We start from the raw sequence: 121,896 nt of genomic DNA on the forward strand, positions 1-121,896 counted from the left end.
GCCTTAATTATAAAGGCTTTATAGCATGTGTCAATGTCTGATAAGATCAGTCTCCCTTGTGGTTTTGCTTTTTTGCTGTTTCCCTGGACATTCGTTTGTCCATTTTTCCACATGATATTTAAAATTTCCTGTCTGGGTGCAGAAAAAAAGTTATTGGTGTTTGTATAGAGATTCAGTTCAACTCAGGCATGAATTCAAGGAGTCATCCTATTCAAGAATAGGGCATGTCTTTCCATATGCTCAAGTATAGTTTTGAGTCTTCCAAGAGTGTGTTAAAGTTCCCTCAAATAAGGTTTGCACATTTCTTATCAAGTTTATTTCTAGGTATTTCATATTCTTTTTTCCTGCTGTTATGTTGGGTTTTCTCTGCCTTATAACCTCTAACTCGTGTGTGTGTGTGTGCGCGCGCGCGCGCTATGAAGGCTATTAATTTCTGTATGTTAATATTATGACCTGGTAGTTTTCTACATTTTTATTGATTTAGAAGTTTTATCATTGGTTCTCTAGAATTTTCTAGGCATGCTATCACATCATCTGCAAACTGAAATAGTTTTACTTCTTCTTTACCAATTCTTATTCCCCAGCTAATTCTGCTTGTTTAATTGCATTGGCCAACACCTCCTATATAATGTTGAATAGCAGTGGAGATAATGGGAATTGCTCTAAGTTACTCTGTCTAAAGTTGTTTACTGATACCTTTGGTACTTAAAGGGTTACTTGGCTAGATATAAATTTTTAGTTGACACATTTTTTTATTTATTGAAAATGCTGCTCCATTGTTGCCTTGCTTTTATGTTGTTTTTGAGAAATCTGATGCCAATCTGACTCCTTCCCTTTTTTTTAATCTGTATGTGGTGGCCTGAAGGAATTTTTTGTATCTCTTAAGTGTAATTGTTTTTCTCAACTATGTCTTAAAGTTAATTTTTCTGGATTAATTTCACGTGCATCTAGTGGGCTCTTTTAATATGTAGATCTAGATTTTTGTATTTCTGAAAAGTTTTCTTGAATTACGAACAACAAAAATTTTGTTGTTCTCCAAAGGATTTTAATCAATACTTACTATTTCTTCTTTTTCTTCCATTTCAGCCACTTCCTCTCCAACCCATTTATTCTATCTTTATCCCATTTTTACTCTTGGTTATTTTTGTCTTTCTTGAATACTCCTCATTAAATTTCCTTTGAGTCTATTCTCCTTTGAGCAATTTGTAATTTAGTCTTTATTTGTGAGATGATTTGGTCTTATTTCTTCTATTTCTCTCATGAGTTTAATCAACTCTCTTTTCATTTCTTTCTGGGGTTTTGTTTATTTCTATTTCTTTTTGCATTTCTTATTCAAAATAAGTTGTCATATCTCCAAGTGCTTATTTGAGGATATTTCATCAGTTCAGAATATTGACTTACAATTTGCTAATGTTTCTTGATTGCTTTGTGTATTGTGGGGAATTTTCATCAGCTGAAATAAACTGATTCTCATTCTCCGATTCAGTAATTTTAATTGTATATAGATTTATTCAGGTTTTTGCCTATTCATTTTGTGCATGTGAGGTGCTTTTCTAGATTCCACATTCAAAGGCACCATCTCCTATCAATAAGCAAAGTCTACTTTCTTCAGTGAATGGGTTTTGGTGTTTTAGCTTATTTATATATTCTTTTTATTTTGGAATAACTTAAGGTTTATAGAAAAGTTGCAAGTATACAGAAAGCTCCTGTGTACCCCTCAGCCATTTCAGTTCCCCCAGTGTTAATTGTAAAAGCTAAGAAAACAACACTGGTATATTACTATTAACTGAACTCTGAGCTTTACTTGGATTTTCACCAGTTTTTCCATTAATGTGTTTTTCTGTTTCAAGATCCAGCCTAGGTTACCACATGGCATCTAGCTTTCCTCTGCTCTATGTCACCCTCTCAATCTTTACTGTTTTCATGACTTCAACACAGTGATGGCGAACATATGACACGCATGTCAGAGGTGACACACGAACTCATTTTTTTGGTTGATTTTTCTTTGTTAAATGGCATTTAAATATATAAAATAAATATCAAAAATATAAGTCTTTGTTTTACTATGGTTGCAAATATCAAAAAATTTCTATATGTGACACGGCACCAGAGTTAAGTTAGGGTTTTTCAAAATGCTGACATGCCGAGCTCAAAAGGTTCGCCATCACTGCCTTAACAGTTTTTAGAAGTACTGGTCACATCTTGTCGACTGTCCCTCAATTTAGTTTTATCTGATGTTTTCCTCAGATTAGACTAAGTTTAGGTCTGAAAAAAAAAGTCAAGGTTGGAAAAGAATGCCACAGAGGTGAAGTGACCCTTATCACATCACATCACAGGGTATAGGATATTTTCATGATATTATTAGTGATATTAAACTTGGTCAAGGTAATGTTTGCCAGTTTTCTCCACTGGAAAGTTACTGTTTTTCCTTTTCTATACTCTTTGATAGCAAATCATAGAGTCTAGCCCACAGTCAAAAGGGAGAGTGTAAACTCTAACTCGTCAAGAGAGGAGTATCAACAAATATTACATACAGAATTCTTCTGTAGAAAAAGTAGTCTCTTCTCCCCATCTATGTGTTTATCACTTATTTATATTAGTATGAACTTATCTATATTTATTTATTCTTTGTCTTATAATCCAAGATTTGTATTTTGTTGCTAAAAATATTTCACCTTTGACCATTGGTAATTCGTTCAAGTTGGCTCCTGTCTTTTTGACATGCTTCCATCCTTCTACTTTTTGAGAAATTTCTTACTTCTTAGTACCTATGTTTGATTTGGAGTGGGCATGTTTTGTTTTTCTAGAGGAGGAATTGTGGTCCTTTTGTGTGGGTGTTTTTTTTAATCCTTCTTTTTGGTCTCGAAAGACTCTAAATATCCTCCTATCTTCCCCTTTACCACTCTTCTTGCCTTCTTTACCCAGAAGCTATGCTTTCTAAAGACTGCCACCTCGTATTATGCATATTTTAATACCGTGCCTGTAGTCAGTGCTCTGATCTAACAGAACACCTTTTTATTCTTTTTTAAAATTATAGTTGACATGCAACATTGTATTAATTTCAGATATGCAACATCATTATTCAACGTTCTTCTAATGCAGTGGATCTCAACCTTCCTAATGCCGCGGCCCTTTAATACAGTTCCTCATGTTGTGGTGACCCCCAATTTCATTGTTACAAATTGAACATAATTAAAGCATAGTGATTAATCACAAAAACAATATGTAATTATATATGTGTTTTCCGATGGTCTTAGGCGACCCCTGTGAAAGGATCGTTCAACTCCCAAAGGGGTTGAGACCCACAGGTTGAGAACCGCTGTTCTAATGTTTCACATAAACATTTTCTTTCTGGTGACTGCTTTACTGGGTAGAGAAATTTCAAGGCCCCACCCCCACCCCACCTCTCTAGTTCTCTCTTCCTTAGTTTTTCTCTGAGTTGTCCTGACTTGCCACAAATGCTTGCAACAGAAGCATGAGCACTCACTCATTGGGATTAGGTGCTTTATTGTTTTCCATTAAGAGGAAATTTGACCTCCAGTATGTTTTACCCTTTACATATGCTGTAAGCATGATATCATGTGTTTTTGATGTTCTATATTGTATTTTAGAGGATATGGAGATACAGATGTTAGCAGTGACTGTAACCACCCACCCCTATGAATGATGCTTGATTCCTATGCCTACATCAACTTAAGTTTTCTTTATTCCTAGTTTCTTAGAATTTTCCCTTTATTTTTTTTATAAATCTTTATTGTTCAGATTATTACAGATGTTCCTCTTTTTTCCCCCCCCATAGCTCTCCTCCACCTGGTTCCCACCCCACCCCATGCCCTTACCCCCTACCACTATCCTCATCCATAGGTGTAAGATTTTTGTCCAATCTCTTCCCGCACCCCCCACACCCCCTTCCCCCCAAGAATTGTCAGTTCACTCCCTTTCTATGCCCCTGCTTCTATTATATTCACCAGTTTATTCTGACTTAATTTTTAGGTTCACTTGTTGATAGGTGTTTATTTGTTGTCGCTTTATTGTTCATAGATTTTAACTTTACCTTTTTCTTCTTCTTCCTCTTCTTAAAGAATATCCTTCAGCATTTCATATAATCCTGATTTGGTAGTGATGAACTCCTTTAGCTTTTTCTTGTCTGTGAAGCTCTTTATCTGACCTTCAATTCTACATGATAGCTTTGCTGGGTAGAGTAATCTTGGTTGTAGGTTCTTGCTATTCATCACTTTGAATATTTCTTGCTACTCCCTTCTGGCCTGCATGGTTTCTGTTGAGAAATCAGCTGACAGTCGTATGGGTACTCCCTTGTAGATAACTAACTGTTTTTCTCTTGCTGCTTTTAAGATTCTCTCTTTGTCTTTAGCCCTTGGCATTTTAATTATGATGTGTCTTGGTGTGGTCCTCTTTGAATTCCTCTTGTTTGGGGTTCTCTTTGTTTCCTGGACTTGTAAGTGTATTTCTTTCATCAGGTAGGGGAAGTTTTCTGTCATGATTTCTTCTAATAGGCTTTCAGTATCTTGCTCTCTTCTCCTGGCACCCCCATAATTCAGATGTTGGTACGTTTGAAGTTGTCCCAGAGGCTCCTTACACTATCTTCATATTTTTGGATTCTTTTTTCGTTTTGCTTTTCTGGATGGGTGTTTTTTGCTTCTTCATATTTCAAATCTTTGACTTGATTCTTGGGATCCTCTCATCTGCTGTTGGATCTCTGTATATTATTCTTTATTTCAGTCAGTGTATGTTTAATTTCTGACTGGTCCTTTTCCATTTTTTTGGCATTCTCATTAAGATCCTTGAAGGTCTCACTAAGTTCCTCAGAGGTTCGTAGAAGATTCTTGAGTAATCTTATAACTATGGTTCTGAACTCTATGTCCTCCATTAGTTTGCTTTCCTCCATTTCTTTCATTTGTGACATGTTTCTTTGTCTCTGCATTTTTGGCTGACTGCGAGGACCTGCTGTGTCTACAGTGGGTGAACAGCTATGCTGAAGACACCCTTACGGGGCAGGACTTGCTTCAGTGGGGCTTTGGTGCTCACTGAGTCTGCCTCTTGAGTGTGTCCCTTATGGATGTGAGGAGTTGAAATCTGGTATCTGACCAGGGGTACCCTGGCTCCTGGATCTCCAAGTCAACCACTGTGTGAGTCCACCCAGCAGGAGCTACAGCGATATCAGCAGGTTTCTCCTCTTTGTTTGGGATTTGGAAGTTTTGGAGCTCTCTGACCCAGCTGCAGTTAGATTAGGCTGCAAAAGCCGAGGTGATTCCTTTGCGACACTGAGCACAGTTTGGGAGGGGATGTAATTTGAGTGGGGTGGGGTCTCAGAGAACCAGGGCGGAGCAAACAGCAATGGCTGTTGCCAGCGTCTCTATGACTCCGTGTCTCCGCAGTCCCGCGCCCCCACAGCAACAATGATCCCTGCAAGCAGCTCTGCGAGAAAACCACCCTCACTTTCCAAACCGCTGCAAGACAGTCCAGTTTCTCTCCGTAGGAGTCTAGGACCCCAGAATCTCGCCTTAAACGAGCTCAGTGCATTCGAGAGCTTGTATCTCCTTCCAATGGAAAAAAACCACGCAGCCAGGTGTAGCCCCCCTCGCGCGCACCTTTGTACCTCTGTTCTTGGCGCCTCTGCACCTCCTACCCGGTCTCAATGCGCTTCTTTCTTTCCTTCTAGTTATAGAACTTCCACTCGGCCAGCTTTCCCGTGGTTCTGGATGATAGCTGTTTTGTCTTATAGTTGTAGTTTCGATGTTGTGGGGGGCACAGCACGCAAAGGTTTATACCTTATGCTGCCATCTTGGTTCTCCCTAGAATTTTCCCTTTAAATGGCTGTTTATTCTTACCAAATGCTTTTCTACATTTATTGATATGGTAAATTTGGTAATTGATATTCATAAATTCTTTAATGTAGTGATTACATTAATGAATTTCTTTAAGGTGGTCCTTCTTCCATTATGTAATAACATCTAAGTTTCCTTCTTGGTACTTGTCATAATGTGTCACTCTCTCCTGATGAATTATGACTAACATGTGGTTGTCAGGAGCTCATTCCCTAAAGGTAAAGGATATTCCATTTTGTACATCAATCTATATTCAATATCCAGTGCAGTGCCTCAAACCTTATTAATGCTCCACAAAATCTTCCTGAATGGAGGAAAAAGAGAGAATGACTGCTAGACAAAGTCCTCTGTGGAAGAAATCTGTGTTATTTCTCAAGTGGCTCCTAAGAAGCCCAAGTTATACAGTTGTGTGTACGTGTATGCTGAAAGGATCAACTTGGGAGACTTGGGGAATGTTTACAGCAGGAGAGAAAGAATTCCAAGCAGATTGTTAAAATGGTTATTTAAATGCACAATGGATCTTTGCCACTTTGAATATCTGTCTTTGCTACATTTCTCTCTCACAGAGAAGCCTGGAGATAATGACAAGGGAGCCATTATTTCCAAACCTCAATTTTCAAAAATAAAATGCAGACTAAGCACCAAAGAATCACTTGCAAATATATCACTTACTGCCAAAAATCAAAGGAAGCAGGACTAGCCTTCAATTACTTAATCAACTGATCCACAGATACCAAGGGCCTCTGCCATATGGTCTTTCCTCCATCTGTCTTCTGCTCTAATGACGACTATACTGCAGACAAAAATTACATTTTACTCTATCTTTCTGCATTTCCCTCAACCTGGAATGTCCCTCCTATCCCATCCCCATTCTCCTCTGCTTTCTGACTTCCTGCAAGGTCAAGGACTAATGCTACATCCTCTAGAGTACCTCCAGTTCTCCCACCTGGAAATGAGTTTCTCTCCTCTGCTTTCTGAGATCAGTTACTTTGTTATTTGGGTCAGACGTGGGGCGGGCTATGCGAAGAGTTTAGTATTCAATCTGTGGCAGTGTGGATATTAAAATAAGAGTCCTGTGCTCTATAGTTCAAGGGTTCAAAAAAATCATATTGAGATTTTGCACCTGAATATGTACACTTAAAACTACATATAATAATTGCAAACCTGTCCTATCAAAACTAAAACTAAAAACCTCATGTAATTTAGAAAAAAAATTTAACTACGTGCTTGAAAAAAAAAAAATCTTGAAAATTTGGTCCATGGTAGGGAAAGTAACAAATGGATAACGATCAAACAAGAGGGCATATGAAAAGGTTGATGGTGACCTTTAAAGAAGATTTCCAAGCCTGGGGTGGAGAATTGAGCAGAAAGTAATACAGCTCAAAGAAGAGCTAAAATAAAAGTAGAGAACCATGTAAGGAAGGAGTGAGATGGGAGCTGTCAGCAATACTCCAGAGGAATGTGAATTCTTGGGAAATAAGCCCAGGAGTAAGGAGCTGAGAAGAGTTGACCGTTGACTTTCAGAATTGGAGCTACATGTGGAGCTGCTGTGGAGCGGGATCCTTTAGATACACTTAGACCGAATGTGACCAAAGTACCCCAAGACACAGCGACTACCTCGTCCATGAGGCCACAACTGAGTGGTCTTAGCTGACAATCTAGAGAAAAAAAAATGGTCTAATTTGAATCTGGGTGAAAAACTGTCTCACCTGGAGTTATTTGTGTGTATCCTTTTTTCTCTTTGAAAAACTTTTACATCACTGTATCTTTCCATTAAAACATGCATATAGCTATGTCACACCCAGTGCATAATCAATTGATGTTGCTCTATGAGTCTTAAAATATTTCCAACATTACTTCTACAATCACTTCAACAACTCTTTCAGAACTTGGGTAAATCACCTATATTATAGAGCTATTAAATTTTAACCCTGGAAGTAACAGTAGATATGTTCAAGGTCTGGGAAGGCAACAAATGAATTTGTCATGATTCCAACTGTGATTGATTGCTCCTGACTGCTTAAAGTTCTGCTCTGAGAAGAACTTTATGGTCATTTCCTGTGGAAAGGGTGCTGCCATTCATTAGTGAGTTCTACTAGGGAAAATAGTAGCTTGTATGCTGTGTATTTGCCATCTCTTGAATATAGGACAATGCCTCATTCTACAGAAATGAGAACTGAGTTTTAGAGAGTAAGTAATTTTCTGAAAGTCCAATAGCCACTTAATATCAAAGCCAAGATAACCTAGATCTCCTATATCCATGCTCATCTCATTATACAATACTGGGATTGAGTTTTGGGTTGTTGTTGTTTTTCTTACAGACAATTCAATTTTCCTATAGTACTAATCCCATTTGTTTGGATGTAAAGAAGGTAGCTGAAGAGACAGTAATAGTAAAACTTCAAAACCTAACTTAAACAAAGACTTGGCATATTACTATGTCCATATCCCTAAAAACAAAGCTACTTATTTTAAAAGACTATTATATATTATGTTAACACAGAAAGTGGCATTATTCATGTTCCCTCAAACCAGAATATATTAGTTATCTGTGGCTGTATTACTAATTAATGCAAAACATAGTGGATTAAAATTCTCACATTTCTATGGGTCAGACATTTGGAAGTGGCTTGGCGGGGCAGTTCAGCTCAGTCTTAAACGAGGTTGCAGAGAACCTTTGAGATCTTCCTTCCCAGCAATGTTCCTCAGTTTGGCACAAATAAAATCTTATAAAAATTAAAAAAACAAAAACAAAAACAAAAAAAAACAAAAAAAAACAAAACAAAACGAGGTTGCAATCCAACAGTGGTTGAAACTGGCATTATCTCAAAGCTGGGCCCCTCTGAACAATGGAGATGTGAATAGTAGAGGCTGGAATACCTGAGAGATCATGTGACCTCTTCACATGGTCTCTCCAGCCCAGTGGCTTTAGAGTAACCAAACTTCTTAAATGTCAACTCAGGGACCTCAAGATACAGGCACTGAGAGAAAGAGAGCCTCCTGAAAGCTGTCCTACCTTTAATAATCCAGCCTCAGAAGTCAAATACAGTCACTTCAGCCATTCTCTATTGGTCAAGGCAGTTACAAAGTCCACCCAGACCTTAATAAAGGAGTGTCAATGTCACAATATCAGGAGACAATAAGGAATGAGACATATAATATAATCTGCCATGAAAGATTAGTAAGAATCCAAAGTTGTCATTTCAGGGAAGAGTTCAAAAGGAATCATATTATAAAGTTTTTGGAATTGGGATATGATTGTTAATCATCTCTAATTACAGTTGCCACGGCACCCAGTTAAAGTTGAAACTCAGATAAACAAATGAATCATTTTAGTGTAACTATGACCCATGCAATATTTAGGACATAAATATCCACCCAAAATTATTGAAAATCAAATTTAGCTAGACATCCTGTATTTTTATTTACCAAATCTGACAACCCAACCCCAGATTGAATTAAATAGTCAAGAATGAGACAATCTTCATGTCAGTGTCACCACTACTCTCCCAGTTAGCCTGACCAGAAGTGTCTTTTCTGAAGCTATTTCTATCTCTGGAGTGGAACATTGACTTTTATGTTCCAAGACTAGTGTGACTTTAGATCATTGTCTTTTTAGCTCTCTGATTTCCCAGAGTTTTCTTTTTCAATCTTTCAGCTGTGCATAAGCTGATCTCCTGGCACTGGTTTTGTTTCCTGACAGGCAACATTAATTCATTTTCACATTCACACTAAAATCACTTCCCTCTCTGTCTAACAACAACAATAATGGTGAAAGCCCATTTGGAAAACAGCTTGATGGAACAGCTGCTTCGTACTCATTATGAGTCTAACACTTTCTCTAATTTGGGGGAAGGGATGCCCACAACTACAAGTATATTGCCATTCAGGTATCCAGTAAACACTTACACTCCTTTTTCTGATTTATTTTTCTTACTCATGCAGTTAATTACAAACTGTTTACTCAATTTTTTTTTTTTTTTTGCACCACTAATCTTTAGGCCTACCTAACCAGGATGTCTTGAAATGGTTCCCCACATTATTTCATAAGTTCCAAAGCTGCCTCACATTCCCAAAGTCAAAGACTGGCTTAAGTGCTCCCCTTTATAGAATATCATTCTCTCTTGTGTAATTTATTGTGTGTCCCCAAATTAAGATCTGAGACTAACTACATAGTCTGTTCAGCATTATGTCCTTCCTCTGCTACATACAAGTACATGATGTGATGACTCATCAGAATTCGTGTTGCAATGGGAACTATCAAAGTGATGTACTACGACTTGTAGGAAATGGCCTTGGTAGCAAGGTAATATTAGGCCCTAGCCTGTTTGGCTCAGTGGATAGAGCGTCGGCCTGCAGACTGAAGGGTCCCAGGTTCAATTCTGGCCAAGGACACATGCCTAGGTTGTGGGCTCGATTCCCAGTAGGGGCCGTGCAGAAGGCAGCTGATCAATGATTCTCTCTCATTATTGATGTTTCTATCTCTCTCTCTCCCTTCCTCTCTTAAATCAATGAAGAAATATATTTTTTTAAAAATAAAAAAAGATAATATTAGGCCCTTCCATTGAACTCATAGGTAGATCCAGCTTTCCTCTTTTATTGTTACAACAAAGTATGTAGTGGACACTGCTGTTGCCAACCCAACATTCATTGTCTTCTTTTTCCTTAATAACAAAACCTCAGTTTTATACAACTACCCACTTCCTCCCACCATGTGTCTTAAGGGACAGTTGGGGAGCACAGAGATCCAACACTAAGATTGATTATCATGTATCCTGATACACACCAACTGAGCTTGTGAATAGTCTAAGTAAAAGAGAAAGGGTATTTCCCTGGCCACTGTTACTGGCCCAGGAGTAAGCAGGTGGACATGGAAAGGAGAGAGGTAGCCCAGTACACTGAAGGTGACCTTGAAGTAATGTCAGAACTAGGCTTGGAATTAAGCCAACACAAATACCAGCAAAATGGAGAGACAAAAGAACCTGGGCCCTTGATGACATTTCTGAGCCACTGCTTTGTAACACACCTGAAACAAACATAGAAGATAATAAATTTTCTTATTGTTTAATCATTTTGAAACAGGATTTTCTGATTCTAGCAGCCTAAAGCATCTTCACTTTCACAAGATATAGGATGAGGGATCCAGTCAAAAGGAAAAACAATGTTTTTAACTTTTCCCCCAAGCCCGGTCCCTTGATTCTCTCCCTCTCTCTCTTTTTTTTTTAAACAGGTACTTAATCCACTGTCACCTCAAACACTGTGGTCAAGGAAATCCTGAGGCATAAGTAGTAGACAACAGATCAATAACATCCCATCATGTCATGTGACCCAACAAATTGTAAGCCAATAAGTTGCCTAACTCTCTCAATTTACATTTACCTATATAATCAGTCTTTACTATACACCACTGAATTTTCAGGATCCTGCCATTGCAAGTATCAGACATTCTAAGCAAAAACACAAGATTTATTGGCTAACATAAGTGAGAAATACAAAGATCAAATTTAATTTCAGTTACAACTAAATTCAGAGTTTTTAATGATGTTGTCAGTATTTTGTTCCTCCCAAATTTTTATTAAATTTACTTCATTATGGTGACCTTGAAGTAATGTCAGAACTAAGTTTGGTAGCAACCATAACTCCCAGCAGACCCAATTTTAAATATTCCTTAATGTCAAATGTATAGGTCACTCTTTCTCCATCAGTATCCATATAAATCCCTAAAAAGGGACTTGATTGGTTCTGCTTCAAGTAACAGAAGTATTAAGGAATGAATTGTGTCCCCCAATATTTAGATGCTGAAGCCCAAACCTGCAATGTGTCTGCATCTAGAGATACGTTTATGAGGTCATAAGGGTGTGGCCCTAGTCCTATAGGGCTGGTACTCTTATCAGATATTAGAGGCCCAGTGCATGACATTTGTGCACTGGTGGGGGGGGGGGGGTGCCTTTTTGCAGCCCACGCCCTTTCACTGTCTGGGAGCCCTTAGGGGATGTCCGACTGCCACAGAGGCAGACCGCTGTGCTCCCCAGCCGACAGCTGTCAGCCCCAGGCATCAACCCAACTTGTGGCTGAGTGGCGCTACCCCTGTGAGAACACACTGACCACCAGGGGGAAGCTCCTGCATTGAGCATCTGCCCCCTGGTGGTCAGTGCATGTCATAGCGAACGGTCATTCCACCGTTCGGTCGATTTGCATATTACCCTTTTATTATATAGAATAAGAGCTCTCTCTTCCAGTTCCAGGTGCTTCAGGAGCCATGGGCTTAGATGCAGACAAGGCCAACTCCAAGAACTACACCATGGACAACTAGTCCCAAAAATGGCACAGAAATAGCATCAAGAAACCTCAATCACAAAGATAATCACATACTACCTCAGTCCTCCACTCCTCACCAGGTTCCCTTCTCAGAGGAGCCCAATGCCCAATGCCACATCCAACCCTCTATATTTCCTTCTGTTCTGCCAACATCATCAATTTACAGGTGAAATAAGTGAAGCCCAGTGAGATTAACGCACAGCCCAAGACCACACAGCCTGCTACTTCTGTCAACTCCAGGTTCCTTATTTACTGACCTAGTTGTTCATTCATTAAGTAAATACTTGTTGAATTCAAAATTGTAATTCCCAAGTTCCTGAGGAACATGCACTCTGCCAAGAAGCACAACAAGAAGGTCCTGAAGAAGACGCAGGCCAACAACGCGAAGGTCATGAGTGCACACGCCAAGACTATGAAGGCCCTCGTAAAGCCTGAGGAGATCATGCTCAGGATCCCAAAGGGCAAAAGCTGCAAGTTCAATTAACTTGCCTACATCGCTCACCCCAGTCTTGGGAAGGATGCTTGTTCCACCTCACCAAGGGTCTCAGGCTCTGCCAGCCAAAGTCCAAGCACATGGCTCAAACTGAGGCCCAGGCTGCAGCTCCAGCTTTGGCTCAGCCTCCCAATGTTGCCTAGGCCCCACAAAGGCTCCAGAGTAGAAGCCTCTATCTACAGATGTGAAAACAGAAGGACTGGTGTGACCTCAGAGCTGCTGTGTACATGAGGCTGGTGTCCTGTACTATTTGTACAAATGAACCTGAGGCAGGATCTTTAAAAAAATAAAAAGGATATAAGAACTCTCCTCTCTCTCTCTCTCTCTCTCTCTCTCTCTCTCTCTGTATACACACTGAAGAAAGGCCATATGAGCACACAATGAGATGGTGGCTGCCTACAAGCCAAGAGAAGAGGCCTCAGAATAAAACCTATCTTACCGGCACTTTGATCTTGGATGTCCCAGCCTCCAGAACTGTGAGAAATAAATTTCTGTTGTTTAAACCACCCAGCCTAGGGTGGGAAGATGGAAAGAGATAAACCAAAGAACTTGTAAGCAAATATGCATAGCCCAAGGACACGGACAATAGTGTGATGAAGGCCTGGGGAGGTGGCAGGGGCTGGGGGAAAAGGGAAAGTGGAGGGAAAATAGGGGACATCTGTATTAATGTCAACAATAAAAAATAAACTGGAACAGCATGTGAGAAGCATGACTTCCATGAAAGTGCAGCAATGATTACCAGAGTACAACAGCTGCCTCCAGAATCAGAGGGACAGGTGAGATAAGGAGGGTCCCCTGGAATCACAGAACTTGGGTTCTAAAGCCACCTCTACATCTAACCATCACTAGTGGTTTTGGATAAGTCACTTCTGTGGCCCCATTTCTTCACATGCAAAATAAAGAACTTGGTCTAGGCTGCTTGTCTTGACTCTTGCGGCAACATAAGGAAAAATTAAAAGATAGAAAGGAATTACTTGATTCAAGTGCCAAAGAGGAAATACACTCATAGCTTAGAAAGTAATTTTGAGCTAAAGTAAGAAGTATATCGACAGTGACCTTTCTTCATACCACTGGAGTTCTATGTGTTTCTGCTCTGGTGGCAGGCAGAGATGGCATATTTATTCAATTCTTTCTGTTAGAAAAATTAAAATGCAAATATATGTAAATTATGGACATTATAAATGAGAACAAGAAAGAAAAATAAAACCCTGATTACTGGTTGGCTGAAGGGACATTAACAGAATCCTGAAATAAAACCCAAAGTCCACGCTTGGAGAATCACAGCCAAGATAAACCCCACTCTCGCCCCTGCATTTCTTCAGTCACCACCTGGATTCTCTGCCATCAGCGAGCACTCAGTGCTCTAGCTACATTAGCATTTCATGTCTGTAGGAAGTACAGAATCTCAATCCGCAAAACTCAAGTATGCCAAAATTCAACTTCATCTTCTATGCATGGCCTTACTTTCTACCTCAAATGTATCATTCCATCTTTTGGCAAAAACTTCAATCAGACACTTCTGGGTAAAATCAATCAAGTCAGGGTTTTCTTCTCTCAACCCTTATCCTTGGGGTTGCAATTAAGTTTCTAGAAGAAAGAAGGGGCAGAGACTGCGATACTTACCATCCGAGCCTGGGAAATGGGCTTTAGTCATGTCTCATCTGTCTTCACTGACATCCACATAGCGTCCCTCCAGTCACTGATTGCCACCATTCCCCTTGATGTCTGTAGAGCATGCACATCCTGTATGGTCCCTGATTGGCTGCATTCTCCATGCCAGCCACCCCAGTGAGAGGCTTTCCCAGGTCCTGGGGCCTCTTTCAGCTATTTCTTCGGCCCTCTCTGCAGGTACATGGGAAAGTTTGGATGGTCTCCCCTATCAGTCTCAGATTACAGTCTAGACACAGTATGATAGCATTTCCATTCTGTTCTCACCACACAGTGAGGGATGCTGGGTATTCTGTGGCTTTTTGGTTTCCCTGGTTCTCACTCAGTACGAAGGACAGTTCTCCCTGCCTTTAGATCACATATTATCTCAGTCCTCTACTCCTTACTAGGTTCCCTTCTCAGAGGTGCCCAATGCCCAATGCCACATCCAGCCCCCTATATTTCCTTCTGCTCTGCCAACATCATCAATTTACAGGTGAAGTAAGTGAAGCCCCGCGAGATTAACGCACAGCCCAAGACCACACAGCCTGTTACTTCCGTCAGCTCCAGGTTCCTTATTTACTGACCTAGCTATTCATTCAATAATCACTTGTTGAATTCAAAATTATCATTCCCCAAGAATAAGACATTATCACACTCTAGTGAGGGAGGCAGAGTGGTAAATAGGGAATGACAATGTAGTTACATAATAGGCCAAGCAAGTGTATGAACAAGTGATATGAGGGTTATTCTGGACAGCTGTCTGGAAACTTCCCTACTGGAACCTGAACTTCCACCCACCAAGAAGTTTTTCAAAATGACAGAAGTAGCAAGCAGACTGATCATTAGCTATTATTAAGCAGTCATTAAAACTACAATAACTTTTCCCAGAAAATAGGCCACCTATATTGAACCGGCAGAGAAAATAGCGTTACATAAATATCTACCACTTAAAGTCTTTCTTTGTTTATGAATTCATGCATATGTATGTTTCTATAAAAGAATAAATAGAAAACTGTTCCTCAATATTCAAAACCATGTCAGTGCTTAGTGATTGCAGATAATTATGGATCGACATTTCCGCCATGAAGAAAATAACAAAGAAAGTGAGCACATGCTCCACCCCGACTGTGTAAGAATAGCCCAGTTAGGACTGCAGACGTTTCGCCATTTAACATGGCAAACTTTCTCCACGGCAGCTACATCAGTCCTGAAGCCCCGGAGAGTTCAGGCAGTGGGCAGGAGCAGGGCGGTTCATCCTTGACATTACTTGATACAGGTCCCAGTTCCTTGAAATTTCCAACTCATTGAAATCAGAGGATTTAGAGTAGAATCTATCCCAGAGAAGAAAGACAGGCTTCAGTGATCTGAAGGCCGGAAAACAGTGGCACAGAAGAAGGTGAGTGCAGCTCTCCCATCAGAGAGACGTGAGGAGTGAGCGAGTAAGTGGGCCAGTAAGCTGGCAGTGAAATGGTAGCAGAGGGAGCGTTTTCCAAGAAGCTAACAGCCATGCTTTAGCAACTCTGAAAGTGGCTCTAGATGGGGAAGACAGAGGGAGGCTGCTGGGAACAAAAGTCAACCACTCCAAGTAGAAATGTAAAGGGCTGCTGGCAGAAAGGTGAGAAACTATGCCATCAGTAGAGCCCCAAAGTCAAGCCCAGATTACAGTCAAAGAAGCTGTACCTCCTGAGCCACCTTCAAGAAGCAAGAAAGGCCGAAACCGGTTTGGCTCAGTGGATAGAGCGTCGGCCTGCAGACTGAAAGGTCCCAGGTTCGATTCCGGTCAAGGGCATGTACCTGGGTTGCGGGCACATCCCCAGTAGGAGATGTGCAAGAGGCAGCTGATCGATGTTTCTCTCTCATCGATGTTTCTAACTCTCTATCCCTCTCCCTTCCTCTCTGTAAAAAATCAATAAAATTTATAAAAAAAAAAAAAAAAAAAAAAAAAAAAAAAAGAAGCAAGAAAGAATGAATAAGCATAGAAACTTAAGAGCAAACTTTGTTGTGCTTCCAGCACTTAGCACTAAAGTGAGGAAGCCATTAGGATAGGGCCAGACATGAGCTCATTCAGGAAGTCAGGAATTAAGTGGCCCAAGGGATGGAGGGCCTACCCATGGATTAGTAGCAGAAATTCAGCTCTCCTTCCCAAAGGAGTAGTTGTTCAATTCATGTTCTCCATCCTTCTTCTTTGGCAGTACCTTATCTAGTTCCCCAAGGCCCCCATACCACTAAATGCCAGATATGGATGCTTGTCTCCAAAAATATGTTCTCTTTTTTCCTTTAATTAATATTTTCCATGAAATTTTAGTTTGACAGATATAGCTGCTTGTCTCCAAACATATGTTCTCATTTTTCATTAATATTTTTCATGAAATTTTAGTTTGACATCTGGCTGACCAGCTCAAGTGTACATTTATCAGCCTCCCTTGCAGCTATTTATGTCATGTGATTATGTTCTGGTCAATGCAAAGAGGGAGAAAGTGATACTTGCAAATTATAGGCCATGCCTTCCATATTACACCCTTTCCCGCTGGTCAGAATGTAGCTATGATGACAAGAACCCTACTGTAAGATGGAAAGAGTGCATTGAGTATGGCAAAGCAACAAGATAGGAGAAACCTGGATCCCCAATATTGTGAAGCCACCATATTGGTTCTGTACTGCTTATGATCAGACTGTCACATGAGCTATAAGTAAATTTATATCTTCTTGAAGCTACTGTTATAGCCATACCAACAACATAACCAAAATAAACAGTATCTTTTATATAATAGGTATAAATTTTTCAACTTACTCAAAATGTGCAAAAACTGTGGGTTAATTTTTTATGTCAACTTAATCTCTATTTGAAGCTTCATCTAATTTGATAGTGGAAAAAAATAATCTAAATCAGGATTCTCTCAGCCATTCCCTAATTCTCTGAAAGTTTATAGTGTCCAGAGAGGAGGAGGGAGTTGTGAACCTGGCCCTGATAAAGGTATCTGGCATCTCGCAAGTTGTAAGTTATTTAGGTATCTAGGTTCCTCTAGTCCAGTGGTTCTCAACCTTCCTAATGCCGCGACCCTTTAATACAGTTCCTCATGTTGTGGTGACCCCCAACCATAAAATTATTTTCGTTGCTACTTCATAACTGTAATTTTGCTACTGTTATGAATCGCAATGTAAATATCTGATATGCAGGATGTATTTTCATTGTTACAAATTGAACACAATTAAAGCATAGTGATTAATCACAAAAACAATATGTAATTATATATGTGTTTTCCGATGGTCTTAGGCAACCCCTGTGAAAGGGTCATTTGACCCCCAAAGGGGTTGCGACCTACAGGTTGAGAACCGCTGCTCTAGTCCTCAGGTCCCTGGGCCATCTATTAACAGTTCTGCACCCCCCACCATGAGGCCCTTCCAGATGTACTGGCCTTTTCTCAGCATGTCCCTACTGCTGGCAGCCACATGGGAAAATGACACCTTACTGTCCCCACAGCCCATTCAGGACACCTCATATAGACTTGTGCCTCAGGCCCCTCAATCCAGGCACCCCATGTGAATGTCTGATCCCTGTTCTTCTATGTTCTAACAGCACAGGACAGCTTGCACTTTCCCAGGGCAATGAAAAAGGAAATAGGGCAACACCCCTCTATTCTTGAATCTACAAACTTCTCTGGTGATTCTCTTATTACCTTAACATTTCAAATTTTAAAAAACCAAGATTTTGATAACTGCTGTGACAATTCCTCTTAGAGTAATGAAAGCCCATTATCATTACTCCATATTTGGCAAAATAATACCCTATTTAGATTTTAAACAATTAAAATTCACCAACCACCATTCACTGGGCTTAATTTCTCTTGTATTCCAAATGACTCAATTATGTTTGACTTTTGACCAAATTGCTATGTACTATACTTTGGTTCCCCAAATGACTATGTAAATATTCTTATATACATGATAGTAATACTTAGTTATATGTGTTTGTTGGGGATAGAGAGGGTAGAAATTTACATTTACATTTTTATGAAATCGTCTTGAAGTTCATCTGCTTTTCCACTTGGGCCCAGGTCATACACATGATGTATTAAATGATACTACAGAGAAATAGGTAGGAACAGTCAGCTCCTTGACCATCTCATCACCAGTGATCATTTCTTCTGCTTTGCCTGGGCCCCTGACATGGTTACACCCTGAACTATGCCATCACTGTCATCTGCCTTTCTTTCCAAATCCCAATTTCAAACCTGCCACTCTCTAATAATGACTCTTACCCTTCCAAAAGGTTTTCTAAAGAACCCCTACTGCCAAACTTTCTGACCTTTTACTGGCCATGAAGCCACTTTCCCACTATCCATTAACTATCCATTAGCTTTCCTTTTGTTCTCATCCATTCTGGATTCTGTGGCACATCATTATAATCATCCCCTTGCTAATGCCCTCCACTCCCCAGCTGCTCTCTGTCTGTCATCCTCGCTGGGGAAACCCTCATCCTCTATGAGTCTTACCTTCTATCTTCTCAGGGTCTTCACCTGAGCAGCTGAATATTGCCAATGCAAGACAATAACTGAGCTCATTCACTCACTCACTCATTCATTTAACAAATATTTCTTGAGCAGCTACTCTTTACAAGCTCCCATTCAGACACCATGAAAACAGACAAGGCCCTGGACAAGTAGCTCTGTTTGTTAGAGTATCATTCTGATACAAAAAGGTTGTAGATTTGATTCCTGGTCAGAGCACATTAAAAAAATCAACCAATGAATGCATAAATATGTGGAACAACAAATCAATATTTCTCTTTCTCCTTTCCTCTCTCTACCCCTCTCTCTCTCTTTCTCAAAATAAATAAATAAAAGTTAAAAAAGAAAATACAGATAAGACACTTGTTCTCTTTACTCTAATGGGGTCTATACTCTAATGGACAGGCCTTACTTAAAACTAATCAACTCAAATGTGCACTTCTGAAAGGCCAATAAACATATGCTGTTTTTCTTGTGAGCCTGCTTTCCTATTGTCTGATTTGATCATTTTATACCATCTGCTTTATTTCAAATCTCCATGTTCCCTGCTCTAACCATATCCTCACCTGATGGTCTTGTTTTATTCTTCACTGACAAATATATATTATACACACACACACACACACACACACACACACACACACACACTCACAAGCCACAGGCCTCTTCATCTATCTAAGTTGGCCTTCCTTCCTATTGACAAAGTCTTTCTGCTTCTCTAGAAACCAATCCTTCCCCTGTGCTCTAGATCAAGGGCTTTGCTTCTTTGTTATTACCTCTCTGGAGGAATATTCCCATCACATGTAATCAATCCTGTTCTCTTAAAACCCATCTTTTGAAAGCCCTCCTTTTTTTCTTGACCTAATCATAGCTGAACTTCTCAAAAGAGATGTCTATACACACAATATCAACTTACTGATCTCCATGCATCCTTCAACCCATTCTAATATGATCCCAACACAGCACAACCTAATCCAACCTACCACTCCACTGGAATGGCTCTATGGTCACTGACTGTATCTCCATGTTGCCCAAATTCAGACCCTCTCTATCTTCACCTTACTGGACCTCTTACCAGTGTTCAATTCAGTTGATAATTCTCTTTCTTTACTCTATTATCTCTTGGTTTCTACCCCCTTAGAGATTTCCTTTGTCTTGGTAATTACACCTTCTCATTCTTCTTTGCTGCTCTGCCTAAGTTCTAAGCATTATTTCTGTAGGCCAGTGGTTCTCAACCTTCCTAATGCCACAACCCTTTAATACAGTTCCTCATGCTGTGGTGACCCCCAATTTCATTGTTACAAATTGAACATAATTAAAGCATAGTGATTAATCACAAAAACAATATGTAATTATATATGTGTTTTCCGATGGTCTTAGGCGACCCCTGTGAAAGGGGTCTCTTTGCTCTAGGCTCTCTTTTCTCTCCACACTCATTTCCTAGGTGACCTTCTTAATGTGGCTGTAAACACTATATGTAAATCAGCAATTCCCAAATTTAAATCTCAGCTCAGACCTCTCCTTTGAGCTCTAGACTCACAGATCCAACTGTCCTCCTGTTATTTAATCCCCCAGCAAATTCTGTCAATCCTCATAGATAGATGGATAATAGATTGATTCAGTTCACTTTGCTCCATCTCCACTGCACCCCCCAAGGCTAAGCCAATTGACCCACAACTATAGTCTTCTGTCTCCATGCTGTCATTCTTGATCCTTCACCTCCCTACATTCTCTACTCAGAGTCCAAAGAAATCTGAAAATATAAATGATTTCATGCATTTTTTCTGTTCAAGCAAATCTTTTAACAACTTTCCTTTTGTGGGATCAAATTTAAAATCCTTACCATGGCTACAGGGCCCTGTATGACCTGGCTTAACCTATCTCCAGCCTTATAACTTCTCTTTGCACATACTGTTCCTTCCTTCTGAAATGCCCTTCCCTTCAATTCTTTACTTAGCTAGTTCTTTCCACCCTTTCTCAAGTATAAAGCACTTGTCCCTCACTCAATTACCATTACTTCCTATGTGGATTCCTGTTGGTTTCTTTCATGAAACTTATTAGAGTTTACAATTATTTTTAATAATTCAGTTGTTTTCTCAACAGTGTTTCCTGTATCTCCCATTCAAATGCTAACTTCATATCAGCAGGCATCTTGTTCATCATGGTATTTCCAGCATCTAAATCAATGCCTGACACCAACTCAGAATTAAATTAGACATTTACAGAATGAATCAATAAAAGAGTGAATAAAATATGGAGTCATAAAGGTGTATGTACCATTTTCATAGCTATTAAAATCTTCATGTGGCAATAGCCTAATATCTTATTCATCCTAGCCATTGCTTTGTGTTCTTTTGGATATGAGTTTTTTACACAGCCTTTGAGATGTGCAGCTCTCTAGGTTTTCAATTTATTTTTGTTGTGCATAGAGCATCACTCCTGAGCTTCCCAATTAGTATTTTGTTATATCAAAGCAAGTAGATTAGCACATTCAGAATCCACTCTCAAGTCTTTAGGGTGAAGTTTCTTAGGTGTTTCTTAGATGCATGCTGAAAGAAATCAGGGAGTATCACACAGATTCTGAAAACACCTACAATAAAAGCAACCATTTACTAACTCTTCCTGTTTCAGGTACTGAACTATAAACCCCTCACATGCATAGCAGATTTAGAGGGACCAATATAACTCCCATTCTAGAGATGAGGAGGCCAAGACTTCAAGACTTGGCAACTGTGACCAAGTTCCTACAGGGGCTAAGTAGTAAAGCCATACTCTAATCTCTCTGCTGGTCTACCTCCCAGGCCTGCAGAGACACAGGTGAGACAAATGTAGAGATGGGCCTTAGGGCCCTTTTCATTTCAGATGATAGGAGATAACCAAAGGTTCCCAAACTCCAGACTAATCCTTGAAATATTAAAATTATCCTTTCCATTAACAAAAATGGAATGACTGTATTTTGTCCCAGTTTACCTCAGTCATTGTTATGCAAACCTCATATCCCACTCTTATTGCACAAGAATCCTGAAAGACTCCGGTGTGTGTGTTTTCAGTCCTTTGGAGGTACTCTCCTCTCTCAGAAGGCTTGGACATGATAAGCTAATGACAGCTGCATTCCTGCAGGCCGGAAATGTGGTCACTGGGTCATTTTTCAGAGTACTCCCCTGGGGGAAGATGTTGGGTCAAGAGCCAGGAAGGCAGACGTGCTCCCTCCAAACTGTACTTCTCAGCCACAAACTACATGAGGAGGAAGCCTGGCAATTAAGAGACACTAATGAGGCTAGAATTAAAATTAATTTTAAGTCGATCCCCTTTGGCCAAATTTTGCTGCATAGAAACCCATTTGTTATGTGCCAGCGCTCCTTCATCTTTTCACTCTATTCACATCAGAGCAGGCTGACTACAAGTTCAGTCAAACAGTCAGCAATGACACAGACTTCACACCAGATAGAAAGAGGCATGCAGGGAGAAGTCACTAATTACTACATACGGTAAGCTGAATGCAGGTGTGCGGGACATCAACTATTAAATCTGACCATTAGTGATCAGATTTAATAGTTGCTTTCCCGCTTTGTTGGCCTGTTTTATTTATAAGTATTAATACTTGGCTATGTAGCAAAATGGGCAAATGAAAGTTAGAGTAGAAATGCTATTGATAAAACTAGGTAGAATTCTTCCTACATAAAATTAGCAATCTTCTTGGATAATGTTATACAGTCGTTACACTTTTCCCCCCACTATGCTTATAATTTTATTCTCAAAATAATGATCAGGGGCATAGTAGATTACTATCTTCACAAAGCAAATAACCATTGAGGGCTAGGAAACTATGCTTCATAAACACAACCTTTTTTTTCCAAGGACAATTGAAAGCAAGATATGTTTAAATTAAATAATTTTTATAAGTTTTTTTTGCATAATTCACTAAGGAATGCCAAACATTGTTTTCAAACTTAAATTATAAAGCAAAAATTCAATATTTTTATGACTAGAAATTTTAGAAATGTTTCTATGAGTAGTTATTTTTTTATTTTTAGGTTTCATTAATAATTATTTGAAAATGTGATTTTTATGGCCATATGATTTTCTGTTTTATAAAAGAAGCATAATTTTTTCTATAGGTGGCAGGGCATGGTAACTGCTGGAATGAATATATATATATATATAGATAGATAGATATAGATATAGATATAGATATAGATATATAGATATATTATCAGAGAATCTGAAAGAAAAAATATGTTATAATAAATATAATTTTTAAAGAAAAGCTAACTAACTTCCATACTCAATTCCTGAAACCCCAAAGCCCCTAAACATTCTAATACATCCAGTGCTTACATTTGTGTTTTTCTGAGTTCCTAATCAAAAATAGAGGGGAAACAAAGAGTAGGTTAAAAACCCATTTCAGCTGCATGCCAGTGAAAAAATAGAATCACGAAGCTGATGGTTATTTTTGGAAAATCCACTCTGCTCTAGAGATGAAAACCAAATCAGAGGCTTTTCCACTTGATCATTTTTAAGGTGTAGAAGTAGAGGGAGGTGTGTCTCAGTAATAGACTCTAGGACTCCATTTTTAATTTACCATTTAATAAGAAAGGGGCTTTGTCTCACAAAGATTTGTACATTCTTTATCAAAGTAGTCCATCTATTCACTTTATTTCTCCCCAAAGACCAAAACCCTAACATACAAGGGCTTTCTCTCTACTCCTTTCTACTTCTTACTATTCTCTCTTTCTCTCACAATTATTTGAAGTAGTCGTGTGTTTTTTTTACTATAAACAGAATGAACAAGCGCATTCTTCCTTTTCCCAGGATGCTCTGCACAACCAAGGACAGGTCCTGTATTTTCTTTCCTTGCAGCTAGAATAGTGACTTGTTGACCTAATTGCTTACTATTTACTGACCAATAACAATGTCTTATTTGCAGGGAGAGCCTTGAGTCTAAGGGAAAAGCCTAAATTGGGGCATTGGCCACCTGTAGAAAAAATTATGCTTCTTCTATAAAACGGAAAATCATATGGCCATAAAAATCACATTTTCAAATAATTATTAACAAAACCTAAAAATAAAAAAATAACTACTCATAGAAACATTTCTAAAATTTCTAGTCATAAAAATATTGAACTTTTTCTTTATAATTTAAGGTTGAAAACAATGTTTGTCATTCCTTAGTGAATTATGCAAAAAAACTTATAAAAATTATTTAATTTAAACATATCTTGCTTTCAATTGTCCTTGGGGCAAGGTTGTGTTTATGAAGCATAGTTTCCTAGCCCTCAATGGTTATTTGCTTTGTGAAGATAGTAATCTACTATGCCCCTGATCATTATTTTAAGAATAAAATTATAAGCATAGTAGGGGGGAAAGTGTAACTACTGTATAACATTATCCAAGAAGATTGCTAATTTTATGTAGGAAGAATTCTACCTAGTTTTATCAATAGCATTTCTACTCTAACTTTCATTTGCCCATTTTGCTACATAGCCAAGATTCTAGATACAATTTTTGTTCATGTGAAAATTTGGGTGGTATTGGAGCAAGAATTAAAATAATATTGCCATTTTAAGAACAATAGCATTCGTAGTACTTTTGTTTCTGTCAACAGCTTTATGCATCTTACTACATTTGACTCATCTATTTTAGAAATGAGGAAACTTAGTCACAGGTTTAAATACATTTCCCAAGGACCTCCATTTTGTAAGAGTGACTCTGGGATTTGAACTGAGGGACTCTGACCCCTGCACCCACACTGTTAATTCTATAGTGTGCTGCCACATAGTTTTAGTGAGGAGAAAAGGACAGTGTTGGGGAAAATAAATGTCTTATCTTCTTACATATCTATTCACTCAAGGACTTAAAAGAAATTAGATAGGAAGCAAATCTAGTCTTCACTCTCTAATTCTAGGCCACAATTTCTAGTGGCCATTCAAAATCTATTCATTAACAGATAAACAGGGGCTTATATTTAGAAATTATGCCTCAAAAAAATATATACTGAGGGGTAATCAATAAAAGATATTGATTAGCTTTCAGTATAGAGGTGCATACTCTATGACGCACAGAGCTAATCAAGAAAAGCCTCTTCCAGTTTAGCACATAAGAGGAATACAAAAGAATAATGCAATTTCATAAGTTTCCACAGCACAGAAATGACCACCTTTCTGGTCTCATCTTTCTTGCACAGCAGGGAATGAGATGATTAAATAGAAAATCATGGCATCATGGACATAAATTCCAGCTGATTGCAATTAAAATAACTCTGAAAAAAATTACTAAAAAATAGGCCATAAGCTCAAATTAGAAATAGCAAGTCTTGGAAAGCATTCACATTTTTTCAATGAAAAGGCAAACTAACCATAAAATAAACATTACCCCAATGGTACAAACTCAAGAATAAATAAAACCAGGCCAAAGACCAATCATCTACAAGTACATGTCATCTAAACCCTATTCAAAAAATGGAACAAATGGGAGAATGATGCTAAGCACACTGGGACCTGGGCCCAGCATGATTCAGCACACAGAGTGATTGACACACAGAGCAACTAAAGTAGACAGAGCAGGATTCAAGGACAAGGAGAATAATCTAATAATGACCAGCCTATTCACCTGATTCTGCTGGATTCGTTCAGTAAAAAGTTTTCCAATAAGCAACAATGAACTCAATCAGGCCAATAAAGGTGTATACTCTGAAGTAGTGAAGTGTACATCTACCCATGGGATAGGAAGAGGCAGGACAGAGGAAGACAATTAGCCACAGGAGTAGGTGAGGAGAAGAATCCATGAGGAGCATCATCTAACCTTCAGAGGTCCATGGGCATGGGAGTAAGGGTGAAAGAAGGTTTGTATTCAATTCCAACCATAGTTCTGCACCACTAGCCCAAAGGGGTAGGAGCGGGAGGGGGTGCGCAGAGGGGGGAAAGGGATGAAAACCATCCATCACACTACAGGCAGCCACTAAAAGTCATATCCTCCTCACCCAGGGCCAGGGGTCCTTTTAGAAAAAGAAGACATTAACCAGGCAACACAAAGAAGGGTTTGAGTTGAAAAAGTATAGAAAGAGCTCTTTCACAGGCCAGCTTCAGTTATTTGCTAACTTTAGCCCTTTATAATGGAAATAAATGGAAGGAGATTTGTTCCTTTCCCATTAGAACCTGAAAAGATTGAAGGAGCAATTCCAGAACCTCAAAATGCTGCCGTGGAGGCTGAGGCACCCTTTCTTAGTCATATTAATTCAAGCATTCATTCTTTCAACAGACCTCTTTTGAATGTCTATGACAGGTCCTGTGACAGTGGCATGGAGATGTCAAACGGCCACAAACATGCCTGAAGGAATTTAAATTTGTTGGAAGTACTAAGTCATCATCCAAATAAACTTGATCACTCAAGATCAAATGTGCCAAATGTTGATGACAATTAGAAGGAAAGAATCATGACTTGTCAGGGCAGAAAGCCAGTCAGTGGAGGAGGGGAACCTGAGCCAGATTCTGAAAGGCAGAGTCATCTGAGTCACATCTTGAAGGAGGGGTACAATTTCAACCAACAGACATAGAACAAAAGAGCATCTGGAAGGGAAACAGAACTTGAACAAAGACTGAAGATGGGGGGAAATGAGTGATTACGGAACGGGTGGTCATTTGCTTTGGCTATAAGGTGACCCAGAAAAGAGTGATATAAACCTGGAAAGGTGAAATGGAGTTGAAATACAGCTTCTAGAAAATCAATCCAAGAGAATTTTATGGGTAGCCACTAAATATTTTAATACGGGATTGAAACCACAAGAGCTTAACCATAAGGAAGAAGTGCTCAGTGGCTTCAAGGGGCAGAGAATGCACCTGAGGAGAAGCATTATACATATCCCTCGGGCAAAAAGAGCTGGACCTAAGAAGCAGCAACAGGACTAGAAGGAGATGGCATTGAGAGAAAGAGGCAGAATCTGCTGGACTCGGTCTGCGGTGGGACGATTACATCAGTAGCCCCAGCTCTTCATCCTGTCCTGTATCCACACTCTGCCATGTGAAATTGCAGTCACGCCACTAAAAAGGTGGGGTCCATTTGCTCACCTCTAAAATCTGGATTCACTCAATGGGAAGAAGCAGAAGGCAGAGGATGTCAGTTTGAGCCCAGAATATGAGAAGCTTTGCATGTTTCTGCTCATGCTCTGTACCTTTGCCTTTGTTGTAAAAACATACCCCGCTGGTGTGCTGGAGCCCAGCCACCCATCACCTCAGCCGGCACAGCTCAGGTGGGTAAGTGAGCCCAGCCAAGATCAGTAGAGCCACCTGGCCAGCCCCCATCCCAAACTTAGGAGCAATAAATTCATTACCAGGTGGCACTAAGATTTTGTGATTATGTGTTGTGGATAATTGATGCAGTGCCTGTTAAAAGAAAAGAGAGAAGAAGGGCATGGCTTGAGGAGGTGGACAGATAAAGGGAGTCACAGCTGAGGTATGTGTGAAGTCAGAGGGGTTTATGCCTAGAACAGTAGAGTTAACCAGTAGGGATTTAGGACTCCAGACCTCACCATTGAAAAAGCACAATTGCTGACAAACAGGCTAAAAGAACTAAGTTGAAATATAAAAACCAGGGCATGGTAAACTATACCCCTTGAGCTAAATTTAGCCTGCTGACTGTTTTTATAAATAAAATTTTATTGGAACACAGCCACACACACTTGATTATATACTGTCTATGCCTGCTTTAGCACTACAACAGAGTTGAGAAGTTATGACAGAGACCGTGTGGCCCATGAGGCCTAAAATATTTACTATTGGGCCCTACACAGAAAATATTTGTGACGCTTGATAGAAACAAGTAAATTTTTAACATAGTATTTTCCTAAATGTACAACAGAAAATGTTTCCTACAAGAGACCACACTTTAATATAGGCTCACTTTAAATTGTCCCTTCCTCTCCTTTCTGTGTTTACAGTGTCATAATATCCACATAGTATTAAAAACGTGATGTGTTACAAGGGGAGAAGTACTGAATAACTAAAATGGTAAAAATGTAGTCCAACAATATCTCCAACAGTATTGGTCTTTTCACCTGTCCCTCTGCTTTTTGTCACTAGTTATGTGACTGTGTTGATTTAGATTACTGTTGAAAAGAGCCAGATTCACATCAGGCATAAATAAGTTCAGAGTTTTATACCAACTGTAAAAAAAAAAAAAAGTAAAAATTTGATGCATTGATTATATAGTGAGAGATAAAATGCATTTATTATTAATTCAAATACTTATTAACTCAAATACTTATTATTTGAATTAAAAGTAAATATTATTACTCATTATGTGTTTTACTCAATTATTAAATGACATGATTTTTTAAAAGGTTCTGAAACCCATCTGGCTTTTTTAACTGTAAAAATTCTGCATGGGGAGTCTTCCCAGTACAACATGGGATTCTGCATCCAGCAGGTTCAGAGGGCATTCACAAGAATGGCTGAAAGCAAAGACACTCAGGTTGACAGCAGGCTGAGCGCTCCCTGCTCGTAAGAAGCAATGAGGCATCATGGGAACCATGTGGGATTTGGAATCAAACTCCAGCTGTCTAAACCACCTCTCAGCACCTCGGTGTCTCCATCTGAAAAATATTGAAGTGATAACACTTTTGCCCAAGTTATCTCACAGGGCATTAGTATGAATCAAAGTAGATCGCACAAGAAAGGTACTGTTACAGAAGACTGGAGAGGAACCAAGCAACGCTTAGAGAAACGGAGTTACACTTTCTTCTTCTTATTATTATTATTATTATGCACAGGCTGAGAGAAAACTGTATTTCAAATTCTGGGCCCCAACATGGAGGAAGTTTCCCTGTTTATATCTTTTTACCTTCTGTCTCCCAAACATGGGGTTTTCCCGGTTCCCTTTACAAGTTCTTAAAGAGCCCTATGTGCTGGGGCTTTGAGACCTCAACCAAAGGCTTGGCCTGGTGCCAGCACTGATAACTTGGTCTGGGGAAGGTTTATGGCCTCTCTGGGATGGGAGTAGTCTTATTTTCCTTAAGACTACTTATTTAAGCCAGCAAGCATTTACAGGAGCCAAAATAGCAGGGTTAAAATTTCAAACAGCAGCTTTTATATAAGTTGGATGCTTCAGTACAGTATAAGAAATAAAGTGCTGTTGAAATGTTAAGGTATCTATAGAGATATTTATAAATTTGTAAGCAAATAATATCAGGAATTATCTATGGCAAGTAAAAACCTATATCCTAGAAGACATTTATGACATGACCTTTTAGTAAACATGAGGCAGGCTTCCTTCAGCATATTCAACTAAAGGGAAAATGTATAAAATAATCTCAACCATTATTAAGCTGGATTTCTAAAACTGGTAACTAATTTATATGCAAATCATTGAAAATATCTGCCAGTTGTTCAATCAAGTTTACATTGATCACATTTCTAATTATGGTTTCTTGGTGAGGCAGTTGACTCATACCAGTACATCAATAAACTGACTTCTATAGGAAGTAATTTGGAAATTATTTGGGAACTGTTCTGTGATTGATGTCCCCAAAAGTTTCTAATTAGCCTTTAAAAATATCCTGAAGTATTGATTGCTTTGTAATGTCACATAATGGTTGTTTATTCATTCAAGAGCTCCTAGTTTTGACTGTAAGTAGAATTTATGCATGTTAGCAGGATTTTAACTCTTTAGTGAAAAAGTCTGTGACGTAATTCCTGGGATACGTTTATATGAATACACATATACAACCCAGCCTCATAAGGCCAACCTTATAAAAAGTGTGGAAATCAGGACATCCTTGTGTAGCCACTAACTAGCCATGTGACTGAGAAATTCACCACTTCCCTGGCCTTGTTTTATGAACTGGGGCACCTGGATCCAGTTTCATCCTTAGACTTGGGCAAAAGGGGCCTTGCCCCGGGCCCAGTTCTGGATTTCCTTAGCCACATCCTCCCTTCCCCCACCTCCAATGAGGTGGAGAGACCATGACGTCAAAGAAACTTGGAGCCCACATTCTGCACTTGCTCTTCCCACTCCAGACACCTAGGATCTTCAAATTTTCTATCCAAGTGGTCATAATGCTGCCTCCGGGGCCAATGTAGACCCCTTACCTGGGTCCATCCTTCCAATGGAGGGACACACCTCATTGTGTACATCCCAAGCCTGAAGGGCAGCCAAGGGACAGCTGTTAGCATCAGTGTGGATGGAATTTGTATATGTGAGTTGGTGAATCCAAAAGTGTCCATGCAAGACCCCTTGCAAGTGCAGGACTAAGGGCTAAAAGAGGAGGGGAGGAGGACTATGGCAGTTTCTCCCATTCTGCCACATTCTGGCATTGAACTCAGCAGTTGGAGATTTCCAACTTCAAATTCGGCCTTTTAGGTTGTTGTGAAGGAAGACAGAACATCTTTTGTTTGATATTTGGCTAGTAAATATTTAGGCAATTAGTATGTGCAGGCCTCCATTTGTATTCTTGCCCTAGGCCCTAGAATGTTAGCAGTGTGTCTGCTTAGAGCGTACCTCTCTAAGGTCCCTTCCAGCTCTAACTTACTTCAGAGAAAATAAAAGAACATTGGTACTAGACGTTTCTCGGTTTAAATCTTCAATTTGTTCAAATATTTCCTTGAGCAAATTGCTTAACTTCTCTAAGTATCAATTTCTTTGTGTATTAAAAAAAAATCTATGCAAGGTAGTAATGAGAGCAAAATGGCATAATCTATTGAAATGTTGACTTTAATAGGTCCTCAACATATGCTGGCTCTCTGCCATGAGAGAAAATGAAACTTATGAAAGAATAAAGCAATCCAGCAGTCATGCTCCTTGGTATTTACTCAAATGAACTGAAAGCTTATGTCCGCACAAAAACCTGCACATGGATGTGTATAGCAGCTTTTTTCGTAATTGCCAAAACTTGAAAGCAACCAAGATGTCCTTCAATCGGTGAATGGATAAATAAACATGAAAAGTTATGAAAAGAACAGGCATAGAGGAAATTTAAATGCATATTACTAAATGAAAAAAGCCAATATGAAAAAGCTACACATTGCATATTTCCAATTATATGATAATCTGGAAAAGACAAAACCAGGGAGATAGTAAAAAAAAAAAAAAGCAAAAAACAACAGGAGTTAGGAGGAAAGGAAGAATGAATAGGCAGAGCACAGAGGATTTTTAGGGCAATGAAAATACTCAGCATGATACCATAACAGTGGATACATGTCATTATATATTTGTCCAAACCCATAGAATGCACTTTTACAATGCCAAGAGGGAACTGTAATCTAAACTATGGACTTTGGGTGATAATGATGTGTCAATGAAAGTTTTTCAATTACAACAAATGTACCACTCTAGTGGAGGATGCTGAGACGGGGGAAGGCTGTACACGTGTGGGGCAGGGATGTATGGGAAATCAGCATGCCTACCACTCAATTTCGCTGTGAACTTAAAACTAATCTAAAATATAGTCTCTTTTTTTAAAAGGATAAATTATATTCTATTATAATGCATACACACTGTCTCTCACTACTTCCTCAACAACAATGAGCTTCTACTAAGAGAAGAATTATTCCAAAGATCAATAACACTTTTTATCTGAAATGAGGAACTTTAGCTCATCAAAAAAAAAAAAGTCCTTCAAATTATGAAGCAGATGTTTTTTACCAGCTATTTGTAGATAATCTCATCAGCAGTGTCAGACACAGAGCTCCAGAAATATAAAGATGCTAAGACAGCAGTAATTCCAAGCAGAGTTTAAAGCAAAGAATTTAACTCTTAGAGAATGTGGTGGACTGTGCCCCAGCTGGATGGATATAGGGGTGTCTATCAGCGTTAAACTTGAACTAATAGGGCCTATATATTTTCAAGTTAATCTAGTAACCAGTGTTTGCATACTATCTTGATTAACATGTGGTTTTATTTTTTAAAGTCATCAATATAAAGAATACTCTGGTTAGGGCTAATGACATTATATTCATGTCTAATTCTCATAACCCTTGAGGAGCTGAAGTGACTAATGCTCTGTGGAGAACATGCTGAATGTGGAGGGAACAGAATTAACCCAGCTATTGTAGAGCTCCTTTCGGAGGAAAGGATGCTGTGGAGTTTTCCAGTCTCTTGGTTGTCCAGAGCCCAAATGTTCAAGTAAAAAATCAAATAATATAACTTCTCTGCAAAGCTCCCAGTGCATTAGTGAGGCTGGGGGTTCTAGACAAATAGTCACAGAAAGAGGACTATAACCTCCTTTCTTCATTTGAGTTTAGACAAAACAAAAACAGAGGAGAAAGGAGCTAAAATAAGTAACAAAGGCACACTTAAGCATCTTATCAGTTAAAGCAATGCAATGCTTCAGAAATAACCCAAGAAATCAACCTAAAATAAAGTACTAGTTTTCATTGGTGAAAACTCTTAGCCTTCCTGTAAGAAATAGTCATTGTTTTAATGCTGAATTGTTGAGCTGATACGTGGTGGTGTTTCTAAAGCTCTAAAGAAATAAATAAAATAATGTTGGATTCTTGGAACTAAATAACCCTCATTGGGAATAGGCCTTGCATGATAGCACAGGATCTATCATTAGCCAAGTAAGTAAGAACCATAGGTCAGCCTCCCTTCCCACTCAGCATTGGTCAAGCTTTAATTAACTGCCCAGTTATTGGCTCAATGACTAAAGTGTGATACTGAAAATTTGGAAGAGGTCCAGGAAGGAACAAGAAAAATTATTAGGAAACATTCCACCCTGAGGAAAATATTTAAAAATGAGGCTTGGTTAACCTAGAAAAGAAAAGGCTCAAGGGAAACTTAGTAATTTACTTTAAATAGATAAAAGGCTAATGTAAGAGTGATATGAACATGGTTATTTTTACTGATAACAGTTTAAAAAATGACACACAGCAGAAAAAAAATTAAGTTAGATATTAGGGGAACTTGGTAAGATTTGTAATCTATGGAAAGTTATGGAAGACCTGGAATAATTTTTTACAGACATGTAAGAAAGGAATTCCCTAGCGATACTTTGAGTCTTAGGGGGGGAAATGGATGAAATTAGTTTTTAATTCAGTTTGAAATATAAGGTGTGTTGTTTATTTTTATTTTAGAGAAAGAGAAAGGGGAACAGAGAGAGAGAAATCCACTTGTTGTTCCATTTATTTATGCATTTATTGATTGATTCTTGTATATGAACTCACAACCTTGGCATATGAAACTATGCTTTAACCAACTGAGCTACCTGGCTAGGGCTAATATAAGGTATTTTTAGGATAAATAATTCAATACTACCTCATGGATATCTTCAATATCAAAGTCTATTTATAAGGATCCCAAGAATTTAAAAGGTACATTCCTCGCATAAATAATTCAAATTAGAGTCAAGTAATAAACAACACAAGTTTAGGCAAAACAATTAAAAGAAAATGTTTTTAGTAATGTCCTAAAAATGACATTCAAACATGAATTTAAAAATTCATTACTAGTCCTCAATCAAGCTATTTTAATCACCTCCAATAGTTCATTCCATCAGCTCAGAATATTTAAGTTCCTTTAAGGTCAAAGATTTATGCAGATTCATCCTGGAATAAATTTCTGCCTGACTTTGTTATTTCATCTAAACTAAGCCTATACCTACTGGTTGGCTCACTCCTTTCTTTCCATCCTTATCCCTATTCACGGTGGAAATGCAGGAAAACAAAGACAAAGACCCTAAAAGCAGTCAGAGAGAAAGAACAGATTACCTAAAAGAAATGACAGTTAGACTAGTAGCTGACTTCTAGACAGCAACAATAGAAAGTAGAATCCAGTGGAATAATATTCCAAAACTGTCAATCAATAATTGACACAACTAACTATAAAGAATTTTATTAGATAAACTAAAATTGGGCAAGTCTATCACCAATAGAATCTCACTAAAAGTTATCAACAATATATTTTAATGTTTTGATGCAAATCAAAACGACAATGCAGTACCATCTCACACCTGTCAGAATGGGTGTCATCAACAAATCAACAAATGACAAGTGCTGGCGAGGATGTGGAGAAAAAGAACCCTCATGCACTGCTGGTGGGAATGCAGACTGGTGCAGCCACTGTGGAAGACAGTATGGCATTTCCTCAAAAAATTTAAAAATGGAACTTCCATTTAACCCAGTGATCCCACTTCTAGGAATGTATTCCAAGAAAACAGAAACACCAATCAGAAAGGACATATGCACCCCTATGTTCATAGCATCACAATTTAAATAGCTAAGATTTGGAAACAGCCTAAGTGCCCATCAGCAGATGAGTGGATTAAAAAACTGTGGTACATCTACACAATGGAATACTACACTGCTGTAAAAAAGAAGGAATTCTTACCATTTACAACAGCATGGATGGGCCTGGAGAACATTATGATAAGCAAAATAAGCTAGTTGGAGGAAGATAAATATCACATGATCTCACTCATTTGTGGAATATAGTGAACATAAACTGATGAACAAAAACAGATCCAGAGACAGAGAAGCATCAATCAGACTGTCAAACCTCAGAGGGAAGGTATGGGGAGAGTGGGGGTAAGGGGGAGAGATCAAACAAAGGACTTGTATGCATGCATATAAGCCTAACCAATGGACACAGACACCAGGGGGGTGAGGGCATGAGTGGGGGGATGGAGGGGGCAATGGGAGGATAAGAACACATATGTAATACCTTAATCAATAAAGAAAAAATAATAATAATAATAAATTATTATTATTTTAGAGGTATCTGAGTGAGGAGTGAGGACAAATGTTTTGTGCTACTTTAACCAAAGCTCACCAGCATGGATATAATCAGGACATGTGGTCTTTAAAGGTCTAAGAAAAAGTAGGGCCCTAACTGGTTTGGCTCAGTGGATAGAGTGTCGGCCTACGGACTGAAAGGTCCAAGGTTCGATTCCAATGATTCCAGTCAAGGGCATGTACCTTAGTTGCGGGCACATCTCCAGTAGGGGGTGTGCAGGAGGCAGCTGATCGATGTTTCTCTCTCATCGATGTTTCTAACTCTCTATCTCTCTCCCTTCCTCTCTGTGAAAAATCAATAAAATATATTTTTTTAAAAGTAGGGAAAAAATGTAGTAAAATTCGATGGACTTTAACTTTCCAAATACAGAAGATGAGAGACTTGAGCATTTATAAAGTGAAAACTGGCCGGAATGTTCCAGCACATATTGCTACCCACTGGTTTTCCGCTCTACTAAGTAAGCGATTTCCAGAAATGTTTTTCATGGTATAATAAGGATAATAAATAATAATCACATATAGCATAAAATACGGAGTTTCTTATCTCAAGAGTCAAACAGCAGAAAGTCATCTGTGTTAATACAGTTGGGCTGTTACAAAGTCAATGATTAGACAGAGAAAAAGAGAGACCCTGGGAACGCATTACGGTCTGATACATTGTGCTGGAACATTCCGGCCAGTTTTCACTTTGTAAATGCTCAAGTCTCTCATCTTCTGTATCTGGAGAGTTAAAGTCCATCAAATTTTACTACATTTCTTCCTACTTTTTCTTAGCCCTTTAAAGACCACATGGCCTGTTTATATCCATGCTGGTGAGCTTTGGTTAAAGTAGCACAAAACATTTATCCTCACTCCTCACTCAGATACCTCTTTGTTACCAACCTCCATTCCTTACTCCATCCCAACCTCCAACCCCTTCCTGACCCAGCTTAAATCCTTTTCCTCAGATGCAGTTCAAAATGATCTCACCTCTGAACTTGGAGTAACTGGGGTCTGCATAATTCACTTGACACTGTCATGTACTTGTCTTATCACATATCTTCTCTCATTGATTTCCCTAAATTCTGGAGCAACATTTAGATACAACCTTCCAGATCCTCCAAACTGTTGATTATATAATTTGTCTTACCGTGTTTGGACTTACTTAAAGGATGTTTATGTTTTGCCTGTGTGTACAAATTTCACATATTGTGACTGAATTACTTATTCATCCTAACTTGTCAGCTTAACCTTTTTTAAAATATATATATTTTATTGATTTTTTTACAGAGAGGAAGGGAAAGGGATAGAGAGTTAGAAACATCGATGAGAGAGAAACATCGACCAGCTGCCTCTTGCACACTCCCCACTGGGGATGTGCCCACGACCAATGTACACACCCTTGATCAGAATCGAACCTGGGACCTTTCAGTCCGCAGGCCGACGCTCTATCCTAAGCCAAGCCGGTTAGGGCTTAACCTTTTATTTTTAATCAAGCTATCTGGATTACCCATTTGCTTCAGTTCCATTTAACATTGGGCTAGGCACTGAGGATACACTGAGACAAATAAAAACAGTGTGTACATATAAGCATCTTACTGTCCACTGAATGAATCTGTATAAGGCCAACTCTGCTGCAAAAATGCACAAGCCCTTTACATGACCAGAGAAAATAAAAATCAGTGCCTCCTGGCCAGTGCGGCTCAGTGGTTGAAAGTCAACCCATGAACCAAAAGGTCACCGGTTCGATTCCCAGTCAGGGCACATGTCCAGGTTGTGGGCTTGATCCCCAGTAGGGGACCTGCAGGAGGCAGCCAATCAATCTCTTATCAATGTTTCCATCTCTCTCTCTCCCTCTCCCTTCCTCCCTCTCTAAAGACAATAAAAACATTTTAACAAAGTATCAATGCCTGAAGGTCTGTATAAATAAAGCGTGTTGGCTGGGAGGAGAAGAAAAAGAGCAAGAAGAAACCAAATAAAGTGAAGAGTCCCTGATGGAGGTAGAGAAGGCCAGTGATTATGTGTTGGTGCTAGTTTCTCCTAACAGTGGTTCTCAACCTGTGGGTCACGATCCCTTTGGCGGTTGAACAACCCTTTCACAGGGGTCGCCTAAGACCATCCTGCATATCAGATATTTACATTACAATTCTTAAGAGTAGCAACATTACAGTTATGAAGTAGCAACAAAAATAATTTTATGACTGGGTCACAACATGAGGAACCATATTTAAAGGGCCAGAAGGTTGAGAACCACTGTCTAGAACATGGCAGATCAGGAGCTGAGCATCATCCAGTGTACTGGAGTCAGAAACAGTCACTCTTCCCTCTGAAAATCAGTCCCCTGCTCTGGGAACTCATGCGTGGATCATTGTGATAGTCTCTCGGTAGTTCCTCCTCTGCTTTCTATTTCTAGCTTATAACTGGTTCGCAATGCAGCTGCAGCACTAATTCCTAGTCCATCTCCAGGGCCATTCACATGACTTTCCTTTTCCAATAAGCATTATTCCCTTTTACTTTATGAAATGGGCTTTGGATACTACTTTTTATATTCAAGTCCTTCAACAATTGTCTTAAAAGTACTTAAATGACTCTATATGCAAGAGCCCAGAGGCGAGGTCCAGATGTGGGTCCTGTGAAAGATTTGTATCTGGGTTTAGGGCTATATCCAATTCTTCTTTACCAAGTGGAATGTGACATCATCTAAAATTGGGTCAAGAGAATCTTGCTGCATTCTCAGTTTAATACCATCCCATCCCATCCAACCCCTGTTGCTATGTCCACAGCAAGACAGTAGAAGATTCTAAATAAGTCAAGCAGGGAATAGAAAGAATATGGACTTTCAGGGCAGGCTGATCTGACTTTAACCTGAGCTATTGGATTCACTCATTCTTTCATTAATTCACACATTCATTCATTAATACATTTATCAAGCACCTACTATACACCAGGAAATCAAATGGTTGTTGGGGCTGCCATGGTGGGCAAGATCTACTCCCTCCTTGCCTTTATGGCATTCAGAGTGTGGCAGGGCTTATAATCATTTCAAGGGAGCCAGTCGGGTACTCCAATGGTGGGAAGCAGGAGGAGCTCTGAGAGCACAGAGGGCACCTCCTGTAACCCGAGGAGGGAGGTTTCCCAGCAGACACATGGTCTGGGCAGAACACAAAAGGAGGGGAGGGAGCTAGGCAGTCATTAGGGATAAGGGGATGTTCCAGACGTGGGGGGCAGAATGTACAGAGCCTCCAAGGGTGCACAGCAGGATGGAGAAATGCAAGAAGTTCCAGGTGATTTGAAAGTGGTGGGGAGGAACGAGCCTAGCTGAAAATGAGGTGGGAACAAGACCTTACTTATTAACCTAATGTGTCTGGAATGAATTTGGAGGATCATGGAGAACTTTTGGACAGGATGGACAAGAGAAAAAGAACAGAATCCATGTTTTGAATTTGGAAGGTTCAATCTCAAAGGTTTGTAGAGAAAAATACTGGAGGGAAAAGGAGACTCAGGGAAAGAGGTCAGTTGGGAGGCTGTTGCCGTAATCGAGATTATAAATATTAAGAACCCAGACGAAGGCCCTGGCAGAGGAGAAACAGAGGAGAGGCTGTGCATGAGAGCGTGTTAGGAACCAGAACAAACCAAACCTGGAGACAGATTAAAGAGGCGGCGTTAGAAAGAAGAAAGTAAGAAATACTTCCAGGCTTCTGCACTTGCAACTGTGTCATTCCTAAAAGAGGGACTCCTGGGGCTTGTGCGTATTTTTGCAAAACCCAATGAGTTCAATTTTGGATGTTAAATTCGCAGTGCCAGTGACATGGCCAGCTGCAGAGGACCAGTGGACATCGGGCTAACTTGTCTGAGCTCAGCACAGAGACCTGAGCAGGATATATGGAGATAAGAATCATTGGCATATGGGTAGTAAGTGAAGGCATGTAGCAAATGAAATTGCTCAGAGGTGTATGAAGAGAGAAAAGAAGGGTGACCCAGGAAACATCAGCACTTAGGGATGTCCAGAGGAAGGCAAGCCCATAAAAGACCTTGCAGAAAAGATTCTGGAAAAGTGTGAAGAGGAAACATTTTCTCCATTAAAATGCAAATAATCATATCTAGCCCACAGGGTTGTTCTGTGCATTAGATAATGGATGCATGTAAAGCAAACATAATGCCCCTGCTAGACCAGGTGCATAATAAATGCACAATAAATGGTAGACTTTGTCATCATTAATGTTACTTTTTATAATAAAAATAATAGATGAGTTTTCCTTAGATATTTAGGTAAGTGTGGGTTTTTCATGATACCTCTTAACAGAGATCAACTCTGAGAATCTGTAGTATAGTTTATAATAGTCCGGATGAAAGCCTTAAAGTGAAAAATGCACATGTATATTCCAGATGACATTTCTGAAACAAACAAATGGAAGTATGAAATTCTGATATAAATATATCATTTAACACATAATTTTACTCTCCTGTCTCTTCCGTATCTATGTAGTCAGTTCATGGAGACAGCAAAGTGACCATACAAGGTTGAAAGTATAATTTGGAAAAACGTAAAGGACATTAGCCACCTCAGCAATGGCTAGAAGTAGCAAAGCAATTGACTATGAATAGGTGTCTGAGGGGGTTGCGAGCACCCCATTTAACCTAAGATGCAGAATAGACACACAGACACATTTAATCATTACTCACTAAGTGTATGAGAGCTGGGCACACACAGCCGACTTTTGGGTTTCTCCACCCAGGGTTTCCAGGGGCCACTCACATTGAGTCTATAAAGTGGACCTTACTGTCTTTTCCCCAAAATTTGCTTTCTTCCTCACTTCCTTAAGCAATTGTCACCCAGGCAGACATATACTCTAGGCTCTGCTCCCTCTTGCACCCCCAAGGCACTACATCCCATTCAAGTGACATCCTAAGAGCATTCCGTTCTCCATCTGAAGTCAGAGGAGTCTCTCTAAAACCCAAGTATCCTCCACATGACTCCCCTGCTTAAATGCCTCCAATGGCTCTGCATACCGCGGAAAAAGTCCCAAACCTATGGATGGCACAAAAGACCCTCCACAGTCTGACCCCAGCTTGTCCCCCAGGAGCCCAACCATTCCAGTCCTACTGGAACCTCCATGTCATTTCACACAGCCCTGCCTTTAGTCAGGGGCTTCCTTCCCACCCGGGACTCCACCTCAGGCACACCTCGTCTTTCACATCACCATAGGTAGCAAGAACTCCCTGTGCTGTATCCCCATCATATCGTATCACCATAACACCAACAGCATTTCACTGCAGTTACATGAATAGATGTGGATCTCTCCCTCCTGCAGTATCACCTCTTTGAAAGTAGAGCCACCTCTTAGTCACCTTTGCACCTTCTGCATTTAGCACACAGCCTGGCATATAGTAGGAGCTCAATCAGTGTTTATTTGCATTTATATCTTATCTATTATTTATGTATTCATGCTTATTTTTATTATAGTTGGTTTTTTATTTGATGCTCTATTTATGCAGTAGTTTTTGTGAATGGAGTTGGGGTAAAGCAGTTCTGGAAACTTGACATCTTTCTGTGTATTGATAAACTCATGATTCTGGACTTCAAAAAATGCAGGCGTTGCTAGACCCATCTCTTGAAATATGTTAACCACATCAAGATGAATTCATCCAGGGAGAACCATCTGGTTTCTATAGATAACTTCTCGAGTTCCACCGAATTTACAGGCATCTACTGGGTGCTTACAGGCATTTAAAGGAGTTCTTTGGGATTAAGTATAACAACTGGAGTTTTATGAAGAGAACTATAAAACCCTACTGAGGGATATAAAAGAAAACCTGAACTACCTAAAAGCAAAGCAGGCAAAGCACGTAAAACTAGCAACTCACGAAATAAATAGAAACACCCACAGAAACAATTCAAGGGTTATAATCTGACAAGGATTAAAAAGACTAATCCAAGCACTCTCAGGTATTGTTAACAAGATAATAAACTGATAGCAACTGGGATCTCTTGGGGGTGGAGTTGGGAGTATTACAAAGAACTTTTATTTTCTCTACTACAGATGTCTGGGATATTTGGGGCTTTATAATGAGCACATGGTGCTTTTGTACTCAGAAGTTAATATTTATTTCAGAATTTCTGAGTCTTGGGGTATCTGTCAGAGAAACAAATATCACACTAACTAGACGGAAGACGATGTGAAAGAACAGCAAAGGAATCACCTTTATTATTGTTTTTTTTATTTTATTTTACTGTTTAAAGTATTGCAAATAGTAGTACATATGTCTCCTTTTTTTTCCCATTGACTTTCCTCGAGTCAGCCCTAGACTGCTGTTTGGAGGGAATGAAGGCATTTACTGCGGCCTGGAAGATCATACTCTCTCCAGTGCTCAGGATGGTAAAATCAGAGGGTGTGCCAGTTTAGACATGGGGAGAAAGGCTCAAAGGAGCAAGGGGAGTGGACGCCTTGGCGGACTGAGGCTGTGCAGTATCTCACCTGACTGTGAATCCTGCACAGGAGACTCGAAAGCCGGCCTTCTCAAGATTGGCCTTGTAATGCAGCCCTCCCCCCCTCCACGCAGGCAACTCTGCTCTATTCACTGCAGCTTCACATGAAATACTACATTAAATACCAGTGACGAGGACAGGGAGAGGGTGTATGTCAGTTCATCTTATTCTACCTGCTGCCTTCAAAAACTCATCCTACAGTACAAGCCCCAAACCATTGTTATTATACAAAGGCAATTGCACATTTGTACAACTGAAAAGCAACCTGAATTTCTTCCCACCTCATTAAACTTTCCTTTATTTTATACAGCCACGGACCCACAAGGAGTTGACCTGTACTATATTAGTAAATGGCCAAAGAATAACATGATAAAGCTGAGCACACTGTGCCAAAGACCTAGAAAAGACCTAGTGTTAGCCCAATGTCCACTGGTCCTCTGCGGCTGGCTGTGTCACCTCCAAAACTGAACTCACTGGGCTTTCCAAATACGCACAGGTTCCAGGAGCCCCTCTTTCAGGAGCGGGGGACACAGGCTGAGGCAGAAGAGATGACTGATAAGGGTTATAAGAGTTGACTGCCAGCCCAAGGGCTATTGAATTTCTTCACTGCTTAGCTGTCGGATTCTGCAGGAACATTCTTTCAGGGCACTCACTGCCATCTGAGTTCCTGCAAAACCATCACAGCCCGGTATCTGGTCCTGGAGAGGGGATGGGGAGGGGAGGGTGTGAAATTTCTGTCTTTAGCAGCTGACATTTTTATTAAGAAAGTGAGGTGTCAAAGATTTGACATTTCTGTTACTGGTGTCATTGACTTCATACACAAGCAAATGCATTTGGCAGCCTTTCATCGGAACACCGAGACACCTGCCTGAGAGGAGAAACCAGTTCAGGGAATGGATTTCCACTCCAAGCCGGGGGGACCCTGAGCTCACTTCACACATTGTATGTGGGAAACGTATTTATACGTTTTACTTATATGTTTTACGTTGACTGGTAGTAGAGCGCGGGACACGTATTAATACGTTTTTTATAGACTAGCGGTAGAATGGGGTAACGTATAAATACGTAAACTAAAGTTATCATAATTTTACTGAACGCTGCCATTTGCGCAAAAAAATTAGCAAAAATGGCCCGCACCACCTGTTAGCGCGCAATAAAAACTACCCGCAAACAATGTGTGCAGAGGGGAAGCCAGCGGGATGGAAGAGGACAAGCCTCTGAAATGAGCTGGAATTGACAGTCTGCAGAAAAGAGGGAAATGCTGACATTGCATTGGTGGGTGGACCCTCGGAAGGGCAGGACAGCTGGACTCTGTCCAGGGTGGTGTAGTGTGGCTGTTTGGGAGAGGGAGTGCGGTGAGGAGGAAAGCCTGCTGTTCTCTGACAACTTCACAGTTGGCTACACACTGTCCAGGGGCATTTCCAGCAGCCACTGGGCCATCTCCACAGATGCAGAGTCAGCTGGAGAACTTTCCATAAGCAATCAATGGTCCCTGTCTCCGTTGCTGGAACTGCATGTAGAATGCCATCATTTAAGTTCTCTTCCAGAAGGTTTTCTGATCCATCAGAATTCTGGCAACTGTCAACTATTCCCCTGGTATCACATCATAAGAAAAAGAGGGTATTCAGGAATCTTATTTTCACATAAAATGGAATTTGTGGAGAAAAAGACCTGAAGGTCTTAGACATCCACAATATCAATATGTGACAAATATGTGATGGAGTAATAAATAAATAAATAAATCTTAGGGTGCATTCTCATTTCCAGAATTATAGTAAGTAAAATATCAGAGGTGATAGTTCTGTTGTTCTGTCACTGTTTTCTCTCCCAAGTGCTTCATCATAAAAGACAGGATGCCTTCAGCAGCCGGTAACTGAAACTACCACACATGACAGCTTTTCCTGAAGCACACGGATGTGTCAAAGAAGGGTGTAAGCCTGAACAAATGCACTCTCTGTTAGGAAGAAGAAAGGAGGAAATGGCTATCTGGTGGGCTGCTACTGCAGACATTCATTTATTGCACAATATCTCTTGTTCAGCTCAGAGTCCACTTCTAGGGGAAGGTTTACAACTAAAGGTCTCTGAACGTTAAGGTTTCCTTCACCAGATATTCCTGACCCGATTGTCATAGACCAGAGAGACCTCAGGTCATGTGAGAGCATATGCAGCCTCCGCCACCATCAGGGCCTGCCGGGCCATCACTTCCCAGGCAGCAAGCGTGAGGCCTGCAGATGCCTCCAGCAGCAGCCGGTGACAGGTCCTACCAATTCAATCATACAAACGCAAGGGTAGGAGAAACAAGAGTTGTTTAACTCCAAGAAAGAAGATAAGGGGGCAGAGCTGCTGCCTTCTGGACACTAAAATACCACTTGTCCTATAACTAAGGATACACAGAAGAAGCCATGTCCAGACTGATCGGAGGGGCGGAGACACAGAACTGGCTGGTCCCACACCCACATGAGGCTGTGAAAACTCATGAGGGAAATCTCAGCACAGATGTCTCCCCCGAGGAACAAGGAGTCCCTGTTCCACTTAGGGCTCCCCAGCCCAGGGTTCCTATGCAGGGAACAGAAGTTCCCAGTAACTTCTAGCTGCGAAAACCAGCGGAGATTGTGACTGGGACAGGGCTGCTGGAGTCCCAGGTGCTCATCTTAAAGGCCTGTGCACAGCTGTACTACTTGCTGACAGAGTCACTTGTTCTGCATTCCAGCCCTGGGGCAGCAACTTGCAAGGTGCCAGGGACATATGGGGAGGAACTGAATTGTCTAGCTTCAGGAGAAGAACTGATTTCTCCTGGACAGAAGTGCTGGCAGAAGCCACAGTTTCTTTGCTGAACCTTCCCCAAGCAGGTGCAGGCAGGCACCATATCTAAATCTTCCTCAATCTGGCTAACATGGTCACCCCACCCTGGTGATTCCCTGAGCTCCATCCCACCCAACTTGTGGGCTCACCCAAGCTGCTTCCAGTGGCTTTTCCATACAAATAGCCTGGCTTGGCTCATGCTTTGGACTTTCCTAAAATCTCTCAAAGGTTCACAAACCCCAAATGAGCAGCATCCGGCCTCGGCATGCCCCATACCTCTTGCTAAGTAACCCCAAGCCTGGCACTAGTGGCACTCAGCCTCAGTTCATACACAGCTTAGCCTCTTCTATATACCTCCATGCCCAGCACAAGTGGCCTCCATCTGCAGATCACTCTGTAGCTCAGATGGGGTACTAGATTTATTGGAGTGACCACTTTATAAAGTATATAAATGTCTAATCACTATGTTTACACCTGAAACCAATATAATATTGTATTTCAACTATAATTGAAAAATAGAAAGTATCTAAAAATAAATTAAACATAGTTCAAGCTGTTTAAAGAAAAATTTAAGTGACTCAACTTTAAAACTCACAAGCAGTAATCCAAACTGAGGAGATTAGCCCACATGTTAGGTTGTCTTTAATTTGGGGTTTAAAGTGAGGTCTTCTGTGTCATTTGAAAATACACAATCTGATTATGGGATTCTTACTCATCGAAAGTACATCTTCAAAGAGTCAACGGCAGAGAGAAGACCGAACATTGGAGGAGCTAAAAGAAAGCCAACAGGGCTGGAGCACGAAGTCGTGAGTGTGGTGAGACACGGTGCTGGAGAGGTCATATGGAGCCAGGTCCCTCAGGGCTGCAGGCCACCAAGCACCTTCCCGTCACCTCTTCCTGCCTAACTGGACCCCCCCACACACACACACCCCTCTGGGATGCACGGCCTGCCCCTACCTAGCAGGTCTGCCTGGTGCTGAAACCTAGTTCTCCCTCCCTGGGTCCCTCCTGGTTCAACCACCTTCAATTTCTGGCATCATCTAACACGGTATTTGATTGTGAACTGCTACAGGGGCAAGTGTGAGGCAGTCTAACGGTGGAAGCACAGTCATAAACTGGGAGGGCAGGAGATTTCAGCTTAACATGTAGGAGTCAAACTGCAGACAATCATTTTCCAGTGACAGCACTCAGGGCCTGTGTGGAGAAGCTGTAAATCCTGTCCTCTCCTTTGCTAAAGTAAAACATAAAGCTCCGCCCGAAAGACTCTTCTGCTTCCTGGTGAGCCCAGATCAGAGCAGCACTGACTAGTATTAGGAGACCTCTGCGCACTCGGCGGTTTTTAATATCACAGGGGCACTCAGTACAAATGCTAAAAAAAAATTTTTAAATGCAGTTTTGCCAACAATAACCAAAATAAATGTGAAGGACTTTGTCTTTCCAGTAAATGACGTGCGCAGTGATAAAGTTCAAGGGGAAAGGGCCTCTGCTGCATCCCTCAGAGATGAAAGGGAATCTAGGAAAGAGCTCAGCCTTGAGATTCAGGGCTTGAAAGGCAGCGTTATCTTTTCACCGCAGTCAGTTTACAATCCTCACGTTGTTTCAGGGACGAGGACACTCATAAATCCAGACAAACAAGTTACAAAAACACCGAACGGAACCCAGGCAGCCCTTTGTCCGGTCCCACAGTCTCCCCCACGAGCGCTGCACTGAGCGGACCTCAGATGGTTCTGCTTGAATCGCACCAGCAGACTCAGCTGGACCCAGGCCACCAGAGGGGAAGGTCAAGATCACGGAAGTCTTCTATTTAAAAAAAGAAAGCTATGTTTGTTTGAGGTGGAGAAAAAGGAGGGGAAAAAGCAAAAACTATATGAAGATATCACTTTGTCAACTTGATTAAAAGTTAAAAAAAAAAGTGAAGGTTTTCTCAATTCCCCCCAAAAAAGAGAGATTCACTTTAGGTTCATAACGCTTAACTTTTATTTTGAACCCAAGTTGCTCCTTTCTGCTATCAGTAGAAAAGAAAGCTCATAAACTAAGAGAAACCTCAAATATTCCTAACTCACCGTGTGTTTCATAACGAGTGCCCCACGCTGAGGCATCCCCACTGCCGCCCACCTTCGGCAACTTTCCAGGTGGGGGGTTTCCAGGCCCCTTGGCAGCCCTGCACTCAGCCCTGTACCTGAGCCCACTGCTCCAGAGGCCTGGGCACGTGCATTTTTCGTAAGGACCACAGATCCTTTTAAGAGCAGACAAGTCTGGTCTCTTGTAATGGCCTTTCTGAAAAAAGAGACACACCAGTGTGACAATTTTGAAAGCCCCATTTCCAGCCTCAGATCAAAGTTTAGTGGTTTGGGGTTTTTAAAAAATTAAAATAGAATACAATGGGAAAATCATCTTTGAGAGAATAGAGATTAAATTTAAATGGACCACTTAGCAATTATTTTCAAAAGCCAGATGATTTTGAATAAAACTGCCAGCACAGCAGAAGCTAAAGGCTTGTTCCCTTGCATCAAATGTGCTAATAAATGTGCTAATAGAGAAGACTTGTTTGGAATGCAAATAAAGTACAAGAATGAGCTCACTTGAGATCTGGCTATATTTTTAGAGACTGTGCTCTCTTAGAAACTTAGGACCTGTAATTAGAAAAAGTGTATCCTCTGAGTAAATAACTAGAAAAGGTCTTGATCTCAGCCCATTGTGCAGGTCCTGACATGATAGATATTAAACTCTACTCTTTATTTCTACAGACTGGCCTGCAGAATGCTGGCTGAGAACATGGGCTTTGGAAACAGAGTAACTTGGATGGGTTCAAGTCCTGCTTCCATGACTAAATTCTAAGTAAGTAATTTACATTCAGGTACAGGGCTGAGTGCAGGGCCGCCAAGGGGCCTGGAAACCCCCCACCTGGAAAGTTGCCGAAGGTGGGCGGCAGTGGGGATGCCTCAGCGTGGGGCACTCGTTATGAAACACACGGTGAGTTAGGAACATTTGAGGTTTCTCTTAGTTTATAAGCTTTTTTTTCTACTTTTTTCTACTGATAGCAGAAAGGAGCAACTTGGGTTCAAAATAAAAGTTAAGCATTATGAACCTAAAGTGAATCTTTCTTTTTGGGGGGGAATTGAGAAAACCTTCACTTTTTTTTTTTTTCACTTCTAATCAAGTAAGTAATTTACACTCTCTGGGTCTTGACTATAAAATAGGTTAATAATGAAAGCTCATTCTTAGGTTTACTATGAGTATAAAATAAGGAAATGTGCCTGGATGGTGTGGCTCAGTGGTTGAGCATTGACCTATGAACCAAGAGGTCATGGTTCAATTCCCAGTCAGGGCACATGCCTGGGTTGCGGGCTCAATCCCTAGTAGGGGGCGTACAAGAGGCAGCTGATCAGTGATTCTCATCATTGATGCTTCTCTCTCTCTCTCTTTCTTCATGTCTGAAATTAGTAAAAATATTTTTTTTTAAGGAAGAATCATAACATTGCATCTGCACATAGTCAATGCTCTGTAAGTATTAGTCAGTTTCATTACTATTTTTATTGTGAATTATTAATGTTACTCGGTTTTTTAATTAGCACTGGCCTTGCCTGAACACTCACTGCAAAAAAACATTTTCTATTTCTGATTTCCAAATTTGCCTGCTGTATAGCTGACATCTGAGTTTTTACCTAAAGCTAGTAGCATCATCCACTCCAGCATCAGAGCTTTTTAAAAATATATTTCCAGGCAATAAGTTGTTCTTCATTGCCCCCATGATAAATGCTCCTTAGGGGAAATGGCTTAGATTGTCCCATATTTAAACTATGCTAAACAGTCATATCTTATAGATATGTGTATATTTCTGATTTCCTGCAATGGGATTCCCTCATTCACCATTCAGCCACCCTTACTTTTCCTTTAAAACTTCCTATGTGGCTTTCTGTGACTATGAAGCTTGGGCAATCCAGTCAGGCCAAGGATGCAGGATCTCATTGTCCTCCCAGTGCTTCGAACCTTCCCTGAAGGCCCTCAATAAAATAGACTGCCTACCAAAAAAATAAAAATAAATAAATAAATAATAAATAAAACCTCCTATGTGAGGCCTTTCTTCCCAACGGGACTCACATTTCATTAATGACCTAAATTCAGCATTCATTCATTCATTCATTCATTTACTCAACAACGATTTACCAAATACCTACTATCTGTGAGGCACCAACATTGCTTTTGTCTGTATCTTTCATCTGGCACTTTCTTGTGATTATTTTATTTATTATTATTATTATTATTCCCTCTCTACACTAAATTATAATTCTCTACATCAGAGACCATGCTGAATTCTTCCCTAAATTCCTAGTACCCAGCAAGTGCTTCCCACAGAGAGGACTTGCAGGAAAAGGTTCTCATGGACCATGATGTTGATCTTTATCCATGTGGGGCAGTTTCTCTCCAGGTTAGAGAAGATATGGTGCTAAACCAGCTTGCTTGGGTTTGCTGGTGAGTTTTATTAGCTTAAGTAAGTCACTTTGTCTCTGAGATCCCCTCAAAGCCTTAAGACTTGATACAACTTTAATCCATGTTCTTCTAAAGCTTATTACTTCATCCTGGACCTTGGAATCGCCATGAAGGATGCTCCTCTCTGGGTCTCCCAACGTAGAAGAAACCCAAGGGACAAATAGACCTGTGTATACTCATAGATGGTTTCTGCATTTTCCCAGTTGAAGTCACATATTCTGTTTTGTTTTGTTATAAAATTCAAAAATGTTCTACTGATAATCTTATCCACCTTTTACCTCATTCTTTCTCCTCTCCTTCCCCCTAGGAAAAGACAAATAAAAGATATTAAGACCAAATTGACTCCAATCAGTACCACTTGCAGCATTCCCCAAAGAACAATGAACTCAGTAGTTGGCCAGCTACCAAAGAAAAGAAAATTACAAAAGCAAAAAGACCAATATCTATCCTGAAACAGACTAAAAATTTCCTGCCTGTCTAGTTTGTTTTATTGTTCATCCAGATGATTTGGTATCATGGAGACCCAACTTTTTACTCTGTTTACACCACCTGCCCTCAAAGGCAATTCATAAGACATAAAATAAAAGATTTGTAAAGCTATTCATAAGTCTTGGGTGATGGCAGTTCCAGCATTTTGTTACCTCGATTTGTCATCATATATTCTTTTTTTTTAAATAAATTTTATTGATTTTTTACAAAGAGGAAGGGAGAGGGATAGAGAGTTAGAAACATCAATGCGAGAGAAACATCGATCAGCTGCTTCCTGCACACCTCCTACTGGGGATGTGCCCGCAACCAAGGTACATGCCATTGACCGGAATCAAACCTGGGACCTTTCAGTCTGCAGGCCGACGCTCTATCCACCGAGCCAAACCAGTTAGGGTGACATCATATATTCTGAGCTTGATATTTAAATTCTTTCATCAACTTTCCTAGACTTCTAAAATGCAGAAGCTCCACCATATTTCCTTCTTTACTACAGATATTATCCAATGATGTTTAAGTTGGTGAGTCATTTTTTTTTTAATATATATTTTATTGATTTTTTACAGAGAGGAAGGGAGAGAGATAGAGAGTTAGAAACATCGATGAGAGAGAAACATCGATCAGCTGCCTCCTGTACACTCCCCACTGGGGATGGCCCGCAACCCAGGTACATGCCCTTGACCGGAATCGAACCTGGGACCTTCCAGTCCGCAGGCCGACACTCTATCCACTGAGCCAAACCGGTTTCGGCGGTGAGTCATTTATTATAGAAGTTGCCTGAACTGCATAGCCTAGTTGGAGTCCAAGTCACAGGTCAGTCTCTTTGGAGCACTGGTCTTCATGCTGCTCTGTGAGGGCATATTGTATCCATTGCCCTGCTCACAGCCCTGCCCTTGGGAACTGCTGGTCAAAAGGCAGAGAGAACAAGAGTGTCAGTGGGTTTCTACAAAGTCATCACCAGATGAGAGAAGCAAAGCACAGACTGTGCTCAAGGTGGGTAAAAAGCACACTTTACTCAAAAATACACATATATAGCCCTAACCAGTTTGGCTCAGTGGACAGAGCGTCGGCCTGCAGACTAAAAGGTCCCAGGTTCAATTCCGGTCAAGGGCATGTACCTTGGTTTCGGGCACATCCCCAGTGGGAGGTGTGCAGAAACAGCTGATCGATGTTTCTAACTCTCTATCCCTCTCCTTTCCTCTCTGTAAAAAAATCAATTTTATATATAAATAAATAAATAAATATATATATATATATAGATATATATATATAGATATATATATATATATATATTTATCTATCACTGGGATGTTCTCAGACAGCCGATGATGCATCTGATTCCCATCCTAAGCTGCCAAAAAGGCAATGATAAGAAAGTCTGGCAATTAGCTTGAGTACATAAAATACAAGGAGATCAGAGAGATAGTTTATAGATCTTCAATTTGCTGGCTGTTTTCATGCTCAAAAATCTTAAGTTTTCATTTCTATTTCTATTCAAACAAATTAAGCCACAGACTACAGTTCCTGCCATTGGAGCCATCTTATTGCTTCATAGTGTTTTCCTGCTTCTCCTGACTTAAAGTCTTGGTTGAGGGGGAGGGGGTTGTGAAGTGGATCAGAGGACATACTGCAACCCTGGTAGAAATAACCTTGTGGAGCACATAAAATGGGCTCTTGGTCAACTTTCCAAGGCCTAAATGAACAGTGTATACTGGAAAGAATAACTATCCGTATTGTCCTATCCTAATTAGTATACTCTTATCTTGCCTGATAGTGAAATTTGTAGTTTGATTTTAATAGCTGGGCTCCCTAAGCGAAATGGTAGGGGGGAAAAAAAATCAATAAAACATGATCACCCTACAGTTGGAGTCTGGTCTTTTCACCAGTACTCTCTGGTTAGGAACAATGCTGACTAGACTAGCTTTTTAGGTACCATTTGGCAAATTCATTCTTCCAGAACCCAGACAGATTCCTGTACCAAATATCAGGGCATTCATTTGGTAAAAGAAAGTATTCACCTCTCATAAAGTCAAGATCATTTGAAGTTTTTCCACTCCCTATTTAAAAAATATGACCAGTTGGCTTAAGTGGTAAAAACATGATGGGTTATGAGAAATACCAATTCATTTCTCCCCTGCTCTTCAATAACATCTTCCTCTCTCCCTTCCCTTTCCTCCCACCATTCCCTCCCTGTTCCTTTAATTTGCCATTCCCATGCACAAAGGACCCAGGGTCTCTTAGAACAGAGTAGCTAGCTATCCATGAAAAGAGAGAACACACTAGGCCATGTGAAGGTAAACAGCAACAACTCAGTTCTTCACGCAGTAAGATTACCTAACTTCATTCCTTAACTTCCAAACACAAAATGGGTGGCACAAGATGAATACAGCTGAAAGGAAAAAGCCTTTTAAATACAAACAAGATTAATTCATGACTGTTCAGAATCACCCAGGGTTCAGTATTGCTTTTTTGGCCCTTCTTTCTGAGTAGCAAATAAATTCTGTACAGGGAAGTGAAATCACATCCGTCCTCTCTGGGAGAAAAGAGACACTTACTCTTTCCAAGTGAGAATGTACTAATGTCATATATATATATATCAAGATAAATAGAGCTAGATAGACATAGATAGATTAATACGTAAATCAATCTATCTAGGTATCTAGATTGATCTAGATATAAATATACAGATATAAGTATAGGTATTTCATCAGAAGAGATTTGAAAATGGAACTGCATGTTTGTATACAAAAAGGGGAGACAAATGAAGCCAAACCTAAATAACCCTGAGCTGCTTCCCAGAGGTTTCCATAGAAAAATATTTTTTTTCTCGAATATTATGACATGGAAAATCCGACAGCCACACAAGAAAGATCACAGGAGGTTACAGCAATCCAAAGCACCATCAACAGGCTTTTATTATCCTCACTGAACTGTTCCAAGAGTTACAAAGAAAACCTATTACAAATGATTCTTTCCCTCCTTTGCCTTCCTAGAAAGAAATAAGCTCAAAAGCAAACCAACTTCCCTATCACAGCCTGAGATTTCTCAGGTTCCATTTATGGAGGAACAATACCATGGAGTGGCTAAGAGGATGACCTCCATAGTCAAAGATAACTGATTCGACTTCTTCCTCTTTCTAGTAGTAGGACCAAAGCCTCAGTTTCCTCTTTAGGCAAATTAAGCTGTTATCTACTTCACAGGATTATTATGAGATGTAAGATTAATGTCTTTAAAGAACCTAACCCAGCGTCTAGTGCATAGTAAATTTTCAATAATACCAGCAGTAATCTTTATTAATAAATTGATTATAAGACTTATCATTAAGATACTATAAATCTTGATATTGTCTTGAAAATTATGATATTGGTTAACAAGACCATGTGGTCTTAGAATTTCCAGGACAATCTCAATTTCAAATATATTATCCTATGGTAGTATAGGCAGTTTTATTTTAGTAACTAGGGTACTCATTGATAGATATTGCAGATTATTTCCAATGAACTGTGGGAGGAAGGAGAAATTAAGAGAATGCAGGATCTATTATACATGGTGGTTCCCAAACTAGGGTTCCTGAATCCCTAAGATACTAATGACACCAGTCTCTTTGAATACCTAAAGTCTTAATAGACATCTTCCCAACTATACAGCCACAAAGATGCTAAAATATAACCAGCATATTAGATAAGTATACTGAATACTTTAATGAAAAAGGAAATGAGGAATGCTTTTATAAATACAGTTTACCACTGAGGGTGGTAGTGACAAAAATAGTGATAAAAAAGCCATTTAGTGATAAAAAACTTGGAAACCACCCTTTCAGATCGAGTACTTCTATGGGTGTCAGAGGATTGAACACCAATGCTAGGCAGACAGTGACCTAGGGATGTTCTGTCAGAAACTTGCCATTCGAGTTTTTGATCTGAAGAACAAAGGAAATGCCACTCTCATAAATGCAACCCAAGCTCCTCTTATATCAAATCAGCAATTGCCTTCTTTTCAAACCATAGATGTGAAGTGACACTTTTGAAGAAAGGTTTCGATAAAATCACATTTTAACAGTCAGTAGGAAATGTAAAAATATATTTTTTAACTGAGGGTGCTGACCTTTGTGTAAATAGATAACACAATTTATGGGATGGTCTTGAAAGGGATGGTGATTCTAACAGTGACTTCTCAGTGAGGCCCAGATTCTCCTCCTGTGCTCTTATCCTTCTGCCTATGACTAAATCGCACCCGTTTGTTGTCTGGTTTCAGGAGGATCCCGTGGCTGTGGAGTGGAGCTTACCTCTGTGGGGCATTACCAGCTAGCGATGGTGGAGGCAGCTTCCATCTCCATCACATTCATGCCTACCTGTTGTGTCCAGCAGAGCTTCGACACAAGAGTTGGAAGTAGGAGAAGATCACATGTTCCCCCTACAAACACCAGCTTGTAGCTTGACCATCACTATCAGCTCTTTTTTAAAAAAAAAAAAATATGTTTATTTATTTGAGAGAGAGAGAGAGAGAGAAGAGAGGGAGAGAGAGAGAAAGAAACATCAATGTGAGAGAGAAACATCGATCAGTTGTCTCCCACAGGGATCAAACCCACAACCTTTGGTCTTCGGGATGATGCTCCAAGCAACTGAGCCACAACAGCCAGGGCTCACTCTCAGCTCTTCATTGGACAGCACCAATAAGGTGTAGCACCATAAAATCTGAGGTGTGGAATTTTAAAACCAGAATGTCTATATGCAAATTCAATGATTTCAGAGCTGACTGTGACACACAACACACAAAAAATCTCATCCACTGAGCTATCCAAACCTCTCCACAGTGTAGGCAGGTTTGCGGGTCTGAGGCCTGAGGCTGTTCGCTGCAGAAGAGAGGAACTGGGTGGGATGCCAAGGAGGAGGGCTTCCTTATTTTATTTCGAAATATATCTGGTAATGGTCTGAACATATTCCTATATTTCCTTGCTAAATGAGATTAAATATGACTGGACTAGAAAATACTGTATTGTTACTATCTGAATAAACTTAAGGCAGCAGTGAATAATGAATACCAAGGGATGTACCTCCTTACAAAGTAAAGTGTTTTTATTGCCACCTCCAAAGCATGTCATGGAGGCGTTCCCACCCATCACAAAGGAGAACATACTGCGCCTCCGTCTCTAGGAAGATGGGATTCCCACCCACCCATCCCCGCTTCCAGGGCAGGACAGGTGCTCTGAGTGCTGTTTTCCCATATTTATTTCCCCTTGTGGCCAAAGATTATATTTATGAGATGCCTCTCTTTTATTTTTCCTCTCTTTATGCTTTAATAAATGCATAATCACACTAAAGGGTAGCATTTATAAAGCACCTATTTGATTCCAGGAACAGTAATACATTCATTTCATTTAACTTTGCCAACTACTCTTGAGTTAAGTATTATCATATCACCATATCTGTAGGACAAGCAGTCAAAGGCACAGAGAAGTTGCACAAAATCCAAGCAGCTGCCAGAGCTGGAATTTGAACCTAAGTCTTTGTCTACGTTTTTACCACCTCACCAGACACACCTGCCAAGAGGCCGATTGGCATGTCTAGGGTTAACTGGATCACAGGGACTGGTGCGAGGAATACCCCAGTATTTCCTGCCTCGTCATGGCCAGTTCATGAGTCCACACACCCGTATTTCTCTCCGCCCCCTCTCCCCACAAGCCTAGCCTGCCTTCACGGACCCCAGTCCTGGCTTTGACTTGGTAAACTGATTCGAATCTCTTTGCTTCTGACCTCAGTTCCTGTTTTTGATCTGCTTTGTCCCAAATCCTCACCTCTAATCTGAGCTTAATCAGCCAACCCTCCCCTGGTAGTTATGTCAGTCAGTCTGGAACCCCCCTCATGGACTGGATGCCAGGAACAATCAGCATTCGGGAGCTAATGAAGTTTTTCTACTAAAGGTGGGGGGTTAGACATAGATACAAACACAGTATTAACTTTTTAAAAAGCAGCTAATACTAAGATTATGACCCTCTGCCTGGCTGGCCCGAGGAGACACCTGCTAGGAATCCTTTTGCTTCCTGCAGAGAATTCATCACAGCACCGCACATCTGGGAAAACGGCCCAGCAAGATCAAACCGACTCACACAACCCACCCTTTCTTGCTGCTTTTCCCGGGCCTAGCTTGCCACCTACTGGCAAGAAGTAGGAGCAACAACCTAGGAGCGAGGACCCAGCAAAAGAATGAAAGGACCTGAACAAGACAGCTGCTGGCAGCCAAGTACCAGCGTCCTTAGATCTTCCAAAGCCCAGGTCTGCGGGCCAACCGCGGAAAGGCTGCGGGCAGAGGCAGTTCTCACTCCTAAGTTGCTGTCTACGCCTGTGTCTCCCTAAAGAAACAGAATGAATTAAGTTAATGTCTTTGTGCCCTTCCCTGGCAGAAAATTTCCTTCCATTCAGAAACTGCACGCACCAAAAGGAAAAGTATCCGAGAGAAGGGGCAAATTTGAACTTCCCAGAGAAAGCTCTGGAAGACTTCCCAGGAGGCTTTCACAGTCAAGTCCATCAGCAGGAGTCACCAGTGCGTGAGCCCACAGCAGTGGGCCCAGTGGACACAGCGCACCAGCAAGCAGGTCACTGCTCTTCCCTGGAGCTGGAACTTGTGAGCCCCAAGTTGAACCAATGCCAACAGTGCTAGAGCCCAAAACTAAACCCTATCCGACGTTAACACTTTTACTGGCCTTCGAATGGAGAGTCTCTGAAAAATAATAGTATCCTTACCAAATTCATATAAAACGATAAATTTCTAAATACGTTAACCATATAAAGCATACCATGCAAATTTGATTTCATGAAGATCTTTCAAAAGATCTTCTTTTTTCCAAACCCCCACCCTTGCAATATCATGAACATCTCACCAACAGCAAGACCTTCCAAACGTGACTTTCTTTTTTTTTTCAAGCTTTAATTTTTTTACCCTAATTTTGTGCCCTGAGGAAAAAAATGAGAAGGAAGACCTCTCTGCCAGTCCTCCTCATTACCCTCTGCCCTCACTTGTCAGAAATTGGCGTAATGGGCTTTAAGTCCATTTTAAGTGTCAGGGTTTTTTCTCTATTTTAAGTGCATGTGGATTTCAGGTTAATCACGACAGACTGACCACAGGTATTCATTTCCTTTCCCTCCCAACACTCAGCTAAAATGACAATGACAAAATAAAAAAGATATTACCCACCAGGACAAAGAGAATGAGAGAGGAGCGGAGAGGAGAGCAGTCAAGGACATTAGCACATCTGTGGAGGACTGAGGAATGGTGGACTTCACAGGGCAGTGGTATTTCCACCGGAGACCAGCGCTGCTGAGAATGAGAAGCACAGAATTCAGGCCGTAGGACTCAACTACTACCACAGAAGTCTATAGATCATGTAAAATGGAAACATTCTAAAATAGCAGTCAATATTTAATATTTATAAATGTGCAGATAAGCATCAAAAGAAATCATTAAAAGAATAGAAAGTGGAGTTTCCTCAAAAAACTAAAAATGGAACTCCCATTTGACCCTGTGATCCCACTTCTAGGAATATATCCCAAGAAACCAGAAACACCAATCAGAAAGGATATATGCACCCCGATGTTCATAGCAGCACAATTCACCATAGTTAAGATCTGGAAACAGCCTAAGTGCCCATCAGTAGATGAATGGATTAGAAAACTGTGTTACATCTACACGATGGAATGCTATGCTGCTGTAAAAAAGAAGGAACTCTTACCATTTGCAACGGCATGGATGGAACTGGAGAGCATTATGCTAAGTGAAATAAGCCAGTCAATGAAGGAAAAATACCACATGATCTCACTCATTCATGGATAATAAAGACCATTACAAACCTTTGAACAATAATAGATACAGAGGCAGAGCTGCCTCAAACTGATTGTCAAACTGCAGCAGGAAGGCCAGGGAGGGTTGGGGGGCAGGAAGGAGGTGGGTAAGAGATCAACCGAAGGACTTGTATGCATGCATATAAGCATAACCAATGGGCATAAGACACTGGCGGGTAGGGGAGGCCAGGGGATTGTTAAGGGCGGGGAAGAAAAAAAAAGGACGCATATGTAATACCCTTTGTAATATTTTAAGCAATAAAAAAAAAAAAGATCAAACTGGAAAAAAAAAAGAATAGAAAGTAATTGCCTCTAGGATGAGTCAAGGAAATGGGAGGAGTGGGGAACTGATCTTTTTTCTTTATAAGACTTGTACTATATATTTTTTAATTCTATGCATGAATTACTTTGATAAATATTTTAAAAATTAAAATAGCTAAGGAGTTTCATTTGGGGAAGGTGAAAAAGTTTTGGAGATGAATGGTTGTGATGGTTAAATAACAACATGGATGTGCTTAATACCACAGAATCACTTAAAAAATGGTTAAAAGTGTCAATTTCATGTATGTTTACCAAAATAAATATATTCTTAATTAAAATAGCATTTGATAATTAAATCAGGGATGACTGAACAGTCAACCATTAGTTGCCACCTACATTATGTGGCAAGACAAAATGGTTTTTCTCGTATAAATATTAGAGTTTCAGGTCAAGCTAGTTGGTACAGGGCATTTGTTAATTTCACTCAAAAACTTATCAACTGATATAATGGGCACCAAACTAAAGGTGATGTGAACAACAGAATATGAATTTTGACCTCAAAGACTTTAGATATGAGTGGAGGGAAAAGAGATAGCAACAATTTAGATGTAAGAATCTAAGGTGTAGTGTGGGGAAACACATAGGTGGTGCCTTATATCAACTACTCCATGAGTGCTTGTCAGTGCTGAAAGGAACCAGCAGATAACTGCTGTGGTATTGCTGACAACAAAGGTCTGCAGAACTTCAACAAAGGACCAGGGAAGATTTTCCAGAGGATAAGTGTTTTATTTTTTTGTTTTGTTTTAATTTTTTGCAAGAACCTTAGTCTTTGGGAGGAGAGTTCAAGATTGTTTTATATATATATATATATATATATATATATATATATATATATATATATATATATATATATGTTATGCCCAGATTTCAGGATCCCCAAGAGGCCATCAGGGAGCCAGCCGAGTCCGATGCAAACGCATAAGAGTCTTTATTCGAGCTAGCTCGGGCTCCCCATCCACCACACTCGCCGACACAGCGGCAGGGGGCAGAGAGCGCGAGCTTTGTGGGCAGAGGGGTTTATAGGGGGGTTGGAGTAAGGGGAGGAGAGGACTATGGGCCCTGCCGATTGGCCAGGCGCAAGTCGATGTCTTGTTACACAGGATGTGGTCGTATCTATGGCGCGCACTTCCCTTGATTATCATTGGTTAGTTTAAAGAAATCCTAGGTGTGGCTAGCAGAGGCTTGGGCTTCCGGGAAGAAGCTCCTTGCTGAGCACATGGCTGCTGCCCAAAAATGGAGGATTCAGGGCAAGATGGAGGGTGTAGCCCTTGCCCTTTCAATATTATTGATTTTTTTTACAGAGAGGAAGGGAGAGGGATAGAGAGTTAGAATCATCGATGAGAGAGAAACATCGCTCAGCTGCCTCTCGCACATGCCCCACTGGGTATGTGCCCGCAACCAAGGTACATGCCCTTGACCGGAATTGAACCTGGGACCCTTGAGTCCATAGGTCAACGCTCTATCTACTGAGCCAAACCAGTCAGGGCTCAAGATTGTTTTTAATTTTTTTTCAATTACAGTTGGCATACAATGTTATATTAGTTTCAGGTATACAGCATAGTGATTACCTTATAAAGTGATCACCCCAATAAACCTAGTACCTACCTGGAAGCATACAGAGTTATTACAATATTATTGGCTATATTCCCTATGCTGTACTTTACAGTCATAAAAAGAACAAAATCTTACCACTTGTGACAACATGTATGGACCTAGAGGGCATTATGCTAAGTGAAGTAAGTCAGATAGAGAAAGACAAGTTGCCCATGATTTCAGTTACATGTAGGAGATGCCTTTGGAACAGAGGTTTAAAGAGGATTCCAGACAGGATCAATGTCCTCTCCTGGAGGCCCAGGCAGTCCAACCTACTGCACACACCAGAACTTTATTGCTTAACAATAAAAGCTTTGCAATAAAGTCAACAGCAAATGATTTTATAGGGCAAAGCAATGCTTCCTCTGACCACATGGTACCCTGAAGGGAGAGGCTAACAGTTTGAGAGGGAGAAGTCGGGTGTGGAGAGGAGGCAGGTTGATCAGTGGCCTAGTATTTGCTAATTCTCTTGGTCCTACCACCCAGAAGCAATTGCCCTTCAACTTCACTCACTTTATTTCTTTGCTTAAACAAACCAAAAAACTCTGGCCTGAGAAAATTGCCCATATTTTCCCACCACCCAGCAGAAGCAAACAAGACAATTCACAAAGAGCCTCGGGAGCTCAGGGAGAGGTAAACACTTGCCGTGGCCCTCTTTCCTCTGCTAGCTTCAGAGCTCATCTCTTACTCGTGTTTCCACCACAGTGAGGCAGCCCTTGATTTTTATCTGGATGTGTCTCCATGCCCCACACACCAAGATCATGCTTTCTAGCAACGTCCTAGATCTAATACATTACCATTAAGACCAAACATCACCTAATAGAGCTCCTCACAACAGCATTTTATGTGCATATGGGAGCACTTCCCTCCCAATCATCTAATCAGGTCCTTGTCTGAGATCTCTCTGTGTCAGATATTCCTAGGAATTTTTTGAGAATTGAGTTTAGTTTAGTTTCTCTATTGTGGGGATCCCATGAACACTTTGGTTCTACTACATTTCTACTGTCATGTTACTTGTGCCCTTTTTAGTTCTCTATGGAACTGTGAGCGCCTTTTGAGAAGAGACAATGTTTTATTCATTGTGAAAAAGCAGTACGAATTGGTAGAAATAGAGAAACATAAAGCAGATGTTACGGGTGTCCTATGCTGATGACCTCAGCCCACTGTGATGGGCACCAGCAGGTTGCTCTTATCCCACTGCTGTCTTCTGGCATCTCTATGCCTTGGGCCATCTGGTCATGGGAGTGGGTCAGCCTGTGCAAAACAGGCCACATGGTGAAAGGAGTTAATGTCCCGGTGAAGGAGGAGAGTCGGTGGATAAATATCCCAACTTGCTGACCCAGGGGGACAATTCAGAGCTATGAGCCAAACAACTTCCATGTGCTGCTCCCCACCAGCAGGGTCTAGCACAGTGATGGCGAACCTTTTGAGCTCCGCGTGTCAGCACTTTGAAAAACCCTAACTTAACTCTGGTGCCGTGTCACATATAGAAATTTTTTGATATTTGCAACCATAGTAAAACAAAGACTTACATTTTTGATATTTATTTTATATATTTAAATGCCATTTAACAAAGAAAAATCAACCAATAAAATGAGTTTGCGTGTCACCTCTGACACCCATGTCATAGGTTCACCATCACTGGTCTAGCAGCATGTTAGAAGCTGCTTTCAAATCAAGATTTTCTTAGGAATTCATGTACTTCTCAAATTCAGGAGCTGGGTATGGTCAGATCCATGAAGTCCTAAGGAAAGGTAGGTACAACATATATGCCTGATATAAAAGAAATGCTAAGTTTAGGACTGGGCCCAAGTAGGTCTGAAAGACACAAAGGTACACATAAAGATGGCCCAAATCCTAAGTTGCCTAATTCTCTCACTTAGCTCTTCTATGGCCTTTTGAGGAATTATCTGAAACCAGCCGAAGAAAAAGGGGGGAAATGCCTGGGTCATGGATGGGTCATGAAAATGGACTGCTACCATACTACAGTGCAGCTCAGGAAATCCTTCGAGCAGGGAGAACTCCAAGAAGCACACATAGCCATTAACTTTGTGTGTGGGAGATGTGTTCAGAGGTAAGAAGATTCAAGAATTTCTAGACAGTGGCAACTGGCTTGGTAGGTTGGTCAGGGGCCTGGAAGGAATAAGAGAACAATATTTGAAGGTAGAGACAAAGAGATTTGGAGACAAGGCACATGGATGAATCTATGGGAATGGGCACGAAATGCAGATTTTTGTGATTCAGGTCAGTGCCCGCCAGACCATCCACTGACCTGATACTATGCAAAAAGGCTCCTCTCATGGGTCCCAGCGAGCCTCTATCCTCAGGCACACCAGTGTTTTCAAAATAGGTCCACAAATGGAGAAGTCAGGATGGCAGGGGTGGGGGCTACGCATGGGTCCATAGCATGGGCACCTTCCTATTAAGCCAATTCTTGTTACTCCCACTGCTGAATGTCAGCAGTAGAAACCAATACTGAGTCCTCAATATGGTACATTCCTCAAGGAGTCCAACAAGTCACTTGGTAGCAAGATGATTTCATTGGGTCTCATCTAACCTAGAGAGGACATGGACAGTTGATCGTGACCCCAGCTTTCTCACCTCTTAGTGGGAAAATGCTGAGTTGCATTTCACATTGCCTCTTGGGATCTCAGTAAGACTGAGCCCCAGTTACCCCAGAAAGTAACCCATTATTAATACAGCCTAAACCATTTTCTTCCTTTTCTGGTTTCACTTCCTCACTCCCTCCCAGTGCTTCCCAGAATCGCCTCCCAGGTCCATTCCTTACACTCAAATCCGTGACTGAGTTCTACTGTAGGGCAAACCTAGGCTAAGACAAAAAGAAAATGAAAGAAATTTTGATATATCCAACTAATAGAATAAGGCCAATTAAAATAAGTTTATAGGAATGTTAAAAGACCCATGCATTACAATATTAACTGAAAGAATATTGTTTGTCCATTCCAATTACAATTACAAGCAAATGAAAGCATATGCTTATAAAGGGGATATATAAGATTGACCATTGCTTTGTTGGGGCTGAGGAAACAAAGTTTTCCAAGGAGGGAGGATAGTGTTCAAGTGCTGCAAATTCTGGTAGATAAGGCTGACTTTTACCCACGGTATGTTTTGACCTGTGTGCACTGTGTTACTCTCAACATTCTCAGCAATCACAGGTCACAAATTAATGGAAACCACTACCTGACCTGCCTGGGTAACGCCAGTCCCTTTCCCCAAAGCTGCTCGGTTGCTCACAGAGGAGGCTGGGAAGGCTGGGCTTCGTCTGCCGTGGCTGTAGAAAGCCTAGCTGGGAGAAGCCACATTAACAATGTACAAACCCACCCAGCTTGAGAGAAAGCCTGACTCAGTGTTGACATAGTCAATAGCAAAACTCATGACCCGAGGGGCCCCAAGCAAGTCTGACGTCCTTTCTGAGTCTGAGTCGAATGGGGCTGAAGATGCCCAGCCTCCAGAATGACCTCATCATGGCCTCTGACATTGAAAATGTTCCCTTTTACTGAGAAAAGAGATTAGTGTGGGTCATAGGCCAGCCCATAAATGAAAAATATTAAAAGGTTTACTACATAAAAGGACAAAAAATTTAGGAAATGAAATATACTCTAAAAAGAAAGTCAAAAGCTAAATAATACACTGGAAAAAAACACACATAATATATTATATATAGCAAAGGGTTAATGTTCTTTAGTCAATAAAAACAGGAGACAGATGGTGAATAATCTTTATTCATAAGCTTCACCAACCTATTTGCTCTGAAAGAGACTGTCAGCCGTCAGCAGATATTTGGAATTCTGTGCTGACTTAAGAGAAAATGTTTAATGCTTTAATGGTAGAAAGAAATCAGCATTTATCAATGGCAGTGGAACTGCTAGAAATTGTGGAGAAATCCAGGCAATGCCTGGGCCCATTTTCCATGGTTTACACCAGGCAAAATCAGGACAGGAAAGTGTCACTGTGCGGTGGAACTGGCGCATTTAAACTACAGAACAATATGTAAGACTATGATCTAGGACTTCCCAAGAGTCAGTCCTAGCAATCTATGAGAATCATTCAATGATAGCTCTATTTCTAATATGCTAATGTTTTGACAGATCTGCAGATTTGTTTATTGTGGCAAGCTTGGAAATAATCATAAAACAAAATATCAGGTAATTATTTTGCTAAAAATAAAACAACAGCAAAACCCAAGAGTTCACAAAGAACAAAGGACATCAGTACCTGGTATTCATTCCTCAGGGATGACCACACAGCCACAGATTCCAACACTATCAGTGAGGAACCCAGAAAGGTTCCAGTGGGGATCATTCCCCTAACTTCCTCCACTGAATTCCACCTTTATTTACGGAGTTCTCAAAGGCCTTTGACTTCTTATGCAAATAGCCACAAAACGTTCATCTAAAGTCATTTCCAACTATCACCTTTGGGGAGGGTGTTTTTCAGTTTGGCGTGGGGCCCCAAGGGAAGGAGAACTGAGACCCCTCAGAGGGAACTGGGAGGGGCAAATATCCATTTCTATCAATTCCATTGTGCCAGAAAGCATTCCTCCTGGGCCAGTGTACTCACGGGCATGTCTGAAAAGCATACAGCTGGAATGAAAACTTCTCTAGATTCCAGAGTAAATGGACTGCTGGAGTGTGGTGTGCAGGGTTGGATTAAGAGCCCCCTGAGGAGGCCCAGCTAAGCCATAGAATGGACAGACACAGACCATCTTAATGATAGGAGTTTGGGGGGATCAAATAGGCAGGTTTAGGAAATTTTAGAAAAGTAAGGGGTCCATGGAAAAAGCACAGGGCTACAGAATAGCAGAAGGTATATTTCCATAGAATAAGAGAGCAGCAGGGAATAGCAGAAGGTGTATTTCCATAGAATAAGAGCTGGAAACCGCAGAAGGCATACATTTACAAAATAAAGGGGAGGAAGCCCCTCATTGAGCAAGGGCAGAAAATAGCCCAAAGGGGAGAGGGAACAACGAGGAAGGAGGCAGGTGTCCCACGTGAGGTTTGACCTTTGAGCTCAGGAGTTACTATAGTGACCAAATCGAAGGGGATAGTGACCAGTCAGAGGGGATATCAAGGCACACAGGTCTGCAGCCTTTATAAACCCTAGGAAAAGGGACTTAGTGGGACTCTTTCCCCCTCCCCACGTGGGAGTCTGTGCTTGTTTCTCAGTAAATTCCCACCTTTGCTACACCACCTTTCGTCCATGGTTTCCTTCTTCGACTCCACCAGACAAGAGCACGGGAACCACTCTGCCCAGGGGAACACCATGCGTTCCAGTCCACATTTCTCGTTTCATTAACAGGACTCCTCCCGCTGGCCCTCTCTGCCTTGGTGCCTCTCCAGAATTTCACAAGCCCTGCCTTTTAAAGAAGCTGCTCCCAGATGAATAACCCGCCCCTGAGCTGGGTTTCCAACTTCCGCACAGCCACTGCACACCCTTCTCTTCCTTTGCCTGCCTTGCTGGGGCCCCAAATGAGTGGGCGCCTCAGGAAAAACAAGAACCTTTTCTGAGAAAAGGAAAAGAGAAAGCTGGCAAAGCCTCCAGGAGGGGAACACCTCAAAAGAATCGCTCTGCACTGAGCCTTCTAAGCAGGCGGGAACCTTTCTCATACAAAACCACCTCCCACCAGCCCAAGGACAGGCAGGCCACGCCCATTGTCTTCTGAGTCTTTCTCCTTGTTCCAAAGCCAAGAGCACTGAGTCTCTACCACCTGCCAATGTCCGGCGCTGTGAGAGGAGGCTCGCGTGCATTTAACCCTCGGTTTGCCTCTGTTTGGGGTGTGGTGTAATTGCCTCTATTTCACCAAAGATGGACCTGGTGCTCACGGAGCTCAACCCTGTTCGAAGTCAGCAAGTGGGGCAGAGCCACACGGGAGAGGGGGGAAAGCTAACTGACACTAAAGCTGGGGCCTCTTCTGCTTTATCACTCTGCTCTCGGGTTCATGGATGTGGAAAAAAATGCACCTAAACTGGACTAAGGTCCACACAGGTCCATTTAATAGAGGAACTAAGCATGCTTGTGAGATCCTTACGAGGAATGGTGGTTCTATTACCAGGAGAGCAGATCCCTCAGAATGCTCTCTGATACTGAGAAGTGGAGGAAATGGAGGGTGTCAGTTATCAATTTATTGACTCTCAGGGTCCAAATATCCACCCTTCTATGGCTGCTCATAACAAGAGAAAGAACCTGTATTTCCCCTTTGGCGGCTGGCACGATGTTAAGCTTCATCAGTAAGTGGGGGTGGGGGGCGCAGTGGAGGGAGAAGAGGTTTTATCCTGGTTCAGGTGTGCTCCTCCGCTATCTCCCAAAGCCCACACAGCTTGGAGGCTCCTGGCTCATGCAGCCTGTGGTGGTAGGCAGCTGCCAGCCGGCCAGCAGCTCCGTCTGCTTCACTCAGAGCCCTCTTGGCCCCAAGGCATGGTAACCGCCTCTGAGCACCCCAGAAGACTTATTTCTAGCAAGTTCCACCCATGTGGCACCTCGGGGATTTCTCCACCACACTTCCCTAGGGGGTCTGGCCCAGAGACCTGACAAGGGGGGTCAGGGGGCAAGGCTTGTAGAATTGCTCCCTTCTTGCTCTCTCTAGGCCATAGGTCAGTGCCCATTCCCTATGGCTGCTATTCTTGTATTCTTTAAAGTGGTTTTTACTCCCTACCAGCCAATTCCCTATTACCCAGTCTGTGATAATAGTCATTATTTATGCTTACATTTTCCTTTCAAATTACTGTCATTGTTGTCTCCTGGTGGGACCCTGGTAGATACAGGTGATCAGAGGAAGGAGCCGGTTTAACTCACTTGTTCTCCCTGCTAACAAAACCCAGATAAGCCTTTTGCCTCACTTGTTTGCCAAATTTAAAAAGTGAAACCAATACCCTGACATTGTATACAGAATTTAACACCAGTGACATTTAATACAAGGTACATAAAAGGTATGATTATCTTCCATGAAGGACAATAGGTTCTGTACACTAGTGGCAAGATTTATACAATATAATAAACAACCATTTACCACAAATGTGAAGGAAAATCTTGTGAGCCAAAAATCATCACTGAAATAAGCTGCTACTTCTAAAGGTGCCATTGCCTCTACCTTATCTATAATAATAAAAGCGCAATATGCTAATTAGACCAGATGTCCTTCCAGACCTCCCTCCAGACGACCTTCTGAACAAAGCCGGGGCTGCAAGGGAAGCCCGGGTTCCGGGTGCCTGCTGGCAGCCAGAGGGAAGCCGGTGCCAGCAGCCAGGGGAAAGAAGGCCTACTCTTGCACGAATTTTGTGCATCGGGCCTCTAGTACTTACATAAGAGATCACAGTCCCTGGGTCTGTTTTCCATCCAGAACCCAAGAGGGCAATATTTCTCTCACACTATGTAATTACCATTAATTTTTTTGAGCACCCACGAATAAATCAAAACCAGGGCAATAATCTGGATTTTTCCAGCAAATGCTAAAAGCTCAAAGTGTTCAACTGTGGTTTGAGGTCTGGGTGCTCCTGGCTGCGCCACATTTCATCACTAGGGGGCAGTATACCCATTTAGAATCAGCTCACAACTGGCACACACCTAATAAATTTGTGTTGCTTTATTCCTCCCAATTAGGGGATTTGTCCAATTACAGAGAAGAATCCAAAGAGTGCATAAAAGAAAATAAATGTCATTCATAAGTAATTGGAAAGACTTGCTCTCCAAGTATTTTGAAAAACCCCAAGAGTAGTCAGTTAATTCTGATTTTTATCTGAGCAATTAAAACTTGTGATTCCAGTGTAAATGACTATGTAGGCAAAACTCAAAGCCTTTATCATCCCCTGTTGTTCTTTATCAACCAGCCATCAAAACAAAACTCTGATTTTTTTCAAGAGTGCCTTTCACTCAGACACTGAATTTCAAAGGGGAAAGTTACAGTTAAATGAAATCTCTCCCTGATACATCAGGACTTGGTTAAACAGAATGATTCTGTCGTCGGGAAGGAGGGAGGACAGGGGTTTTTGAATTAAGCTTCATTGCAGGAACCACAGGAAAACAGTCTTCCTACTTCCCCGATGCTTGGAGAACATACTCTTATTTTTCCAGGGTATCAGGCCCTCCTCCGTGTCTAAAATTGCATCAGACAGGGGTCACCCAGCACAGCACTGGACAGGCCAGATTGCTCTTTAGGAAACCTCTATCTTTGGAGAGTGAATCGTGAAGTTTATGGAAAAGTCAAAATTTATAATACAAGGATCTATTTTAATTCTCAATTGAAATAGTTAACATTGGGGGGAGGGGGCATTAATTTTCTGCTAAACATATTACTCATGTTACCTTCACAGCAACCCTAAATTCCAGGAGGTCATAACTTGCTCAAGGTCCTCCAGTTTCAGAAGAGTGGAGCAGAGTCTGACACCAAAACTCACAGTAATTGCCTATCCTGCTGCCATTCTGAGTCTTAAGAGTCAGAAAATGTTCGAGTAAGAGGGGCTTTAAAGGATCATCCACTTCAGGGAAACTGTGTCTTGGATTATGCAGAATTTCAAATTTTTTAAAATATTGGGCAGTTAATGGCTTTAGTTAGGTGGGTGAGGAAGGGGACCTCTGGCCTGACCCAGGCCGCACGGCCCTGCCCTCATCATACCTGTTCTGCTAACCCGGAAGTGTCCCCACTTTCCACCCAGCAAGGTCCGGGAGCCACAGTTCAGTCCAACTCCCAGTTTGAAGAGGAGGAAACTGAAACTTAGTTACTATTCAGATCTTGCCCCTCCAACTCTGACACTAGAGACAGGGCTCTAAAGATTCCCAAAACATGGCACTCTTTCCATGTTTCCAAGTTGTGTTTAAATGCACAAGAGAATGAACAGAAAATGATCCCTCCCAGGTGGTATAAAAAAAAACTTCAACAGGAAGAACTGAGGCTCTATGTCCATGAAAGCACAGCTGCCTCCCATCTTTTGAGTGGATAGCAATTTGCATCTATATCATGGCAGTTACATTAAACATTAACTACGTGCCAAGCACCAAGGCTGCTGCCTGGAGTTCTGCAGTGTATTTATTACTGAACAGCAGTACTCAACACATGGGGGGGCTGGGGGAGGGGGAGCCACTGCCTCTGCCCAGAAGGGGTGCCTTTGTCTAATTCACACAATGGTGTCATCTGCTCACCAAGCTGTGTGCCTGCCACCCAGCCAGTGTCTGTAAGAAGGAGCATGCATTTTCTAATTCACACAAAAGCACCACACGGGCTAGCTGAGGCCTTGGTGGTGAAAATGCCTCACATAGTTTATCGGATTTAATCCTCATTTAATCACTAGAACCCTATGAGGTGGCTCCTGTTGTGCCCATTTTACAGCTGAGAAAATGCCTTCTTCTAGCTTTCCCATTTTACACAGGCAGCAAGTGGTAAAGCAGGAATCTAACCCAGGCCTCTAGTGCCTATGCCACGACTCCTGAGACGTCCAGGTGCAAACACGCGAAAGCTCTATGGCCACCAATGCCAATCAGGCCCCACCACAGCCACATACGGTCCCAGTGAGAACAATTGGATATGATCTTTCCAAAGTCTCTAAATGTACCTGCCTCTAGCTATATTCCAAAATAAGGACATAAAACAGCATTAGTTATTTCGTTGTGGAATATTACATAGAAGCATATGAAAATGTAAGGTTTAAGGAATAAATTAAAGTGATTCCACTCCTGTCATCACCTCCCAAGTCAAGAAAGTCCCAGCACTTCGGAAGACACCTCTCATCAGCTCCTTCCCAGTTATACCTTCTCCCCTCAGCCCTAGAGGTAACACTCTCCTTTTATAATGGCTTGTCTTTGTATTTTGACACCCACATATACATTCCTAAATGATATGGTTAAGGTCACTCAATAATTATTCATTAAGCATCTGATATGTGCCAGGCTCTGTTCTAGGCAATTGAAATAATAAGGATGCTTCCCCTTATGCAGCTTATGTTCCAGCAAATATGTGTCTGTTTTTCAACTTAATATACCATCACAGACATATAGCGCAGCATTTATTCTGCACACTGTGAGATTCATTCACTTTGTTATATGTAGTTGTAATTCATTTTCATTGCTCTCTATAGTAGCCCATTGTATAAATGTTTTATAATTTATTTCTTCATTCTATTATTGATGGACATCTGGGTTGTTTCCAAGTTGGGATTATGAGCTTTTGGTTCATGATCCAGATGGACATGACCATGAAATCTCCAAGGCATACATCTATGAGTAGAATTGTGAGGTGATTGGGTATGCGAACCTTTAAATTTGCAAGATAATAAACTATTAGCCTAACCTGGTTGTACCAATCTGCCCTCCCTCAAGCTATGTATGAGTTCCTATTGGTCCATAGCCTTACAAATACTTGGTATTGTTAGACTTTAAAATATTTGCTATTTTGATGTGTTAGCAAAATCTCAATGTGATCTTATTTTGCATATCTCCAAACACGTATTGCTCTTTTAGATTTCCTCTTTTGTGATGTGCTGGTTTCAAGATTTTTGTTCACTGACAGCAGAGGAGTTGGGGGTCATAGTAGAAGCCCATGAGCAAATCTGATCCTGAATATATATCTGATACTTCTGAAGACTCCTAGTGGACAGGTTAAAGAGTCATTATATGTTAGAAGTTAATGTTGGCATTATGACAGTTGTATCTAAGGCTGATTGGGTCTGGAATTTGCTGAGCACCTACTATATACCAGACACTTTATGCCAAGCAAGCTACAGAGTTAACTTACCTCCAAAGGTTAATTCCAAGATAACTGTTAATAGAAGCAATACAACAACCTATTGATGATTCTCATCACTGATGTTTCTATCTCTCTCTCCCTCTCCCTTCCTCTCTGAAATCAATAAAAATATATTAACAACAACAAAAAAAAGCAAGCCCTCTGAGGTTCAATAGTCTGGTCTATGCTTCTATGTCTCTGGATCTCCTTTCATTTCTATTACCCCTAAATCAAACTACATATAACTGAGATATGGAGAGAAGGCTAATATAGACTGAAAACCTTTTCAGTTTCATAAATAACCTTTTAAAGTATAAAGTAATTTCAGTTCTCAAACTAATTACAAATGACCTATAGACAGGTTGAAAGATAAGTGAGGTTATCCTGGTTGAATTAAAACGGTTGAAGCAAAAAACTATTTGGGGGAATTAGGGAAATTATCTCAACTGAGACTATTCACACATTAAATTAAAATCTTTTCTGGAACAACATATTTTGGGGTAAAGGAAAAAAGTGAAGATTACTATGAACAAGGTTCGATTTGGGGCACTGTCACCAAAGTACACACATCTCTACTAAAGACTACATCAGGTACACCTTGTAGATAATGGGATTGTCCCTCGCTGGAATCTATAATTCCACCCATTTTAGAATAGATCTGAATCTGAAAACTGCCTACAAATATACCACCAGATTCCTTGTCAAACCATTTGAATTGCCAACTTCACAGTTTTAGTTGCCTTTGAAAATATTTAAAAGCTGAGTCTAGTGACTACATTGAAAAGACTGGGAATTTCTCATCTTCCTAATTCATGATACATCTCTTCAAAACTCTATGTGAGCCTTGAAGGCTTTCAGGGGCAGGCAAGTTGCAACAACATGAAAAGACTGAAATGGCAGAATGCATGCCCCACCCAAAGACAGGCGTTCACATTTTCTTGCTTTCTTACAGGATAGGTATTTTTCCCATTTACAGGTGAGGAAACAAAACATATACAGACACATTCTTCCTGGAGTGGCCACTTTTAAACCCCTTACCAAGGACAGTCTTTGAAGCATTATTTATAAGAGATAGTTAGAAAAATCTAACTGTCCAACAATGAAATTCTATGTAGTCATTAAGAACTTGTTTTTGAAGAAATAAGGATAGAAACAATATTTCAATTATTGCCATCACTTTATTTGGCAAACATTGCTGTATATTTAAATGGGTTCAACCTCCATAGGAAAGTTGGTTAATAGCTCAACATTTAGATTTTGGGATAAGTTTTGAGTTCAAATCCCAGCCCTGCCACAGATGAGCTTTGAGATCCAGGCAGGTAATTTAATCTTGTCGATGCTCAGTTTCCTCATCTGCAAATGGGTAAAATCCTCTTCAAAGTGTTATGAGAATTAAAATAAGATTGACATAAAGCAATTAGCGTAGTTCCTGGAACACAGCAATCAACAAATGGCAAACTTTTGAAGTGACAAATCCTATCTAACAAACCTTTCAGCTAATTGTGGCTCTATTTTACAATTAACTCATTGTAGTATTACCAAGGACTAAGGCTCAGGATTAAGCAAATTCTACTCAAGACACAGTCTGGAAGATACATGCTGAGATGTAAAAGGAACCACGTCGGTGGCGGTGCCCTATGACCCCTGCACTGAATTTGGGAAGTCCAACCTCTCTCTTCTGCAGGCAGACCTCGTTTCATTGCACTCCACTTTACTGTGCTTCACAGATGCGTTTTTTTACAAATTAAAAGAAAGACCCCTCCAACAGCCAAGAGATTCCGACTTGCTTTTTTGCAATCGCTTTATTGCGGTGGTCTGGAACCAAATCCGCAACATCGGAGGCATGCCTCGCTGTGTGACACAGCATTGTGGGGAGCTTCCGTTGAATGTTTGCCCAAGGATCCACGCTGATTCAAAGCTTCCTTAAGAAGTAATTTTGGCCTTACCTGTAAACATCCTGGGGCCTACTTCCGATGACAGATCCCATTCCAGTTGAGCCTGATACATTTTCAAGAAAAAGTAACTTATGCTCCGGTACCTCCTCTCCATTCCCAGGCCACAAGTAGGGAGGAATCCTTTGATTCCCTGAAGCCCAGCTGCTCCCGTGACCTGGGATCAGTAGCATTGGCTTCACCTGGAACTGGTTAGAAATGCAGGCTCTCCAGCCCCATCTCAGCCCTACTGAGGTAAACTCTGCATTTTAACGAGATGGCCAGGTGACTCACGCGCACGTTAACACTTAGAAGCGCTGCTCCACAGTGCCTGCTGCTTCTTAATGCACAAGACCATCTGCAGGCTCCAGGATCCAAGGAGAAATCCATCATGAACCAACTTTGCCTGAGACTCTGACCTTGACACAGGCCACAGAAGTCATTTTCTTGCATATTTTATGAGCTCTGGTTCACTGTTACATAATAAAAAATACACTTGGACTATATTATCTTGATTTCACGGAAAACTGGATTTAATTTTTATCTGACTGGATGAATTATGCCTCAAATTAATGATTCATATGTCTCTCCAGTTTGATTTTGGGCAAATAACCGCAGTTGAATTACATGACTTACGATTTTCTGGGGAAATTCTGTTTTCAAATATATTCTCACCATTTGTAAAAGATCTCTTAGGAGGTTAAATCTAATTTTCAAAACTGCTCATAATCTATATGTGTAGCCCCACAGAGTGGCTTACCACACCGGACACTATTATGTCCTTTGTCTACATTCTCTCATTTACACCACTACAACTAGTTTGCAGATGGATGAAGCTCACAGGTTAACAATTTATTTAAGATCACACATCTAGTAAGTGACAAACCTCAGCTATAAATCCAAACCGAAAATCCACACTAACCATAACTAGTATGTCCCTGTGTTCCCTAGAATGCTCGCTCTGTGAGATTCAGAGTCACGTGGGCACTAAATGCTGAGAACTGCAAAATCCATATGCCTGACTTTCCTTAACAGCATCACCCAGCCTATCTGCTTATGGAGCCCTCTGCTTTCCCCCAAACCTATAAGTCAATTAGGTCACCTTTCGACAAATACTACGACATACCAACCTTTTACACTTTAAACATGTTTTTAGAATTCTCTATTACTAAAGGACTTTAAGGCAGGTTAGATATGCTCCAAGAAGGAATTCAAATGCTTGCATGTCAAAGTTATCAGAGGAATTGGTGACCCACAAAATTTTATCAAGAAAATAATTTCTGAACTACAGTTTTTCCATATTGTCAGAAGTGCTTTGCTTAAACAAATGGAGGGGCCTTCTAGGGTAAAAGGAATCCAAACAGGGAAAACAAATTGAGTTATTTTTAAAATATACAGGTATAATATATATCATTTTGAAAAGGTATAAAATACTTTTACAGAAGCTTATAGTCCTTACCACCCAACCTAGGAAAGTAAGTTAGAAAATCAGGTTGCTGCAAGTCTTAAGATTACAGGACAGGTACACTGTTCCAAAGGAGAGCAGCTCTACCCTTAGAAGACTCGTGCCTTAGGAGACCAAGCCTTACAGAAAGCAGACCTCCAGAGGCAGTCATGTAACCTGGCTAGTCAGTATGGACTCAACCTGCATTTGAAACAGGGGCCAACATAAACACCAAGTTCAGATAATTTACACAAAGAAATCTAGAGGGAAATGAAAGAATTTTAAAGTATTTTTAAATTATCCACAGGCAGGCAGACTGTTGTCTAACTCACGCACAGCACGTCAACTTATTTTCATTTGGACAGTATTCTACAATCTTACTTAGCATGCAGGTATCAGTCTGGTCAGCACTTTAAGGATACTGTTTTCTTAACCACAGCACTTATTCTTCCCTATTCCAGAGATTTCAGACAAGAGATGGCAAACTCAGAAAAGCAGCAGCTCCACTAGCCTCAGATTGGCAGCATAGAAGGGCGAACCGGGAAGAGAAACACCAGAAAGCTGAAAGGGAAAAGGTGCATGGCTTTCTAAGGCTTCTGTTTTTAACATTTCGGACGGTATAAATGCCCTTATTTAAGCAGTCAGCACAGTGGCCAATAGCCTCCCGTCACCCTCTCATTCACCAAGCCCTCCCCGCTTGTGCCAGTTATTCTCCATTTATGCCCCTGCCCCCCAACCACCACCAGGGCCTGCTTTGCCCTCTCTGCCCCAGAAAGATGACCCCTGCTGCCTGCATCTTTAGAAAGCCCTTGCTGGCTGGCTTCCAGCGGAGTTTGGTCAAAGGCTGCGCTGGCAGATCAGAACAGGTGGAGGCTATTCTTTCTCGCTCCCTCCGTCTTGGCACATCTCTAGAAACAGCTGCCTCCCGTGGCAACCCCAGCTCCTACCAAACAATCCTCACTTAAGGTTCTCACTCTCAGATCTAGTCCCCCTTCCCCCTTGTCCTCCATGCTCTTCAGGCTGTGGCTAGTCTTTCCCCAGCTCACCATTGCTTGTTTCTTCCTGTAAGGTTGCCCTTACCTCTAGGCCAGCGGTTCTCAACCTGTGGGTCGCGACCCCTTTGGCAGTCTAACGACCCTTTCACAGGGGTCGCTTAACACCATCCTGCACATCAGATATTTACATTACGATTCATGACAGTAATGAAGTAGCAACGAAAATAATTTTATGGTTGGGTCACAACATGAGGAACTGTATTTAAAGGGCCAGAAGGTTGAGATCCACTGCTAAGCAATCCCTTCATTCACTTCTTTTTAGTTGAACCATCCAGGGTGGATTATCTTTCCTGCCTGAAATCTAATTCACTATCTCAAAGCCTTCGGTGCATTTGTGTTTTATCTACCCAGGGAGCTCTTCACTTACCTCTTTGTATGGCCAGCTGTTAGCAATCAGGTGTCAAACTTGTCTCACCTCCTCAGGGGGGCTTCCCTGATCACCAAATCTTATATTAGCTCCCACCTCATATGCTCTGAAGACCCTCCCATTTTTATCACCTCTCCCTCCTAGAAATTAAGCTCTTAAAAGCAGGAACCTAGCCACACTGTCTTGCGCACTTTATACCCAATTCACAGAAGTGTCTCATATATAGCAGAGGTTAAAAACTTGTGAAATGTAGTTCCAAATCAAATTTTAAAAACTTAAATTCCTTCAGGTTTATTTTTAAAGCAAAAGAAGACCCCCAAGTCTCATAATGTTAATCCCATAAACACCTTTAAAATGAATGCAAATTTATCTGGTAGAGCATAATTTCTTGAGTATTCTTGCCTGTAACACTAGTTCTCAACTGTCTTCTGTAGCAATACAACTGATTATATTCCTTCATGGAACACACTCTCCAGGCCAACCAGATGATGGGCTACAGGACAAGATTTAATGGGACCAGATTGTTTTCAATCCCCAGGAGGTAGGTCTGGCTCTTACTACTTTCAAGAAAAGCAACAGTGCCCCACTGTGGGCACTGACCTATGAACCAGGAGGTCATAGTTCGATTCCTGGTCAGGGTTCAAACCCCATCATTCGGCTCAAGTCTCTCTCATCATTGATGTTTCTCTCTCTCTCTCCCTTCCTCTCTGAAATCAATAAAAATATATTTAGAAAAAGAAAAGGAACAGTAAATATGAGATTATTATACAGTATCCTAGGGATAGCCCACTGCGATCCACAGTGAACCACAACTACCAGAGCCCCATAACCCCGAGTAAAAATGTGAACCTAAAGGACCAGTCATTTGATCAAAATGTGATCCATTATGAATCAGAAAAATCAGACAAACTGATGACTTAATTGAAGTAAATTAGTTTCATGTTAAGCTTCTCTAATGAACATTTCCACATGAATTAAAGCTAATAATTAAATGCCAAAAATAATTTTATATACTGGTAAAACTTTAGCTCTAAGTTAATATATTCAGCTAAACAGCTTTTCATAAATAATTGCTTCCATTTTCCATATAAACATACTGAGAATTTTTAGAACAATTTCAATAATTCCACTTGACTTACTTTTAATTTTTATTAAAAATGCAAGAAATCCAGAACAATTTACAACTATACAATGTTTGAAACAGCTTTCCTATTCCTATTTAAAGCTTTATTTTTTAAATGTCTACATGACATGTGCTTACACGGGCTTGAGACTATCAAACCTGACCACCCAGTGACGTTAGCAGTTTTATTGCACAATGATACACATAACACTGCATATTTGTTTAGTTCAGCCTATATCATAAAGTGCTAGTCATTGGTGAGAAAGTAACAAAGCCTACTAAACAATGCAATTCTCCATGATATTTTCTATTTGGGTTGTGAGGGGTAGCTAATTTAGTGCTATCAGCCAGAATAACAGATTTCCATTTAAAAATATATAGTTTAAAAAGGCCTAAGGTCTATGAATGTCACAAGCATTCCAAAATTATGAGTGCTAATGCACAGTCTTAATAACAGTCTGGTTTCTAACATTTTAACTTAAAAAAAAACAACCAGTTTAAATAAACCAACCTAAGAAAAAGATGTTTCAAAAATGAACATAAAATTTAGATAAAGTCTTCTTCAAATGAACTTTTAAAAGGATATAGTCATTATGATTTTGGTTATTACTCCTAAACAATTAAATTTGTATTTTTACTTGTTTATTATTACCAATGCTCATTACCAAACAATGAGCCACAGAAAATGCATGCAACTGACCAGTTAGTTATTCCACATATGTTTAATGACACTAAAAATAGATCATTAACTCTTTAAAAATGTAAACATAAGCCAGGACAATCTGATATGTCATATTTGTGCCAAAAAATGAAAACCACAAGACACAGTAAGAGGGGATAAAAAAACAAAAGACTAATATCAATATATCTTCACTAATATTTATGAAAAATAATTACTCGACATAGGTGCAAATATTTTCATAAAACATGTTTTATGAATGACAAGTTTTCCCAGACACATTTTATCTGGGGGGGGGGGGGGGGGGGGGAAGTGATTAAAATGAAGAGCTACATGTGTTAACCACTAACTTTGTGTTTCCTGCAAGAAACTATGTTTACCACACATGCACATATGGACGTTACAGCTAAGAAAACACTTTTACATGTCCTTAAGAATAGTTTATGATCTTTAAAAAAAACAGTATTCATTTTCCAGGCAAATATACTGTTAATATTCTTTACACATCTCAAAATACATAATTTTCCATTTAAATATATTACCATTTCTATGGCCTTTCCCCTATCTTTCTTTTAAAAACAAATGCAAGACACAATGTTTAGTACTAACTTCTATCCATTAGGCATTAAAAAAAAAAATCTTCTCTTAGGACACAAACATGATATAAAATTGAAAAACCAAACACAAAAACAACATAATAAATACATTTGTATGCTTTCCCCCCAACAGGAATGTATCAGCAACACCAGCTAACATAAATAAACTTCATGTTCATAAAAAAAGAAAGACAATCCAGTTAACCATTTTAGTGTGTCCTTTTCCTGTTATTTGTGAAAGGCAGAAGAGTGACATGGAAGAGGCAAGGCTGTCTAGGTTTTCTGTGTTTTAAGAAGAAACACACACAAAAAACAAGTGTGGCGACAGAATACTTAGATGATATGTAATTAGTTACGAAGGTAAACACCCAGGCATTGTTTTGCCTACATTTTTCCTTCTAAGTCACATCAGATGCTTAAACTACATGTCCTCTTCGTATTCTAGATATTTTGTCATGATGGGTTCTTCAAGCTGAATTCCTCCACTGCCCATTAATGCAAATGCTGGATACATGGTGCTCGAACAGTCCACCTGGCGCTCATAAAGGCATTTCATGTGATCCATGTCATAGAAGCCCACTTTGCCTTTATCATAGTCGAGGAAAACCCCTATACTTGTTGGCATGGGAAGAATTCTATTTTCAGCTTCATTAAAAGTAGGTGACTTGGGTATAAAGAACTTCTTCATGCCTATAGTAACTAACGTAAAGCGTTGTGAAGAATCAAAACAGGCATCCTCACTTCCGCTGTCATGTCCACTGTCTTGCTCATATCTAAAACACAACACACAAAGTAGAATCTTATCTGAATCATTATCCATAGGCCTTCAAGTAACCGTGAAACATTTTACAAGACAATATACACTGATTTAACATTGAAATAAATTATATATCAAAAACTTTCTATTAAAACAAAAACATAAGATTACACATTACCATTCAGAATTATACAAACACACCCCAAATTCGGTCTTAAAACATCATCCACTCTTACCTAGATAATACACAGATGAGAACCTAAAAAATAACTTGTGCCTAACAAAAATAAACCAGGGGGACAGGCACTAAAGGACTTGTCAAAGATTAAATATGTATAGCACACAATCATACACAAGAAAATACCAAACCAAGATGTGTGCCTTAATCCAAGGAATTGCAAACTAAATAAATAGGCACTGCATAATGCAGGAGAAAAAAGGCGTGTTTCATTCTCCTCTGCAGAACTCTACTTCCCAATCGGGATTTCTACATAGAGCTATGATGTAGCAAGTATTCTGAAGGTTTTTTCCCTGTTGTATAGAAAATAGGAGCTTATAGAAAATTTTGATACGAAGTTCCTTCCATTTTTTTCCTATGCATACTTTGCTTTTTATATGACCATATGACATCAACCATTTTAATTTTTTTTGTACTTCTAACATTCCTAAAATATGATTAATACTAATACTCTATCAAGTGGACATGCCACTGTGTAAGTAACCATTTCTCTAATACAATTTTCATTGTTAAGTCAATTTCTCATCTTTGTGCAAAATTTTTTCCTATCGCTCAGATTGTTAACCTGGGATTCTATTCTGTTCATGTAAGTGGTTAAAAGTTATGTTTGGCCCAGCCAGCTTGACTGAGTGGCTGAGAGTCGACCTATGAATCAGGAGGTCACTGGTTCTATTCTGTTCAAGATACATGCCAGGGTTTCTAGTTTGATCCCCAGTGGGGAGTGTGCAGGAGGCAGCCAGCCGATTGATCAATGATTCTTTCTCATCACTGATGTTTCTATCTCTCTTTCTCCCTCTCCCTTCCTCTTTGAAATCAATAAAAATATATATTTTTTTAAAAGTTGTCTGGGCTACTTCACCATACACCATCTAAAAAATTTAAACTGCATAATCTCCATTAAATAGTCAGTCTCTTAAGACACTGAAATTATTTGCTGTGGAAACATGTTTATTATGACTCAGTTCTGTCAAGTTATTTATGGGACATTTAAAGACAAAAGAACAAGTTAATATCAAATGTGAAGTATTATAATTAGAGGCATTTCACTAATGTGTGGATGATTTTTATCACAATAATTGAGGTAACTGATGTGATTTTCAAAATTTAAAACTGCAAAGCTATATCATTATCAAGAGGTATACAAAACAGACTTATTTACTCACAGCATTGTAAATGGCTAAATCTCATTATTTCCTGTGTGAATAAAGAAACCTGACTCCTTTTCTTAGGCAGCCACAAAGCACAGCCAAAACCCCTGAATCTAAGAATGCTGGAAATATAATAAGTAAATCCAGGTCTATCTTCAAGCTTACCTTGCAAAACAAGCATGTTTACTTTTTAAAAAATTATCAAGTTGTAAATCAATTTAAAGAATGTACCTCGGACTCACTGCCTCCCGGGGAGAACGCAGCCATTCTTGCAGTTTATCACTGGAAGCAACTCCTGCTTTGACCAGGTATGAATAGGGTTCCACACGGAAGGCCCAGAAGTGCTTCCCTTTTGTAATCCCAACATCTCCAATGATGTAGTCTAAGCTTGTGTAGTATCCCACTTGGATGCGCTCTGCAGCAAGCAGGAGGTTAAATCCAGCTCTACTCTCTACACGGTCTCTCTTCAAGTTCAGCAAGAGGTGTTCATTATTGTAACCACATTTTTCATCAAAGAGGAAATTGAAAACTGTAAATAAAGCTTACAATTAGTCTGAGAAATAATTACTAGCATTTCTAAAATTTACTGTTAAAAATGATAGGTTTTTCAAATAGAAATTACTGAAAAGAGACAGGATGTATAACACTACCCTAGACCAAACTATGACAAACCAAAACCCCAACTTAGAAATAACTTCCAACAAACTCTCTATACCTGGAAATGTTCAGAAACCTCAAAGGCAGAAGAAAATATTTTAAATATGAGAAAACTTACGTGGCTCCTTAGAATTGATATAACAAATCTATCCTAAGTATTTCACACTATTAGATCTGTGTTTTGCCCCTAAAATAAAGGGTTGTACATTTTCATAATTATCCATGTTTTCTTAAATATTTACTCCAAATTTTATAAATTTAAAAAATAACAGCAATTTTAATAACGCCTTTTCCTTATTCATCAACATGGGAACAGTGTACAGTGTAAAAAAAGAAAGTATAGGCTTTGTGTTCAGAGAGACATGGGTTGGAATCCTGCTCAAGCATTTAACTGGAATTTAACCTAAATTTTAATTTCCTCAACTAGAGAATGAATATAAGATTACTTCTAAGACTCTATCAACTCAAATCCATTAAGCATAACAGCAGCTGCTAATCCAAAAACTAGGGACAATCCAAATGTCAAACAGATGGATAAAGAAAATGTAATATCCTATATAATAAAAGGCTAGTATGCAAATAGACCAAACGGCAGAACAACCGAACAACCAGTCACTATGACGTGTGCTGACCACCAGGGGGTGTGCATGAAACATGGCAGGCATCAGCCATGGCGGGATGGTGGAGCAGGTGAGCGGGGGCGCCAGACCAAGGCGGGGTGCCGGTCGCTGTCATCAGGGCAAGCCTCTGGTGGTTACTGAAAATTCTTTGCTCCCATGTGCCGAGGTCCCGCCCAGCACTTACACCTGCTGCTGGTGCCAGCCTGATCGCTTGGCACCCGTCAGCAGATGCAAACGGTGGCTGCAGGCCCCAATCATCCCTCAGGGCTTCTCCACCTCCCCCTGCTCCTGAGGGGCAATCGGGGCAGCAGTCGCCGCTCAAACCCACTGACGGGGCTGGCCCCACTCACACCCAGTGCTGGCTCCGGCCCCAATCGCTCCGCGCCGTCAGTGGGTGCGAGCAGGGCCAGCGCCACCAGTGTGTGGGAGCGGGGCTGCTGGCAGACAGGGAGGGGACCAGGGGCTGCGGTGGGAGGGGCCAGGCGGGGGCACGGAGGATGGGCCAAGACCCGCCCCTGTGCCCACAGCAGCCTCGCAGACCACAGTTCCTTTCAAGGTACATGAATTCGTGCACTGGACCCCTAGTATATTAGCCTAAAAAAGAAGGAAATTCTGACATGCTATAACATAGATGAATCTTGAAACCTGCCAGTCACCAAAGGATTCTGTGAATCTACTTATTATGAGGAACCTAGAACAGGCAAACTCTGAGGCAGAAAGTAGAATAGCAGTTACCAGGGAAAGGAAAATGGGAAATTACTATTTAATGGGCACAAAGTTTCAGTTGGGAAAAGGTGAAAAAATTCTACAGATGTGAGTGGTGGTGGTTGCACAACATTGTTAGTGTACTTAATGCTACTGACCTGTACACTTTAAAATGATTAAAATGGTAAATTTTAACTATGTTATACCACAATTTTCAAAACTGTCTACTAGCAAGTTAAAACCATTCTCCATATGTAGCCGACATTCATTCTTTCTGGTGATGCCTATTGTGTCAATGTGGTAAGTCACGCATGCTTGCATGCTTCCTTTTGATATCAAATCTCCCAGTTTGCAAACTGAATTTAAATGGCCACCCTATTCATATGCTTCTCTCAGAGAAAAGGAAGACAACATTTAACACTTCCTTTCCTCCTTCCCCCTCCACTCTGTTACTGAAAACAGTAGCTACTTTCAGGTTTCTGTTTTTCTTCCACTTTCAGTCAGAGACTAGAAAGGAAAGTGAAGACTGCATACACTATAAAATATTTACATAGTAACTGCAAATCCATCCTAAAACTCTATTGGATTTTATTGAGATTCAAGAAAAATCCTTTTAGCCAACTCTATCTGTATCCTCATTTTTTAAAATTAACCACAATGTGCATGAAAAACCAACAGTGAATGAGTACACTTTGAACAAAAAGGGAAGGAAGGACAGACTGCACAGAATACGGAAACTAAGCCACTACAAATGGGCAGGGGCTATGGGATCTAGAAACCAACCGACAGACCTCTGGGGCAGTGACCAACAGGGCAAAATGTTTTCCCACAAACAATGAGCATGACCTTAGTCTAAGTGTCCCTTGTCCATGCAGACATTATAGTGAACATCAACTAACCTATAAATCATTCCCATTCTATAAAATTCTAAAGATGTCTGAAAGTAGTAGTATCAGTGGGTTTTAACTTGAAAGGGAGAGGGACTGTGGCTGGGGAGAAAGCTATCCACGTGGTTCTAAAATATCCCCAGGTGTTAAGGAATCACTGTGTTAGAAAATCCAGGCACGTCTAAATTTGGTTAATCAAAATTCTATTTCATATTATACCAATACATCTTTAAACTATCTATCTAGATTCTATGTTCTAGAGATTTCTATAAACTGGAACAAATGTAGAATTATACTATTTAAAACTTGTATGGTAGCATTTATGCCATTTTAATCCCAAATTAATAGCCCTGCTCCCTCAAATTCTTCCTTTCAATTTTTCTTTATTTGATATCAGTCAAAAATCTAATCCTCTCCTCAGCCTACATGGTGAAATTAATGTAATCAGTCCATTTCTAAAACCTAGCTGGGTATGGTTTCCATAAACTTTTACAAATGAGAGCTGCTTTTACTGTAGGCCTATACAGAGACATTGGCTAGTTTATGTTTATCGAGGTCTCTTCCAACGCTATGCTTTTTAATTCCCAATGGTTACAATACCTGGAGCCGGAGGAGTATGAAGAATCAATTCTCTGCTGCAAGGACTGCAGATGGAACCCTTGTAGGCTCTTACTCTGAAAGCGTAGTTACAGTTACTTTCAAGTTCTGAAATAACTTTACTTGTGCCACAAACTTCTACCTCATTCCAAGACAACATTTCCTGATCTCTATTAATCTTCCGATATTCGAGGACATAGCTATCAGCTGTATCCTTTTCTGGGTGGTGCCAATTTATCAGCGCATTGTTATAAACTTTGCTCTGTTCCTCATTGATCTCTGGCACATCTATGCCTGAAAAATTATGAAACAGAAAATAATGTTAAAATGTTGCTATTAAAGAATCTGTTTTTCCTCAATAAAAAATGCATTGGCAACACTTAAATGATTTCTGTGCCGTTTAACTTTCTAAATCTGTAATTCTATGCATGAGAAAAACAATAGTTCCTGCGCATGTGACAGCATGGATGGACACTGCAGACATACTAAGTGAAATAAGCCAGGCACAGAAAGACAATTTTTGTGTAGATGCTGCCAGTATTTTAACTGACTGCATGATAGAGGTATCTGAAACAGTCCAATTCATAAAATCAAAGACTGGAATGGTGGTTACCAGGGGCTGGGGGGAGGGGGAATGGGCAGGTATTAGTCAACAGGCATAAAGTCCCACGTAAGCAAGATGAACAAGCCTAGAGGTCTGCAGCACAACACTGGGCCCAGTCAACTAGTGTGATGCACACTTACAATCTGCTACAAGCAGATACTCGTGGTAAGTGTTCTTACCACAAAATTTTTTAAAAAACAGTTAAGTAGAGGTTTAAAAAGGTACATTTGTGTTTATAACTTAAAAGGAAAAGAATGAAAAATAAGACCAAAAATGGAAAGACTCGATTTTAGCTTTATATTAATTCTGCAAACACTATAAATAAAAATTTTAACTACATGCCTTCAATTTCCATCTACTGAATAACAACCCTTAACTTTAAAATATTAATTTGTGTCCTCCTATAAACAATTCTTTTAATAAACATTTTACTAGTAAAATCTAAGTTTGGTGAACATAGCAAAAAACGTCAATGAAACATTATACAATTTTCTTTCATATTTTTCCAAAGAGTTGCAAAGCAATTTAAATAATATTTTTAGTATAAACGTGATTTTTGTAAGATAATTAGAAGCTACATAAAACATGCAAAAATATGTTTTAAGTAATTCAAAGATAATCACTACAATAATTTTGTGTAGATCCTGCTAGTATTTTTCTCCCAGTGGCATTCCACTGTATGGAATGTATCAACTTTTAACTATTTATATGCTTCTAATTTTTCACTAAAAATACAATGGTTAAAATATTACCGCTAAGTCATTGTGTATATCCATAATCCTTTTTATAGAATAAATTCTAATAAGTTAAACCAGGGGTCCTCAAACTACGGCCCGCGGGCCACATGCAAATACAAATATTGTATTTGTTCCCGTTTTGTTTTTTTACTTCAAGATAAGATATGTGCAGTGTGCATAGGAATTTGTTCATAGTTTTTTTTTAAACTATGGTCCGGCCCTCCAACAGTATGAGGGACAATGAACTGGCCCCCTGTTTAAAAAGTTTGAGGACCCCTGAGTTAAACCATCTGAATCATATGGTAAGAATAAGCTATAAGAGTTACTACAGCCCTGACCGGTTTGGCTCAGTGGATAGAGCAGTGACAGTGAACCTTTTGAGCTCGGCGTGTCAGCATTTTGAAAAACCCTAGCTTAACTCTGGTGCCGTGTCACATATAGAAATTTTTTGATATTTGCTACCATAGTAAAACAAAGATTTACATTTTTGATATTTATTTTATATATTTAAATGCCATTTAACAAAGAAAAATCAACCAAAAAAATGAGTTTGCGTGTCATAGGTTCGCCATCACTGGGATAGAGCGTCGGCCTGCAGACTGAAGGGTCCCGGGTTTGATTCTGGCCAAGGGCATGTGCCTTGGTTTCGAGCACATCCCCAGTGGGGGGTGTGCAGGAGGCGGCTGATCCATGTTTCTCTCTCATCGATGTTTCTAACTCTCTATCCCTCTCTCTTCCTCTCTGTAAAAAATCAATAAAATATATTTTTTAAAAAAGAGTTACTACATGTGTACACACACACACATACACACAAGCAAACCTATTTTTATCAAATCACAGAGAAGTATATGAAATGGAAAGTAGAAGTCTGCTCTTCTCCTTATCCCCCAGTTATACGTAGCAATGTATTAGCATGTCTGGGTATAGTGCATTTATGCAACCATAATGAAATCTAGAAAGTCATCCGAAATATATTTTAAAGTGAAAAAAAAGAAAACACTAGGTACAAATAACATGACTAGTATGGCCCAACCCGACATCCCTTTTTTGTTTTGAAACATAGCTTACTAAAAAAAAATGTGCATTCAGGAGAAAATGAGGAGACCATAATCCATCAGCCAGAAATTGGGTGCCCACTTCCCACTGTTGTACACTGTTATACACTGGTATTACCCAAGATTACCCACCTTCAACCTCATCTTTCCAAAGACTGTTGTGGGATCACCAGGGAAGGAAGACTTTATATTTCGAAGTAAACTAGCATTTATGAAAAAGTATACCCTTTGGGGAGTATAGTGTATGAAATAGAATCAGCATTTCAAAGAGTAACAAATATATACAGTGGAACCTTGGTTCTCAATTCATTCCAGAAGGCTGTTCAAAAGCGATTTGTTCGAAAACTGAATCCTTTTTCCCCATAAGAAATAATGTAAGTTGAATTAATCTGATCCAGACCCCCAAATAATTCCCTCTTTTAACCTTTCTTATATACAATAGATGTCTAATGTGCTGTTTAATCTATAAATGAACATTCTTTTTTGAATTTATCGAACCACCTCCCACTAGCCTTAAAGGAATCACTCTCAGAATTCGTTCCAGGGGTGGTCTTTCAGGTCAACATGCAGATCTTTGCTTGTTCATATATCAATGTCTCTGAAATGGTGTCACTGGCTATCTGCATTTCATTTATCTAAATCAACAACAGTTTTTCTGCCTCTTCAATTGCCTGTGATCACTGTTTCTTTCACACCCTTAGCAACATTAGCACTCTTAATGGCCTCTTTATGTTTTAAAATTAAGTATACCTTTCTAAGAATTGTAATTGTTCACCATCACTAAAAGAAAAATCTGAGGAGGGTGAAAAGGTGGTTTAAAAAAAGAAGGAAGAACTCTCTTCTGGGGACCAGCAAAACATAAACATAAGCAAGTCTTATGGGCTGAATTGTGTCTCCCCAAAATTCATGTGAAGTTCTGATCCCCAACACCTCAGAAAGGCACATTCATTGGAGGGAGATAGGGTATTTAAAAAAGTAATTAAGTTAAAATGAGGTCATTAGAGTGGGCATTAATCCATATGACTAGTATGACTGGTATCCTGATAAGAAATTTGGACACAGGTGTGTATAGAGGGAAGACACTGGAAGATGACCATCTGCAAGCCCAACAAGAGAGGCCGCTGAAGAAATCAATCTTGCTAACACCTTGCTCTCAGACTTCTAGCCTCCAGAATCGTAAGAAAATAAATTTCTGTTGTTTAAGGCACCCAACTCTAGAGATTTTATTTTAGCAGCCCTATCAAAGTAATATAGCAAGGTAAACACAATCATGTTCGTCACTTCTAGCCTGGGGATATCTAGATTTCTACCCTAGAGAAACTCGCATACATGTACACAACAACCATTGATAAGGATGTTCAATACAGTATTGTTTATAATGAGAAAAAATAGAAACAAGTCTCTCTCAGTAGGGAAATGACTTACATAATGAAATACTATAAACAGAGTATAGCTTTAAACCAGAACTTTGCGTATTAACAAATATTTATCTTAAACTTAATTTTTTTTAAAAAGCAGTTTACAAAAAAGGAGACATACAATTTGATGCCATTTATATAATGTTTTAAAACACAAACCAATAGAATACAGTTTTGTGTGTGGAAACATAAATGCAACATGATTTTAAGATAAGATGGTTCTGGGCAACTGAAATACCACTTAGTAATATCCATCTGAAGAGAACTTGTGTTTTTCCTACACAATGCAAATATAGACTAAAAGACTGGAGTTCTGCCATTAGTAAAACTTACCACTAGAGAAAAAGGACAATTCTCCAAGAAGTTCTGTTTGTTTAGATGTATTAATAACATAATCTTCAAAAGAAGTCTGGGCCGCAGGTCTAAAGCTCTTCAAAGATTCCGTAGCTTTCTGTATTCTGTATTCAGACAGATATATTTTATGTAAAAATGATTCGTTAAAAAAGACAAACCAGACTAAGTATCTGCAATGTGATAAACAAAAGAAAACCTCACTCAACATGCAAGTTAAAAGTGAAGTAAGCTTTGAGACAGCATGGAGGGACCTGGAAAGTATCAAGCTAAGTGAAATAACTCAGTCAGAGAAAGACAAGTATCACATGATCGCACTCATATGTGAAATCTAAGTAACAAAATAAACTGATGTACTGACTGGATCCAGAGACATGGAAGCATGGAACGGAGTGCGGAATCTCAGAGGGAAGGGCAGTGAGGGGGAGGGGGGAGGGAGGAGGTAATCAACCAAAGCCTTTGTATGCATATATGCATAACCCATGGACACTGAAGGCCTGGGGCCGGGGTATAGGGAGGGGGCTGGAGAGGGTCAATGGGGGAAAATGGGGGACATATGTAATACTTTCAACAATAAAGAATTATTTTTAAAAAACTCAGAAAACAGGTGTGGTGCATGGAGAATGGAGAACATAGGGGTTTCTGTACCCAGAAGGCCTGACTAAACAGAAGTCAAGGATAAGGAGAGCAAGCTGTTCTCTTTGTGGGTCAAAAAAAAAAAAAAGAGTGAAGAGGTATTTCACGTAACAACAGTACGAACGAACTGCTCAGAGCTAAAGGGAACATACAGCAGCATTTAATAAATTGCTAAGGAGATTCTAGGTTACAAGTAAAATACCTGAGGTGGAGTTGTTTGGCTGTCTGTACGAAGCAAGACTGATCTGTCTCCTTAAGCACTTCTTGAGCATATCCCACAAGTCCATTGTTCTCTAGAAGCCCCTGATATTCTTCCATTTGAGTCTGAAATTTGTCTAATCTTAGTTTCTTTGAAGCATCGATTGCTTTCAAAACACTTGATTTCCTCTCTTCTAGAATTTCAAAGAGCTTTTCAAAATGTGTAATTGCATCTTCTTTAGCCCTCTCTCCATTACACTATTATAAAACAAGCAAAGCATTACTACATCTGCTAAATCCCAATGTCTTTTCACAAAAACAACCAAAATTCAATAAAATAAACCCAAGTATTATAAAGGAAATAAATTCTGTCTATGAAATTTGACATCAAGAAATGATCGGCGAGGTATGATCGGCAACTTTTATTTAGGCGCACTTTGTAATTCCCTAATACTGTACCTTCCTTACACTTTTAATCTCCACAGTTCAGCAATAAACAATGTATTTAATTAAATAAGAAAACAACCTTCAATTTGTATACAAAGGAAATTGAGGCAAAATTAACTGATTTAACCAAAGACAAGAGAAAATACAATTCTGGAGTTTTTAATTCATTTCTAATTTAATTAAGGAGATATTTTCCCACCTTATTCCAATTTTTAAAAAAAGTAAACCATGACCATGAAACTCAGTAAGATGACATCCTTTACTAAGATATAAAAATGTAGCTATTCCAATAAGATAATTTAATTGTATAAGTCCTATGTGACTTTATGCAAATTACTTAAATTCTTTATGCTTGAGTTTTTCTATTCTGAAAACTGGGGATCAGAGAAACCATTTAGGTTTGGGGGGGGGTGAAGATAGAAAAAGATTATTTACATAAAATGCCTGCCACAATGTCACATATTCTCAAAAAAACCATTATTTTCACTACAACGTAAGTATTCCTCTACTTTGTCAAAAAATGATCCTGTCTGTAGTGCTTATAAACATTGTAATACCAATAAAGTAGAGATAAACTTGATTTTGAAAATAAGACCATCAGAGCACTCATTATACTAGAGCCTAAGTAAGAGTCAACAGAAAAAAAGTCTCCAAGAACAGTCTTAAAAGCTGACAATATATTATAGAGGTGCATTGTGCATTTTCCAGTGACTTCTGGACAATATTTATAATGAGAGAAAATTTTTTCCAGATTCCCTTCCTTCTCTGTTTCCTAACCCGAGCAGCCGTAAGTTTTTTAAATGGGTAGGACAGGGGAAGTAGAGGGTGGTGACATTTGGGTTGTATTTCAAAGACCTATCAAAACATTAAACTCAGAAATATCATTATATGTAGGTAAAAGATAGATTTTTCTTTTTAGCTAAATACATTATAGATGAAAAGACAGTATCACAATCATCACTGAGTAAAAGCCAAGAATATGGGTAAATTCTCTATTGTAGAAAAGTCTTACTGATAAGACGACAAATGCTGCTTAGGTCAAAAGTACAAACTAAATAATTTCTCCAGGACCCTAAGGAATCAGTGTCTACATGAATACCTGATACCTGAGTTCCTCCATTTTCACCCTACTGAATGAAAAACTCCAAACATGTACTGGGTGTTCCTTATTTCAGAAGGGCGGCATGACTGAGAAACAGCGGAGTAAAAGAAACTTAAACTGACCAGCACACAATCCCCGAAGCAACTAATACTCTAGGTGACAACTTGTTCTGTGTTGGGGGATTACACTAATCAGACAAAAATATAAAAACAAAATTCCACTTTTAAATTACATGGGGAAAAAACCACAATCTACTTAGGGTGGTGAATGCAATTAGTAAATATCAGAAAAAGAATATTAAAAACAAAAGCAATACTGGTAATATAGGACTAATTTGCATAATTTCTCAATAATTTTAACCCATCTTTGAAAAAAATTTTCAAGAAGTAGTCTCATGCTAAGTCAGGATATTTTTAATATTTCATTATAACTTTCAAAATGATCAAGAGTAATTAATGGTTCTTCAATTTATTTCAAAGAGAAAAAAGAAACAGGCATTAAATTAGTAAAGAATATGTAGAATTTTAAAATAACCCAATCCTGGCCTCTTTTATTTTTCTAAATTTGTATTGAAATATAATACAGAAACCAAAAAATGTACATAAGTGTAGAGATCAATGAATATTTGCAAACACACCCATGTAACCAGCATCCAGGGTAAATAAAAGACCATTACCAGTATCCCAGAAGCCACCCTTAATAACTTCCGAGGCACTAATCCTCCCGTCCTCAACAATTCCTATTCTGAATTCTCACAATATAGTCCAGGTTCACCTTTTTTGGCAATTTTTATGAATGGAATCACACAGTATATACTCCTTTATATCTAGCATTTTCAATATTATTGCAAGAGTTACCTATATTGTTGTACAAAGTTGCAGATACTCATTCTTACTGCTACTTATATTCCAGTATTGATGAACATTTGGATAGTTTCCACTTTATGGATATTACAAATAATGCAGCTATGAACATTCTAATACATGTCTTTTGGTGAACATATTCAATTACATACCAGGTATATAATTAAGAGTATCTGGAATTTTAAATAAACCTGGTTCTATCCATATACAGTACATTTTTCAAATGTGATGTTAACTTTGTAAAATATAAATAATTGCAAAAGCTATCATTTCCCTTATGTTACTACTTTTGAGACCTAAACTGCCACGTAAGAATTAGTCATTCTTTCCGCTGTGCTCAAATATTATTTAATCACTTACCTCTATCACAACACTGATCACATGTCATAGCATTATAATTTATATTTTATATTTGTTTCCCTAGTCCCAGAAAAGCAGAAGTAAAATCTAACACAAGTTTGTACTCCCTACTCATATATTACCCTCAAAATTTTATAAATGAAAAAGTAGTTGTCTAGATGAATATGTAAACCAGTTTATCACTTACCTCTGTTTCTTTCATTAACAAGTTTAGCTCTGAAATTTGACTCTTCACCTGGCTCTCCTTGCCAATAAGGTAGTTAATATCCTTTGAAAGTTTTTCCTGTTGGGATATATCAGTAACACAAATAAGCAGAGATAGAAGTTTAATGCAGGTCTTGAAGAACCTTTTTTTTTCTTTTTTAAACAGTAACATCAATGAAAAGATCCATCTTTAATTCTTTGGAACACTCACCAATCAGACACAGTGAGTTTGATGACTCACTGGAAAGAGAGAGGAAGAACCCATCAGGAAAAGGAACAAGGTTTCTCTGAGGACTAGAGGCAAGATGGGACCAAGAAAGAACTGTAGGATATCAAGGACAGAAAGAGACTATCTTGTGTCTTAACCCAGCATTTTACAGATGAGGGAACCGAAGCTCACTGAGTTCAAACATCACAGTCGGTAGCTGAGCTGGAAGCTCCTCAGTGCACAGTAGACTAACCACCATTCCCCAGGCTGAGAGGTACTGCCTCAGCGCTCAGCTACAAGATGACAGCTCCTCCAGTATGTCCCTGTCAGGCTCATGCTAGGACCAGAAGTATGGGATGCAGGAGGTGGTACTCTTTTTAGCTACAGCAGCAAGGAGAAGAATTTGGCTATTTAAATTGAAGTAGGGCTTGGTTCTAAAACAGCTTAAATTAGAAATACAAGATAGGCTAGAGAAAAACAGATGACAGAAATCAGAAATATGGTTTAAGGTCTAAGAGCACCAGGGGTCACTCCCAGTAAGCTGTAACGCTTAGACAAAGTCTCTGGTCAATGGCAGCCTTTATTTGAGATGGCTCCAGTTTTCTCTGTCCTCAGACACAGGTAGTCTGTGTTTATGTAGTCTTAGTTTTAACCATTTATTCATAGGTCTCCAAAAAGCATAACCACCAGTAAAATAGACCATATAACAAGCTCATGATTTTATAAAGCAAATGTTAAAGGCATAAAGCAAAATAAAGAATCAAAATGTAGTTCCAAAAATAAACACAAGTCCTACCTTTAAGGTTTTGTAGGCACTGCTCATAGTGGTTACACGGTGATTGGAATGATTACCACCACCCAGCTTACAGAGATGACAAACTGGCCTCCTACATAATTCACAGTACATGTTGACTCTCTCCGTTTCATGTTCTGGGCACATTAAAATCTATCGAGTAAAAGAATAAAATTGTGATTTAGGGTCATCATAGCTCACAGGGCAATCAAAGTCTCAAAATACAAAGATCTGCTTTAGAAAATCACTAAATAAAGTCATATAAAAGATAACAGGGTAAAAAGAAATAAAAGCATTTGGTTTATCATATGAAAAGTCTCTAAATTAGAATTACTATTGATCAATTTCAAATGGTCAATTAAACATGTATATATTATTTACCCTAAACTTGGTGATAAGATGGTGAAAATTTCATTCCTATCAGACTTAAGTAGAATGTTTGACCAACTTAGAAAGGCTCTGACCACACTGATGAGGCAACTCTTCCTTAAATATATATTTTATTGATTTTTTTATAGAGAGGAAGGGAGAGGGCTAGAGTTAGAAACACCGATGAGAGAGAAACACTGATCAGCTGCCTTCTGCACACCCTCTACTGAGGATTGAGCCTGCCCTTGACCAGAATCGAACCTGGGACCCTTCAGTCTGCGGGGCCGTCACTTTATCCACTGAGCCAAACTGGTTAGGGCACTGACTAGGCAACTCTTAATAATTATAATCAATATTTTTATAAATTACCATAACAGATAACTTATGAGAACCCAGGGCCTCACTATCCTCACAAGAAATCTGCTACTAGGAGAGTCTTGGAACACTTTATAGGCGTCCAGATGTGTTTGCTTTTACATATTAACCAAATTTAGAATCGTGTCCGAGTTAAATTTCTATCTTTTATTCAGTAAACTATCATTAGAGATACATTTGAAGATTTATGTAAAATAACTCTTTTCATTTGGAAGGGCAGATTTCTTTAGACTAGTGTGTTGATGAAATCAGAAAGGTGTCCATGCTTCTGACAGTTTAGATTTTAAGCAACTATAACTACTCTGATCATTTAGAAAGAAAGAAAAAAAGTCCAATATGAAAGTCCTAACATCAATGTGCAGGTCCTGGAGAAAAACAACTAGAAAAGATTTCACATTTTTTAGCCTGTCCACGTTCCTACATTCTCAAAGCCACTACATTTAAAATAAAATATAAAGTTTGGCTTTCTGCAAGAAATGATCATAAGAACACAAGGCTATGGACCAGCAGTTTTCAACCTGTGGGTCGCAATCCCTTTGGGGGTCGAACGACCCTTTCACAGGGGTCACCTAAGACCATCGGAAAACACATATATAATTACATATTGTTTTTGTGATTAATCACTATGCTTTAATTATGTTCAATTTGTAACAATGAAAATACATCTTGCATATTACGATTCATAACAGTAGCAAAATTACAGTTAAGTAGCAGCAACGAAAATAATTTTATGGTTGGGGGTCACCACACATGAGGAACTGTATTAAAGGGTCCCGGCATCAGGAAGGTTGAGAACCACTGCTATAGGCAAATATTCTATAGGATAACCTTTTTAAAATTTTACTATATTGAATAACACTAACAACTTAAAGAGGGGAAAAATTTTTTTCTCAATGTAACCTATTCCTACTTCTACAGTTTTCTCTTATTAATGTTTTATTATATTTGGAAACAAATAATAAGACTGCAATTTTACTCAAAATTTCATGAGTTCTTAACTCATAAAACGCAAGCCTCATATAATTTATTCAATAATCATCGATTCTTTCATGATGGAATTTATTAATCAATTTATTAACTTTAAAAAAGACAGTAAAACACCAGGTTGAAGTCATAACTTTTAAAATGTATGACCCTGAGTATTTAAAAATGACATAGGAACATAGCAGAGGATTGAAAACTACCTAATAAATCTTACCACACTTACATAGTTATAAAAAATTTATTCAAAACATGGAAGCAAAGATTTTGTTTTAATCTACCAGTACACTACACTACATTTAATACAATGTACTCAGCTCATAGTTTCAAGATTAACTTTTGTGTTTCTTTTTTCCATTTTTCTATTACAAATTAAAGGTTTTATGCTCAACAATGTAAACAGATTTTCATACACAGTAAATTGTAAGGAATAAAAACTTTAAGAATCAATTATAGTTTTTTTAATCTATATAAAACAGAAAGTAGTATAAGTGAAAATAACAAAAATCATTCTGCTTCACAGTCACAGAGCAAGGCAAGCAATACATAAAGTTCTTTTGAACATTATAGAAATTACTCAGAATATTTAAGAAATGCAAATTCAGCCCTAACCGGTTTGGCTCAGTGGATAGAGCATCGGCCTGCGGATTGAAGGGTCCCAGGTTCGATTCTGGTCAAGGGCATGTACCTTGGTTGGGGGCACATCCCCAGTAGGGGGTGTGCAGGAGGCAGCTGATCAATGTTTCTCTCTCACTGATGTTTCTAACTCTCTGTCCCTCTACCTTCCTCTCTGTAAAAAATCAATAAAATATATTTTTAAAAAAAGAAATGCAAATTCAGATACTATATAGTACATATCACGAGTTTCAGGATATTAGGCTGTAATTACACTTACTTATTCATAGTACAATTTTAGCTAAGAAGGTCAGGGAAATTATCTAATCAAATCTTTTAGATAATTATGGTTTATCATATTAAAGCACAAAAGCCTATCAGCTTTAACCATTTTAAACTTTTTTTTTTCAATTACAGTTGATATGCATTATTATGTTAGTTTCAGGTGTAACCTCCCGTGATTAGACATTACATAACTAATCGATCTTCCCAATAAATCTCAAACCCATCTGACACCTTACATAGTTATTAGAATATTATTGACTATATTCCCTATGTTGTACTTTACATCCCCATGACTATTCTGTACCAACCAAATTATACTTCTCAATCCCTTCACCTTTTTCACCCATCTCTCCAACCCCCCTTCCCATCTGGAAACCATCAAAATGATCTCTGTACCTATGAATCTGTTTCTGTTCTGCTTGTTCATTTTGTTTTTTAGATTCAATTGTTGATAGGATAGATTAAGTATTTATTGCAATTTTTTTGTTCATATTTTTTATCTTTTTTTCCTTCTTCTTAAAGACGACCCTTTAACATTTCATATAATACTGGTTTGGTGGTGATGAACTCCTTTAGCTTTTTCTTGTCTAGGAAACTCTATCTGTCCTTGGATTCCCTTGCTTTCCATCACTTTGAATATTTCTTGATAATCCCTGTGGCCTGCAAAGTTTCTGTTGAGAAATCAGCTGCCAGTATCATCTGCAACACATGGGTGTGGGACCGCTCCTTTCCTTGTCTCTGCCCCTCCTACAAGTCTCAATGTGGCTTCTTTAGTACCCTAGTTGTAGGACTTCCATTCAGCCAGATTTCAGGCAGTTCTAAATGATGGTTGTTATGCAGTTTAGCTGTAATTTTGATGTGGTTGTGGGAGCAGGAGAGTACCATGTTTACTCTATGCTGCTTGCCATCTTAGGTCCCTAGTTAGGACCAGAAGAACCTAACCATTTCAATCTTAAAGAACACATCCCGGATCACCTTCCTTCTATTACTCAGAGTTATCATTGTGAACATTCACGTACTGTTTTATTACATTGTACTATAATAAAGTGAACCATAGCATTGCCATCTAACCTATGAGGATGTTTAGCAACATACTAAGTAACTCCAACTATTAGGCCTTAATTTCTTTTTTTAAAAATATATTTTATTGATTTTTTACAGAGAGGAATAGAGAGAGAAACATCAACCAGGCACCCCCTGTACACCCCCCACTGGGGACGTGCCCACAACCAAGGCACACGCCCTTGACCGGAATCAAACCCGGGACCCCCCAGTCCGCAGGCCGACGCTCCATCCACCCAGCCAAACTGGTCAGGGATAGGCCTTAATTTCTTATACCAGCATTGAAGTTCTTTTCTTTCTTACTGTTAAATTCTAGACTTGCAATAATTCCTTTTCTAAAATTAAGTTTAATATTCCAACAATAAAAACTTCACTTACCTTGGGTCTAAAATTAGTGGTTGGGCCCACATACTCATGCTGGGCTTTTATAGTACCCCAAGGATGATAAATTTTAAAGCATTCATTGCAGTAGCTTGCACTACAGTCCATGCAACTTTTTGTGGATTCTTGAGGTGGTGGTTTACAAAGATCACACATAATGGCTGTGGCTGCCCTGGCTGCCTGCCGATATCTTTCAACAATAGTTTCCAAAGTGAAATTTCGAAATAGACCATTGATTCCTCGCTCTCCAAGATCCACATCATGCTCACAGCCAGGACAAGGAAAAGTAGTTGTCTTAGGGGTCAATGAATTGCGCTTCCAGCCTGTGTAATTAGTAAGTCCTTGTTTAGTTACATTGGTAGGAAAATGAATAAAATGAAGAAAAAAGGGAATGATGTTTAATGGAGATATATATCTATAAATATATTCCAAAACTATAATACTCAATTCATATTCTGAATCAATTATATTCTCAAAATGCATTTTAAAAAAATATTTTCCCTTGGTAAATAAAAGACAGACACAAGCTATTAAAGTTATTAAAATGAAAGAGGAAAGAAAAATATTCTATAGTAAATCCCATATAAAAACCATTTTAAATCAAACAGATATATGGACAAAATATATAATACAATACTACAAAAGTTCAGGATCTTTTGAAATTATATGATTAACATTTATAGTTATTTTTATATATCATAAATAATTTTATATATCAAATAATTTTTATATATCCAAAAGAAGTTTACTTCCATTTAAATGAACACAACATTGGCTGTGTGATAAAGAATGATTCATACATAAAAAAGCAGGAGTCCTTAAACTGGGGCTCCATTAATAGGCTCCAAAGAGATCCAAATAGTTTTGCAAACTATTTGCAATTATATGCAAATTTTGCATCTATGTTTATGCATATTTTCTTTAAATAATACATAGCTTTTATTAGATCCTCAATTTGTTAAGAACCACTGCAATAGAGGGTTTCCCGTTGTAGTATTGTTTTATCTGGGGATATTCAGTAGGCAAAATCATTAGTTAATTGAGTCCAATCTATAAAAGAGTGAAAAGCTCATTCATAGACCTAAAATCTAGTGACTTTAAGAAGGACCAACCATTTAGTATCTTCTTATGACCTGAAAAAAAAGAATCATTAAGGTTACTTAATTCAATAAGTCAAAAGTTACCCAAGAAGTATTTTGAATAATTTTTATAATATATACACAATACAATGACCTTAAACATCACTCTTTAGTTCAGCATTGTCCTGATTTTAACAAATCAAGAAACCAAGGCATAACAGTCTTTATCCACAGGTTCATAAGAATCAAGGGTTGTCCATTTAACATCAGAGCAAGCATACCATAGTCCCACCTCTCATTTATAAATCTAGTCTTATGTTGGTTGCCCATAAAATAACTACCTAAAAATAAACACAACTTCTTAAACTACAGCTTTCTTTCATACTGCCATGTATCCAGTACCAAAAATGAATGGTTAAACTTAGTATACCACACTTAGAAAAGGTCTTTAAACAGATATATTAATATTGCCTTGGCACATTACTACCATCACTGAAAAGACTGTCTTAAAAAATTGTCTGGCATGATATATGTACAGGTAAAATCTGGCAATCGGGGGGCAGAAGCGGGGAGGAGGATGGTCAATGGGTGGAAAAGGGAACATCTACAATACTTTCAACAATAAAGAGACATTTTTTTAAAAATTGGCAACCAGTTCACAGTATTATTCATCTAAAGCGACTTTACAACATGCTAGATGGCACTGAGCCCCGAAACCTACTTATGTAAAAAATATGCAGAATGTTTTTAATATCTCCATTTAAAGATATTTTGGCCTTTATATTTTTAAACACACACCAAAAAAAAAAACATAAAGAAGTTACCCCATAAAAATCTGAAAATGCTTCATAAAATATATTCTTGTACTAATTCTAAAAACATGCACTAAAGTTCAAGATGTTTCACAACACAGCAGGCATATAATGAAATAAGCAGCAAAGCTGGTTTTAAAACACATGCCAATGAAAATTTCACTTAGTGAGAAAAACAAGCTAAATAATTCTGGAAGTGATACAGTGCAGTGGTCAAGTTTAAACAAATGGAAATTCACACTTAATTGCATGCTTCCACATATGAACTAGATGATAGAACTTAAAATGGTTAACTAATATGAACATTCAAATTTTTAATGGGTTATTGGTTTTATGAATTGAAGTTATGATCAATTAAGTAATGGGATAAAACAAAATTAAATTATGATAACAAAATCATGCTTTAACATGTACACTGGTGATATCCAGATTTGGGCAATTTCCAAATAAGTTTCATCCCTTTTCTGTAAACCTCTTTTAACTTATTTTTATAATAAAAAATAAAGTGTAAAGTATCATACTAAACTTCTTAAATCAGACAAAATATCTTGTCTATTTTTCTAAACAGATCTTAAAAGCTCTCACACTTTTTTATAAATGCTAAAAAGTCAATACATTTTGTTTCACCCGTCTTATACTCATAAAAACAAAACGACAGCCCTAACCGGTTTGGCTCAGTGGATAGAGCGTTGGCCTGTGGACTGTAAGGTCCCAGGTTCAATTCCGGTCAAGGGCATGTATCTCGGTTGCGGGCACATCCCCAGTAGGAGGTGTGCAGGAGGCAGCTGATGGATGTTTCTAACTCTCTATCCTTCTCCCTTCTTCTCTGTAAAAAATCAATAAAATATATTTTTAAAAAAACAAAAAGCAAACAAAAAAAAACCCCAGAATATATGTTCAGGGCAATAAGGAGAACATCTAAGGATATTCTGGAAAGTAATTCTAATGAAAAAATTCAAGAAATGGAACTAAGACTAAAATGTAAGGGAGTTAACTTTTTACTCTCTTTAGTTGTGCTAATATAGTTAGTAACCATTAGCCAAATGTGGCTATTGAACTTAAATTTAATTCATTCAAATTCTCATGAGGCTAGTGGCTACCATACAGTATGGTGCAGGGTCAAACATTTCCATCATTGTAGAAAGTCCCATTGGATAAAACTGCTCAATGGTCCTAGCTGGCTTGGCTCAGTGGATAGAGCGTAGACCTGGGGACTGACGGGTCCCAGGTTCAATTCCAGTCAAGAGCACGCATCTCAACTGCAAGCTCCTCCCTGGTCCCTGCCCTGGTCAGGGCATGAGCAGGAGGCAACCAATCAATGTGTTTCTCTCACATAGATGTTTCTCTCTGTCTTTCCTTCTCTCTACCACTCACTCTAAAAATCAATGGAAAAATATCCTCAGGTAAGGATTAAAAACAAAAAAACCTGCTCAATAGCAATGATATAATGAAAAAAAAGGTAATAATGACTTAGAAAGGTAAGGAAACAAGGTAGGCCAAGAAATGTAATTTTATGTCAAACTGCATTTGTGGGGCCAATAATATACCCAAATGATTTAAATACTGTCACTATGCAAAATCAATTATTTTCCCCCATATACCTTTAATTCAAAAACAAATTAATCAAGTATAAATCAATACAATTTAAAAACAGCCCTGACTGGTTTGGCTCAGTGGATAGAGCGTCGGCCTGTGGACTGAAGGGTCCCAGGTTTGATTCCAGTCAAGGGCATGTACCTTGGTTACGGGCACATCCCCAGTAGGGGATGTGCAGGAGGCAGCTGGTTGATGTTTCTCTCTCATCGATGTTTCTAGCTCTCTATCTCTCTCCCTTCCTCTCTGTAAAAAAAACAATAAAATATATTTAAAATAAAATAAAATAAAATAAATAAAATAAAAAATAAAAACAAAGGCCACAAAAAAAGTTCTTCAAATTGGTTTATACCAAATCCCCCCCCCAAAAGTCAGCTTTCAGTCATATGTTTTACCATTTAAATATCAAAGTATTTCAAAACAAAGAGAGTCAATTCAGAACAGGTTCAAAAACTCTGCTAGCTGCATCCTTTCCCACATTCTGGATAGAAACAATTTCCCCACTGTTACCACCTGGTAGTCAGTGGCCTACCTCTCCACATACTGGGCGTTCCTCTTGGGCTTCTTGGTGTTTGGCAATGGACTGATGTATGATATTACCAGGAAAAGAATGTTTCTTTTTGTACATTCTGATTCCTACCAGTTATATTTAATTTTTTAGTATTATTAGTATTTTCAACTTGCAAAACCTTTTTCTCAACTACTGCCTTAATAAAAAACAGGTAATAAGCAATGAGCTTTTAAAAAGCAAACTGCTCCTACTTTTCCTCCTAATTGCTGAATTTCAATATTTAAAATTCTCAGGGACTCACTGAAGCCTGGTAAGAGAAAGAATTACGTATGGCTTCTAGAAGTGACTGTAAGATTTTAAAATCAAGACATGTAGAGGAAGGTAAGGAAGACAGAAAAGGGATAACATTTCAGATGTTCATTTTCTCTAATAAGATATAAGGTATCACCAGCATTTCACAAAAATATTAGCCAATTTTACTTTAAAGGTCAACTGGAGTAAAAAACACTTTTTAAAAATAAGATAGGTTAGTCCATCTTTCATACAGAATCAAATACTTCAGAAAGCCTAAAAAAAGTATACATTATTTACCCACAAATGGGTAAGATCCCTATGTTACAACTCAAATACTTTAAAATGTTAACAAATAAAAGACACCATGTTTTGCATAAAACAAAGACTATGTTTTTAACTACAAAAATTATCAACATCTTTAAGCAAATCTTTAAATACAGAAGTAGTGGCTTATTTAAACCTCCCCCAAGGTAGCAATATGGCTGTTAAACATAGCTTTGTTCCACTAAATAAACGTAAAGGATTTTAAAAAAAAGGGGGGAGGGTCATCTGTAATAGTGTCAGGAAAAATTAAAATTAAACTTAAAAGCTAACAGTGGTATGTCATTTTCTTAAACTGCAAGCAGTGCTCCCTTTATAAACATCAGAACTTGCTTGGAAATTTAGTCCTGTTGACCTTTAAGTCATTTCAGCCCAATTTGTTCACTTTCGACAAAATTTTGAAGACTTGACCACTGATGTTTACAACCTTATCTATACAGGGTTATTTAATTTAAATCTAACACTATACTGCCTGCGGCCACACAAGCGATAAAGCATTTTCTACCTCTCCACCCCAAAGATCTCCGTTGTGATGCTGTGAACAATGAACAGAAAGCTGGATTTAGAATTTAATTTAAAAGAGAAGTTTCACAACTTGTTAACAAAAGATAAAGCAGTAACTGTTCTGCATATAACACAATTATTGAGTTAACAGTAAAAAAAAAAGTGTTTTTCCTGGTACACATGGTAGTTATGAAGCTATCACTGTAAAACATTCATCAAGCTTATCTTAGAGCTCAGAATTAATCAGTACTGGTATAGCACTTAAAAGACCTACACTTTATCTTATAGATTTGTATTTTTAAATAATCATATTTCTGGTAACCATTGAAAATACAAAGTAAAATCAAGCATTTTTTGTTTAACTTTTTTACTGCTGTAAATAACACTAAATAAAAATTACTAAAACCAACTAGATCTTTCTGACAAAAGGAAATACAAAATAGGAGGAAAGTCTACATATATATGATTAAAATATACAGTAATATAGTTTTATTGTTACATAATTTAATATGTAATTTTTATATACACAAATCTTACTCTCCTTTAAAGGCACTTTAACCTTTAAAATCTTGTCAAATGTCCAATGCAGTGCGATCCAAAGGATCATGGGAGCCTAAAGTGTAGGCCACATATTTTAAATTTCCCAGTAACCAGAGAGAAAAGAAACAGGTGAAATTCACTTTAATAATGTTATTTAACCCAGTATATCCAAAATACTAGCAATTCAAAATGTAACCAACATAAAAATTATAAAGAGATTATTTTATATTATTATTTTTTTCATTCTAGGTGTTCAAAATCCAGTGTGTATTTTACATCTTAATTCAGATTAGCACATTTCAGTGCTCAACAGCCACATGTGGCTAGTGGCTACTGTACTGGACAGTCCCAGCCTAATTAACCCCTTAATAAACCAATGGCAAACTCATTTTTAGAATTCTATTCCTCCCACATCAATTACTCAGAATAGGGTCTCTGGTTTCCTTCTCAAACATATCTAAATGATGAAAATTATTTTTTAAAAAACTTACCCATGAATTTAGGTTTGAATCTATCCAAAGAAAAGTTATAGGCAAATGCCCTTCAAATGGAGGGTAACTATTTTAAAACTGGTGACTGTGAGATAGATAGGAAATCTTAAAATTTGCATTAATTTGCTAAAAACCTCTAGGACTGACTATACTTGGAGCCTTCTCACCCTCTAAGTGCTCTATCTGTATCTGTTAACTTACTTTTTACATTCTTGATGAAGGACGGTGTTCTAATTATTGCATCTCTCATTTAGCCATGTCTCATAAATAGCAGGTAACTTAAATATTTGGCAAATGAATGAATGCAACTGGTACACAAAGAGGCACAGCCCTTCAGGGTGAGAGATTACATGGAAGATGAATGCAACTGGTACAGAAACTCCAAACACTCGTGGCCCAAAAGCTGGATGGGTCAGAGTCAAAGATGTGTTTTGGCTGCCCTGACCACCCTACGTTGGGCTTGCAGAGTGTTTTTAAATAATCTGAACTGACTGCCAACATTTAAAAAACAGACTTTACATCAAAACACTATCAGGTTTTTGTTAGGGGAAAAAACTGTAAATCCAACGATCTGGAATTCCCAAACTCATATGATAATTCACTAGTGCCAAATGGCTACTGCTCCGTTAGACAAGGCATCCATTCCAGTCTCTACAGTCCCAAACCACACCCACTATCTTCAGCAGGGTTGGCCAAGAGTCAGCTGGCTGCTGACACTTGGCCCACTGGTTTTCTTATAGTAGTTCATGAGAAAATGAAATATTTATTGTCTCTATGCCTATATCAAAGAATTAAAATGACAGAGGTCCTGTATTTATTTTTCTGGGGCCTGCTTCATTAATGTACCTATTTGTCCCCTGCAATATGGCATCTAAATTTGACCTCTATGAAAAATCACAAATTTGCCTCCAATTTAAACACTTCTAGTGACAGTGATCTGACAAAATCAGGCAGCCCATTTCATTTTTGGACAGGCTTAAGTGTTTGTTTTCTCTCACGTTAACTTGAAATCTGCCTTCGTATTTCATCGGTTCCTTGATCTGGAACCTTTGCAAGGAAGATGCCCAGGGTACTGTTCTCTTCCACAAGACAGCCATCATATTCTGCAGTTGTCCCTTCTCCAAGTTAAATGTTCTTATTTCCTATAACTGTTCACAGAAAAGTTTTTCTAACTTCCTCCCTTCATGACATAATCCAACTTAATAGAGTTCTTCCTAAAGAAGGGGGAGGAACATCTCAGGAATTCTGTTTGATCTAGACAGAGTCAAGTATGGTGGAATGGGTCTCTTCTTCTGGAAAAAACGCTATTATTGAATATAAGTCGTATGGCATGCTTTGAACAAATCTTGCAGCAGAGGTTTGTCATTTAACATCCACTCAACACATATTTATTAAACATCTATTGAATATTGTGGTAGGTAAGTTCCTGAAAAGAGAAATGGTCCACTGTATTTCATCTATATCTCATTCCTACTTCCTATTAATCACATATAAAAACTAAACAAGTCTTAAGATTAGAAGCCTACATAAGATACAGGATTTCATAAAATACATATGTAAGCACAATCGAATTATAAATAGAAATACTAGTACACAACTAAAATTCCTTTTAATGGCCTGTGCTAAATATTAACAAACAAAAAGTAAATTTTCCTTGGCCGGTCAAGCAGGGGTCCGTAATTAGTCAGTAAGGATCTAGAATATCAGGCTGTTACTGTCTTTCTTCCCCTCCTCAGTGTGCCAGTTTCCTAGGGATGGAAACAAAGTGATGACTTCACAATGAGCATAACCCTCTGGGACCTCCTACTCCCTGCACTCCCAGTTACCTGGTGCTCCTTGTTTGCAGACAGTCATGCACTGCATAATGACAATTTGTTCCGTGACATAGACAGTGGCCCCATAAGATTATAACGGCCCTGAAAAATCTGTCCCCTAGCAACATCATAGCCATCCTAGCACAGTAGCACAACACATTACGTATTTGCGGTGATGCTGGTGTAACCAAATCTACTGCCAGTCATGTAAAAGTATAGCACATACAATTATGTAAAGGACATAATACTTGATAATGATAATAAATGATTATGTTTATGTTACAGGTTATATATTTATTGTACTATACTTTTTCTCCTTAGAGTGTACTCCTTCTACTTATTAAAAAAGTGTCCTGTAAAACAGTATGCCATATTATACCAGCAACAGTCTCATACATCTTGTGTTTTCTGTGTCTCTTGATCGCATCATTATCTCTTGTACTTGATTTAATCTCGTGTTGTTTTGTACAGTAATGTGATGTACAGGACCGTAGCCTAGAAGCAATGGGCTCTATAATAATGTGTAGTAGGCTTGTGTAAGTGCACTCTGTGATGTTCACACAAGCACTAAAACGCCTAATTATACCTATATAGTCATGTGCCATCTAATGATGGGGATTTGAGAATGTATCCCCGTCATTGGGCGGCACATGACTGTATATGTATAATTTTCATATGTGCAAAATATCTTAGTGTTTACCATTTGAAGAAAAATACATGTTTTTTAAATAGCATAATACTAGTCTTACAACAAATCTACTCTTATCCACTCTTTGATGGAGCACAAAGACATAAATGTCACCCAAGGAGACTCCATATCACAGCATAGACCAAAATAGATGGCATTCCCTAAAATGTAAATAGAGATGTTTTTCTGATAAGAAAAGTTTTCTTACAAGATTAAAAAGTTACTCCTATAATATAAGAGGAAGAAATGAACAGAGAGGAGGGAAGGATTAAACTTAAAAACCTCAAAGATCAAATGAGGCAGAGTTGAAGCCCTGAAGTCTAATGCTATGGCCACTCAAGCACTCTCCATACAAAGAGCATGCCTAACATGATGCTGTGGTATTTCTACCCAACCTAGGCCTCCCTTGGTCCTCACTACTGACTTTGGCCCTTCATTTTTCAGTGGCCCTGTTCCCAATGATTACAAATTAATTTAGATCTGCATTAACCTTACTATGGATGTCCAGAAGAAAGTAACTATCCCAACAGGAAACAATTTAAACATTGGGTAAATAACAAAGGTGCAGTATACTAGTATATGCTATACTTCTCATTAGACCTACTTCTATCATTATTACAGAATTCCACTACTATTTAAGTAATGACAAATGTTATGAAGATTAACAAGAAAAAAAAAGAGTTATTTAACTAAAGTTTTAATTTATTCACCTGGAAAGATTAACCCTGAAAATGACAAAAATAATTTCCTTCCACAGTAATCAATGAAATTCCCCGACCCCAATGTTCTACCACATACCTGGTCTGTTAATCCTGTCAATTTTATCCAAGCTAGGGGAGTTGACCCAAAGTCGAGGACTGCTCTGATTGGAGTTGTCTGATCCCACATCATTGAATGAGTCATCAAGTGTCAGTAAGAGTTCTTTCACACACTTATGACAAATATTATGTTGACAAGGGAGAATCAACGGGTGGGTAAACAGCTCCTTGCATGCTGGGCAAATGAGCTCTCTTTCGATATTCTTAATGGTAACCTTAAATTGAAAAGAAATCAGAATCAAAGACTCTTAGTGGGTAAATATATGAACATGCTTACACCTCTTGTAGAAGTACATGTGCTTACCTTTCCAAAAAGAATTAAGAAAGATTTATTTTTAAGTCTGAAGTTCCTTTTTGGCTATGAAATATTGTACCATTAACTCCTTCTCAACACCCAATAGCCTAGAACTGAAGTGACATGACATGGTAAAAACTGAAGTATGAGAAAAATTAGCAGAAAATATTAGGAAATCATAATATTTCATCAATTATGAAGTTATTCAAACCATCACTAACTTACTTTCTTAAGATTTCAGTGAAACCTTAAAAGCAGATTACTTCAATAAAAATTAAGAAATATAGCACATTAACTCTGTGAGTAGCAAATAACAAGAGCTGGTCAAAACAAAGCTAGCTAGTATGTTCATGGAACCCTTCTTGAAATCTGTAGACAAGGTGGATGATCAGCAATTCCCTGCATTAAATGTGACCAATGTCATGCACATTACAGCTGCAACTGTAATGGAGGTAAAATGCTTGAGGTTCTCATGCTGCAATAGCAAAGCAGTTATCTTAAAAGCATGCGATAAATATTGAAAGGGTGTAGAGACTAGAAGGCACCATTACAAATGCTTTCAATAGTACAAGCTTGCATTATTTTCAATGGGGGAACATTTAGACTCGTATCACAACTAAAAAGGTTTGATGACCTCATATGAGTTTTCCCATCCTTTCCCTAAGCAGTTTTTCCCCCGACATATACCAAACTTCAGGGGCTAAGAATGCCTGCAATTTTAGTGATAGTGCAACATTAAAGTACTCATAACCTTGTACAATCATTTCAACTCCCGCAAATGCACAATTACAACTGAACTGAGCCACTTTTTGAAATTAAATTAAAATGCATGCTATTCTATCCCCCCTAAAGTGACAAAAAGTGCTTTAATCCCTGACAATAGCACTACAGCCAACTGTCTCAATGGGTCTTTGTGGCATTGCTTGCTGCATCACTCAATAAATACAGGGTGGGGCAAAAGTAGGTTTACGGTTTTCCGTACGGAAAATAATACAATTAAAAGGTAATGATGCAAGAATAAACTGTTTTATGTACTCAGAACGGTAAACCTACTGTTGCTTCACCCTCTATTCAATAAAAGCCCGCGTTATGTCATAATTTGAGTAAACTGGGAAAGACAGCCACACCTCACAATTCACATCAAAGAACAGGGAATACTTACATCCTATTTCATTTTCCAAGAAAATTGACAATTCAAAGGAAAATATTGTTCAGAATGTCCCACGTAGGTTCTCACACCCCATTTTATGGGAGGTTTACTTCCCACCGTTAGATCTAAATTCATTTCCATTTTTCTTGTACATAAAGCACTACACAAGCTTGTTAAGCACGATGCATAAAAAGTAGTTTTTTACCCAGAGATAAATTAGTGTTCATTTTATATTCATTGAGGGGGTACCATCTGATGAAGAGAAACGTGATGTGGTAGTTCCCACAATTAAGCTGGTTCAAAATAAACGAGGTTCTACAGAAAATGAACAAGTTCTTAAGAATTGCCTATCCGACCCCTTCAAACAAAACCACCGGCGCCCGACAGCGGCCAGAGGGAGCCCGCCTTCCGGGAGCTGGCGGAGCCGGGAGGAGCCTGCGCCCGTGGCCCCGGCCGGCGGACGGCGGACGGGCCGAGCCGCGGGGGGCCTGGAACTCCAGCCCCGACCTCCGCGCGCCCAGACAAAGGGCGGCGGGACGCGCGCCCCGAGCCGCGACGGGCACCGGACTCCACGGAGCCAATTCGTTCTACCACCTGAACTCCATCGAAGAGCCCCGCCCGGATTCCCCAGGTGCTCCGATGGGCGATAACCGCACCCGAGGGCGCCCTCTTTCGGGCCCAGGTCACCCCGGAGTCCGACCCTCCGAGGAGGGGAAAGGGGGCGCACCGGTTGCGGAACCCGGCCTGGGACGGGGAAGGCGAAGAGGAAGCGAGGCCACCGCTCCGCAGCCTCCGCTCCTCGGGAGGAGCGGCTCCCGCCCACTGAGCGCCGAGGGGAGAGACCCAGGGGCCCCGGCCCCACTCACCGGCGCGTCTGAGCCGTCCCCCTCCATGCTCGCCTCCGCCAGGTGTCATCAACCGCGGGGTTCGGCGGGGCCGACGAGCGCCAGGCAGGGTCTGGTGGGCTGGTCCCTGCGGCGGCCGGGGAGCCGGGGCTGCGAGCCGGAGCGCGGGCTGGTCTGCCGGACCGACCAGCGGACCGACGGGAGCAGAGGCCAGGGCGGGCGAAAGCAGGGCGCAGAGAGGCGCGTGGCTCCCTGCGGCGCCCCGGGAGCTCAGGCTGCGGCGGCGGCTCCTGCGGACTGCGGCGGGGGGAACGGCCGCGCGGGGACCAGGGCGTCCCGGGGGGCGGGGCCGGGCGGGGCGGCGCCGTCACCCGGGCAACAGCGCCCACCGCACAAAGGAGGCGGGGCTACGGGCGGTAGGGGACCGCCGGGGGGCCGGACTGAGGCCTGGGTGGGGCTGGGGCTGGGGTGCGGGGTGGCCAGCGCCCTCACTCCTACCCGGGCCGCCGCGGTCGCCCCCTGCGGGGTAGGAGGGCGGAAGTGAGGGCGCGGCGGGCGGAGGGCAGCGCGGGGCGGGCCGGCGTGTGGCGGGCGGCCCCCTGCAGCCTGGCCTCTGGCCCCGCGGCCCCCTGCGCTTCATCTTGCGCTCCCTGGCCTTTGGTAAAGCGCGGCACCGAGCATCACAGACAAGTCACTTTTCCTGACTCTAGTCGCGGCGGCGAGGCGCGGGCGGGTCAGTGCCTTCGCCCCAAGACCGCAGAACCCGCGCTGCGGAGGCGGCCGGGACGAACCCCGCCCATCCGATCCCCGCACCGGCCGGCCGGGGGTTCCCCTAGTAGGGGGGTCCCTGTCCCCGCCCCCGCCCCGCTCTCCTCCTGCTCTTCCGGAGGATTCATGGGGTGAACTCCACAGCCCCGACTGATCACCAACCACTCATATTCCGCTTTTTGCTTCTGCTTTTCCACACGCACAACACGTTCTTGCCAAGCGGCGCGCGTGCAGACCACACAGCAGGAGTCCCTCTCCCGGGGCTGGATAGACATTGAACTCCAGAGACGGCAGCGAGCGAGGCCCGCCGCGCCTAAAGTCAGCCCTGCCCCCGCCCCGCAGCTGCCCTGCGGCTCCCCCGCCCCGCCCCGCCCCCCGGGGACAGAGCGCGCGGGGAAATCGGCCCGGCTGGTCCGGAGCTGCTCCGGCTCCAGGTACCCCGTGGTGGGCGCCGGCGGAGGAGGGAGGCGCGGCTTCCGCAGATCCGGGACTGGGATTGTAAAATCCACCTGCCACGCTCAAGCGCGCCTCTTCTATCCTGTTTTTAAAGCAAATGGAAACAAATGAACCTGGGGCTGTTGGAAGGCGCACTCGATCGACCCCCGCCCTCCCGGCTGACTAATTCCATCCTTATGTCCAGACTGAGAAAACAGGCGCTCTGCGCCGCCAGGTGAAGGGGCCACGGCGCTGCGGCGGCATCCCCTTCGGGTTTTGAAATGCTTCCCACTTTATTGCGTGTTTGCAAGAGCCTTCTCCCTGTGGACAGTGGTGCCGTCTTCCCACAGCACTGTCCGCAGTGGTGGCCTCTTCTCCAGCCGGCAATTGGATAACGATGTCGCGGAGGAGAATTAAGAATAGCTACGGGGTCAGAAGAGCAATTGTCCTTAATGGAAACGCTCCGTTTACGGATGAGGTGCAGAGGGATGAACGCCGGGCCAAGCAATGACTGGACTTTTCCGATCCGCATGAAAGCCTGTGGTGTGGCCCCCACATGCTGGAATTGAGGCTGCTTTCTCCCTTCGGGTCCAGCGCCCTCATCTAAGGAGGGAAATAAGGAATGCCTGTGGACTTTAGTTACATGTAACAAGTACTACACCATGTTCCCATAGATATATTTTTAAAGCTCAACCATTAGAAAGCATTTATAAATCAGTTTCTGTTTCCAATGTTGGTCTGGCTCAAATAATTCCCCTCTGGCTGTAATCTCACATCAGTACAATTATCTTAATTTGGGACCTTATTTATAGAAACTAAATTTCTATCATCAACAATGTACATCCATACCACGAAATATTAGGCAGCAGATAAAATGAATGTATTAATGAGAAAGGACTTCTAAAAAATAATAGTGATTTTTAAAAGTACAAAACCATATGGTGGATTTTGTACTTTTAAAAATATGGTTTTGTACTTTTTAAAATCACTATTTTTTAAATATATTTTTATTGATTTCAGAGAGGACGGGAGAGAGAGAAACATCAATGATGAGAAAGAATCACCGATTGGCTGCCTCCTGCATGTCCCCGACCGGAGACCAAGCCCACAACCCGGGCATGTGCCCCTGACCAGAATCGAAACCAGGACCCTTCAGTCCCCAGGTCGACACTCTATTCACTGAGCCAAACCAGCCAGGGCAAAATCACTGTATTTTAAAAATCCTTTCTCTTCAGTGCATGTGAACATATTAGGATGTTTGAGGGCAGGGCAGGACTGAGAGGTAAACTTGTAATAACACAAAATGAGTCTACTGTAGTATGGAGGGCCTGGAATAAAGTGCTTCTTTTCCATAGCTCTTGAAAAGCTTTTGAAGGCTTTTGAGTGGGAATAACATGAAAGATCTGTATTATTTTGTTTTCTAAATCATTATTCCTCTGATTTGCATTTTGTATGCTACCCCTTAGTGCCCACCCCTTCCTAGTTTGGAATATCCCAGCATCTCCTTTTCTAATGCTTTCTTTTAAAATATGGGTCAAAATTCAACACAAGGAAGCCTATTATTCCGCGCCTAACACCCTCCACCCAGTCCACAGATCTTCAGTACTCTTGCCTACATTGTGATATCTTGTGCTTGTTGATGTAGCTCAATTGCTTGTCTGTCACAGAGGCATGAGCTGTCTCAAATCTATCCACTTCATGAAGTCCAAAAGGTCAAGCAATGATGTCATCAGTTGTCTCCTACTTCACCTGCCAAAAACTGCCACTCCCCAAACACACACCACACACACACACACACACACACACACACACACACACACACACTATGCAGGTTCAATAATTGTTTGTTACCTGACATTAAAATATGAACCTGTTACCCTTTAGGCTATACCCTACTCAGTAAACTGACCAGGTCTCTTTCCATACTGACTCCTAATACCCAACAAGAGATTAAATTACTGGCGGAGTCAAGTCCTAATGACTATGATGCATATTTCAGTAAGTGCTTTAGGCACCACTGGCTCTGAATCTGTTTGGTCTGAAATCAAACAGCCACGGTCTCCTACTGGTAGTATGGCCTAATCAAGAAGTAACAAGGTGACATGGCCACATACTCCTAAACCTTCCCCCCTGTTGTGAACAACCTGGGTACAAAATTAAGAGTCCTGAACTTAGGGGAAAGAAGGAAGTTGTCAATGAAGTAAATCACAGGGCTTCACAGAGACTTGCACATGCATTGTCTATGCTGCTGGGTATCAGAAGGTTCTAGGTGAAGGGACAATAAATGGCATTTATCAATTATTGACTCAAGCCTCTGACAGGCCAAGTTCACCTGTCATAAAGTGTTTCTATGGGAACAACCTCAGGGGAGGGAGTCCAGTGAGCCAGGAAGTTCAGATTTCCATTGCCTCGCCAAATCCTACTCATCTTTCAAGCTGCAGATCTAGAGCCTCCTTCCTCATTTGTCTAGTTTTCATTGATTAGCTCCCCTTACTCTGAACTCCTTTAGCACTTAGACCCTTACCACTCAGTTTAACATGCTTCCATACTCTCATTTTGTACACTAATGTTTGATGTTGTATAAGCCTTATCTTCCCATCCATTTAAGCTTTTGTTTTTTCTTCTTTTTTATGTTAAATCTACCAAATAGCTTTACATTTTTTATTGATTTTTAGAGAGAGAGACATTGACCTGTTGTTGCATTTATTTATACATTTATTGGTTGACTCTTATATGTGCCATGACCAGGGATGGAACCCAAAACTGTGTCATATGGGGTCAATGCTCCAACCAACTGAGCTACTTGGCCAGGGCTGAACTTTTGTTTGTTTTAAGAGAAAATCTAGTAGGCATTTATCTACTAAATGGTAGGACCAGACCAACAATTTGAAACTTGGTAAGAGGAACACAGTGCTGCTCTGGCAGACATTAATGGCAGGAGTGTGCTGGCTGCATGACTGGTAAGCAAAGGGGTCTCTCAGCCACCTTGAGGTGAACAACACTGGTAATATTTAGAGGTTGTCAACTGGTCCCTTTTGACTGTATCTTATTATTTCTACACCTAGGGTGGCAAATAAAAACAGGATAGATACCCTGTTACATTTGATTTTCAGATACATACTGGAAAATTTTTAGTATAAGTATGTCCCAGATATTGAATGGGACATACTTATACTAAAACAATTATATGTTGTTTACCTGAAATTCAAAGTTAACTCTAATTCCTGTATTTTATCTGGCAATTTTATCTCTACTTGCTAATGATTACAGTTTAGATATAGGGTGTCTCAAGCCCCAACCCTGTTGTCATAGTAGCTAGATATAATAGCTTTCATTTATTGAGAGCGTACTTAATGTGCCAATAACAGTATCAGGAACTTTGCATAAAATATTCACATAAGCCTTGCAAAAACCCTGTGAAATAGGTATAATTTCCTTCAAAGGGAATATGTAACAACCACAACTCCTCCATTCCTCCACCCAGATATTAAGTAGTACCCTCAAGGTCATATTAAATGCCAAAGAGCCAGATTCAAATCTGGGTCTCACTCCAGCATCACTACTGTATTGCCCACAGGTTAAGTATAAAACATGAAATTTACAATTTCATAAAAGATCTCATTTAAACATTCTTTTACAGTTTGAGGTACATGTTTTCCAAATTATCTTTGGAACTGTGTAATAAAAACATCAGAGAGAAATTATAATGTTATTTGTGAAACTAGCTGTTTTCAAATGAATTTGCTTCAGTCTAAATCTTCTGTTTGCCTTCAGTACCCCCATAATACACACATTTTACCCAATCTCAATATATATATATTGCAGTGACCACAACCTTAGCATTATCACCCAGTTTAGATTTCAATTGTGTCCGAAACTATCTGTTGAGCCTTCTGAAATAGACCATTTGGTATTATTTTAGTTTTGGTCCCATGAGATGTTTAAGATTTTATATTAGTCCAGATTTGAGGATTTTCTAAACCGAATTCTTTCAGTGTACAAGTATCTTCTTGTTTTAAAGTAAAATTTAGATTTATGAAAGTTTTTAAAAATAATTTTGTGTCTAAAGCAGCGGTTCTCAACCTGTGGGTCGCGACCCCTTTGGCAGTCAAACGACCCTTTCACAGGGGTCGCCTAAGACCATCCTGCATATCAGATATTTACATAACAATTCATAACAGTAGCAACATTACAGTTATGAAGTAGCAACGAAAATAATTTTATGGTTGGGTCACAACATGAGGAACTGTATTTAAAGGGCCAGAAGGTTGAGAACCACTGGTCTAAAGGATGTTCAAAGTTAAAAGTAACAATTCACTGAGTAATGGAATCGTTGCCTGTTTCTCTGTCAGAATGAAATGTAACATTCCAAAGCTTGTTTTACTTTGTTCAAACCACTGGACAAACCATTCAGGTACTCTTTGGAAGTGCCTAAACAGTAACTATTGAACTATAAGAAACAAGAAGCATTTTCTGGTTATTTATACATAAATATAACTATGTAAGTTACTCTAAATATAAAGAGGTATACTAGATTTAAATCCTTCAATGTTCTTTGTCATTAAATCTTTGTCGTATGATTCCGGAAGAGTGTATAATAATGTGAAGGCAAGAGGTGTATGAACTTGCTTTAAAAAATTAGCAAGGCAAACCATTCTAGAGACCAATATTGACCACAGATGTGGAAAGCTCTCGTTCAGAACAAAGAGACAAGTTAAAAAAGAAACAAAAGGCAGCTTCCAGAAATACAAGTTACTCTGATAGTGAAATATAAGGAATTCCATTTACATTGATTTTTAAACCTTTTGAGAATTATCGCAGGTATTAACTATACTTTTAGAGTGTATTGTTTGCCGAGCAGAAAGATCACACTGGTAGAGATCAGTGTGCTTTAAATATTAAAGTAATCATCACAATAGAGTAAAATAAGCTGATCAAATTGGTCAGGTGGGTTTTAGGTTACCCTAAGATGAAAGGCTCACCTCTCACATTCAAAGAACAAACAATAAACTAATTTAATTTAAAATAGACACACAGCAAACTGCTGCCACTGGGGATTGGAGGTGGGAATGAAGTTCCACCTTTTATTCTGTAAAACTTTCTGGAAAGGTTGACTATTTTGAAGAAGCATATACTAATTGTGTAAAATTTTAAAGCCATCAGAGAAAAGTGAAAGAAATTTTAATAATTGTCAGCGGTCTCTACTTTGGAGGAAAGAAAGGAGCAAGAGGCTAATTGGCCTCGGCTCTCCATGAACTCAGCCAGCTTGGTGTAATTAGACCAGTTTCACATCATTCTTTACATTACAAACCTGGACTACGAAGTGGAACCTAACTCCTCAGAGGAAGTAAAGCAAATCTCAAAGCTCTGTTATTCTATGGCTAATACTCAGAGAGGTAGGTATTCAGTGTTCAAACCCTGTATAATCTCACACAAAATGAGGGTTTTAAATGGAGTTGGGGGGTGGAAGGGTGTCTGTGAGGAGAGTGGGAGTAAGCTTGGTTAGAAGGCTACTCCTGACACACACCACCACCACCACCACCACCACCACCACCACGAAGAAGAAAAAAGTCGCAGGGAGGAACTGTCCCCAAATTCTTATTGTGAGAGCCTGCTTCCCAGATCAGATTTCACAGGGAGGCTGGGCCCCTCTAACTTTGGAAGTCAGCTGAGCATGCTCTCTGTTGTCACAGGCCCATTGCTGAAGCCTAGGAGAGAGTGAGGCAGAGAAGTTCAGTGGTTGAAACCAAAGGTTATTTTGTTTTTATTTTTTTCATTACAGTGGGCATATTGTGGTAAACACATTGCTAATTCTGAGAAGTTTGTTTTTGTTTACCTGACTTTATTGAGTTTTAAGGGTTCACTAATGGTTCTGTCTTCAGTTTACCCACATGTTTTATGATCACCTGGGGTGCCAACATGTGGATCCCTAGGTGCCACCCCTAAACTATCCTCTCAGAATTTAAAATTCTGCCTGCTGAAGGTAAGTATTAATACAATTCTGGCTCGCTTTGAAGAATGTCTGAGCACCACAGGCCTAAACTCATATTTCAGTTGAGAGTGGTCTATTTATTTTGTAATCAATAAATGTCATCCTCTTTCCTCTGTTCCCCTCCCAGCCCCTCCCCCCAGAGTTTCTGTGCACCAGGGTCCTGTGTGCGCTTTTGAGGGCCTGGTTCTGGCCCTCTGGGTGCAAGCCTCCTCGCCCAGAACCAGCACTTCCTTGGGGACTTTTTTTCCCCTGGAGGGGCCTATGGTATGCACGCTGGTGGGTGGCCAAGGGGAGGCTATTGGTGGTGAAAAGGCGCTTGGATGTACTGTCCAGGGTGTCTCCAGGCATGAGGGGAGGCCCCTGGAGGAGCAGACCGGAGCCCAGGGTAAGAAGAGTGTGACATTTGTACTTCCGGTCTAGGGCTGTAATTGCTAGGGGCGATCCTACCTTCCAATGTTAATAAGCATTCTATCTTGGATGAGTGAATTCCGTGTGTGCTTAACAGGAGAGAGAGTTCAGGGAGGAGCACGTTCGCCAGGGACCTTTAGTCTGGAAGAGCGTTAAACCAGCCGCAGGGCTGTCTGGCCTGACGCTAAAACCATTCCACACTCCATATCCGCGGAGCTGGGGTGAGGTCTGATGCTGAAGCCTCAGGTGTTCGCCCCAGGCTTGCAGAATCATCCTTCTCCTTTCTGATGACTGTGCGCAGGGAGTCCCCTTTCCTCTGTGCCATCGCCTCTTCCAGAAACTCCAGGTGCAGAGGGCGAAACGCAGACCCGGTTTCTAGCATGCAAATCCCGGCGGACCGCGCACAGGGTGGCCTTTGCATTTCCCGACACCTCCCTCCGGGACACCACTCAGGCGCCTCTCCCGGCAGTTTCTCGCGCGCAGCGTGGGGGCCAGGCTCCCCAAAAGGCTTCCTGCCCGGGCGCGGCGCCAACCGGCCGGCCGAGGGCGTGGTCGCGAGGCGCCGCCGACAGCGCTTGCCCGGATTTGGAACCGGCTCCGGGACAGGTGCCGGGCTGAAATCCAGCTCTTCGCCATCTCCCCGCTCCCCGCCACAAGAAACCGGCCTGAAAGATCCCGGGCCTGGGCAGCGGCTCCGGACTTGGGAGGAAGGCTGAAAGCGCCTAGGCGGGGCGATCAAGGCTTCTGCCCTGTTTACCAGCCACCAGCTCGGACTTCAGGCTCAAGCCGACCCCGCCCTCCCGACCTGTTCACTGCTCGGACCCTCCCTCCGCGCTCGGCGCCTGGACGGGCGAGGTCACGCACTCGAAGTCACCAGGCCTGGGCAGCCCTGGGTGCCTCCAGGAGCGCCCCCTTGGCCAGCGCCCGGCCCTCCCCCCACGCTGCCCCCAACCCCGACCCCCATCTCCGCGGGCTGGGAGCGCGCTCCTCTTGGTCCCGGGGGCTCTCCCGTCGCCCAGCTGGCTCCAAACACGCTGGAAACTCCCCGTCGGCACATGTCAGAGATGCCGCCTAATAAAGAAAAGGCAGCTACTCTGTCTTCCGCAGCGGCTGGGACGCCGGGCTGAGAAGTGGACGCGGGGTCCCGGCCCCTCCCCGGAATGGAGCGGGGCGCCCACGGCTGGCGGCCAGGTAGCGCCCGGAGTGGGGGCCGGGCGCCGCACGCGCGCCCGTCACTTACCTTGCCCCTGGCCAGCAATTCCATGATGTAGCCAAATTCACTCATCTCCCCCGAGTCAGACATGGTCACGACCCTTCACCAACTCTGGGAGACCCAGGCAGGTGCATCAAATGTGCTCTTGTTCTCTCTCTCTCTCTCTCTCTCTCTCTCTCTCTCTGCTTTTCAGTCTGTTTTGCCAGGCGCCCCGCCGGTGTGTTGTTCAGGAGGGAGAATGGGAAAGCGGGGCGAGCAAAAGGCGGGATTGGGTGGGAAGAAGGCAGCTCTGGGCAGCCCTGTGCTTGGCTCCCGGAGAAGCGGACGGTGCCGGGCGATGTAACGGAACAAACAAGGGCGGCAGCGGTGAAACCCACAGCAGGCGGAGCCCTCGCCGAGCCCCGCCTCCTCGGGGGTCGTGGCCCACGCCTCCCGCCGGGGTCCGGCCGCTGCCGAGACAAACACCCAACACAAAAGAGGGGCCGCTCCCGTGTGGCGCGGACCCAGCCCGGACACCCACTGGGTGATTAAAGTGGTGCTTTATCCGATGCCCGGGAAGGTGGCCGTCCGGAGCTCCCAGCTCGAGGACCAGGAAAAACCCCCACCACCCTGCCTGGAGGTGCGAGGGCAGAGAGAATGAATGCAGAGGAGGCACAACAAAGGATCTGGCTGCCAGCGCCGGAAAAACAGAAAAGAAAAGAAAAAATAAGTGAGGGCCCAGGAAATGGCAACGCCGCATCTCAAGTCAGCCTTCCTGAAATCCAATAGGTAACAAAGGCCAACCCCGGCGCTTCTGAGATGAGAACAAATACGAGGATTGTATTTTAAACGCTCTAAGTGTGTAAGGTCGATTGTATCTCTATATCCTCCTGATACTCAACCTCCCCTTAATGAAATAATAAATAAATAAAAAAGCATTCCTGCCAGCAAGGTTCCTGGACAAACACTGTCACCCTTACTTATGCGACTAACTCACTTTCCAGTCATTCGCTTCAGTGATTGAGTTAAACATTCAGTGCATGTTTCTCACATTTTACACTTCTGTTTAAAATAGCAGCTCCCCTAGGAGGCTGCAGCAGCAATGGCCTCTCAGTCTTCTTCCTGCTTCATTCATACCTGACAATCTTTGCTTCTGCTGAAAAGAAAACTTGGCTGAACAAAGTCACTTCTGGTCTATTCACTCTAGGCAGTCTTACCTTTCTTGAAAAGGTGGAGAGCGATAAGGGCTGAGGTTTCCTACTAAATACACATCTCTGCCAGCGATAATTCGATTAGACACAAATGTAAGATTTACTACAGGGCGAGCCACTTTCCTTAAGCAGGTTGGCAGAGTTTGCACTGGGCTCAGCATCAGCGGCCGGGTGCGGGGTGGAAATGACCTCATTGACGGGGGCATAGGGTTTTGCAGGCTTGGTGAGACAGGGATTTTTCTTATTTGCCTCTTCTTTTGGTCGTTTAAAATGTTTTCCTCTTTGGCCCAGAAGTCTAAAAGTACATAATCTTTTTTTCCTGCACACCTCTTCTTAAATGTCCAATAATCACTCCTTGACTGTTCTACCAGAACGTTGGTCCCCCTCTTCAATGTGTTGCTTTCCTTCTGTGTTGGTCCAGATAGCCTATTAGGACAAGCAGCAAAAATTAACATGCTGAGTGTTCACTGGGGGCGGAAGGGGGGGGGGGCGGGGGGGGGGGCTCATTAGGAGGTAAGACACCATCACAATGCTTTTTGTTTTGAAGCTGCTTCTCCTCAAGTTCTGTAGAACCTTGTGCATGCTCTTTGCTTTCGTAAGGAAAACTAATAGAATCCAAATGAGATCTGTAGCTGAATGGATTCCTCTTTAATATTAACAATACTTGACAGATTGCTCTAAAAGTGAAATTTTCCATGCCCAGAATGGCTTCTGGGCATGATAAAAATCACAGTGTTAGAGCTGAACAACTAATCTTACGCCTGTTTTACAAGCAGGGAGGAGGAAAGTAGAGACAAAGAGGAATACAAGCCAAACGTTTTCCCTAAAAATGTTCCCCCAAATTCCATTCAATGACCTCCACTTACATCTCCCTTGTGAGAAATGGATCACATGTCCACTCTTAGCTGCAAGGAAGGCTAGAAGGTGATTATTTTACTCTGGGAACATTGATCGCTACTCTAAACAAAATCAAGGGTTTGTTACAAGGAAAGGGAGATATCAGGTAGGTAACTGATAATTTTATGTTCTGGGAAATGACTGGTTTTGAATAAAATGGTATCTAACCCTTCCTACTCTTTTTTTAAAAATATATCTTTATTGATTTCAGAGAGGAAGGGAGGGAGAGAGAAAGGGAAACATCAATGATGAGAGAGAATCATTGATCACCTGCCACCCACTGGGGACCAAGCCTGCAACCAAGGCATGTGCCCTTGACCGGAATCAAACCTGGGACCCTTCAGTCCTCAGGCCAACTCTCTATCCACTGAGCCAAACCAGCTAGGGCTAACCCTTCCTACTTTTAATGCTAAGACCTCTAGGATCCCTTCACCATAGGGCAACATTAGCTGCCACTCTTTCCCACTCTTTTCTGTCCACTTGATCACTTTCTTCTAGGAAATACTCCAGGCAAAATTATCCTTATCGATTGCTTAGATTCCTACCCAAGAAGAAGTTGGGGGGATTGGAATGGCTCTTAGAATCAGCTGCTGCAGTGGCAGGAAGGAGAACTGCCTGAGTCCAGATCCATGTCCAGAAGTTAGAACCCAGATAGGGTCCTGAGCATTTACTCAGATGCCTGGTGGATTTACCACTCTTCATTGTTGTCAGTGTGCAAAGAGCACTATGGAGCAGTAAAGACCTTTCAAAGATGACAGGCATATAAAATAAAGACCACATTAAAATTTCCCCTGAAATTGGACTTCAAAGACACAGGGTAAGACAGTTAATAGGTGCCAAACAAAAGATGCTTTAGTTTTTCTCTTCCAAAAACAAAATAAAATTAATATCATACAGATTAATATCAAACTTCACTCCACAAAGGAAACAAAATTTTTAGAAGATTAATTCATATTTCTCAAAAATCATGAAATTAACATAACACATACTGCTTCATGAAAAACTTCCTCACCTAAGAAAGATTGTTAATAGAGGGATTATGTCATGTGTGAATATTTCACAATGAGAAGACTAGCATATATATTTTAAACAATATTTTTAATTGATTTCAGAGAGGACGGTAGAGGAGGAGAAAGAGAGAAACATCAATGATGAGAGAGAATCATTGATCGGCTGCCTCCTGCATGTCCTACACTGGGGATTGAGCCCACAACCTGGGCATGTGCCCTGATTGGGAATTAAACTGTGACCTCCTGGTTCATAGGTTGATGCTCAACCACTGAGTCACACCGGCTGGGCTAGACTAGCAATAAAGGGTCACATGCTGTGGGAAATCTGCTAATTTCCAACTTCCATGTAAACGACAACACTTTCCAATATAACTGCTCTACGGCCATGGCAATTATAGAAATAATTGTAACCAGACCCACAGCTTTGACTTCATTTTCATCCACAACACTCTGTTTTCTCTATCTAATGGTAATCAACACAACACAATAGTTTCAACAAATAACATTAACAAAATATACATTTTAAGTTTTTTTTAAACTGTGGACACAGACAATAATTGCATTTTGAAGGTTTAGCAATTGAAATCTATAATGATCAATGTTTAGCAGTTTAATGTAAGAATTAGAGACTAGAATAATCTAAAAAGATCTTGGTTTTAATAAACCCTCAAATTTACTTCAATAGTTTTTATTTGAAAAGTATCAACAAAAAATGTAGCATTCTGACATAAATGCATCCTAACACCTGAACCCAGAGTTGTAATTTAAAATACCATTTTTTAAACAGCTGCATTGAGGTATGATTTACATTCCATTAAACCCACCAATTGTTAAGTGTACAGTTTAGTGATTTTTATTAAATTATGGATTTGTGGAATCATCTCACAATCCAGTTTTAAAACTTTAGAATATCTCTCCATTTGTTCAGATTTTTAAAAAATTTTCTTAGCTCTGCTCTATAGCTTTTAGTGATCAGATATATTACACTTGTTAAGTGTGTTGCTAAGTATTTTATTATTGCGAATGAAACTGATTTCTTAATTTATTTTTGGGTTGTTCATTGCTTTTATATAGACACTAGAGGCCCGGTTCACAAAATTCTGCCTGGGGATCAGGCCTAAACCGGCAGTCGGACATCCCTCTCACAATCCAGGACCACTGTCTCCTAACTGTTCACCTGCCTGCCTGCCTGATCATCCCTAACTGCCCCCCTCCACCAGCCTGGTCACCCCTTACTACCCCCCCTGCTGGCCTGGTCACCTCTCACTGCCTCCCCCAGCTGGCCTGGTGACCCCGAACTGCCCCCCCCCCACCAGCCTGGTCGCCCCACCCAGGCTGCTGTTCGGTCGTTTGGTCACCCCCTGCCGGCCTGGTCGCCCCATGCAGCCTGCTCAGTCGTCCATTTGTTTGCGATTGTCACTTAGGCATATATATATATATATATATAGAGAGAGAGAGAGAGAGAGAGAGAGAGAGAGAGAGGCCAGATTATTATGACCACCCCATCAGCACTTCGTTGGGCCACCTTTTGCCTTCAATACTGTGGCAATTCTTCTTGGCATTGACTCCACAAGATGTTGAAACATGATGCGAGGAATCTGACACCATGCCTGATGAATAGCACTGTCCAGTTCTGTGAGATTTAATGGTTGTGGGACCAGCTGCCTGATGGCTCTTTTAACTTCGTCCTACAAATGCTCAATTGGATTGAGATCTGGTGATTGTGGGGCCATCTAAGCAAGGTAAAGTCTCCCTCATGTCCTTGAAACCACCCCTGCACAATACAAGCACCGTGGAATGGCACATTGTCTTGTTGGAAGAAGCCATCTCCCCACTGGGATACGCCATCAACATGATAGGATGAACTTGATCAGCAACAATACTTAGATATGCTGTGCTATTCAGACGTTGTTCCACACAAATTAAAGGGTCCAAATCATGCCAGGAAAACATGCCCCAAACCATAACACTGCCCCCACCAGCTTGAAGGGTTGTACTCATGCATGTGGGTTGCATGCTTTCATGCTGTTTCCGCCAAATTCTCACTCTGCCATCTGCATGATGCAACTGGAAAAGTGATTCATCAGACCACATGACCTTTTTTCCAATGCTCGACTGTTCAATCCTTGTGTTCCTGTGTGAATTGGGGACGTTTTATCTTGGTAACTGCAGACAGCAAAGGTGATCAAACAGGCCTTCAGCTTCCATATCCCATACGATGCAGTGTACGGCTAATTTGCCTACAAACGTCAGGTGGTCATAATAAATCTGGCCACTCACTTTCAAATATATCCCACATTCAAAGGCTGTTAAATCGTGTTGTTTACCCATATCTTCAGAAAAAAAATCACTTCTACTGTCGAGGTAAACAACCTGCTTCCCTATTTATAATGGTCTGGCCCTCTAGCAACTTCAGCGAGAAATTATAGCTAATTTGCCGACAAACGTTAGGTGGTCATAATAATCTGGCCACTCAGTGTAGATATATATAGATATATATAGATATAGCTAAGAATTGCATAATGAGCTGTATCTTGCAGTATTGCAAAATTCATTTATTCCAGTAGATTTTATTTGTAGATTTCTTATCATATTACAGATACACCTCAACTTATAATGGGTTATGTCCTGATAACCCCATTGTAAGTTGAAAACATCTTAAGTAAAAAATGCTTTTAATACTACACTGTAGAGCAGTGGTTCTCAATATTCCTAATGCCACGACCCTTTAATACAGTTCCTCATGTTGTGGTGATCCCCAATTTCATTGTTACAAATTGAACATAATTAAAGCATAGTGATTAATCACAAAAACATTATGTAATTATATATGTGTTTTCCAATGGTCTTAGGGGACCGCGGTGAAAGGGTCGTTCGACCCCCAAAAGGGTCGAGACCCACAGGTTGAGAACCGCTGCTGTAGAGTATGGGCTGTTTATCCTCATGACCAGGTGGCTCACTGGGAGGTTGCTGCCACTTCCCATCAGGAAGAGAGAGTATCATACCACACATTGCTAGCCCAGGAAAATATCAAGATTCAAAGTTTGAAGTTCAAATCTTGTCATGCACCATCTGTATCTGTAACTAAAGAAGTTTTACTGCCCTAACCGGTTTGGCTCA

The 121,896-nt window shown here is 40.3% G+C and overlaps 1 protein-coding gene across 4 annotated transcripts; it reads right to left on the reverse strand.

The window, feature by feature from the left end:
- Positions 1-75,192: 75,192 nt before the first annotated feature.
- On the reverse strand, positions 75,193-115,803 carry TRIM36 (tripartite motif containing 36). Of its 4 annotated transcripts, none has more exons than XM_070412477.1 (11): positions 115,707-115,803; positions 104,554-104,788; positions 96,221-96,241; positions 95,106-95,431; positions 91,044-91,193; positions 90,023-90,118; positions 87,068-87,321; positions 86,212-86,336; positions 82,068-82,358; positions 78,830-79,127; positions 75,193-77,228 (listed from the first exon to the last, which is right to left on the reverse strand). In XM_070412477.1, exons 1-11 carry the CDS (start codon positions 115,767-115,769, stop codon positions 76,877-76,879), a joined length of 2,211 nt encoding a protein of 736 aa, XP_070268578.1. In that variant the 5' UTR covers positions 115,770-115,803; the 3' UTR covers positions 75,193-76,876. The 4 variants fall into 4 exon arrangements, with proteins under 4 accessions (XP_070268578.1, XP_070268579.1, XP_070268580.1 ...); XM_070412478.1 differs by lacking the exon at positions 115,707-115,803 and adding an exon at positions 106,885-107,145 and having other exon boundaries at positions 95,106-95,449; XM_070412479.1 differs by lacking the exon at positions 96,221-96,241.
- Between the last annotated feature and the right edge of the window lie 6,093 nt (positions 115,804-121,896).

Source organism: Myotis yumanensis, unplaced genomic scaffold (assembly GCF_028538775.1).
Source record: "Myotis yumanensis isolate MYYU_CA2020_CCGP unplaced genomic scaffold, mMyoYum1.0.hap1 SCAF_4, whole genome shotgun sequence".
Taxonomy (NCBI): Eukaryota; Metazoa; Chordata; class Mammalia; order Chiroptera; family Vespertilionidae; genus Myotis; species Myotis yumanensis.

What these genes read in the sequence shown, in the direction of transcription:
- TRIM36 (XM_070412477.1), bottom strand. Translation starts at nt 115,769, where the DNA reads ATGTCTGACTCGGGGGAGATGAGTGAATTTGGCTACATCATGGAATTG. An exon ending in TCATAAGAAGATACTAAATG is followed by an intron (nt 95,432 to 96,220) that starts GTTGGTCCTTCT and finishes CTAATTACACAG; the next exon opens with GCTGGAAGCGCAATTCATTG. An exon ending in CGGGAGGCAGTGAGTCCGAG is followed by an intron (nt 77,229 to 78,829) that starts GTACATTCTTTA and finishes GTTGTGTTTTAG; the next exon opens with ATATGAGCAAGACAGTGGAC.